Consider the following 144,179-nt stretch of genomic DNA (forward strand, 5'->3'; position numbering starts at 1 on the left):
TATATTCTGCAAATTATAGTTCCCTTCTCTTCCCTAGAGAGTCAGTTGTTAAACATTTACTAGTGTACCACTGGGTTTAATTCATGCTGGTGGAGTAAGTGGCTTCTGATATTTGTGATTTTGAGGGAAGGAACTGAGAAAGGTTCTAGTTATCTCAAAATAAGTTTTTAACTAGTTTTCCACAATAATCACTAAGTCATTGTTAGGGACTTGTATCTAGAGGGTCTGATAGTGGACTCTGACTTAGAAATGTACACTAAATTGCTTTATATAGTCTTGTATAGTTTACAAAGCTCTCAATGTGGTTGGTGTCATTTGATTTTTACACAACCCTAGAAAGTAAGTTTTATTATAATTCTCATTTTACAGGTGTGGTTAACAGGCTCAAATATATTTAGTATTTTGTCCAAGGTTATACACCAATGGTGGAACTGGTAAATAAACGTAGGTCTTCTATCTCTAGCTTCAGAGTACCGTCTGCTATGTCAAGTTTCAGAACTTAAAAACGGTTCTTGATGGAGCCTAAGGGCTAAGTTGGTTTGGATTGGGAAATTTGGGTTTGAGAAGGCTGTACAGCTTGAACTACTGCTCCAATAATGGGTGAAGTTGTCCCAAGCAACCAGGACACAATAAGATGCTACCAGCTACCAAAGTCATGAATTGTCCAGAGGAGAAACTGTAGTATCAAAAGAAGCACAAGAAATTGTACAAAAGGCAAAACTACCATGTAAAAATAAATCTAATTTTGAATGTCAGTTTCACTCTAAGGAGTTGTGTTCATTTCAGGGCACTGCTTTAGACCTCTAGTGGTCAATGCCCAGACAGGAAAATAGAAATCACTCTAGGTATTTCAAACATAGGTGATTTGAAGAAAGGTATTGTTTTTTAATGGAGGTATTACAAAACCTGTAGGATAAGATAGGGAAAGTTGTATCTAGAAATCAGAATTGTAGGAAGCTCCTTCTACTGCAACCTTACAGATAATTAGAGAGCCAACTTTATTCAAGGGTCACCTTAGGAATTAATATCATTCTAGTTAACTGGGTGTTTTGTGTGTGTATTGAGGTGGGTTGGTTTGGGGAACAGGAAAAATGAATAAGGACATCAGGGAGACATTAGGGACTTCCTTCTAATGCAGGTGGAGAGACCCATGATGAGGAAGATTTGAACCAAAGAGTGGTCTTGGAATTAGGTAAGGTTCTAGAGGCAGAATTAAAGTAAAATTATTTTCAGAACACTTAGATTGGATTTAGCTTCCAAAGACAAAGGAAGGTAGCTTTGCTTCCTGTGTTTTACCAAGTCAGTCTGGGAGTCTACAGTTTAAAAAAAGGAGGTGGAATGAAAAAAAGATGAAAAAATTGATTCACTTTACCAGAGATCAACAACACTTTACTCTGGAAAGGACCTGGGTCTAGGAGATTTTTGAAGGTTGATAAGGCTGAGTTTGTTTGCTCATATGAGGCCTTCTAGAGTCAATGTCAGCAAATGTGTGTGTGTGTGTCTGTAGATGAGTGTATTGGGGTGGTGGTGGTGGATAGAAAATGTATAAAACAACTATCCACAATAAAACAACTACCTATCTTTTATGTATTATATACAAAAACATACTTATATACATACACCTATACATACATTTTATATATATTCTGTAACATATGACACACACTATATCTAAAGGCTTATTATGTTACATGCACATTTAGAGTGTAGACAGCTACAAACTTATACAGACACACTTTATGACTGCTCCACCCCATCTTGGATCCTGGCCAGGCTAGACTATTGTATGGTTGGCAGTCTCATGCCACATTAGAGAATCCATAAAGCATGTAATCTACTTGCAGACAGTGTAGAGACATATAGGAAACTCATTTTAGTGAAGCCACAAAGAAGAGATCATAAAGGGAGAAATATGTTTGAGGCAAGAAAGAGTGTAAGAAACAGAACTTTGGTGGGGTCAGAATGTGTATATCATGCTAGACCATTTTGAAACATTTTGTTTTTTGGGAGTATGGATAACCATGTGGATATGGGTAACCCATAATAAATTCACTTGAAATCCATTCCCTAGGCCTGAGAACTGACAAAGATTTAAACTGATTCTCACATTTTTACCTTGGACTTTCCAGGCTGTTAGAATTCCTGCTGCTCCATTAATTTTAGAAATTAAAATTCAGTGTTAAGGGAGGGGATGCCTATAGGAGGGGAAAGTCAGGATATAGCTAAGAAGTCTTGGGATCTTAATTTACTTCCAAGTTTTTGGCTCCCTGACATGTGGTCCCCCGTGTTCCTCAACACAGTGGTGTGATGATCTGCTTGAAGGAGAACCGACGTGGCATTCACCAAAAGGGAGCAGAGTAAGGAAGGTGGCACTTTTCTCCCACTCTCCCCACAACTAAATCACACCCCTTGTTTGGAAGGCAGCCTAGGTGGGTAGCATCAGATCAGAAAATAAAAAGGCCCTGACTTCACCCTCAGCATGAACTAGAATTACAGAGGAACTCCAAATTCTGATCACTGGACATTTGATAACCTTCATTTAGCTGACTAAAAGGCAATTGGCTTCAAGGAAGAAAAGTGGTGAGCCATACCACACCCCCCCACACACTAAGTAAAGTCTGTTCTGAATCTAACACCTCTCAACACCTCCATCATTACCTCTCTGGTTCTAGCTACCAAGTTGTGCATACACTATTACAATAGCCTTCTAACCAGCTGTCCTTAAGAGTCTAATCTCTTCATAACAGCCAGAGAGATCTTCAGATGTAAATCAGCTTATGTCAAGCTTCTACTTAAATCCTCGCATTTCTTCCCTTTACATTTCTCATTTGTAAAATGGATTTGACAAAAGTACATACTTACGGGGTTCAGAAATTAAATGCGACATGTACAATACCTGGTATATAGTAGGCACTCAGAATCATTAACCAATGCTACATAAATACATTCCTGCTTATTACACATTTATTACACATCTTGGAGCAATACAGATATAAAGTGCCATGTGAAAAGCAGCTTCATATGCAAATGATTGCCTGTCCTTGCTTATTTTCAACTTAGGTTTATATTTGAAAAAAAATTTGTTTTCTCTGAGCAAAATACCTTAATTTCTCCTGATAATGGCATATAAACTCCTTGTACCTGAGTTTTTGCTGCTTCAAGGAGATGAATGCATTTCTCCTTGAGGGACCCTGGTGGAACCCCTAGAATGAAATTCAGGACTCTCACATTTAGGTCAGACTAACCCAAATATACTGTATACATTTTGGGGAAAAAACTAACAATTTTTATGGAATATGCAATATAAATGGACAAACATTAATTTTTTTCACATTTCCCTATACTCTGCTTTATTACAAAAAGAAGGTAGTTTACAAAAATACTTACAGTATAACAAGATAAAAATAAAAGTGGGAAATAAGAATATATAAGAAAAGATTTTACCAGAGTTGGTTTACCAAATGCATGTCATAAGATACGTGGACTACCTAGAGATAGGCTACAAAGTTGGCTTGAGGCTTCCTAGAAGTCAGGACCAGAAATAAATATAATAGTTGAATGGTTTCTGAAATATCTAAGATGAAAACAAATTAGCTGTTTAAAAGAAGCAGAGCTCTTCCTGGAATTGTAACTTAAAAGAAATGTGCTTCTTGGGTCCTCATGTAGGAGATATGATGTGATGTAGTAATATCCTTAAGAGTATTCCTACTGTAATTCCTATAATGAGTTTTGTAGTGCTGTTTCTTATAATGTCCCTCCATGTAAGTAATGTCATACCTGAAAGGAATTGTTTGGTAAGGAAAGTCCATGAATGTGTGTGTTTTGGGGGTTATGGAGGGGACATAAAATAACGTTGGCCAGGTATATCTGACTACATCCAAAAATAAATTTAAGAGTATCTGTAAAAACTGAACTGAATATTTTTTAGAAAATTCTCTAAAACATTTGTAAATGAATTTTTGGTATTATGTGACAGGGCAGTTTAAAGTCAGACACTCCAATACTTTTCTTGATAATTAATGGCAGACTCACTAATTAGATTGACATCCTTTTATCAATGCTAAACCTAACAGAACCTGTTAGAACAGATACTATCTAATTTCAAACAAGTGCAACTTCTTACTGAGTCCTCAAGGATAAGCTAATGGAGAAGAGTACCCGATACGCAGAGTAATAAGCAGTAAAAAGCTGGAGAATGCTTACTAAATACAATTATCGATAACTATTTATGTACATATGTGGCTGAAAAGACCAATATGTAATACTAAACCAATTGTACACAACTAAATATTGATTCTTTGGTTTAAAGTACCTCTTATTCTTTGGAACTTCACATTTGGAACACGAGTTGATTAAAAAGCATCTGATTACAGACCATAGTGATTCTCTGACTGATGCTGCTTCCTTTGAGTGCTAGAATCCTCCAAGCTGTGCTTAGAGAAAGGTTTTAGAGTTTTCCTTCTGCCCGTCCTTCTCCAATCCTCTCCCATATACATGTTTCCAGTTACTTTGATTCAGCTTAGTATAAATCACTAATTTAGGATCTCTCATTCCCCCTTTCTTCTTTCCTCTCTTCTTTCTTCCCTCATTCTTTCTTTGCCTAAGCAAGTTCAATTTGGAGTAGCAGTATTGTAGTTGTAAGTAATCCCATGGTCTGATTGTATGTGTCAGGGTCTCCTAGTCACTTGTCCTGCAACATCATGAAAAGCAGGATAATTCAGGGACTTCAGAGACATTTCTCTATTTAAATCCTAGCTCTGCCATTTACTAGCTAAGTGATCTGAACATTTTGCTCCAACTCCCTCCTAGTTTTATTTTTGTATTCCATAGTGATGGGTAGGGGAACCCCCTACTTATAATAATTTAAAAAGATTGCCCTGGCCAGTGTGGTGGTCATTTGGTTGGGCGTTGTCCTGTAACTGAAGGGTTGTGGGTTTGACTCCCTGTCAGGGCACATTACTGGGTTCCGGGCTCGATCCCTGGACCAGGCATGCAAATTCCCTGGTCAGGGTGCATAAGGGAGGCAACCAATCAACATTTCTCTCTCTCCTTTCCTCTCTCTCTATAAAGCAATAAAAAATGTTGCTTTTTTATTGAGTATAAAAAATTAAATTTAAAAAGATGTTTTCTAAAAAGAGCCTGACACTCTTCATTTAAGCATTCAGCAGTTGTTAGTTTTACTCTATCCCCTTTACTATTATATAAGGCTTGTAGGCAGTACTGATGAAATTATTCTCAGAGTGATATTTTTAAGTATTGGGCCCTTATCTCAGCAAGCAAGATTAGGTTCTTCCCCTTTTTAAAAAACTCAGATTCTTCTATTTGACTAGGGACCTATGTTAGACAGAATAATGACCCCTGAGATGTCCAAACCCTAACCCTCAGAACGTTGACTATATTATTTTACATAGCAAAAGGGACTTTGCATTGAGATTAAGTTAAAGATTTTTGAGACGGAGATTATCCTGGATTATCTCCTGTGGACTCAGTAAAATCACATGAGTTCTTATAAGTGAAAGAGGAAGGCAGGAGGGTGAGAGTCAGAGGAGATGTGATGACGGAAGCAGCAGTCAGTGTGATGTGATGTGATGTGATGCTGGCTTTGAAGGTGGAGGCAGGGAATGCAGGAAGCCTCTGGTGTATGGAAAACACAAGGAAATAAATCCTCCTCTGAAGCCTCCAGAAGGAACACAGCCCTGCCAACACCAAGGTTTTAGTTCATTGAGAACTATTTTGAACTTCTGACCTCCATACCTGTAAGATAATAAATTTGTGTTGTATTAAGCTACTAAATTTATAGTAACTTGTTACAGCAGCAAAAGCAAACTAATATTGTGTCATTTTCTGCTTGTCTTTCTTCCAAAGGCTCTGTTATTTATAAAGTGTGGGGTTCTTGGTACTGATTGCAACTGAGTTGGGCTTATTCCTAGGCCTTTTCTGTGGACAGAACTACGAAATATGTATGTAATATAAATACCTATGAGTTCATGATCATATTTCCAATCAGGATTATAAGCTATTTAGTTGGCCTCTTTTTTCATCTGTATGAACATCAGGGGAGACAGAATTAGAATATACCATAATTACTCATTTTGCTTTGTCTTGGATATCAGAAAAACAACATCAACACTACTATCACTAACATGATTACTAAAAAGTAATTTTTTTTGCAATTGTTTTGTCCTGTGAGGGACATACAATCAAATTACTATATTCTAAAGTGACTTGAAATTACAAACTTTTAAAAAATCATTTTGCACGTACAGAATAAAGTCATGATTCTTTTCCTCTGTTTACCAATCATCTTCTCTTTCTGCTAGATAATTATTTGTATTGCTTTGGACAATGTTTAAGTCTATTAAGTTTAATAATAATAATAACTGACATTTATTGTACCAGTCACATACACTTGGGTTTTCTGATATCTGCAAATGAATTCTAAAGCCAGCATCAATTTTCTTCTTTGCAGCCTTGGTCAGGACTCAGTATCCTGTTCAACAACACTGATAGATTTCCACTGAGATGTAATGTCTATTTTAAAGGCATGCAGAAGGAAGTTGAGGACTGCAGCTTTGGTTTATAGCCCAAACACTGCACAGCTAGATTCTCTTTAATGTTCCAAGACCAGAACTAAGTTGCTTAGACAGCTTGCAAAAACAGGAGCTATCCTGTCGCTAAGTACTCGAATAGCTATAGTAACTTTAGAATACAGAATTTATTCCATTGTAAACAGGCCAAGTTGATTTCTCTTTGCTGATATGAGTCAAGATCAGAGGAATGCAGGTAATATAGGGAAGAGGAAATGAGATACAGGATGATATTGGCTTTTATCAACATGAATATAAATTGACAAACATACTCTAATATGTATCACAGTAACAGTTCTAGAAAGCAGCAAGTATTGGCATTTGGTTGAGGTTTCTTCTCAGTTAGATCAGTTCACTCAAGCTGGCAGAACACAGAGCATTAAGTCACAGTCCAAAGGGTTCCGTCTGCAACTGGCAGGGTTTCAGCCAGTAGCTGAGGTAGGGCAAGCTGGTGACTGAAGGCAGCTGCACAGAAATACAAAGCTTTGGCAGGGTGTGGCCAGCTTTGTCAATTAAGAGAATAGAAGCCTGAAGCCAGGGAGCCTCATAACAACAGTGAGACAGTCAGAGATTATACTAGAGTGAGGCCGAAGAAGTGAAGCAGGGCTAAACCACAGCTTGAAATTCAAGTGTTCACACGGACACAGAGTCTGGCCACACAAGAAAGGATACAAATAGGAGAGACAGCAGTGAGCTGAACCAAAAGCCAGAAATGAAAGTGACCAGGATTTTTCAGTTGTAAACAACAGAAATTTACTGTAGGTAATGCAAGCAAAACAGACTTAAGTGAAAGGCAATTGGGTGAGAGGAATGTCTCACAGAATTGACAGGTAGCTGGTGTCCTGGTTTGGGCAGAATCCGAATGCTCCAAAGGCTGGAAGGTAGGATCAGAGTCACTGTCCTATGTCAGGAACTACGTGGTCAGGGTGCTGCTTGAAGGATGGAGTGCCATTCCCACCGTGTTTAGAATGCCTGCCTCTCTGCTCAAGATTCAGATCTAATGAGAGAGCACCCATTTGGCATTGTTTAGGCAATGTGTCCCCTATTACTCCTCCCCCACCTCATACCACACCTATGGAAGGCAGAGCCCCTGGTCACAGAATATAGTGTTTAGGAGTAGCTTCATCAGAAGGAAATCTTGATGCTATTAAGGAAAACAGATGCTAAACAGCCAATACTCCATAAATGTCCAAATATGCATGGTAAAAATCAAGAAAATAGGTCCTGGAGCAAATTTAAACAATGTTTTGCCTCAGGACCGTAAATCCAGTTCTGTAAGTCTTGGACTTTTAAAGTTGGGAATAGCTTGACACCCAACAGTTTCAACTTCAGATTACCATTCATGTTGGAGTAGGAAGTGCAGGTTCTTGTGAGTCAAATGGTAGCTAACAATGAAAATAAATTTAGTGCTTACTATATTCCAGACCTAGAGGTAAGTGCATTAAAGGTACATCATTGCATTTAATCTTCCTGACATTGATATGATGTAGGTGTTACTGACTCAATTTACAGATGAGCCAACTGAGATTCAGATTATTTAAATTGTGCAAGGAAGGAAAATAGAAAGAAACTTATTATAAGAGAAGTAGAATGAGAAACTAATTATGGGGGAAGTAGAATGAGAACTAAATGGGGGAAGTGAGGGTTCTAACTAAGGTGTCCTCCTGCATCAATTTCATCTTCTAACCTTGTGATCTTGTTCAGTCAGATGTGATCAACAGCATAATAAGAACAGGTGGGAGGATAAAGACATGTCCAGAATTTAGCAGTAGTGGTTGGTGAAGAGAGGGATGAAGATCAAGCATGATGAAGCATGACAAAGACTAAAGAAACATAATTAGACACAGATGCTGAACACCACAAGGTAGTCCTCTGTTCACTATCCAAAGGGAACATGAAATTCAGACATGGCTTAGACAAGCTTTGACGCCAAATGTGGGCCTATCCAGAAGAAGAATATAGTAATCTTATAAGCTTAGTCAGCAGCCTAGGGTCTAGTCAGAAACTGGGACTAGAGAACCATTATCTAAACCAGGCTTATTACTTCTGCACATTGTATGGGGTTCAGGGAGAGACTCCAGTACCAATTAGAAAGTAAACCAAAGGAGAAGTCCAGTGCTGCAGCCTGGGAAAGCATTATAGGGAATAATAGATAGGGGAGTGGCACCATTGTAAATGTACAGTCTAACCCAGAGCTCTTACTTGGCATTTGGCATCTGCATTCAGAGAACTGTCTGATTCCTGTGAGACACTTAGTCTTGGACTCATGGTCTGGGATGAGTTCCTGAGGTAGAGATTAGGGCAATATAACTATGGGGAGCAAAAGGATACCAGGGGAGGAATAAATGGAGCAGAAACCAATCATTATGACCATCTCTAAACCTTAGATCTATATGTTACCCAGAATTCAAGCTGTTCCTGAAATCATTACAAAAAAAAATCACAGCTTTCGCTAACTGTTGTATTTATCACAAAATAGCATTCTTCAGATAGCCAAACTTGCTTAAAAGCTGCTAAAATTCAGGGCTGCTAATGGAAAAAAAATTAAATTGCCTAGCAGGAGATAGCCATTCTTTTTTCGCAAGATACCCTTACACTTTTCATGATGTTTATAACTTTTCTCTACAGACAATTTTCTTTATATTATTGAAGCATGTTATCTTAAAAATATATTCTTTTCCTCTATGAGGCTTAAACATTTTGCTGTCCACAGTTGTCTTTTTTAATTGATATCCTGTCTAAACTTTACCTGCTCTTTTATTTATAGATGATATACTCTCTACATAGAAAGTGTTCCTTTGAAGAGTGCTATGGACTGAATTGTGTCCCCTCAAATTTATATGATGGCATTTTACCCCCTAAAGTGATGGTATTCAGAAATGTTGCCTTTTAGATATAATTAGGTTTATAAGAGGTCATGGAGGTGGGGCCCTCATAATGAATTAGTGCCCTTTTAAGAAGAGAGAGAGATGGCATGCATTGAGTAAAGGCCATCTGAGAGCCTGGAAGATTGTTCTCACCAGAATCAACCATGCCTCCACCCTGATTTCAGATTTCCAGCTTCCAGAATATGAGAAAACAAACTTCTGTTGTTTAAGCTGGTCTGTGGTATTTTGTTATGTCAGCCCATTGAATACAAGGAGTCTTTAATATGTAACTTTATTAAACGTTACTGAAGATTATTATTATAAAATATAATAAAGACTCTCAGAAAAGTTTTGTGATTCTTATACTTTCATTTTTGCATCTACAAAATACTTAAAATCATCCTTTCAGAAATGTATAATCCAGCGTTTTGACCCTTTCCAGCTGTACTTATGTAACAATGTGAAGGAAAGGTTGCTAGGTGACAGCTTCCCCAAAACCTGATGTACCTGCTCTCTGACTGGCTTTCTCTCAGGATCCTTCCTCTTCCTCCCCTTGACTGCAGACATGACTGGGGAAAAGGATATTGTCCTGATTGTAGTAATAAAACATGTTGCTCTGCTTCCAGGCTCTGGCTACTATCACAAGGTCTCATTCTGTTTCTACTTGACCATTTAGTTTTTTTTTAAAGTATATCTTTCTCCAGTTAGTTTACCTTAAGGCTAATATTGAAAAAGAAAGAAATCATTTGGTCATGCCTCATGCTTAGCCTAAATCAACCAGTAAGTCTGCACTATAGGTTTACCTTTACAGTTAAACAAAACATTTTGAAGAAAATGTTTCCTCTGTATTTATATTCAAAAATTTTTGTAAACATCGCAATCTCATAATATTATATTTAATATTTAACAGGTTATTAATTATCATATCATCTGGGCAGGTCAATTAACCTCTATGAAGCCATCATTCCTTATTCTTAACAGGGGAAAAATAATAATAGCTGGTATATTATTTCATAGGGTTGTTGTCAGAATCAGATGCAATAATACAGAGTTTATACAAATGTTGGTTTTTACATTGTTGGGTGGGAAATATCTACCTGTATTTATTTCAGCCAGATTGGCCACATTATTGATACACTGTATCAAAGTAGAGTGCTAGATCAGTAATTTTTAAGCTTTTTCATCTCATGGCAAACATAAACCAATTACTAAAATTCTGTGGCATACCAAACATATATTGTTTGCTGATCTCACCAAAAAATAATTATAATTTTGATTTATTCACACTGGACTGCTATTGTTGTGGTTGTTGTTGTCAATTTTTTTTATTTGACAATCTAAGGGAAAACAGGTCAGTGTCCCTGACTAAATGGGTATTGCATATTTTAAAAATTCTTGCAGCACAACTGTTGACAATCACTGTGCTAGATTAATCTTTAGTGTTTATTTGTATTTTGGGGGCATTTCTTGATCAATGTGTACAAAACAAATTTGGCAAGGAGAGTATTTTAGTAGTACGAACAAGGGGCCTGAGGAGAAAATGATTATAGTACAAATCTGTATGTTAGTGCTCTCATAATGTTTAATGGTACACTGAAAACTTGCACTTAGCAAATTTCTCTATTGACAAAATGCTTTCTTTTCATCTCCTACACGTGCTTTACTTGAGAGAGAATGGTAGATACATTTTGTGGCAAGCAAAGCTGTCCATTTTCCTTTTTCTGTAAGCAGTTAATGCTTTAAGTAGGAGAAAGAAGGAAATGGAAAAGTTTTCCTGCTTACAATCCTAATTGAAGGCCTTAATTCTTCACTCTCTCCAGTTTGTGTAGGTGTGTGTGCAGGTACTGGTGGCCTGGATAGCCACGGTAAGCATTCAGAGGGCTAAGAGAAAGAGAAATAGTTTATACAAATAGTTTGTATACAAAAAGAACCACAGATGTAAGTGATATATTAGAATATTTACACTGTGTCAGATGTGAAATTAAAGTGACCTAGAAATTTTGTGTTCTTTTTTATGCTCTTCAAGTTCCCACTTGACAAATTCTGTTTTTTTCCTAAGAAATTCATGATATTCTTAAGCAAAAAGTCATTTTTAAGTAATTCCTGCCCTCATTTTAATAGAAATACATAGGTAAAGCCTCTCCTGCTTAAAAAAAAGTAATCATTACAGTATCACGTACCTAAATGGTAGAACGAATATTTACTTACATCTATACAGACATAAATTCAACAGGATGAAGTTTTGAGAAATAAAAAATGTGAAAGTGCTTTGGAAAACATAAAGAAATATTAGTTGAATATAAATCTCCAACGAGCGATGGTAATGGTATGAAACATGGGGTGACACAAAAATGTAACTGTATTTGATGTATGAGATAGTGCATGAAAACATGATCTGTTTGCTTATGTTGAGACATTGTGCTACAAAACAGTTTTGGTTGAGATGCCTGCAGTTTTTTTTTTTCTTTATTAAGGTAAGCTGTTTTGATATTGCCATTCTTTTCTGACAATAGAATGATATGAAAATTTTACTGACTTTCTACCTAGATTACTTGCCAATTTCAATCTATAGGAACTTCTAGGCCAATTTTTAAAAAGGACAAACTATCTTTACTCAAGTGTTTAAAATCTAAACATTTACTTCAACCCATATATCATTTAAAATGTGATTTGATCATATATTTATATATGTGTATTTCTTAACCATTTATCAGAACTTTGAGGGTGTTCTTGATCCAAATTGTGCTTTTTGAGGCAGAGGGTATAAAATGATTTGTTGGTTGTTGATGATAATATTTAGAGTTCCCTGTATTGTAGACATTTCTCCTTTTAGTGAGGTAGGATTAACTATGTTTTGTGTCTAGTATTGAGTTCTGGGATAGATCAGAAAGTTTTGGGGGTGTAATTTCATTAGGCAAATTATTCCCATGTTTGAGCATGCATAAATCTTAGTTGCTTTTGAGTCTCTAACAGAATGATAGTGGTGTGATAAATACAGAGGCAGTGCTTTTAATATCACTACTCTTCTAGGACTGGTTATATCAGTCACCTTAACCTTCAGTTTAGGAGTGTGAGGAGAGAGGTAAAAATAAAGAGGCACTGTTGTATTACAAAACCAAAACCAGCATCTTTTCATACTGATTACCCCTCTGGAGGTTACACATTAACTCTGCTATCTCTCTGGCAAGGCACAGAGGGAACATGAGACAAATCCTTAATTATTTTAAAATTTATTTGGTTCATTGAAAACTTTATGGCGTGTGTGTGTGTGTGTGTGTGTATGTGAGAGAGAGCAAGAGGTACACACACACACTCTCAAGTTTCTTGATAAAGTGAATGTATAAAAATATAAAAGTGATAAATAAATCTTTAAACAAAGCACCAGGCTATGGTTTTTCTTCACACACACCTTAATGCCTGACTTTTGAAAGGACTTTAGACACAAGTAATATTAAGAATAACAATTTTTCAAAAATTAAAGTTTCAGAGTCCTCTACAATGTTTTCATGGTGGATCTATTCCGATAGAAGTCTTCATTTTAGTTAACCACCTATGAGAAAGAGGAAGAATACGATCTTCTTCCCTTTCTTTGTGGGCAGAAAGGACTATAAAGTGGAGGCAGAAAATATTGGTTCCAGTTTGAATTCTACAACTTCATGACTTGAGTGGTTTTGTCTCTCAGAACTCCAGGAGGTTCATTTGAAAAACTGAGGTAATAACTATGCATTATACAGGATGTGCTGGTGATCTATACCAAATTTTTATTATAAAATCATAAGCATGTAATTCTGTAACATAATATCACACTCAAGCACATCATAGACATTTTATTTGAAATGTTCAAATTACTGACCATTTCATGGAGATGTTCATGTACCCTACCAACTACACTCAATGTGTTACTTCTGCCGGATCCTGTATATTTTGCTTTTTTTCTTTCTTGTTGGGGTTAACCCTTTGTCTTCCTGTGTCCAGAAGAGCTCCCATTTTTCTAGGGACTTTGTATGTCTGAGGCTGGGGCAAAGCCACAGCCCCCAAGACCGGCCAGAGCCTCACTCCTCCCTGCCTTGGGAGTCAGCACTGTGCCCTGGCCCCACAGCACTCTTTGGTGTGTCTGTGTGTCTCCCTTCCTTGTTCCCTCTTTCTAGTCCCTCCTCATGTACACCTGCAGCACAAACATAAAGCTCTTACTCTTTCTGTTTCAGTCTTACCTGCATGCTTGATTTGTCTGTCTGATTTGAATAGTTCAGAGGATTATCTCAGCTCTCAAATGGAGTAGTGGAATACCTGTAATAGCACTGGGGTTACCAAAAAAACGTGGGAGAATTTGAGCCAGTAATGTCATTCCCTTAGACCACGTCCTAAATCTTTTGGCACTTGGAGGGCTGTACTAGGGCACCGCCTCGGTACCCTTATTTGACACAATAAAACCCTTAGGATCTTTGCTCACTAGAGCCACAAAATTTGTAATAGTTTTCTGGGGCTATGGATGTTTTCCTTCCAGCTCTCCCCACAGACCTCGACAAGACTCGTAACTAGAGAAACACGATCACCCCACCATCTCCCCACGTATCCCTCCTCCTAAGAAGGTAGGCAGGAGAGTGGTTTGTTCTTTATACTCCTTGCTAGCCAATGAGCGTGCTGCCTTTCTTCCGGTCGGCCAGCCAACCAATCCGATCAAGCTGGTGTAATCTTCGGCTCCACTCGGCTCTTTTCGCTGTTGCGGGCAGCGTGGGCCCACCGCCGCCGCCAGAGAGACGCTTTCCTTTTTTTATTTTTTTTTCCTTGTGTTCACTTCCGGGTCCGGTGCCGATCCGGATGCCTGAGGCAGAAGGATGTTTGACCTCCGGATAAGTGAGGCGCTGCTGTGCATTCATTCCCGTTTGCATCGGTGGCGACAGCAGTGGCCCGGGCGGCGACTCTTCAGCCAGAGGCGGCGGTAGGAGGCACCAGCAGTAGTGAAGGGACCCAGTCCCAGTCAAGCTGCGTTACCTTTCTCTCTGGTTCCTTACCCCCTACCTCGCTTGCTCCCTCCCTGCGTGGCTCGCTTCCCTCCTTCGACCGCCCTGCGGTGTGATGTGCCGCCACCACTGCCCCTCCGCTGCTGACTGACTGAGCGGGGGCGTCGCCAGCGCCCCAGACCGACCCTGCTGCTCGAGACCCAGCCTCTGAGGTAAAGCCCCCTACGTGTTGGCGCTGGGCCGTGTGGCCCGGCGGCATGCTCTTGGTGGCCGAGGCTCTTTTCTTCCCGGGTGGGGCTGGGAGGGCTGGGGTCCGGGGCTGGTGGGGTGCGGCGGGGGGGGGGGGCGGCCGTTCGGCGGGCGGGTGGGGGCCTTGAGGAGGGGTGGGTGAGGACCGGAGCGGGAGGTGCTGAGGCGCACGCACTCGGGAGGGGGCCGCAGCCAGGAGGTGAGGGCTAGGAGGGCTCTGTAGGCTGGGAGGGGGCCAGGGGCATCAGGGCCCGCTGCAGAAGTTTCCCGAGTGGTGTGCGGCCAGTGGGTACTGGAGGGATGTGGGGAGCAAGGAAAAGGCAGGGACTTCGTTTGGGAGGGTTTTTGAGGTCGGGAGTGTAGTTTCCAGCACTCCTTGATTGTGTCCAGACAATTACCTTCGGAGTGGGGGTTTTGGGTAGGAGGGACGAGGGAATCGGTCTGCTGGAAGGAGGTGTCAGGGGCCAGCTTTCATTACAGGGGTAAACTTCCCATTGGGGCGTTTGTTTTAAGGCAAGGGACGGGAATTTACCTATTTGGTAAAGCTTCTGACTTATCTCAAAACTTAACCAAGGCATTAGTCAGAGTAACAAAATTACTCTGATGGTTACTGTTACGGTGCTGGTTTGTTTATCCCACTTGCAGGGGAAGTGACACAGAAGCGCCGGTTCTTTTGGTCCACAGCCCCCACATTACTTTTCTGCAGGGCGGGTGATGGACATGTGTGTGTTCTGGTGGGGTGGGGGTAGTCAGGCCTGTGTTATGATCATTCTAGTTCTCTCAAGGAAGGAGGAAAAGTTAATGGGGGGGGGGGCGGAGAGAGAGTGTGTGTCTGCGTGGGAGATGGCTACTGTTGCTACACAGTGCGAATTAGTTTTAACTGTTGTAGTGAGTACCAAGGCTGGTCGGTAAGTGACCTGGTTTTTAACCTTTTGTTTTAGAACATCGACTTGAATTGGAAAAATGTAAACCTGATTTTTAATAACCTAAGAAAATAACTCAGTATTTCTTTTGGTTTTGCAATCCTTATGATATGAATAACATTTGCCCACAAATAGTAAAATATGTTGGATTATAAATTGGAATATTTTTTAAAATTAAAAAATCTGACTTTTAAAGCCATATACATATATTCGAAGAATGTTTGCTTTTCCTATAAAGAAATATATTGTGGAAGAAAAATATCACAAAAATTATAACAACGATTTAAAATTAGAAAGAGCTGAGGCCAGTTTTGAAGAAAACATTTTCCACTAAAAATCAGATCTGGTTTGTGACATTCTTAGGAGCATTTAGGAGGGGTTTGAATGGAGAGATGTGCTTAGTGTATTTGATAACTATTCCTAAACTTTGACCCAACCGTATTCTGAGCTAAGATAAAGTATAGTTATATTTTGTATACATTAGCCTCTATAGTTGCACAAAAGATGAAAACTGTGTTTATGGGCATTGGAAGAAATTATCAAGTCAATTGATTGGCTTTGACATGGATTCTTAGTAGAGTGTGTAGACACTTTTTGCTTTTAGGAAGTTTGCATTTCTGGGTATGCATCAGATATAAAAACTTATTAGAATGGGGATAGATTAATTTAATTTTATTTTTTTAAAGATTTTCTTTATTTATTTTTAGAGAGGGAAGGGAGGGAGAAAGAGAGAGAAACATCAATGTGTGGTTGCTGGGGGCCATGGCCTGCAACCCAGGCATGTGCCCTGACTGGGAATCGAACCTGCAATGCTTTGGTTCGCAGCCTGCGCTCAGTCCACTGAGCTATACCAGCCAGGGCAGGGGATAGGTTAATTTTAATGTTGATATGTATGAAACTTTTGGGGGGGCTTTTGGAAAGTGATTATCTTTACTGATGATTTATTGTGCTGATTGACCTCTTCTGCAATAATGAACTTAAAAATTAATGCATTGTGATAGTTATTAATGTTTTCATCATTTGTCTGCAAGCATTAACTATTAAAAAAATCTTTAATACATGAAAGTTTTGTATTTCTTCAAATAAACAGACTGGGATTAGAATCAAGGTAGTGTAGTTCAACCTGGACCTTTAATATGTACATGAGAGTTTTACTATGTGTGGTGAGGCTGGAAGAGTAGGTAGAATATGAAGATGAATGAGACCCAGTAGTTGCCTTCAAGGGAAAAGCAGACTTGCACAGATATAATTGCAACACAAAACTCCTGTGAGTTTATTGAGTGTGTGTGTGTGAGTGTGTTTTACTAATTTTTGACTGGGGAATTATGAGTGAGTTTATACCTGGTAACACTCCCTTTGGGTCTTATCATATTTTAATAGGCAAAATGGAGGCTGTGTGTACATGGGGGTAGCAGTCTAGGGGAAGGGAACAGCCTGAACACAGGCATGTGGGTTGGGTATTATGTGGCTTATTCAGCTGGACATAAGGTTGCTGTGCCAGGAGCTCTTTGTGGGAGAGGAAGCTCTGAAGTAGGTGGAGATCAGTCCAGGAAAGTCCAGAATGCCTTGTATTTAAAAATGAGTCAGTTTGAGGTATGAAGGTCCAAGTGTATAGCTTCTGTGGTGATAGAGAGTAGGTAAGGCAAATAAGGATAGTAAAATGAAGGAAATAAATTATAGCAGAATAGTCAACTCCTTATCATTCACACTAATGGAGGAAAACACAAAAGTATAAAAACTAAAACAGTTCATACATTGCTTGCCATATTTCTTTACTTGCATTTGAATATGGGTGTGTCTGGTAATCTGGTAATTGATTTTATAAGATAGAAATCCAGACTGTAAAAATGTGACTCAGGAATAAATGGAAAGCTGTAGTCCCTTGACTTCTCTGTGTCCCCTCTGTGATCCCCTCCATGCTGTGACTGGGCCATTATTCTGGTGTAGTTTATTGGTTCAACTTTTTTCAGAATAGAACAGGTGGTTGTTTAGTTTCAAAGGGCTTGCCAAAAGGGTTTATCTAACTAAATAGAGAGCATGCTAAAATACTAAAAAACAAAACAAAATGCAGTTCATTTGATAGTTACATTACTGTTAAAACATTTGAAGGTGAGATTTACTATGGATGAAGTAAAATGTAACGAGTCTACATACAAAGAGAATTGACTATAATAGTGAGACGATAAAATGAGAAACTTCCACAGTTCCAGACAAATAGGGTATAAGGCTTTTTGGTCATCTTAAATACCACATAACCCTAAAATAATTTAACCCCAAACTTATTTTCATAAGAGTGCTTGCAAGAATATCATCCTCCCAAACACTGGTGTTGAAGTACATGTAGAATCACGTTACTGGGAAGTTTGTTTGATGGTTTTTGCTATTTTCCTCTTAGTCTTCAAAGGAACTTACATTATAACTGTATTTGTGTTATTTTGAACAGTAACAACAATACCTGTTACAGTGTATTAAGTATTTACTTTGTATAGGAACTGTAAATGCTACTGTTCAGACAACTCTATGAGTTAGGTGGTATAATCCTTCACTTTGACCACAGGAAACAGTCTTCTAGAGCAACCAGTTTTATAACTTGGAGTAGTACAGTACATATTTAAATTAGGTTTTCATTTCTGGCTTCAAAGTCTGAAACTACCAGTGATAATCTGTTTTTCTAATCATCTTCATCTTTGTCTTTTCTCAAGCAGTTAGCACTTAGTGGTATTGATTGGTATTGTTAATATGTGTCTGGATATTGGGTCTTCAAGATGTAATTTCTTTGGAAGCAGCATTTTGGGGGTATTTGAAGTTCTCTAATTGTAGAGACTTTGTAGGAGCAGACAGTATGGTTATAGTAACCTAAGCTACTTCAGAGTATCACCTTTGTGCTGATCTGCAGGACAGAACTGTACTGGGGATTCTTAAAGTGTAGAAATAAAGTGTGTATTATCCATTAATATAGATACCATCCATTAATATGGAGAGCCTCTGAACTGCTCAAAAATATGGAATGAGAGAGATATATGGGACAGATATGTTTCAGAAACATAGTGGAGGCTGCTGTTCAGCTATGTTTCCTCCAGCTCCCTTTTCAATGCTGAGATTTAGAAATCATAAATGTTTGTGTTCCCTCCCATTGTGGGACCTTAGGAAGGTGTGTAGTGATTTGTTCTTGAACTATAGTGATTGCCCTGACTGGGTGGCTCAGTTGTTTGGAGTATTTTCCTGATACACCAAAATTGTGGGTTTGATCACGGTTCAGGGCACATACAGGATTCAACCAGTGAATTAATTCATAGATAAGTGAAAAAACAAACCTTTCTCTCAAATCAATACATAAAAATTAAAAAAATACTATCTTAAGTAATTGGTTATATTTTCTTACACCACTCCCTGCTCATTAGATATTGAAAATAATTCTTAACAATGGACTTGAATCATTCATGTATTTAGTATAAGACTCTATACATTTTGTTCATTTTCATTACTAATAATATATCACAGTTAATTTAATTTAATGAAAATCCATAGCTAAGTTATGTCCACATCTGGCTAAATCACATCCACATTTTTTATAGCTTTCACTGGAATTAGGTAAAATCTCATAATAGGTACTTTCCTTAAACTTCTAATGCTTTTTTTCTATAGTGAGGTAATATCAGACTTAACTGTATTCAGAATCATTACATTTATTTAGCTGAGTTGTGTTGAACTACTTTCTATACTATGAGGGCACTGTTCTCTCTGGTGTATAGCCATCTCAAGAGCAATTCAACAAAAACACATATACACAGAAAACCCAACAATTTTTAAAAATTAAATAAAGGGAGAGAGTTATTTTGTGATTATGTTCTTCATCAGGATTGAGAAAATTCATATAAAGTGCCAAGGTGTGATACCTGGCATATAGATAGGCACTGTATAAATCTTAGAAGCAGATTCAGAAGTTGCTGATATACATGAGTTGTTACAGGGTTGATCGTTGGGTAAAATAAGCAAAGACTTTTAGGAACAGCCTTTTACAGATGAATCTCTTTTAACTCATCTCTGCTTAACTCACTCAGAAGATTAAGAGATTCTTTTCACTCATTTACTGCTTGATGCTCATGCTATGTCATTGAATAGCAGTAGACCACCCTATAGTTTGTTCTTGAACTTTTATGCCAACCAGTTATTTTATACTTACTAAGAATTTGTGTTTCTACCCAACAAATTGTTAATGGCAGTTGTACTTGATGTTGAAATTACATAGTTTAATGTAACATTATTCAGTGAACTGTGAAGGCAGAAAAGGTGTTTGTATGAGAACCAGTGGTCACTTTGAAAACAGGTGAGTAGCTAAATTAACAGTTGAAATAGGTGGAGGTGAAATAACTTTAAACAATTAGGGGAAAAAACCCATAAAAATCTAAAAAAGTTCTTCAATAAGATTACTTTTAAATGTTTGTGAGATGTCTTTTTGTGTTTAGAAACAAATTGGAAATCATAGGTGATGAACTATGGATGAGGTTTTTAGAAAAAGGCAAAATAGAACTACAGTCCATATGTCTTTACTTAAAGAAAAGGTTGTGGCCTTGCATTAAACGATTGTCTTGTGAATGTATGTTTTTATGTTTTAGTTTCAATAAAATTTTTAAGGTATGTAGATTTTTAAATGATTCCCATTTTTAACTTAAGAGCTGTTGGTTAATAAAAATATATTAAAGATAATAATTGTTTCTAAAACATCCAGTCTGTACTTTCTTTTAAAGATTTACTTAAAGCATCCTCTTTTTTATTTTTTTTTAATCCTCACGAGGTTATGTCTATTGATTTTAGAGAGAAAGGAATGGGGGGAGAGAGAGAGACAGACAGACAGTCGGGGACGCATGCGCGCGCGCGCACACACACACACACACACACACAGATTGATCAGTTGTCTTCTGTTCATGCCCGACCCTATAGACAGTCTTTCCACCATAGGGTGACTTGTTCAGTTACCTTGTCACATGATCAATCTGTGGCTCTCATGTATTTCTTGATATGGTTCCTCATCTGATTTCACATGCTGTCTTTCAGCTTTTTATAGCACCAGGGTTGGAGAAAAGCTGTTTTATAATTCCAGTGTCTCCCCAACTTGAGTAGGGACTGCTGGAGTGAATTGGTAGAGGAAATGGTCCCTTTGAAGAGGAAATGCCATACTCTTGATGTGTTCTAGGAGTACTTGTGCTTGTTGCAAAGCATGTTGGTCTAACAGCTAATAGTAGCAATCCTCCTTGTCTGACTACCTGGCTCAGCCCAAGTTGAAAGGAGAACTTGTAGATGTAAGAGAAGGAGGTCCAGGTTGGAGAAAGAAAGGTAGATGGTATATACTATATTTATCTCTAATGTGGTATCACCACATTTCAATACCTACTGCAATGGAAATCTGAAGTATGGAAGTGGGGCTAGTTTTTCAGATCTTTGGTTTGCCTCTCTGATTTTCTTGACTTGGCTCTTCCCAGTGTGTTGGATTCATCCTCAGGCTGATAGCAAGATCATATCTAGACATGCATTGGCCAGGAAATCTTTTTGCATAAGCCTACCAGCATCCTTTTCCCTTCATGTTTTAGTGACCAGAATTAGATTACGTACACTTCCTAATCAGCTATAATAAGGGGAAAGTAGTTATCATAGTTGGTTTTTACTAATTACGATGTATCTTCTCCAGTTGGGGATGGCATACATTTCCCTGAATTACATAGTGGAGGGAGGCTATTTAAAAAATGATGGGAAGGAAAAATATGGGGGAAGTGGATGTTTGAGAGACAATCAATAGTTGACCACTACTTCTGTTTGCTTTAGAATGAGAATAAATAATGCATACAAGTGCACTTTGAACTTTAAAGCTTTGTACAAATGTAACAGATGAAAGATTAGAAAGCTGCTTCTATGTTACTATCTTAAATATATACCCAGGTATGAATATTTTAGGAGCTAAAAACACTAATTTTCTTAATGACTAACTTTGAATTAATAAAATCCATTTTCTAAGTTCTAAGATTATACATGTTTTCCATGGAACTCATAAAGCTATTTTAACTTTAAATTAAAAATTTGTATCTGTAAATTCATTTAAATTTTTTGAGTTGCTACCCTCCCTCTTCACCAAAAATTGCCCACATGTTTGATTTTATTAGATTTTTTTATCATATCTAGAACCAAATAAGTGCATGAGGAAATGGGAGTTTGTCAAGCAGAGGAAGAGTTTATTTTGAATCATGGAATCCCAGTCAAATAGGAAGGAAAGTAAGGTTTTTATATATCTTGGGAGCAGCAAAAAGGAAGGAAGGAAGGAAGGAAGGAAGGAAGGAAGAAAGGAAGGAAGGAAGGAAAGAAGGAAGGAAGGAAGGAAGGAAGGAAGGAAGGAAGGAAGGAAGGAATGGTGAGAGAATGGGGAGGCAGGGAATCACAGAATTTTAGAATTGAGAATTCATAGGAAAGTAGATCTCTCATATACTAATTGCTAGAGCCTGGCTTGCTCTTTCTGACCAGGAGGTGGGAAACCTTGAAAATGTATTGTTTACTGTGCTCTCTTGTTTAGGATCATGGGCTAGTTCTTTAAATCAGTCAGCCAGTTACCTTTAGTGCAGATATCTGTGTTCTCAGGCAATGTAAAATTGTAGCTAGATTGTTTATTTATTTGTTAAAGTAAAACAAGTAAATAGACAAGCCTTTTAATCTTCTAAGCAGTCAACATCACCACCACCACCACCACCATACACACACACAAAGTAACCTCAAACATGGCTTGCTTAAATGAAAATGAAGAAACAGAGTGAGTGCTTGAAACAACATATACATTTTTATTTTCATAAAAGTTGTTATTGAAAAGATTTCTCTGATTTCAGTGTCTGTAAAAGAGTATATGTGTGTGTATATACATATAATATGGAGATATATATACATGCAATAAATATATAGAATTAATTACTGTAATTTTAATTCTTGTAGTTGTTGCAATTATTGTTCTAAAAATGCAGAGTAAATTCATCCACCCCCGGAAGGATATTTTTGTTAATGACAGTTGTTTGTAAATAGTGAGATTTGGGATGATTTTTACTTTTATACTTTTTGTACTTCTCTGTATTGTTGGGATTTTCAGGTATCATCATGTATTATTTTTACCATTGGGAAAAATAGTATTTTTTTTTTTAGGATAGAAAGTGGAATCCTGGAATGTTGGATGTTTTCTACCAATTCAGATTTTAACATATAGCTGTGCTGTCTTGTATATTACCTTGAATAAAATGTGCCTCAAATACACTGATACTTTGTCTTTATTTTTAAAGTTGGGCTTATTAAAATATTTACCTTAGAATTTAAAGTTCAAGTTGGCCATTTGATATCTTTTCATCCAAATGTACTTTATAAAGGTGGTGGAGTTCTGAATATTTTGTAATTATCTATTTTTTAAACTTGTTTGTTTTTGACTTGAGGTAGTGTACTTGGCAGTGTATAAGAGTATGATATATTAGAGTCAAAGTTATAGTCAGAGTTTCCCTTAGTAAAAAGGGAAGTGAAAATTGTTTTTCCCTTACACCCAGTCTGTGTTATGTTTATTTTCTATTTCTGTGGAATATTTATTTTTATATTCTAATAACGAATACTTTCATATGGCAGGCAAATATAGTAGGTAATGTAATCAGGAGAGAAGAGAGAAAATTCCCAGCATTCCACTAATCTTATGGTGTGCAAATACATGGCTATAAGGCCTTTTCATAAAATCCTAATTTGACATGCAAAAATAGCCTAGCATTGTTTTAGAAGTGAAACTAGTAGGTATCAGTTGTTGGTAACATTGAAACAAACAATAAACTAGTGTTTGTAGATGTATATTTTCATTAAGATATTGCTTATTTTCTTTTATTCCAGGGATCTGAAAACAATATGAACAAAATAGAAAAATAGAAATAACTCTTAAGGATGTAGATTCTTATAATGTCAATTTTCATTTAAATTTGGTAGATTATTTACTGAATCCTTTTTCTGTTATGTGAGTGTGAGGGCATATTGTGGCTAATTTTGAAATATATTTGAGATTCTGAAAATTTTTGTAGTTAATCAAATATCAAAATGTAGCCAGCTTTTAAAAATCATTCTTTTGAGTATTTTCTCATAACTTCTTGAAAGTTTATGCCTGGAATGCATATTGTGTACTTACTGTGTGTGGTCTGTTCTTCATCTAAATACCCTACTAATGAAGGTTGTCTTTTGAAAACTGACTGAAAAATAAAATCCTGAACATTGGGAATGAGATAATTAAATAAACTAAAATATATTTTATTATATGCACTTGTATAAAAATTTCCAATTGAAAATTAATATTCTTTTTCTGTGATAGAATAAATGAGAGAAGAAAAATGGACAATTTTAAATATAACTTTTGCAGTCCTTCTTGTAGGGATGGGATTGCTACCACTTACTAAAACGTAAGAAAAAAAGGGTTTATGGAAAAGGTAGCTTATGCTGTCAGGGATTCTCAGTCCTGATATCACATTAATATTTGTTTCCTGAGGAAGTTAAAAAATGATAGCTATTGGGATTCTACCCATGTTAATTTATATTTGAATTTGGGGATTCAAATATAATGGGCAATAATGATATATATTAGGATTTTCACAGGTGCTTTCAGGGTTGAAAATGACTGATTTCTTCTTCTCTTCATACATATCTCTTAGCTCTTTTTCGAAAGGTGACTTTCTTTTACTTCCTTGTTCTCTCTTCAATTAGGAATGAGGGTGTCTTGAAGGTAGGACAAGAAATGCCTAAAAATTATTTGCAAGAAGATCAGGTTAATGAACTGATTTTTCTTCATAGTTTCATACCCAGAATCCTTAGTAAGGTCATTATATTCATTGTTCATTAGCAGTTTTTGATAAGCATAGCACCAAAATTAGAAGATTTTTGATGTTTGGAACATTTGTTAAAGGGAAATTTATTAAGAATAAATTAAGACATTAATTCAGATGGCCCTGAAAATCTTAAGAAACCAAAGTGATAAGAACAATTATATTTAAAGAAATTAAGCTATAAGAAGGCAAGAATTATTGTTATTTGAAAGTTTTTAGTTTTAGGTTATAGTTATCATATACACAGTATCATTGAGTTGTATTTTTCATGTAACATAAGGACGGAAAGGGCCTTAATGGTTTTTTAGTTTAACTATACTTTTACTGCTTTATTCTCTTTCTACCATTGTTGACAAGGAATTATGTCTGTTTTTCTCCTCAGTGGAAATGTTGTGTATAGTGTACCTAGTCAGTGAATGTTTACATATTAATGCACTATGGTACTAGAGTTTTATGGTTATTGTATTTTGTCACTCATGACAAGTCCGGGTCATTTTTGTGACTCATTTGATGTTATTTCATAGGTCAGGAATACCTTTACTAGTTAGAGCATTTTTCTGGTTAGGAAATAAGAACAAGCCATTTTATGAGTTCAATATGTTAAATTTTATTCAATGAACATTTTTTTGCATGGTGGTAAAATTGGATTTTTCAGTTCTATTAAATTTCAAGGGTTATATTTCTGCAAACTGCCTTTAGTAGGAGATTTTTATTGTAGACAAATTTGAGTGGTTATAGTTTAGAGGATATGTTATATGTGAACCCTATGGAAGACTTTTAGAAGTACTGAATATTTTGAATTCACCAAAGTATCACAATAAAGTCAGTACCATGACAAAGAGGTTACCAGGAACATTTGGCACATACCATTAGTAATGGAGTAATGGGTATTATTTTACAGGGCCATAATTCCTTATCAACAATTCTAACATTGAAAATGCTCTGAAAACCAATTTTTTTGGTGCAAATTGACTTTTCCACAATGCCTGTTGTGAAATCCTGTGTCTTTACTTCATATATTTGTAGGTTTCACTGCAGAAACAGCAAATATGTGATTATGCTGTCTTGTCCCAGACTTCTTTGTGCCATCTCTGCCTTCTTCAGGGGTTTTAAAAAAATATATGGTGTATGCACATTGTATCACCTGTGAAACCTTTAAAATTCTGAGCTCCAAAAACATGTTTTACTGCAAGAACTTTGGAAAAGGAACTGTAGAACACATTAATTTGCTTCTACTCCTTGTGTCTTGATGGAAACTACTCAGCATCTTACTCCTCCAAGATGGGATTTCAGAAAAATGCTGGTAAATTTCTTTTGCTTTTTTTCCCTTATAAATATATACATAACAAAAGGCACTTTATTTTAATGTGTTTGTTTCTTTAATAGCTTTTGAAAGCTTTTCTGTTTCTTTTGACACCAAGTTGTTTACCTTGGTACTTTTGTGCCCCACTGTGGTCACAGAAGTATTGTATAATTAGGAAGCTTGAGGTGGCATATGTTTTGGGTGACTTTGGCATAGCTGAGTATTCATCACACACACTCTTTACTCCTTTGGGTTATATAATTTTACCTCTGTACATGATAACTTCATGCCAAAGAACCTGCAGCCTGCCCTCTTTTTACATATCTTGGCTTCCTTTTTCATAACAGAAAGAAGCAAGGGTGTGGTTCAGTGCTTCTGTTTTAGTTTTCTTAAACTTCTTCAGTTTGTTTTTAACACTTCACTGCAAAAATCTTTATACTTACTCAGTTTCCCTCCCCATCCTTTTCTTATCTTTATCATTCATCCTCCTTTAAAATAATATTCCTCAAGAAGAGAAGTTCATAACATGGTGTTCTCTATCAGGAAAGTGTCTTGCTTATTGAAAAGGTGATAGAAATAAATCTTACTATTGGGCAGTGATTATTGTACTGCTTGTGGAGCTATAATGTTCTGTGTATGTGGTCTTTGCTTTCTTTCTATCCTTAAACACTGAAGGGTGATACAGTGATAAAGGGTGATAAAGCTCAAAAAGGGTGAGCTTTTTGAGCTGTGATCCTAAAGTAAGGTTTAGAACTTGTATTATTAGGTTATGTACGCTTAATCTGTGCTCTGAAAGCACTGTAATTCTCTTGTAGTATGTATCACACTTTATGTTATTGTTTAAGTTATATGATGTCAGGGTTTGTGATTGTCATCTTTGCCATTTGTATTTACTGTGTTTGGCACTGAATAGGCCTCTAATGATTACTTGTTTGTTGAATGTGTGGATTAATAATTTTATTACTTTTTTATCAGGGAGAATTTTAACATGGAACAATTTTGATTAAATTCTTCTGGGGTACCATGTTCACCCAAAGCAATTTAGTTTGTAGCATCACAGTTGTATGAGACAAATCTCAAACAAATAAATTGATCCTAATTTAAATAAAATAACAAACACAAGCATCAGACATAGTTACCTAGGCTTAAAAGTAAAGGAATAGTTACATAAAGTTTTTTTTTTAAATGTCAGAAGTTGAAACTAAATTCATGCATGGGATAGCCAGACAATTTAGTTAAAGCAAGCATTCCATGTTTTGAGAATTTAAGTTAATTATGATTTTACTGTAAGACATTTTTAAAGTTTTTCTTTTTAAATTTTCACACACTAAAGCACTATCTCTACAATCAAGATATAAAACAATTCCATCACTCCAAAATACTCCCCCATGCTGTCCCTTTGTAGTCAACCCCTTCTCCTATTCCCAGTCCTTAGCAACCACTGATCTGTTCTCTGTCCTATAATTTTGCCTTTTCCAGAATATCATATAAATTAATTAATGTGGTATGTGGCCTTTTGAATCTAGCTTCTTCCACTTCACACAATGCATTTAAGATTCATACATGTTGTAGTGTATATCAGTAGTTTTTTTTTGCTGCTGAGCAGTATTCCAATATATGGATGTACCTGAGCATGTTTATTCATTTGCTGGTTGAAACATTGTTTCTAGTTTTTGGTGATTAATAAACAAGGCTGCCACAAGCACATTTGTGTGCAGTTTTTTTTGTGTGTGTGAATTTTAAGTGTTCATTTCTCTTGGGTAAGTTTGTAGGGTTGCAGTTTCTGGGTCATATGGCAAGTGTATGTTTAACTTTATAAGAAACTGGCAAACTGTTTTCCAAAGCAGCTGTGCCCTTTTGCATTCCCATCAGCTATGTAGAAGAATTCCAGTAACATTGTAGAAGAATTCAGCTACATTGAATGTCTTTTTAGTAATTAGTTTGTTAGTTTGATTGCACATGAGAATAATATTAATTCTGAACACAATGTTTTTATTGCTGGAGATTTTTCAGATAGAGATAGTGGTTTAGGGGATCCTCACTTTTCAGTGAAAGCAGTCTTCAGTAAATTTTGGAAGTATTATTTCTCGCCTTGGTAGTGCAACCCAGATTGCTATCTATCTATCATCTATCTATCTATCTATCTATCTATCTATCTATCTATCTATCATCTATCATCTCTCTTTCTATCTCTCTCTCTAATCTATCTATCTATCATCTATTATCTCTCTTTCTGTCTCTCTATATCTATCTATATCTATCTATCTAGATAGATAGATATAGATATAGATAGATAGATATAGATATCTAGACCTTTAACCCTGGTGCTCATTTTGGGCATTAAATTCCTTTGAACAAATTCTGTGTGTCTGTCTCAGGCTACAGCACTTAATTTGGGAAGGACTCTCTTGGTTTAGATCAGGCAGGAAAAATTCCTTCCTCTGGAGAGCTTGTTTCTATCACTTGTTTCATGTTTCATTCCAGAATTTTGTAGAAGTCAACTTGGTTATTTATGATTTACTGTCAGTTACACTATTAAGTCCTTCAGTGATGAGAGTTGAAAATATTAATGTTATAATTAAAATTCCCAAATGTTAATAGCCTTAAATGAACCTTTTAAATTTGTGATCTTTGCCTGCACTAGGTGGTTACTTGTAATTATTTATTTTTATAAATTAGGAAATTAGCGCTGTACTTAAGAAAGAATGTGACTTAAATAAGTACTATGTGTGAAACAGTGACTTTTCTGAGATACTTTCTCATTTATCTGGCATTATCATGGAATAGCATGTTAGATAAATTAGAAGATTGAATTTGTACCAAAATATTTTCTTACTGTTTAAGTGATAAACTTTACAAGTTAGTACTGTTTTCTTAGTGTTTTCTAAACACAGTCTTTTCTTGATGGTTCGGGGCTCATTCTGAACATCAGTGATAAAGTGCTGTTGTGCATGGAGATGTCTGTGAATTTATTGAGTTACATAAGGTCATCTTCTTTGTTTTCTGTCAAATTTTTACTACTAACCTCAAGTTTTTCATTTTAAGTTTGATTTCTAGTATAAACTTAACTAGAGTTACTTTAAAATTAAAGTGGAGTTTAGGAGCTCTTATTGTTTAATGAACAGAAGGTGCATTTTGTGACCTCCTTTAGTACATTTTTTTCTTCTAGCTCATAGCTGTGTTTGGAGAGCTGAAATTACAGAATAAATGACCTTTGATTTGTGAGGTATTATTCCACTTCTTGTACTATTTCTTAGAGCTATGAATTGCTTGTCTGCCCATACCTTTTTCTTTCCTTTATTTGAAAAAGGGGTGATCATATAAATTAACATTCTTCAAGTTCCAAGAGGTAGTTCATTTGTTCATTCATTCATTTGCTCATTTATTCACCAAATTTTAACCAATGTTTGTTTGTGCTGTGCATTATAAAAGATAATGGGGAGACAGAGTTGAATAAAATATGCTCCCTGACCTTGAGGACATAAGATTTAAAAATGGGCTATTTTAAGAGTAACAGCATTTCCCTGTCTTTCCTATAAATTGGTAGTGAGATATAGAGGTTTGTCAAATTCAATTTCATTTTTTTTCTTCCATCAAGAAGATCAAAGGTTGTCTTTCTTTTGGTGGTATTAGCAGCAATTGAGGATCCTTGCCTAGTTCCATTAATTCATTAGGCATTGCATAATGATTATATTTGAATTCCATAATTTCTTATTAGATAGAACGTATTTAAAGAGAACATACCCCTTATCAGAGTTGATCCTCATTATTCCCAAATTCCTTATTTGCAAATTGTCTACCTGCTAAAATTTATATTCCTAGTGCTTTCCCAGTCATTCACAGAAAGACATGTGCATGCACAGAATGGCAAAAACTTGAGTTACCTGATGTGTACATTCCCAGCTGAAGTCAAACAAGGTAATGAAGCTTTACCTTCTTGTTTTACTTTTGGGGCCTATTTAGCTCTTTTTAGGGGTCATTTTGCTGTTTAAAATGGCCCCCAGACATAGTCCTGAAGTTCTGTTCAGTGTTCCTAAACTCAAGGAGGCTGTGATGTACTTTATGGAGAATATACATGTGTTAGATGAGCTTAGTTCAGGCATGTGTTACAGTGCTGTTGGATGTAAGTTGAATGTTAATTATTCAGCAATATATATTAACTAAGGTGTCTTTAAACAGAAATACACATTAAAATAAGGTTCTATAATGATTAGCATGTGAAAATGTGACCATAGGCTTACAGAATCCTAACTCTGTATTTTTCCTAAGAGCAATGGCTCAGTGTTGGCTATTTAAGTGTTTGCAACAACTTTATGGAATGTAATTACTGCGAATCAACTGTTTTTAGTTTTGCTGAGGTCAGAAGAATATCTTTTTTTTAATTGATATAAAAATATTCTACAGAAAGCTGCAGTCATGGAAGTAGTCATTAAGAGGCTTGGTGAGACCTTTTCTGGGGCAAGTTTATTGCTCCATCTCCAGCACCTTGGACTATGTCTGGTACAGAGTAAATACTTGGTATTTGTTGAATGAAAATAATTGCCCCCAAAGGAACATGACTTTCCTTTGTGGCTTGGAGTTTAAATTTAATATTATTTCTGTGGGTGGGGTTTGTAATCAAGTTTATGTTTATAGATAGTGAGATGACCTGCTCATAGAGATTGATATGGTGAATATTTCAGTGATATAAATTTAGTATGGCCTTTACTTGATTTTTGATTCCAATACTTAAAGGGCAGGAGATGAGGGTGATCTATGGTTTCCTTGGTGTACATACTATAATAAATGATTAGGGGGCTAGACATTTTAAAATTAAGCAGTCCTTTCAGTTATTGAGACTTCATTAGCTATGGAAAGGAGTATTATCAATGGGAGTATAAATTTACCTGTGAAATTAAAAAGAGGAGGCACAAAAGACATTTTGAGGACCTATGAAATGATCATATCTTAATTACTGAAGAACAGTCATACCTGGCTAATTAGAAAATTTATTATACTTCTAGTAATATTTACATATATTAAGAAAATTTAGATCTTAATAAAAGTTCTAATTTCAAAATGGATATAGTATTACTGATTATAATAATATAGTATGTTTTGACAATTCTATGCTAAATTTCTTTCAAACTTAGAAATATGTTTTGACCACAACTCATGGAAATAAATTTACCACAACCTATAGAAATGTTTTTTACATGGTGACCCGGTAGTACATATACATTCATATAAAAAACCAAAAGAAAATCTCATAAAACAAAAGTGTTCATATTACATATGTGCACTCCATTTTCTTTTCTATTTGAAACTATTTCATTGGACAAAACTGCTGCTTGGGACTTATTAAATTGGTTTAATGACCCACTAATGGGTTATGATCCACAGTTTGGAGAACACTGCTCTAATTGGATTGGTGATAATTTTTAAAGGCTACAGTACCCTGGATCTTAATAGGACTATATAAGGGACATCACTCAGATGTCCCATCAGTCAGATTTCAAAAATGTAAAGTGTTGTAATGATAGTTACTCAATATTTTTGAGACAAAATAAGATTCTGTAATATGTAATTAGAGAAATTGATCTCCATTTTTGACATTACAGTTAATGATTTAACTTTTTAAAAATAAGTGTTTAGTCTTTTCTTAGACAACCACAGTTGAGCTCATGCCAGAACCAGTAACTGGGACATTTGCTGCTAATAGAAGCATGTGATGTAACAGCTAGCCATCACATCACAAATATCCTTACTCATTTAAATTTAGGAGAATCCTACAGACCTGTATTATAATGTAATTTTTATAGAGACTGAATAGGTATTTGAAGGTATTTGAAACAGTGAAGGGGTCATTTCATGTACTAAATCTGGACTTTTTCATTTAAGATAAAGCAGTGAGAAATCAGTGCTTTGGCAAGTAACATGAAGAAAATTAATTTAAAATTTTTCATTCTTTGTAATTTTGTATTTTCAAAGAACACTGAATAACATGCTGAACATGAAAAGATATCTACAGAAACTTTTAATACTTAATGTTACAGGTACACAGAACAATTCTATTTTTATTGCAGCAATAGTTTAGAAGCTAGGTATATATTAATATATATATATTTAAATTTAGAACTGTTCATTAGTATTGACTTGAAAGCTTTAACTAGCTCTCAAGAGCCAGTTAGAACAGTGGTTTTTGAAGAGTTAGAACATACTATACTGATATGTTCTTAGACTACTTACTCTGTTTCATATAGTTGCAACCTAAAGGAGATCATTTGGCTCTGTAATATCCTAAATTATTTGGCCATGCAGATTAGGAAATCTGATTTTCTATTTTCTGTTTTGAAGATTCATCAGTAATCATCAAATTAGAAGTATGCCAGTGGCCTACATTTCTACTCTTATAATCAGATTATGTCTAATGTTTTTTTGTATTTAGCAGCTTATTTTTATCTTTATTAGTGGATGTTACTACAGCAAAATTATAATTGTTTATGAAAGCAAAGTAGTTCACTGATTATTCATATTTGTTCATGTATTCTGAGGGATAATTTAAAAATGCATCTTTTAAATAAATTTAGTCTTTTTAATATATACTTTAATGTCAGTATGCAGAGAATAATTATAGACTCAAACATAATTTATAAATGTTTTGCTACCATTTATGTACATTCATGTAGCTTTATGCACATTAACTAAATGTACGTCCATTCTTTTTGTAGACAGTTTAAGGTTTCAGTTAATTGGTAGTATGTCTTATAAAAAGTCAACTTTCCTTAAGCCATATAAATTATTTTACTGTGTTATAAGAAATTATAAGCCAGGCATGAAACTTTCTTTTCTATGAAACTTTCTTTTCTCAGTAGTTTTTATTTCTGTGGATGCCTGATTTTTAAGTTTTCAAGGTATATTTTTTTCTTTCTCATAAGGTAGGAATTTAAAACTTCTGAGAGGAATTTGTAGTTGTTATTGTTGACTGCATCTTTAGGTGTAATACAATGCCAGGATTATCATGGGCTTTTTAGTAATTGGTGTAATTTTCATGGACACTGAATCTTGTATCTACTTCTTTTTCTGTTTTTTTGCTTGACTTCTAGAAGACAGAAAATAAATTTGTTTTAAGTGCAGGTACTGAACATCATGGTATTCATTTTGTAAGTTAGTATTACATAGTTTTTTTTTCTAACATTATTTTACTTCCTAATTTCCATACTTAAAACTTTTCTCAGTCTTTTGGTAGTGTGTGTGCCTATTATAAACAGCCCTAAATACTTTTCTATAACAAGGTTGGCTTTTAAATAAAGTGCAGATGTTATTTCATTTTTAGAATAGATTGTTTTTAAGCATGTGTATAAAGTAATTCAGTGAGAAAATAACAATATGCTTTTCAGTAGTTCATACCTATTTTAAGGATCATATAATATTTTGACAATTTGTTGAAAGCTAAGGATTTTTCTCTTAAGAAAATGCTCAGGAGGTCCATGGATTTCAGGGTAAGAACTCTACAGTTGTCTTCAATATTGGTGACTTTATTTTCTTTCAGAGCAAGGCAAATCAAAACAAATCAAGACAAAAACTATGATTTGTAAAGTTACTTAATACTTTAATATTCAATCATTTGAAATATTCTTTTTTTTCCACATTTTTTATTGTTGTTCAAGTACAGTTGTCTCCATTGGGTGTACCAGCCTACATTCCCACCCACAGTACACGAAGGTTCCCTTTCCTCTGCATCCTTGCCAACACTTCTTTGTTGATTTGTTGATGATAGTCATTCTGACAGGTGTGAAGTGATATCTCATTGTGGTTTTAATTTGCATTTTTTGATGATTAGTTATGTCAAGCATTTTCCCATGTTCTCCCATTCGGTGGGTTGTCTTTTTATTTTGTAGATGGTTTACTTTGCTGTACTCCAGCCATCCCCACTTCGCACTGAAGTATTCTTATTAAGGTTTCAAAGCATTTTTAAAAAATTATTTTAGGATAAAATGATCAGTTTGTTGATAGGACCAATATTTTATTAAATTAAGGCACATACACAATCAAGTATTAAAATAATACAAAAATATGTACAAGTCTCTTGCCTCATATCTCCAGTCTTTGAACTTTTTAATAGATAAAACCACTTTTTTGCCCTGGCTGGCATAGCTCAGTGGATTGAGTGCGGGCTGCGAACCAAAGTGTCGCAGGTTCGATTCCCAGCCAGGGCACATGCCTGGGTTGCAGGCCACAGCCCCCAGCAACCACACATTGATGTTCCTCTCTCTCTCTCCCTTTCTCCCTCCCTTCCCTCTCTAAAAGTAAATAAATAAAATTTTTAAAACAAACAAACAAAAAAACCCCCACTTTTTTTTCCTTGGAAGAACAATCTAAAGTCTGTTATCAGGCCATAAAAGGAGAAAAGAACATTCCTTTAGGATCATTTAATCAGGATCCTGGATAGAAAAAAATCTGATGTTAAAAGGAATGATCATTTTGATATTTTTCAGTAAGGAGTACTCTGAAGCCAGAAAGGAATTTATTAATTATTCATAAACTTTAATAGTTAACTTTATAGATTATGAACTTTGCCATGCCTAGTTCTTTCTCTGAGTTTGAAGATGTTTAAAACCACTTTTAGTTATTTTAGTATTAAATGCTTCAGTGGTGATTACCTAAGGCTTTGCCCCATTCAACTTACAGGCCCACCAAAACTGTTAACAGTGGCTTTTCCATATGAATGGCTTGGCACAGGCTTCAGACCTTCCTAAACCTGCTCAAACAAGCAACAGCAGAGCCCAGCCCTTGTACTTCTTGCTAACTGGCCTCCGGCCCAGCTCTAGCAGCAGCCATCTGTAGATCGCTTTATGGCTTATGCCAAGTGGCCCCAGACAGAACACAGATAGTGGTTAACCTGGGCCTGTACCACCTGGGAAACCCCAGAGTCTGTACTCAGTGGACAGTTACAGATCATGTCAGAGTACCACCATCCAACCATTTCCACAAGCCACAGAGAGAGAGGTAGTTGATGGCCAGTGGTCATAGCAGTCCTACCAGCTGACTGGCCTGGGTAAATCCTTCCCATTGACCTGCTGACAGCAATCAAGACTCAACTACAAGAGGAAGGAGTACTCAGCCCACACAGAGGGAGCACCTAGCTTGGGTGATAGGGGAGGCTGTGCCACTGGACACCTACTTACAGGACACCTGCTACATTAGGCCACACTACCAAGATAGGAGTTCAAATCAACTCTACCTAACACATAGAAATAAACACAGGGAGACTGACAAAATGAAGAGACAAAAAAATATGGCCCAAATGAAGTAACAGAACAAAACTCCAGGAAAAAAAACTGAACAAAATGGAGATTAGCAATCTATCGGATTCAGAGTGCAAGGATGCTCAAGGAACTCAGTGGGTACACACAGCATGAAATTATCCAATCAGAAATGAAGGATGCAGTAATTGAAATATGAATAATTTACAGGCAATCAACAGTGGAGTGGATGAAGCTGAGAATAAAATCAATCATTTGGAACATAAAGAAGTAAAAGACATCCAATCAAAACAGGAAGAAGAAAAAAGAATCCTAAAAAAAGAGGATAGTGCAAGGAGCCTCTAGGACAACTTCAAGAGGTCCAACATTTGCCTTATAGGGATGCCAGAAGGAGAAGAGAAAGAGCAAGAAATTGAAAGCCTATTTGAAAAAATAGTGAAAGAAAACTTCCCTAATTTGGTGAAGGAAATCGACATTCAAGTCCACGAGGCACAGAGAGACTCAAGCAAGATGAACGCAAAGAGGACCACACCAAGAAACATCATAACTAAAATGCCAGAGGTTAAAGATAAAGAGAATATCTTAAAAGCAGCAAGAGAAAAGCAGATAGTTACCCACAGAGGAGCTCCTAAAGACTGTCAGTTGATTTTGCAAAAGAAACTTTGCAGGCTAGAAAGGATTGGCGAGAAGTATTCAAAATGATGAAAAGCAACAACCTACAATCAAGATTACCCAGCAAAGCTATCTTTTGGAATTGAAGGGCAGATAAAGTGTTTCACAGACAAGGTAAAGAAAAAAGACTTCATCCACTGAACCATTATTATATGAAATATTAAAGGGACTTATTTGAGAAAAAGAAGATCAAAACTATAAACATTAAAATTATGATAGATATATAACTACCAACAATTGAATCTAAAAAACAAACTCAGCAAACAAGCAGAACAGAAACAGAATCATAGATATGGAGAACATTTGGATGGTTGCCAGCTGGGAGAGGGGCTTAGGGGAATGGTGGAAAAGATGAAGGGATTAAGAAGTATGAATTGGAAGTTATAGAATAGTCAAGGGGATGTTAAGAAAAGTATAGGACATGGAGTTGCTAAAGAACTTACATGCATGACCCATGGACATGAACATATGTGAGGAGTTGCTAGAGGGAGTGGGTATGCTGGGTGAAAGGGATTAAAGGGGGGAAATTTGGGACCACTGTAATAGCATAATCAATAAAATATAATAAAAATAAGAAACTTTCTCCTCTATTTTCTCCTAGTAGTTGCGGTTTCAGGTATCACCTTTAAGTCTTTAACCCATTACAGGTTAATTACTGTGAGTGATGTAAGATAGGTGTCCATTTTCACTCTTTTGCATATGGATATGTAGTTTTCCATACATCATTTATTGAAGAGAAATAAATGATGTCCTTTTTCTATTGTGTGTTCTGGATTCTCCATTAGCTGACCATATATGCATGGATTTATTTCTGGGATCTCTATTCTGTTCCTTCGATCTATGTATTTGTTTTTATGGCAATAACATACTGTTTTGATCATTATAGTTATGTGATATAGATAGAAATCAGGAAGTGTGATACTTTCATCTTTGTTCTTTTTTTCTCAAAATTGCTTTAGATATTTGGAGTATTTAGTGGTGCTATACAAATCTTGGGATTTTTTTTATTTCTTTGAAAAAAGCCATCAGAATTTTGTTAAGGATTCCAGTGAATTTGTAGATCACTTTGGGTAGTATAGATATTTTAACAATATTAATTCTTTAAGTTCCAAGAACATGGGATATCTTGCAATGTGTTTGCATCTTCTTTACTTTCTTTAATTATTGTCTACAGTTTTCAGTGTACAGGTCTTTTATCTCCTTGATTAAATTTACTCCTAAGTATTTTATTCTTTTTGATACTATTGCAAATGGTATTACTTTTATAATTTCTCTTTCATTGAATGCATTGTTAGTAATGTTAACTAAAAAAAGGTTTATCCTGCAATAAAGAATAAAAATCATTTATTTGAGCAAATCAGAAGTAAAAGAGAAGATATTATAACATACCACATAAATACAACGGATTATAAGAGACTACTCTGAGTAGTTATATGCCAACAAATCAAGTAATCTGGAGGAAAAAAGTGAAGTCCTAGAAACATACAGTGTGTACAGACTGAATCAGGAAGAAACAGAAAATCTGAATAGGCCTACAATTACTAAGGACATTGAATTAGTAATAAAAAGTATCTGAACACATAAAAGCCCAGGACCAAATGGCTTTAGTGGTGAATTTTTATCAAGCATTTAAAGAATTAACACTAATGCTTCTTGAATTATTTGAAAAAAGTTGAAGAGGAGGGAACACTCCTAAACTCATTTCATGAGGCCAGCATTACCCTAATACCAAAGCCATACAAGGGCACTACAGGAAAAGAATATTACAGTCCAATATTCCTGATGTCAATAGGTGTAAAAATCCTAAACCAAATACTAGCAAACTGAATTTAGAGGAATATTTAATTATCATATACTGTGATCAAGTGGGATTTATCCTTGCTGTGCAAGGGTGGTTCAGCATACAAAAAAAAAAATCAGTGTGATACACCATCTTAACTTAATGAAGAATAAAATTTGTATGATCATCTTAATAGGTCCAGAAAAAGCATTTGACAAAATTCAACATCTTTTCATGATAAATCTGTCAATGTATTTGCTATAGAACGAATGAACCTTAAACAATAGTCACCTATGACAATCCCACAGCTAACACACTCAATGGTAAAAAAGTTGAAAGCTTTTCCTGTAAAATCAGGAATGAGACAAGGATTCCCACTCTTTCCACTTCCATCATAGTCTTCATCCTAATACTGAGAGTTCTAGCCAGTTCAGTTAGGCAAGAAAAATAAACAAAAGGTATCCAAACTGGAAAGGAAGAACTAAAATAGTCCTTGTGGATGCATTAAGTTTTAATTCTATACCTAAGAGTAATGAGATTTTTAAGAAATCCTTACCAGAGGATCTGATTTTTATTGATTAGAGAGAGAGAGAGGGGGAGAGAGAGAGAGATTACTTGCCTCCTCTACGCACCCCAACTGGAAATCAAACCTGTAACCTTTGGTGCATGGGACAGTGCTCCAACCAACTGAGCCACCTGTCTAGGCCAAGAGAAACGAGATTTTTAACTCACATACTCTTTTTTTCAATTCTGTCTTTAAATGTTTGGCTAGTTACTACATTTACTTCATCAGCTGCTTACCTTTGAAACTTTTTACATTATCTCTCTATTTTGTACTTTGTAAGTACAGATGGTCTTATCCCTATTCTTCCTTCTATCTCTTCTCCCTTTATCACCTGCGTGTCTGTCAGTTGTAGTTTTATTTTAACACTGTCAAGGTTATTCTCTTCTGTAATATTTATCTTGCATTTTTATTGGGTAGAACAGATTCTAAAAGCTGAAAATCAATGAACTGTCCTTACACTATTAGGACTTGTAGTAGAACCAAGTAGTATTCTTCTGCTACTTTTCTTTGATTAACACTCTGGGCTTTTTTATTTTTCTCTAGCTCAGGAAATTTTTTTTGGAAAATTTATTTTCCTCAATTTTCTTTGCCCTCCCTATTAATTTCAATTATTTGTTAGAAGTTGGAGGTTTTGAATGACTTCTTTCTTTTATCCTTTATTTTTTTCCTTTGTATTTTTGTATTACATATTAGAATTGTTGCCCCACTTTGTTTTTGGCTATCCCATTTAATGTAGCATTATTTTTTTTACCCTGTGCATATATTATTGTTCTCAAAAGCCTCTGAAAAGCTAAGTGTCTTTATTTTTTATTTTCTTTTGAATTTTGAATGCCTGCTTCCTTGATATTATTATTATTTTTGGTATTTTTCTTTCATACTATTAGCTTCACAAATCCAGTGATTTTTTTAAAAATTGAATTTACTGGAGTGACACTGATTATCAAAATTATACAGGTTTCAGGTACACAATTCTACAACACATGAAATGTACACTGTATTGTGTATTCACTACCCCAAGTCAAATCTCCATCCATCACCATTTATCCCCCCAGGACCTCCTTCATCTCCTCCCCAGCAATCACCACGCTGTAGTCTGTGTCCATGAGTTCTTTCTCTCTTTGTTTATTTTTTACCAAATCTCTCTCCTGCCCTGCAGATGTCAACTTGCTCTCTATGAGTCTATCTTTATTTTGCTTGTTAGTTCATTTTGTTCATTAGATTCCACTTATGAGTAAAATCATAATGGTACTTGTCTTTCTCTGACTGGCTTTCTTCACTTAGCATAATGCTCTCCAGGTCAATCCATGCTGTTGCAAAGGGTAAAATTTCCTTCTTTTTAACAGACAAGTAGTGTTTCATTGTGTAGTTGTACCATAGCTGTTTTATCCACTCATTGACTAAGGGACACTTGGGCTGCTTCCATATCTTAGCTATTGTAAATAACAATGCAGTGAACACATGGGTGCATATATTCCTTCGAATTTCTTCAGATAAATTCCCAGAAGTGGAATCACTGGGTCATAGGCAGTTCCATTTTTAATTGTTTGAGGTAACTGTATACTGCTTTCCACAGTGGGTGTACCAGCCTACATTCCCACCCACAGTACACGAAGGTTCCCTTTCCTCTGCATCCTTGCCAACACTTCTTTGTTGATTTGTTGATGATAGTCATTCTGACAGGTGTGAAGTGATATCTCATTGTGGTTTTAATTTGCATTTTTTGATGATTAGTTATGTCAAGCATTTTCCCATGTTCTCCCATTCAGTGGGTTGTCTTTTTATTTTGTAGATGGTTTACTTTGCTGTTCGAAAACTTTTTGTTTGATGTAGTCCCATTTGTTCATTTATTTTTGTTCTTCTTGCCCAAGGAGATAATCATAAAAAATATTGCCGTAAGAAATGTCTGACATTTTACTACCCATGTTGTTTAGGATTTTTATGGTTTTGAGACTAACATTGAAGTCTTTAATCCATTTTGAGTTTATTCTTGTGTATGGTGGAGGAAGGTGGTCTGTTTTCATTTTTTTTTGCACATATATTTGTCTGATATTCCCAACACCATTTATTGAATAGAATATCTTTACTTCATTGTATGTTTTTGCCTCCTTTGTCAAATATTAACTTACTGTAAAGGCATGGGTTTATTTCTGGGTTCTCTGTTCTGTTCCATTGATCTGTATGTCTGCTTTTATGCCAGTACCATGCTGTTTTGATTACTATGCCCTTGTAGTATAGTTTGATATCAAGTAGCATGATTCTTCCTATTTTGTTCTTCTCTCTCAAGATTGCTGTGGATATTTGGGGTCTTTTGTGGTTGCATATAAATTTTTGGAATATTTGTTCTAGCTCTGTGATAGGAATTGCATTGAATCTATAGATAGCTTTGGTTAGTATGGACATTGTGATAGTGTTAATACTTCCTATCCGTGAACATAGTATATGTTTCCACTTATACGTATCTTCTTCAACTTTTTTCTTCAGTGTCTTATACTTTTCTGAGGTTGTCTTTTATATCCTTGGTTAATTTATTCCAAGGTACTTTATTTTTTTTTGAAGCAATTGTGGATGAGATTGTTTTTCTTAGTTTCTTTTCTGATAGTTCATTATTGGTGTATAAAAATGCAGTTCATTTCTGGACATTTATTTTTTATCCTGCTACTTTACTGAATCTTTCAGTTCTGGTAGTTTTTTTTTGGTGGAATTTTTAGGGTTCTATATATACAGTATTATGTCATCTGCAAATAATGACAGTTTTACTTCTTCCTTTCCAGTTTAAATGCCTTTTATTTCTTCTTGTGTGGTTGAAAAGTTGCATTTATTTTTCAAGCCCAATTTCAGTGTTACATTAATAATTAATTTTTTTGATAGATAGCAAGAATGATTTTTGTATTATGAGTTCTGAGCACCATTCCCCTGTACAGCTGGTGGGTAATAAATATTTGAATAAATGAAGATCAAATGGGAATATATATTTGAAAATGACTTTGAAAATTAAGTGTATGAACAATGAATATATGGAGATATTTTCATTAAGATTTTACTAATTTGCAAACTATTCTCCTTTTCTGCTCTTTAATCAAAATTCTTGTATTGACTTACTGGATTATTTTTAGTATTGAAATGATTTTAAATTGAAAGAAAGGTCGAGTTTAGTGAATGTATATTGGCTTATGAAATGCTCAGTACATTTTTGTTACTTTTTTATTTTTAAGACACATAGATGAATCCTTGATTTCTTTCTTTTTTTTGTGATCTCTGCATATTAAACTATAGGAATAAAGAATAATCATTAATTTAAGAGTCTACTGTGTCTTGGTTTTAGTGGGCATCCCTCAATAGCAGTAATCTATTCCCTGAACTTTGTTATTAACTTCCCAAACATAATATTTAAAATTCTTTAAGGTGACTGATTTTCTTTTTTGTTTTAGCTCCCTATCATCATCAGCGCACATCATTGAAAAGAAAAATTTGAAGACATGTTTTGCTGAAAAGACAACTGAGAAAAATTTTACGAATGGGATGAACACGCACCAGTTAATTGACTACCTACTGTTAATTTGAATGTTAACATTACCCACCTGGTACAGTGACCTAGTGATGTACCTGTTCTCACAATACCCTATTTCAGTGTACTTGTCTTGATTAAAGAATTCAAAGTGGAGTACCGCAAACTTGATATGGATAATAAAAAGAAAGACAAGGACAAATCAGAGGATAGAATGGCACGACCTAGTGGTCGATCGGGACACAACACTCGAGGAACTGGGTCTTCATCCTCTGGAGTTTTAATGGTTGGACCTAACTTCAGAGTTGGAAAAAAAATTGGTTGTGGCAATTTTGGAGAACTACGATTAGGTAAGATTCTTTTGTTTATTCTTTTATGTTGTGAGCATTTTTTAAAATGAAGTATATACTTTCTAATGAAAATGATTTAGTTATTTAATTGTTTAATTTGCTGTGGTAATTTTAAAGAATATAGATGTTAGAAATTTTTTATGTACTTGAATATTGATTTCTGAAGCATTCTCTATATGGGAATATCCATTTGCTTGAGATTAACCATGCAGAATATGAGAAAAAGAAAGTAAATTAAAAAGTCACAGAAGGCTGAAATAGGTGCCAGGGAAGCTTTTGCAGTGTATTCCTTAGGAATGATAATTGTGTTTAGGCTACTTTTTCAGATCTGAACTTTACTAACTGATCACTTTTGGAGAATATGTATGGCTTAAAGTCAAGGTAATATACTGAAACTCCATAAGTCAGTAAAATTTACATTGCGTAACTTATCCTGCCCCCCAGAGTACATCCAGGACAGGGCTCAGAGTGGGAGATACAAAGGACTGATTCAGTTTACTCTTACAGTCAGGCATGTTTGAGAAACATTGGTACAATTAAACCTCCAAACTCTACATTTAAAGAAATTGAAACTCAGGCAGGGTTACCTGCCGAATGTCACACAGCAATTTAATGATAGATGCAGAACCAAAATCTAGGTTTTTAACTCTTATTAAAGATGTGGTGATGTTTACTGAACAGAAACAAGGAGGGCAGCATGGTTGTATGGGGTATTGAGGTACCTTGTGGGCTCTGGTTAATGGACCACCAATAGTGGAAATTTAGGAAATAAAAAGAAAAGACTTGGCTTTACAGATTTTCTTAGATCCAACTCTACTTGTTAGAAATAAGTTCAACTGTGTGTTTATGTATTCAACTACTTTTCCTTTCATTTTGTAAAAACACCCTAATTTGTAGTTAGTTTCTCATTTTATTAGTGTTTTGTGCAGTTAATGTACCATGCCTTAAATCTTTAAAAGAAGTAAACTAGTAAAAGGTAATGACATATGTTGTACATTGCTGTAATATGATATGACTGGAACACTCTTTTGCATTTTAGTAGGGACTCAAATGTTTTAAAGGGTGACTGACATTTTTTGAAGGATATTGAATTAAGTATTTTGAATTTCTTAAACTGTTTTTGATTTGGGGCTTAGAATAACCAGTTTATTTACTTGTCTAATTTTGAGCATCATCATCCATCCGTTCAGAATTTACTGAATGTTTATCATGTATGAGGCATGATTAGGCACTGATAATACACTGAAAAATATAATAAGTGCCCCTTGTATTATGGAATACATAAGTCACTTAACTATACAGGGCCTCAAATTCTTCAATTCTAAAGTGGTATTATTTCCATTGTATAGGTTATTGCAAAGATTAAATTTAGATGATGATGTAAAAGGATTAGCACTGTGCCTGCATATTTTAGGTAAAGGATGATTCTGTTCCTTTAAAAGATGGTATCAAGATATTTGTTCTTTTTAAAAATTAAAATTATGGTATGTTATATGTATATATTCTTAAATTTATATAAATTAGCTCTACAGCTATATATTAAATTAATATGTTTGTACTATATCTATCTACTGTGTATATGACTATAATACTGTATAATACTTTGGTCATTTTTATTCAAAATTGGTTTCATAGGATTTATTTCAAAATAATTACATGCATCTGCATATCTGTAGTGTGTATGTATGTGTACATATACACAAAAAATCTTCTGAACCATTTTAAACAGTGCATCATGAAAAACTATATGTTCCATATCCTGAAGCTATATATGCTATATACTGAAAAAGTTGTTAAATATTCCTTACTTCTGTAGTTTATGAATAAGCAAGAATAGGAATAAGATGATTTGTTAATCCATCCATTTATCCACCCATTACTTACCTATCTGTATCTATTTATTCTATCTTTGGATGTTTATTGTATATTTATATATGTTTGTTTAAATGTTATCTATATCTATATCTATGTTTTATGTATATTTATAATATACTAAAACTTGAACAATTACTAATGGGACATTTTACTCCTTTTTTTAAGGCAGAAAAAGTTATTTTAAGCATCATTCTTTTTATACTGAATAAACATGCTTATGTTAAAAGCTGGTTTAGATTCTTAAAGTGCCTTTTTAAAACCACATTTATAGACATATCTCAGACATTTGATTTTTGGCACTAAAACTTTTACAATTATTTTTTGGGTAAGAGAATATAAGCTATACATATTGTAGGTAAGTGGTTTTCAACAAAGTTGCTATTGGCAGTTTGGGCTGGACAGGTGTTTTTATTTTTTATTTTTTATTTTTTAGAGGACTGTTCCACTGCCTGTGGTCCAAACTTCTTGGACACAAAATAGGGGTTGCATCTCTACACACAACCCCAAATGCATCAAGAGGAGACAGTATTTACTTACTGATGAAACTACTCTTATGGATAATTATTTTAAAGAATAAAGTTAGACATAAGAAATTGGTCTTGAGATTTTTAAAACATAGGTAGACATTTTAAACAGTACTCTAAAATTAATTTTAGGAAAATGATTTACCATCATTTTATCTGTTTTTTATTGTAAAATGATGAATTAATGTATTTTGGTTTTATTTTATCTTTATATGAATTGGTGGTAATGCTTGCATTCTGCGTATTAATAGGTGTATTTCTAGCTTAGACAGTCACTGAAACCCCTAGAAATGTTTTTAACAGGCATTGAATGAGACCAAATATAGCTAGCAAAAATGCAGAATTACACTGTATACATATTTTATTTATTCTGCATGTTTTGTGTGTTCCGTGTATGTTTTATACATTCTATATATGTTTTAAGATGTTTTGACATCTTGCCAAACCTTTCTGGCTGGGGAGAGATTGCTCTTCTGGGGCTAGCCAGTTCTCGGTTGGGATCATGCCTTTGATCTGCAAACTAAACCGTCCAGAGCCATACCTCCTCTATCTGGCTTTTATACTCTGGGAGGCAGCCTTCTTTCTTAATCATCTCATGGCTAGGTGCAAGGCAACTGGAGAACCACCTATTTAGTCCAGAGGCCACCAGAATTATTTGCTACCAGAATTAATCAAACTAGCCAGTTCTAAACTGTTTATCCTGCACTGCCTTGCCTTTGGCATGGAAACTAAAAGCCTTGGCCTAAGCTCTTTCCTCGCTTCTGTCTTTTTCATCGTGACCAAAACATTATGCTTCCCGTGATCTGTTCTGGAGGACTTATGAGCATAATAAACATTGTTTTCCTGAGCCTCTTTTTTGTCCCCGCTTGTGGTTATACCTGACTGAGCATCACATTAGATAAAAAAGCACAGAGTATTACATATTACTTTATGAATAAAATCTTGTAAACTTTTGACATAATTAAGTATGACACAGGAGTTTTCATAACTTATTTTTGTTTCTTCTTATTCCTGTATAGCTCATAACTCTTATTTTATTGTTTATATTTAAGAATTGTTGAAAATTCTGCAGGCTTTATGTTATATATCAAATAAATATGCAGATTTAAATGGGTTCATAATTTTTATGTTTATTGATTTTTCTACTGTTCCTAAATGAAGCATATTATATATCTTATATGAAAAAATGAAATAATAAGGAATAGACTATGATGCTATAACAAAATAGTGTGAAGCAAAATAGTTTACTTTTCTTTTATAACACAAACCAGATGGAGAGTACCCAGGGCTGTCAGGGTACCTCTGCATCCTCAATATGTGGCTTTGGTCTCTGTGTGTAAGGCGTTTGTTCCAGTTGTTGCTATCTCCCAGCCAGCAAGAAGAAGGAGGAACAGGAGAACCATTTTTCTTGGGATTTTAGACTGATATACCTAATATCTAGAACTTAATCACATGGCCACACAGTATGAAACAGAGGCTAAAAATGTAGTCTCTAGCTGGATAACCATTAAAAAATTGGGGCATTCTATTTTTATAGAAGGTGGGGCATAGATATTGGTGGGTAACTAGTAGTTCCTGCTATAAACACATGTATTGTTTTTGGGGAACATATTGGTTTTCTAATTATCATCCATATACTACAAAATTGGTACAAGTATATTTTTAAGTTTAATATGGCACAAAGTTCTATCAGGAATATCTTCTAAAATTGGATTAAAGCATCAGTTAGCTGGAGCCAGTCTACTTGGAACCTTCTCTTAACTGGTTTCCTTATACACATACACTCCTCTCCTACTCATACTGTACCCACAAACACATAGTGTGTGCATCATTTGTTTGGTGATGCAAATAACAAATATTGATTAAAAGCCAACTATGTGAAGTCTGTGCCTATGTTAGATGACAAAACTGCATTGGAACTATTGTTTAATCATTGTTCATGTTTGTAAATATAAGGCTCAAAGTTCAGCAGAATCTCTAATGTTCAAGAAAAGATGATGCTTTTAGGATTTAGTGCTTTCTGCTGTGACATAAACGTAGACATTTGACTATATAAATGTCAACAAAAAGTACTTTTAGGAGTATTTGGCATATTTTGATTCTGTGGAGTCTGTATTAAACCTAACTTCTCATCCTGTGAATATTTAGCCCTCATGTACATGTAAATAAGTATCATATACAAAATAATCATGAAAAGATCATAATGTCTTGGGAAAATACAAATTCCATCTTTGAACTTAAAATCAAATTGCTTCTTTATTAGGCAGCAGTTTTTTAAGATTAAATTATTTACTATCTACTTTTTAGAGGAAACCTAAATTTTTCATACATAAAATATTCTTGAAAATGTGCATGAAAGCACAGCTAAATGCTAAACTTATTGACTAAAAATATAATTTCTAATTTTTAAAACTATGGACTCAATGAGTACCTGAATACAGCTTAACATTCACCAGTTTCGATATTCCTGTTGAGTTTCATCTTTCTGATAATTATAATGGGTTTATGAGACTTATGCTGTTTAGCATCAATATGAATGCTCTTTTATTTTTTCATTTATTTTTATAAAATAAAGATAAAATTCAGAAAAGTATTACAGTATTTATATGAACAAACTGCTGCACAATGGAGGCAACATATATAAGACTTGACTTTTTGCCTAGAAGTTTTATTGCCATTCATCAGCTGCTTTATAAAAAGAAATTAGGTGGGTTATGCTGGAAAATCATGTGTGTGAAAGTTTATGCTTGTCTGTTCTGTGTTCAGTAGCTAATGTGACCAGGTTCAGTTATTATCACAGTTGTTAGAAATAAAAACAACAAACCTATTATAGTTGTATTTTTTAAATAAAAATTTTACATGCTTATGGAAAAATACTAGCACTTCAGATTGCTATACTCTATTTTTATTCTTTTTACTGTACTTATAAAGAAACATGAATTTACATATTGAATTTTCTTCATGTACTTATTGCTTTTTAAATACTCTGTAGTATTTTACTTGGCCTACAGATGTTCACCCATTGGGCCTTTTTAGATTATTTTCAATTTGCCATTGTAAAGATTAATTCATTTGAATTCTTTACATATGAATGATATTAAATGTTTATTCTGGTTTGTCATTTATCTGTCTTTTTGGTAGATTTTTTCCAACTTGAGAAGCTTAAAATATTTTATGCAGTCAAATCTGTATAAAATCTTCTGATCTCTTAATTTTTTCCACTTTTAATACTGAAAAAAATCTTCCATATATTGGACTGATAAATACTTTTCTCAGATATATGCACCCCTGTGTTCATTGCAGCATTATTTATAATAGTCAAGATATGGAAAAAAACCTCAGTATCCTTTGATAGAAGAACAGATAAAGAAGATGTGGTACATACATACTATGGATTATTACTCAACCATAAAAAAGAATGAGAACTTGCCATTTGCAACAACATGGATGGACCTAGAGGGTATTATTCTAAGTGAAATAAGTCAAAGAAAGACAAATGCCATATGATTTTACTTATATGTGGTAACTACTAAACAAAATAAATGAACAAAGAAAACAGAAACAAACTTACAGATACAGAGACAAATTGATGGTTGCCAGACTGGGACTTGGGGTTGGGGGACGGGTAGAAAAAAGTGAAGAGATTAAAAAGTATAAATTGGCAGTTATAAAAATAGAGGGATATAAAGTATAGTATATGGAATTAGTTATTAATGTTATAATATCTATGTACAGTGTTAGATGAGTACTAGAGTTATGGGAGGATAACTTTCTAAGGTATATAAATGTGTAATCACTGTTGTACAATTGAAAGTAAAATAATATTGGATTTCAACTATAATTGAAAAATAAATTTAAAAATAAAAATATTCTTGTTTTGTGCTTTGTATCTAACTCAGAATATTTGGAATTTAATTTGGTTATACAGGTGCTAATAACTTTTTCTCTCAAAGTACTTAGCTAGTTTACCAGAGCTAATAATTGAATAATAATATTTTATTTTACTTTAATATATTACTGATTTTTCCATGTATTTATTCTACTTACTGGATTATATATGAACCCCAATAAGATTACATCCCATAATGATGATTTTGAAATGAGGTGGTGATTGGGAGAGGAATTTGTATTTCTGTTTTATAGAGGAGTTCTGGTTTTGAAATTTAGTTTAGCATGTATTTGACTCTCGATTACTTTATAAGTTATGTACAATATTCCAACAAAATAAGATTCTTTCTATTTTTGTAATTGGGCTCAGGTATTTATTAGTATCACTTTCTATTCTGAGTTCTGGTGCAATACTAAATATGTTATTGAGCTGATTAGTATTTCCTCATCACTGAGGTTTTTGCCAAATAGTTGGAAGCAACCTATGCTTTCTCTAAATGCATCATGTGTGCTCTTTTCTCTTTTCACATAGAGTACAGTTTTCTATAGTATATCTTTAAAAATTAGTTACTGGTAAAATCTAACATTTCTTCCTTTCTTTTTTTAAGGGAAAAATTTATATACAAATGAATATGTGGCAATTAAACTGGTAAGTTCATATGTCTTATTTTTCCTTAATTCCTTTTTGTTTCTTTAATGATTAACCTATATTTTAGTTACTTTTTAAATTTTCATATCATTTATAACTTGAGTGTTTATTGGGAAAGTGATAGGCAAAACTAATCCTTTGTTACCAATATCCTAGTGTCATTAGGCTTCTCAAGTATATGATAAACTGTAGGATGTTGGTGTCTTCCTATGCCATGAAAACTCAATCCCTTTACTTTGGCAGCATTATAGAATTTAATTTTTGAATTTTGGTGCTATTTTAAATTGAAAGAAGCTGGCATATTGCCATTTTTAATTAAGTAAAAATTAGAAAACAAGATTTCTCTTTCTGATTCACACATTTGAACAAAAGTGCCCTTTGAATTTAAGATTATATTCTTTGAAACTATTTCCAGGTTGCTTCTGAAATCTCTATTCTTCTATTGATACTTTATATATTATAAAGCTTGCTATTGCTTGACCTTCAGGGATTCAGAAATGCTTGATGTAGGTGGAGGATAGCAAGGAAAGCAAACTCCCATGGGACTGTCCTGAAGTCCTAAATGTGCCTGGTATGACAGCTCTAAGGCATCTCCTTTTTTTGGAAGAGTTGGGATCTGGGAATTTTTATAAGATATATTCTTTGGCATGTCTTTTCTATCTAGTTTGTCAGTCAGGTTTCCAAGAGGTTAGCTTTGTTTTTCCAGTCTGCCTGACATTCTCAATCTTGTCCCTGACAATATAACCGCTGTATTAAGGTACTGTGAGATTAATATATAAAAAGAGATGATTAGAGGAAGAGGCAAGTGGAAGAAATAGAAAATCTTTTGTGATAAGCTTGAAACTATACTACTTAATTTTGAGCATATTTGTGAGTATAGACCAAATTTCATTACAACAAATGTTTATTTTCTCTGGGAAATAAGGTGTACAGTAGGGTTGTGGTACCACAAAGACTGGCTGGCTGACATGTGGATTTGGTCTGGCATTTAATCCTAGAGGAGTTCATCTTGGTTTTAAAGTCTGGTCCTTGGTTCTATGTCAGAAAATATGGTTTGGTTATTTCATTAGGATCACCATTGTTAATCAGAGGTAAATTCCATCAATTCACACAATCAATCAAGTTCTCAGAAATATTTAGGAAGAGTTAATTTCTAAGTTTTTTTATTTTAAAAAATATTTTATTTATTTACTTTTAGAGAGAGGGGAAGGAAGGGAGAAAGAGAAGGAGAGAAATATCAATGTGTGGTTGCTTCTCCCACACTCCCTACTGGGGACCCAGCCTGTAACCCAGGAATGTGCCCTGACTGGGAATCTAACTAGACCCAGTTAGATTTGGTTCGCAGGTGGGCACACAATCCACTGAGCCACACCAGCCAGGGCTCTAATTTCTAATTTTATTGTGAAGTGTTTTACTATTACAGGTTCAGAATGCCTAAATCAGTTTAAATGATGTTATTTTTCTGTAGGCTTGATATACATAGAAAGCTAAGTTAAAATGACAAGCTTCCCTCATGAACATGAAATCAGGACAAGAGGAGTTAGTTTATATGAATGACAATGAGGAGGCTCAGAATGCAGGGACTAGACAGTGTTTGAATGGTATTACCAACTTTTGTTTCTTTGGGATTCTTCCTTTTTCCATGTTCTACGCCAGTTGTCTAGAATCTAGACGTTACATGGTGTTGGGAATGGGGGTGGCACACACAAATAGAAATGTGGGAGACTGAGAAGATGGTGGCCAAGTATGTGGAAGCTGAGTCTACTTGCTCTTGCCCCCAACATGGATACTTGGCTGATCTTTTGAAAAATAAACTGAACATTCAACAGAATCTTAGCTAACATGAAGTTTGGAAGCCAAGGAATGCAGAAGATGCCTCACAGTGGAGGGTAAGGAGATTATATAGGGTGAAGGGGAAATACCCCATGCATGGCACCTGCAGCTTGGATAGCCTAGTGAGAAATTACAGCTGCATGGCTCCCTCCTTTCTCAGGGCAGAGAACTCCCAAACCTGGGCCAGGAGTGACTTGGATACAGAAAGTCTGGGATATCCAGACTACATACACATACAGTGAGCAGCACACCCATAGCTGCAGTGGCAAATACCAACTGGGAGAGTGCCAGTGAGAGAGAAGGATTCTATCTGCCCCTGGGTCAGGTGGAGGATGCAGGATGTGGCCAGCCATGACTGTGAGAGACTTTTGACTTTTTGGAGAGGTGGTGTGTATGGACAACCTGATAGTGACTCAGTGCTGCAGTGGGAGTGCCTAGAGAGACTTTTTAAAAGGGGAATGGAGGTGTGCTGGGCAGAGACCTCCTGTGCAGCTGCCCTGCTGCAAGGGAAAAGGATTGAGGACATGGCTTAATCCCACTGAGTGCAGCTGGGCAGAGAGATCAGAAAGGTGCACAGCAAGGGATTTTGTGGCCCCAGCCTGGTGTGGCTAGCATGCTGGAGGCTATGCAGAGTGGAGAGTTTGGGACTGTATCTGCTGCAAGCACAGTGGGTTGGGAACTGGGTGGATAGGAGTGGATCACCTGAGATTATTTACAGCCAGACAGAGCCCCCTTCTTCAGTGGAGATCTATCCTCTGGGAAGGGAAGGATGCACCCAATCCCCACCTCTTGCAGAACAGGCAGGCCAGGCTCAAGAACCCTCTGCAGGGTGCATATCTGCAAGAGAAAGACAGAAAGAGAAATGCCTAACAGACCCATTTTGAACTTGCAGAGAGACAAAATATACTTGTTCCTAAGGCTCTATTCCACTGAGGCCAGCAAAGTAGAGAGATCAGAAATTGGTGCAGCAAGGGGAAATAAGGGCCTTGCCCAGCCTCAGCATGCATACAGAGCTGCCATCAGCACCAAGTAGGAAAGAGCTGACCCTCTTACACAGATTGGCCCCTCCGTTGAAATGGACAGTTAGTTCATCAGAAACTATACATTATTGAAAATAAGCTGGGTGGTGCAGGGGGAACACACCTGCAATTTTCCCAGAAGACTGAATAGTGCCTCCCAGGGGAGATCCAGGGATCCCACCTTCCCAGTCACAACAGAAGCCCCCTTTAGAGGCTGGTGAAGGGGATATAGGTGGTGCTGCCAGAAGTTACCTTGGGTTACCCATGGTGGTGCTACCCTGGGACCTTGAGCTGATAAAAAGCCAGAGGCAGGTCCAGAAAGCAAAGACAGAAGGCAAACACCAAACTCTGCTGAGATGAATTCCACCTCGTTGTTCTTCAGAATTTGTGGTACCTTTTCCTTTCTTTTGCATAACCTTTTAATATTTATTCTTTTGCTTCAATTGTATTTCAGTTCATTCACTATTCTTTGTTTTTTATTATTTAGATTTTTACAGTAATTTTTGTTTTATTTTTATTTCATATCTCACCTTGTACCCTTCACTTGCCTTAGTCCATCTTGCCTTCTTCCTGCACTTTCTTGTTTTCATTGTAAATTTTATTTTCCCCCATGCTAGACCTCATTTCTATTCCTTTTATTATTTCTCTATCTTCTCAATATCATTCTTTCTTCCTTTAGTCAGCTTACATTCTTGTCCCCCTTACTTATAATTTCCTTATTTTCTTTACACGTTTATAAATTATGGTTTGTTTAGAGTGTATATTAATGGTTATTGCTGTTCTTCTTCAACTGTATTCCTATTTGTTCACTATATATATATTTTTAAAAAGTTAAAAAAATTTCATTTTTATTTCATTGATTATGCTGTTACAGTTGTCACAATTTTCTCTCTTTGCCTCCCTCTGTCTGGTATCCCCATTTCCTCCAGTAATCCCCCCTTACTTCATGTCCACGGGTCATTCATATAAGTTCTTTGGTTTCTCCATTTTTTATTCCATTCTTGACATTCTGTCTATTTTGTACCTACCAATTTGTACTTCTTAATCCCTGTACCTTTTGCCCCCTTCTACCCTTCCCCCTCACAGTGATTCTCTTCCTGTTCTGCTTGTTTGGTTAGTTTGTTTTTTAGATTCAGTTGTTGATAGTTATGAATTTATTGTCATTTTAATGTTTATTGTTTTGATCATCTTTTTCTTACATAGTTTCCTTTAACATTTCATATAATAAAGGCTTGGTGATGCAGACCTTTTCTTTTACTTTGTCTGGGATGCACTTTCTCTGCCCTTCCATTCTGAATGATAGCTTTGCTGGATAGAGTAATGTAGGTTTTAGGTCCTTATATTTCATCACGTTGAATACTTCTTGCCAGTCCCTTCTAGCCTGCAAAGTTTCTTTTGAAAAATCAGCTGACAGTCTTATTCTAACTCCTTTGTAGGTAACTCTGCTTTTCTTTTGCTGCTTTTAAGATTCTTTCTTTATCTTTAACCTTTGGCATTTTCATTATGATGTGTCTTGGTGTGGTCCTCTTTGGGTCCAACTTGTTTGGGACTCTCTGTGCTTCTTGGACTTTTATGTCTACTTTCTTGACCAAATTAGGAAAGTTTCTTTCATTATTTTTTCAAATAAGTTTTTAACTATTTTATTTTATTGTATTGATTATGCTATTACAGTTGTCCCATTTTCCCCCCTTTACTCTCCTCCACCCTGCATACCCGCTCCCACCCACACTCCCCCCCTTTAGTTCATGTCCATGTGTCTTAAGTTCTTTAGCTTCTACATTTCCCATACTACTCTTGTCCTCCCCCTGTCTATTTTCTACCTACCATCTATGCTACTTATTCTCTGTACCTTTTCCCCCTCTCCTCTCACTCCCCTGTTGCTAAACCTCCATGTGATCTCCATTTCTGTGGTTCTGTTCCTATTCTAGTTGTTTGCTTAGTTTGCTTTTACTTTTGTTTTAGGTGTGGTTGTTATTAACTGTGAATTTGCTGTCATTTTACTGTTCATATTTTTTATCTTCTTTTTCTTAGATAAGTCTTTTTAACATTTCATATATTAAGGGCTTAGTGATGATGAACTCCTTGAACTTGACCTTATCTGGGAAGCACTTTATCTGTCCTTCTATTCTAAATGAAAGCTTTGCTGAATAGAGTAATCTTGGATGTAGGTCCTTGCCTTTCATTACTTGGAATACTTCTTTCCAGCCCCTTCTTCCCTGCAAGGTTTCTTTTAAGAAATCAGCTGACAGTCTGATGGAACTCCTTTGTAGGTAACTGTCTCCTTATCTCTTGCTGCCTCTAGGATTCTTTTTTTTCATTTTAATGTTGGGTAATTTAATTATAATGTGTCTTGGTGTATTCCTCCTTGATTCCAACTTCTTTGGGAATCTCTGAGCTTCCTGGACTTCCTGGAAGTCTATTTTCATTGCCAGATTGGGGAAGTTCTCCTTTATTATTTGTTCAAATAACTTTTCCAGTTGTTGCTCTTCCTCTTCCCCTTTTGGTACTCCTATAATTCAGATGTTGGAACGTTTAAAGATGTCCTGGAGGTACCTAAGCCTCTCTTCACTTTTTTGAATTCTTGTTTCTTCATTCTTTTCTGGTTGGATATTTCTTTCTTCCTTCTGGTCCACTGCATTGATTTTAGTCCCAGTTTTCTTCCCATCATTATTGGTTCCCTGTGCGTTTTTCTTCATTTCACTTAGCATAGCCTTCATTTTTTCATCTAACTTGTGAACACAATCAACCAATTCTGTGAACTTCCTGATCACCAGTGCTTTGAACTGTGTATCTGATAGGTTGGCTATCTCTTGGTCACTTAAAAGTATCTGCTCTAGGGCTTTCATCTGTTCTTCCGTTTGGGCCATTTTTTTTTTTTTTTGGTCTTGTCTTGCCTGTAACATATGAGGGGCGGAGCCTTAGGTGTTCACCAGGGTGAGCCAACCCGTGTTGCTGGGTTGTGATGCTGTATGTGGGGGCGGGATCCAAGAGGGAACAATGGCTGTTCTCTCTGATTTCAGTCCCTTCTGTCATTTCCCATAAGCAACTTGGGCCCATCTGGTGCTGATTCCCAGGTGGGTGGGCTAGTGTACATTCTAGGACCTTGTGGGTGTTTCCAACGTACTCTTCTGTGAGACTGGGAGTCTCTCCTGGAACCTCAACACCTACTGGTGTTTTCAATCAGTGTTTTGAGGCTTTATTTCCCTGAGCTGGGGCCCTGGGTTGTGCAGTCCGTCTCATTACCCAGCTTTGTCTGGTTTGTCTGTGCATGAAAGTGGAATTGCTCCATCAGCCAGCTGCCCTGGGGGCCTCACTGTGTCTGCCTGCTGCCACCTGCGCTCCTGGGGTCCTTCAGCTGCTGCCTTGTGCACCAGGGTCTGCAAGCCACAGCTTTTTTTTTTTTTTTGGCTGCAATCCCTCTCTGCCCAGTGCCCAGCTCCGCTGTGTCACCCAACTCTGCTCCTCCTACCAGACTGGATGAATGTGTCTAACTCCTTGGTTGTCGGACTTCCGTAAAGTTTAATTTTCTGTCAGTTCTGGTTATTTTATTTTTTTGTTTCTAAATTTTTGTTGTCCTTAATTTGGTTATGCGAGGAGGCACAGTGTGTCCACCTATGCCTCCATCTTGGTCAGAAGTGTTCACTATATTTTTGTATCTCAAATCTCATAAGGTTCTTTTCCTCTGTCTTACTCCATTTTGCCTTCCTCCTGCCTTTGATTATTTGAGTTTGGAATTTTATTTTTTTCTATCAACTGTTTTCTCAGCAGAAACAATACAAGCCAACTGGGGTTGGTATGAAATATTCCAGGTAATGAAAAGCAAGGACCTACAACCAAGACTACTCTATCCAGCAAGGCTCTCATTTAAAATGGAAGGTGAAATAAAGAGCTTTCCATACAAAAGAAGGCTAAAAGATTACATCTCCACCAAACCAGCACTGCAAGAGATACTAAAGGGACTGCTATAAAAAGAAGGAGGGAGAGCTCACATGTGCGTAGGAGAGGAAGAGAGAAAGAGAAAGAAACGCAGGTGTGGAAAAATGGCAACAAATAAGTACCTATCAATAATAACCTCAAATGTAAATGGACTCAGTACTCCAATCAAAAGACATAGGAAAGCTGAATTGATAAGAAAACACAATCTGCATATATGCCATCTACAAGAGACTCACCTCAGAATGAAAGATCGACACAGTTTGAAAGTGAAAGGATGGAGAAAAAAATATTCCAAGAAAACAAACAAAAAGAAAGCTGGGGTAGCAGTACTTACAGACAGAGTAGATGTCATGACAAAAGCCATAAAAAGGGACAAAGAAGGTCACTACATAAAAAGTCCAAAGGAGGATATAACCCTTTGTAAACATTTATGCACCCAACATAGGAGCACTTAAATATATAAAGAAAATATTGGAGGACTTCAAGAAAGATAGTGATAACAATACAGTCATCATAGGAGATTTTAACACCCCACTGTCAACAATGGGTAGATCTTGCAAAGAATCAATAAGGATACATGGCACTGAATGACACTGTATATCAAATGGACTTAATTGATATATACGGAACCTTTCACACCTAGAAGCAATATGTACATTCTTTTCAAATGCACGTGGACATTTTCAAAGATGGACCACATGGTGGGACATAAAAGAAGCCTCAACAAATTCAAGAAAATTGAAACCATGTCAAACGTGCCCAGATCATAATGGATTGAAACTAGAAACCAGCCTTTAGGAAAATATACTCAAAACATTCAAATACATGGAGACTGAATAACACGTTATTAAATAAGGAATGGGTCAACAATGAGATCAAGGAGGAAATGAAAAAGTATCTGGAAGCAAATGAAAATGAACATACAACAACCTAAAACCTTTAGGACACAGTGAAGGCAATACTGAGAGGGGGAAGTTCATAGCACTAAAGGCCTACCTAAAGAAGATGGAAAAATCTCAAATAAACAAACTAACCCTACATCTACAAAAACTGGAGGAACAACAACAAAGGCAGGCCAGAGCAAGTAGAAGGAAGAAAATAAGATCAGGGCAGAATTAAATGACATAGAAACTAAAAGAACAATTCAAAATACCAATAAATCCAGGAGCTAGTTCTTTGCGTACATAAACAAAATTGACAAACCTTTAGCTAGACTCATCAAGAAAAAAAGAGAGGATACAAATGAATAAAATCAGAAAGGAAAGAGGAAATGTTATAACCGATACAGAAATGCAAAGGATTGAAAGAAATTACTGTGAACAACTATATGCCAAGAAATTGGCCAACCTGGGTGAAATGGACAAATTTCTAGAAACATATAATCTTCCAAAACTGAATCAAGAAGAAGCAGAGAGCCTAAATAGACTGATAACAACTGGTAAAATTGAGGCAGTAATCAATAAACTCCTGGCACACAAAAGCTCTGGCTGGATTGGATGGCTTCACAGGTGAATTTTACCAAACATTTAAGGAAGAACTAATATCCTTCTCAAAGTATTCCAAAAAATTCAAGAAGAGGGAAGACTCCCAAACCCCTTTTACAAGACCAGTATCATCCTAATTCCCAAATCAGGTAAAGACACAACAAAGAAAGAAACTATTAGCCAATCTCTCTGATAAATATAGATGCTAAAATCCTCAACAAAATATTGGCAGTCCAGATTCAGAAATACATTAAAAAGATCATATACCATGATCAAGTGGGATTCATCCCAGGGATGCAAAAATGGTACAGTATTTGCAAATCAATAACAGAATATACCTTATAAACAAAATGAAGGAGAAAATTCACATGATCATATCCATAGATTGCAGAAAAAGCATTTGATAAAATCCAGCACCCATAAAAACACTCAGCAAAGTGGGAATAGAGGGAGTATACCTCAACATAATAAAAGCCATATACAAGAAACCTACAGCCAATAAGTACTCATCAGGGAAAAACTAAAAGCTTTCCCCTTAAGATCAGGGACAAGACAAGGGTGGTGCTTTGTCTTGTGCTTTCACCACTCTTACAGGAAGTTCCAGCCACAGTGATCAGATAAGAAAAGAAATAAAAGGCATTCAAACCAGAAAAGAGGAAGTAAAACTGTCATCATTCACATGTGACATGATAGTGTACATAGAAATTCCTATAGACTCCACCCCAAAAATACGCAATCTAATAAGTGAATTTGGCAAAATAGTGGAATTCAAAGTCAATATTCAGAAGTAGATGTCATTTTTGCAGAACAATGAAGTACCAGAAGGGAAACTTGGGGGAAAAATCCCATTTACTATAGCAACAAGAAAAAATACCTAGGAATAAGTTTAACCAAGGAGTAAAAGACCTGTACTTGGAAAACTATAGAAAATTGAGGAAAGAAATTAAGGAAGATACAATAAGTGGAAGTGTATACTGTGGTCATGCATTGGAAGTAGTAACATCATTAAAATGTACACATCACCCAAAACAATCTATAGAGTCAATGCAATTCCTGTTAAGATATCAATGGCATATTTCACAGATCTTGAACAAATATTTCAAAAATTTTGATGGAACCATAAAAAGACTCCTAATAGCCTCAGCAATCTTGAGAGAGAAAAAAAGTAGGAGGGATCAATACCTGATATCAAACTATATTGCAAGACCACTGTAATTAAAACAGTCTGATACCGGCATAAAAAGAGACACATAGATCATTGGAACAGAATAGAGAAACCAGAAATAAACCCAAGTCTCTATGATCAATTAATATTTCACAAAGGGGCCATGAGCATACAGTGGAGTAAAGATAGCCTTTCAGTAAATAATGTTGAGAGAACTGGACTGGTACATACCAAAAAAAGAAACTAGACCACTAACTTACACCATACACCAGAATAAACTCAAAGTGGATAAAAGACTTAAATATAAATTATGATATCATAAAAGTCTTAGAGGAAAAGGTAGGCAGGAAAATTTATGATGTCCCATGTAGCAATATTTTTGCTGAAATATCTCCATGGCCAAGGGAAACAAGGAAAAAATAAACAAATGGGACTATATTGGACTAAGAAGCTTCTGCAAGGCTAAAGAAACCATCATCAAAATGAAAAGGGAACTGACCACATGGGAAAACATATTTGCCAGTGAAACATCGGACAAGTGTTTTATTTCCAAAATGGATAAAGAACTCATACGACTCAACACCGGGAAGACTAACAGTCCAATTAAATGGACAAAGGTCCTGAATAGACACTTATTCAAGGAACACACACAGATGGCCCATAGATGTATGAAAAGATGCTTAACATCACTAGCCATCAGAGACATGCAAATTAAAAGTACAATGAGATATCACCTAATATCTGTCAGAATTGCCATCATTAATGAATCAACAAGTAAGTGCTGGTAAGGATGCAGAGAAATGGGAACCCTAGTGCACTGTTGGGGGAATGCAGACTGGTGCAATCACTGTGGAAAATATTATGGAATTTTCTTAAAATACTAAAAATGGAATTATCTTTTGACCCAGTGATACCACTGCTGGAAATATACTCTAAGAACCCCAAATCACCAATTCAAAAGAACTTAGGCACCCCTGTGTTCATAGCAGTGCTATTTACAATAGCCAAGTGCTGAAATCAGCTATGTGCTCCTCAGTGAATGAGTGGATCAAAAAACTGTGGTACATTTACACAACGGAATACTATGCAGCAGAAAGAAAGAACTCTACCTTTTGTGACAACATGGGTGGAACTGGAGAATATTATGCTTAGTGAAATAAGCTGATTGGTGAAAGACAAATACCATATGATATCACCTCTAAGAGGAATCTAATGAATGAAATAAACTAATGAAGAAAATAATCCCATAGACATGGAAACATGGAATAGACTGAAAGTGACCAGAGGGGAGGAGGAAGAGGGATAATGGTGGAAAGAAAGTGAAGGAACTAGACAAAGAACATGTATGAATAACCCATGGATATGGACAACAGTGTGGAAATCTTCTGTGGGAGCAGGGGATGGGATGGGCGGAGGATGGGAAAAGGGGAAAAATTGGGAAAACTGCAGTAGAATAACAATAAAAATGGTTAGATAATAAAAATATAGAAAAAAACAAGAATAGAGTGTGGCAACATCCATCTGCTGTGTTATTGATGCAGCACCCTATAGTGAGCAGATCTACTCACTGGAGCATGTGAATGATATGTTACTAATATGTCAAGGCAGATAAACCATTGTGTCAAAACAGGAGCCACAGCACTAGGCTGACCTTTCCTTGTCTATTTCAGTCTTTAAGTGGTTCTCGTTAGGTCCTATTATTTTCAGATTTGAACTTATTTGCCCTGTTGACACCATTGATGCCTTAGTAAAATTTATCATGTCATTGTTCATCCTTATTATGTTTACACATATCTTTTTAGTTGATGTTCCTTCTATATCAGTACCCCTTAATTATTTTTCTTTTTTTTAACATTCTTCCTCTGTTTGCCTTTTTAAAGCACAGTGATCAGTACTACATATAAATAACTGTGGTTATTCATTGTTCTTTGAGGTGACTGGGAAATTTTTGTATCCATGTCTAGTATTTTGGGGTGGAATTGAGGTATAGAGTCATGTTTACCTGAAATTCATCCAAAAATATATTGGCAGTACTTAGTTTACTAAGTACCAAACATAAACTAAGTTTTGTTCACAATCTGCCTTAAAAGTAATCAATTGAAAATGTTGGTCTGTGTACCTTCAATGCTGTCTGATTTTTGGTACAAATATAGGCATTGTTTGATAACAGTGGTGTTCACAGAGCAGATTTTAGTCACTACTTTCAGCTTTGCTATCTCTTATAAAGATTTTTATATTTATTTAATGTTATCCTAGTACAGATATACAGTTTGTTTCAAGATAGTTTTTTAATTTGACCTCAGCCACCACCTTCATATCTTGTTTGCACCTATATAATAACCTGTATTTTATTAATAATGAAAATGTTATCTTTGGTGAGTTGACTTTTGTTACATAGTGGTATAATAAAGTTTCCCTGCTAGGAAAGTATTAGAATCAAGTTAAATTGACTCAACTAAGTTATATCTGGTTTCTGTATTAATCTAGGGCACAGATAGCAAACACAAGGCCCACAGACTGAATCCAGCCTTCCACCTTGTTTTATCTGGCCCAGCACCTTGTTTCTTGCTAAGCTCCTTGCCCCTAATTAAGGAGTAGTTACGTTTATACAGACCTAAAATTACATTGGGTCCTTTGAAGACAGCTGTAAGGCTGATGTGGCCCCTGGTGAAAATGAGTTTGACACCCCTGGTCTAGGGTATATTAGTGATTGAATAAGTTTCCTATTTGACTTCATTTGTGATTACATAAGTGGGCATCTTCTATTACATCTTGTGGTTGTATACTTTTATATTGTTAATTGAAGAATTATAGTTATTGTAATATCATGTGGAAGGTACTATTTTAAGTCATATATATGCACATATATGAGATATATGGGTATATCTTCTTAGTTTATTTTCATGCCATGTCATTATTACCATAATTATTTATTATATATGTATTCATATATTACTTAATGTGGTTTATGTAGTTATGTAAATATATGTGTAAAAAAGATAACATTTACATCCTTTATAGTTGAGGGCATTAAAAAGTATGAAAAGGTTAAATAATTTGCCTAAAGTCATACTGCTAATAAGTCTAGTGAATTTTATATTCAAACCCAGAACAATTTGTTTCAGTGTCTGTGCTTTTAACTACTCTATTCAACTACTCTAGGCTGCCTCCTAAGAACTAAGCTGATTGTTTTCTTTAATAATAATCTTATGATTACAGTTGTTCCGTTGGGATTTTACTAGTTCCTTGCCTAAAGTTTCTGTTGTTGGTCATAGTTTTATTATGATATATGTTGGTATAAATTTTTTTAGTTATTCTGTTTGGGATTCACATTCTTCATAAGTCTGTGGTTTTTCGTTCATTAAGTCTTGAATATTTATAGAAATTATTTTTCATTTATTTCTGCTCACTTTCCTGCCTCCTTCTCTCCTGAGACTCTTAGCAAATGCCTATTAGACCTTCTCAAGGAATCACTGATCTTTTTTCTATATTTCCCTTTCTTCATAATACATTTTGTGTTACTTATATAGATGCATTCTACATAATTTTCTAATTTTGTAGATATTTTTTTATCTTCCATTGTCCAAATTTTCTCTTTTTTGTGTTAATCTGATGGCAAACTGAGTTTTAAATTTTGGTTGTTTATTTGTTTTTTTAATTTCTTGAAATTCTTTTGATTTTGTTTAAATTTTCTTACTTTGTGATACTTTTCTGTTGGATCTTGTTCTAATTTCCTGTTACTCTTTTATAGTTTGCTGTTTCATACAGATATTTTAACACATTATTTATTTCTTGTATCTATAGTCTTTTTTGCTTCTGTTTATGTTGTGTCTGTGTATGTGTATCTATCTATATGTCAAACTCAAAACATTATGTTGAATGAAAAAATCAGACATACATGTAAAACATATACTATATAATGTCATTTATATGAAATACAAAACAGACAAAACTAATTCAAAGGTGATAGGAGTCAAAAAGTGCTTACCTCTGAGGGAAGGATGATAAAAATGTTTTCAAGTTTTTTTGAGGTGATAGTTGTGGGCTATATACACTTAAAAATGTTCTGGGACCTAATGCTTATGAACTGCTTTTATATACCAACTAAAATTTTAAAAAAACACATTGTTAATGTTGAAATTTGCATTATCTTTATGTTTCTTCTTTTTTACTCTTCTATGACTTCACTTTAACTTAGAACTTTTACATAATAAATACATAGTTCAGAGAAGCTGGAATAAGAGAAAGAGTAAGAGTCACTGTTTCCCTAGTCATGAATGTTTGGAATAGATTTTTCTTGCAGGGTCAAAGAGTCAAACATAAAAATTTCCCTAATGCTTGACCTAATAGCTACTTAAACTTGTGTATGTTTATGACATTCATTTATTTTACATTGAAATAAATGTATAGTTGATCTAACCTTAGAGAGTCAAAGATGCCTAGTAAAATACTACATTATCTAAGAGCTGACACCTAGATTTATAACATTTGGAATTGGGGCCTAATGATCTTTTAATAACTTGTTGTTGTTTGTTTTTTAATTAGGAACCCATGAAATCCAGAGCACCACAACTACATTTGGAGTATAGATTCTATAAACAGTTAGGATCTGGAGGTAAAGTCTTATGTTAATTTTTAAATTTGTAACAAAGTGGATTGTCATAATAACTCTTGGTTTCAAAGAATAGTATTTAAATTTAGTTAAAGTGAATAACTTCTTAAGGCTATACTTACTAGATATTTTCTTACTAGAGTCTTAATGTTCCCTTTTTATTTTAAATAGGATATTTTTGGAGCCATTCATGTTGGTACTAATATGAGTAGAGAACTCATTGAAAAATTTTAATTTGAGAATATAAGATGCATCTAGCTTCCATATTTTTAGTCTTTTTAGGATATATACTCATTAAAATGACTTATGAAATTGTTAGTATGCTAAAAAATGGTCCCATAAAAGGTATACATATCATAATCCCTGGAACCCATAAATGTCACCTTATAGCAAAGTCTTTGCAGGTATTAGTAAGTTAAGGATCTTGAGATGGGAGATTATTCTGGATTATCTGGGTGGCCCCTAGATACAGGGTCCAGCGGAAGTAAGGTTTGCTTGAGTGTGGTTAGTAGGGTATGTGAATGTCTTGCATGAGATAGACAGCAATTTGAACATTTCACCTAAAAAATCATATGGTGTACTTAAGTGTGATATTGTTATGTTACAGAATTACATGCTTATGATTTTGTAATAAAAAAGGGGCATTATTTGTGCTGGACCCTGTATAATCAGAAATGTCCTTGTGAGAGAGGCAGAGGGACATTTTACATACACAGAAGAGAAGAAGGCAAAGTGGCTAAGGATGCAGAGAGTGGGAGCAATATACCCATAAGCCAAGGAATACTGGCAGCCACTGACTGAAAGAAGCTTCTAGATTTGCTTTTAGAAACTCCAGAGGGAGTGTTACGCTGCCCTCACCTTGATTCAACCTAGTGAAACTGATTTCGGATTTCTGGCCTCCAGAACTGTGAGAAAATAAATTTTTGTCGTTTTGAGCCACAAGTATGTGGTAATTACAGTACTGTAGGAAACTTAATACAGGTGTATTTTATATAAACTCTAAATCTAAGTAAGATGTATATTTTGTGCCATTGGAAAAAACGAATGAGCAATTCCTGTTTTATGTTGCATTTCCTTTATGTTAAAACTTCTCACAGCACTACTTTTTCTGTTCACTTCTACTAACTGTAATGATTTCATATGTACAGTTTTTTTACTAGGCAGGGCTATTTTGTTAACTGAGATTTAATAAAATGGAATTTTTTTCCTGTGTCTTTTGTAAGTTCATGTTTATATTTTGGTTGGTAGTCTTTCCATGTCTTAACATATTATCAATTTTGCATTTTTTTTCGTTAAGAGTATACTTTCCAAATGAGTAGTCAGTGTGGGGCCAAATGAGTCAACCTTTATATATTAATATATTTATCATTATAAGCTTCTTATAATGTAGACAGACCTTCAGGAGTTATCAAAATTATCACTGACAACAGTTAAAGGATAGGGGAAGGAGACTTGACTTGGGGTGGTAAACACACAATACAATATACAGATGATGTATTGTAGAATTGTACACCTGAAACCTATGTAATTTTATTAACTAATGTCACCCCAACAAATTCAATACAAAATAAAATTTAAAAAAGGATAAGGGGATAAGACTAATAATATGTCAAGCCATACATATTAGTACTAGGAAGTAACAGAGAACCCTAAAAAGCTAGGGGAAAAACGTTTATTGGCTTATGTATTAGAAATTTAGGGAAAGGACCTATATATAAGACATTGTTGTCATCAGGACAGTCTTAAATTTGCCTCTGTGCTCCACTGTTTTTGTTGTGTGTGTGTGAAGGCTTCATTCTCTGATTAGCCTTTCTTATGAGATGGCAGAGGTGGTTACTAATAGCTTAGCAATGATAAAAACACTTTACTAAAAAATCCAGCAAAAGTTCTAGGGACTGAATCTTACTGTCTTATTTTGTGTACTATTCCTTTCCTTTTTTTTTTTTTTAATTGTTGTTCGGTTACAGTTGTCTCCATTTTCCTGCCACCACTTTCCCCTACCCCACCCACCCTCACCTCTCACCCTCAGTCCTTCCCTCCCCCCACCCCCATTTCTTTGTTCATCGATCCTTTATACGTGTTCCTTGATGACCCTTCCCCTTCTTTCCCCATTATCTCTCTCCCTCCTCCCCTCTGGTTACTGTCAGTTTATTCTTTATAAACTTTATTCTCTGGTTCTATTTTGTTTGCTTGTTTGTTTTATTGATTAGGTTCCACTTATAGGTGAGATCATATGGTATTTGTCTTTCAACACCTGGCTTATTTCATTTAGTATAATGCTGTCCAGTTCCATCCATGCTGTTGTAAAGGGTAGGAGCTCCTCTTTTCTGTCTGTTGCATAGTGTTCCATTGTGTAAATGTACCACAGTTTTGTTTTGTTTTTTTAAGATTGTATTTACTTACTTTTAGAGAAAGGGGAAGGAAGAGAAAAAGAGGGAGAGAAACATCAATGTGTGGTTGCTTCTCATGCATCCACAACTGGGGACCTGACCTGTAACACCTAGGTATGTGCCCGACAGGGTATCAAACTGGCAACCCTTTGGTTTGCAGGCTTGTGCTCAATCCAGTGAACCATACCAGCCAGAGCTGTACCGTAGTTTTTTGATCCACTCATTTACTGATGGGCACTTAGGTTGCTTCCAGCATTTGGCAGTTGTAAATTGTCCAGATTTAGATCCTGTGCTTATCTCAAGAGCTATTTGAAACTCAGCGACTAAGAGTGGGGAGAGGTAGTAGCCTAATGGGAAATTGAGGTGTTATCAAAAAAGGAAGATTGGATGCTGAGAGATAATGACAACAGTACTAATCTACTTAAGTAGTAAAACTACCATTTGGAAAACTAGGAATGAATACTTTAATTGGATAAGAATGAATAAATCAGTTTAGAACTTACAGAGTCATTGAGTTGAATTCCAAAAGTGCACTTTTATAATTATATTCTTTGCCTTTTTTATCTTTACAAGTTATGTCAGAGATACTAATAAAAATTAAACATATATCTTTTACTACTTGAATGCCATAGGGTTGCAGTGTTACACAGAACTCCTGGGACCAACATTTACATAGTAGTCTGTATATACAAGGGTGCTCCCCTGTGCTCTGTGGCATAGCATGCACAGAAATTGGAATATGAATGGTATTGCCTGAAGGTGTGCATTGTGGTTACTCTGAAACACTGACAAGTGTGGATATCATTGAGTATTTCATGTAAATCATGTGAATGTTAGTTATTAGTGTTATCAATAATGAATTTTTTAAACATTTTTGAATACCCATGTGAGCTTTGTAGAAAAACAAGAGAGTTTAATTGTTTGGGGAAAGACTTCTGACTTTAAAATAATTTGACTTTGTAATTGATATTTGAAAGGATTATATTTTCAGACTACTCTTAATCATAAATAGTCCATTCATGATAATTTAACCTAGCCCTGGCTGGTGTAGCTCAGTGGGTTGTACATGGGCTGCGAACCAAAGGGTCGCCAGTTCGATTCCCAGTCAGGGTACGTGCCTGGGTTGCAGGCCAGGTCCCCAGTGTGGGCCACAGGAGAGGCAACCACACACTGACGTTTCTCTTCCTTCTCTTTCTCCCTCCCCCTCTCTCTAAAAATAAATAAATAAAAAGAAAATATTAAAAAAAGATAATTTAACCTACAATTCTCTTACTGTATTTTAAGTGTCATTTTAGTAGCAACTTCCTTATTAGTGTTCTCTTTAAAAGTAGATATATTTAATCAATATCCAGAATATATAAAGAATTTCTAAAACTCAATAGTAAAAATACAAACAATCCAATTCAAATATGGGCAAAGGACTTGATTAAATATTTCTCCAAAGAGGGTATATAGTGGTTAATAAGCACATGAAAAGATGCTCAATATCACTAATCATTAGGGAAATGTAAATCAAAACCACAAAAACATACCACTTCACATCCATTAAGATTGCTGTTATCAAACAAACAAAAAACAAAACAGGAACCAGTTAACAGATGTTGGTGTAAATGTGCAAAAATTGGAATCTTTGTGCATTTCTGGCGGGAATGTAAAATGATGCAGCTGCTGTGGAAAACAGTATAAGTGTTCCTCAGAAATTTAAACATAGAATTATTATTTGATTCAGCAATTTCACTTCTGATCATTACACAAAATAATTGAAAGCATGGCCTAAAACAGATATTTGAACATCCACGTTCATAGCTCCATTATTTGCAATAGCCAAAAGGTCAAAACAAACCAAGTGTGTGGATGAATGGATAAACAAAATGTGGTATATATGCAGTAGAGTATTATTGAGCCTTATAAAAGGAAATTTTGATATATAGTAAAATATAGATGAATCATGAGGACATTATGCTAAATGAAATAAGCTAGTCACAAAAGGACAAATACTCTGTGATTCCCCTTATTTAGGTACCCCAAATAGTCAGATTCATAGAGATATAAAGAAGGATGGTGTTTACCAGAAACTGAGGGGAGAGAAGAATAGGAAATAATTGTTTAATGGGATGAGTAGCAATGATGGTTTCACAACAATGTGAATATACCTAATACTACTGAACTGTACACTTAAAAATGGTTAAAATGATAATTTTATATAATGTATATTACCACAATGAACGCAAATAAAAAATAGATTTATATTCAGTTATTTAATGAGATATTTTTGAAAATATACACAATTTATCTAGTTCTACCTATGTGCGTTTTGATCCTTTTGTAAATCCACATGTCTCTTTTTCTTTAACTTCCCTGACAATATTCCTCTTTTCTCTTACTTTTTCACTGAAACTGTTACATGCACACAGTTGGGATTGTACAACTTTCCTGCAGTGTGAATATGAGGGTCTGGCTCTTTATATTTCTTAGCTTTCCATAGGATCGGAATATTGTTTTATACCTGTATCACTTTCTGTGATAGCAATAATATAATATATTGAATAATCTTGTTTTGTCAGATCCACTCAGCATTTATTGAGTAAAATGAAGATTTAGATTTGGGAGTCATCAACACATAGGTGGTTTTTCAAGTTAAAGGAATGGATGTGATCTCCCAGGGGAAATACAGAAAGAATATGACAAGGGAAGGGGAACAGGCAGAACTATGCTGACCACTGCATTGGGTAGGAATGAATTTGACTGTCAGGAACAAAAATCATGACAGCAATAGTTTAAACAAGTAGAGGGATATTATATGAGGAAAAATAAACAAGGAGTTCCGAGTTGGACAATATAAGGTTCAGCTAGCTACTCAAAGGTAAGGAATCAGGCTCTCTCTAACTTTCCGCTCCTATTTTTAGTATGTGGCTTTAGTATTTATGGTCCTGGATATTTTGTACCAGGGTGGAAGGAGGAAAGGATGAAATTACAATCTATATAAAGACAACATCCAGTTCTTTATGTCGTCTCCATTCTTAAAATCCAGTCAAACGTTTATATCCCTACTGGAATCAGAGATGCTAATATACCTAGAATTACTCTCCCTATCTTCTTTTCCCCTTCTCCAGTGATTTTTCTCTTCCAAAACACCTGTTTTCTCTTCTGGATTATCTCAGTCCATTAGTGGCATACCCTTTAAAGCTGAAAATGTTAGTCACCTTTGATTTTGGCTTTTTGAGAAATAGTCACAAAATTCAGTTATGTCTCTTCTCTCAGTCTCCTTGTCACTGAATTCGGCCTTCTGTTGTGCATCTCACCTCTTTTTTCCTTCGATTCTTCATAGAGGGTTATTATTTAGCATAAAGTCCAAATTTCTTTTTTTACTGATTCACTTTTTAGTTGTATTAAACTTACTATTCCTTGAATAGATCTTACTATTTTCATGTGTGTTATTTTTAGAATTATTTTCTTTCTTAATGAATTCCTTCTTCTTTAGGCCCCAGCTAAATATCCCCCCTTTTGCAGTGCATTTCATAACATGTTTGTTTCTCTTCAGAAAAGCTTCTTCTTTGATCTCAAATTGTTTTGAATTTATCTTTATTTTTCTTTTATCATATCATAATGTTATTATTTGCTATTTGCTTATATTTTTCTCCAGAATTGCCTGAAGCTTTTTAACTTCTGTCATTATATAAAGTTTGATTTTAATACTTTATAAAATTGTTATTAAATTTTGAGTTTCTGTCTGACAAAGCAGCAGTCATACAATTTCAAAATACGTTATTTAATTAACTTTATTTTTATTATCCTGTAAGTAGATAAATTTAATTTTGCATTTTAGAGATGTAGAAATAGAAGGAAAAAATCAGAGCTATATATATTTTAATAGTTTATTTTTTATTGTATTTTTCCATTAGCATTTATCCCCGTTACATACTCTTCTACCTCCAAGTAATATTTTTTAAATTAATGGAAATGGTAGAGCAAAGAGATAGGCAAATGATTAATTAACTGAACCGTACAGTTCAGTCATCTAAAAATTATCACTTTCCAGAGTAGGAACGGTTTTAATTCTTAGAATTAATTTAGTTTTTGTGTACTTGAAAAAAATTTAGTTGAATTGTTGATACTTTATGAAAATGGTTGGAACATATTTTGAAATTTATGGGGCAATTTTCTTTGAAGATTTGTGATTCTGAGTAATGTTTCTCCATGTTTAATTATTCCCTTGATAACAGATGGTTTTAAATAGGTGATACTGAGGGGAACTTTGCAATTATTTCTTGGAATTTCTTTATCAAGCTGATGTCTTTATCACAGAAAGTAAAATAACTACTTTTTGTGTCATAAATTGTTACTTATCAAAGGAAGTAAAATAATCTTTTCTGTCATAAATTACTGTTCATAGCAAATCTCTAACTATAGAAATGATATTAAATATACTTTTTGAAACCATGCATATATTAATGCATTGTTTCTTAAATAAGTGAGTGGCTTGACTTTTTTGTGTTCCCTGAATTATGATGTTCTAAATAATATGTAATTTGATAATAGCAGCAGTGGCTGTTTCTAAAATTATACCTCTGTATAGTATTGCCTTCTAAGAGCTGCTAAAAAAGCTTCTCTTCCTTCCTTAATACTGATTCCTCTGCCTTCTCGGTTTGTGCTTTGTTAAAAGGGCAGGATTTATGTGTTCCCTGTGTGTTTTGCTCCAGTTTATAGATACCTTTATTTTCACATTCTTTTCAATATGATTTAGCTCGGTCTTTAAATGAGTGTTGGTAATTCCACAATGGATGGAAATTTTACTACTACTCACTATTGAGAAAAGTTGTATGTAATAGTATTAGCCTTTTAAAAAATTTTAATTGTTGTTCAAGTACAGTTTTCTGCCTTTTACTCCCATCCCAGCCCACCCCCCCAGCCCTCCCCACTTCCCTCCCATTTCCACCCCCCACCTTGATTTTGTCTATGTGTCCTTTATACTCGTTCCTGTACACCCTTCCCCTTTTCCCCTGAAATTCCCTCCCCTCTCCCCTCTGGTCGCTGTCAGCTTGTTCTCTATTAGCCTTTTAAAGATGGGTGTACACTTTCAGTAATATCTAAAATTCCCTTTATTCACTGAGTTGCAAGATTAGATTTTTCTCTGATCATGTTTAAGAAATTGCTCTTTTTATGTAGAAGTGTCTGTTTGAGAAAATGGAAAGAAAATATTGTAAAAATCATGAAAGTTAAGTGAGTAAACTAATTGTAATATTACCTACTGTATTTTGGTATCAACAAAAATAATGAAGAATACTATGTGGTTAGCGTTTAGTGTAGATTTAATGTTAGCCTAGATAACCAACAGTTTGTGTAGCAGATTCTTAGAGTTCCCTTTTCTATCTTAGCTTAATTACTTTTAGGAGACATCTTAAGAATATGTAACACTTCTAATTCTTTATAGAGGGCTCTTCTATATGAGAATTTCTGTAAGTTATGCATTGCTGGACTTGCACGGATTTATATGTGCACTGATACTAGTAGATGGAAGTGTACAAAGTTTTTCTGTTACAGTTATAATTTATGGAGAATGTGTACATTTAAGGAATGTTGTAGTATGCATTCTTTAAATAAATTCATTTTGTTTATATGGAGTAGGTATTAGGATAGTTGTGTGTTATGTGATAATTACAGTATTTTTAGTGATTAATTACATAAGAATCACAAACAAAAAGAAACCTTACTTTTTGAATAAGCTATGACGAAATGGAAAGATTTAATTTCCTAAAAATACAGCATCATTTTTGTAATTTCCTATTTAATAGTAAAAAGATAGAGAGCAAAAAATCATGAAAAACAACATGTTGATTTTATATTTCATTTTTTAAATTTAAATATAAAGTAGTAGCACATTGGGAGAGGAAAAAGTTTGTAAGCTTGAAGCTTAGTGATAAAAATGATAGAATCATTGTTTTCTTAATTATTTAGGCCCCATGGGGAAAATTGAATAATGAATAATATAATATAATATAATATAATATAATATAATATAATATAATATTCACATGGTATTAATTGAATATTCATTGTAATAGAGAATAACTACTTATTATTTTTTAATGTTCTTTAAAATTTAGAATAATTTCTAAATTTGTAAATAGGATTATTACACAAAGGACTGTTGCTTCTTTTTTTTTTTTTACAGTGAGGTAGCTCTGTTCTTTATATTTGGGGTTAACTGATAGAGTTTTACTACTAAATGTGGGTGCTGTGGTATTTTAATAGAATAACTGTTACCAACTCTAAAACTCATTTTACCTGTTTATATCAGAGCTTACTATTCAATGAGGACAATTGTCAAATTTTTGGTTTGGGGTCCTTTTATATTCTTAAAATTTTTTGAGGATCCCAGAGAACTTTTTTTGTTGTAGGTTATAACTGTTGATAGTTACCATTTGAGAAATTAAAATAGAAACATAGAAATATTGCTACATTTATTTAAAGGTAACAATAATAATATTTTAAAATCACATCTAACTGTATATTCCAAATCAAAAAATGTGAGAAAAGTGGCATTGGTTTACATATTGTGGTCATTTTTTTAATATACGACTTAGTAGAAAACAGCTAGATTCTCATGTCTTTTTTTTGCATCCAGTCCATTACCAAATTACATCATGTAGCCTCTGGAAAACTTGACTATTCATTGTGCGAGAACAGACTAAAAAAACATCTTGGTGTTATTATAAAAATAATTTGATGTCACTGACCTCCCAAAAGGGCCTCATGGACTGTCTATCCCTGTCCCCAAGTATCTCTAAACCATATGTTGAGAACTGCTATGCTAGGAATATAAGCATTTGTGCTAAAGGTTAAGAATGCCTTAAAGTAAAACTGCCTTGGGAAAGAACATAGTCTATGTGATAATTCTGTACTTTGTATTTGTAATTAAACTTTAGGTTTTCTTAACTATATCTGTAAGATTCAAATTTACCAAGAGGGATATTAATTCCTTTGTTCTAGTATCTGCTATAGAATACTAAACATGAAAATGGAAAGAAACATGATATTATTTCTTTAAAGATATGCTTAACCCTTGCCTACATATAAGGAATTGAAGTATTTCAATACCTGGCACAAAGTACTAAGCACTGTTTAAGAATGTTACACCTCCTAATATTGTTTTGTGACTTCAATTAATTAATGTTGTTTTGGTCACTTAAATGGAATGCTGAAATATAAAATGAAATGTTTAGTAAAATTAATTTGGGTAGGATAAGTGTAAGACTGTATTTTCCAGTAATATGTGAATTTTGTATTCTGGCCCATCCTTAAGCTTTGCTTGGGGGAAAAATATACTTGTCCTGAAAATTAGGTCAGTGTGGCTTAGATGGTTGGAACATCATCCTGTGAACTGAAATATTGTGGGTTTGATTCCCAGTGGGTTGATCCCAGGCACATGCCTGGGTTGTGGGTTCAGTCCCTGGTTGGGGCATGTACAAGAGGTAGCCAGTTGATGTTTTTGTCTCACATTGGTTTCTCTCCTTCACCCTTTCTCTCTCTCTAAAAATCAATAAGCATGTCCTCGGGTGAGAATTAAAAAAGAAAGAAAGAAAGAATATTAGGGATGCCAGTAAGTATCCCTGAAAATTACTGATGTTGGAAATTATAAGCGCTTTGATGAATCATAATGAGTGGCTTTTTATAGTGGTTTGAAAATAATTTTGGAACAATAGGAATTGGGTGGAATAAAAGTTTATAGTTGAAAATTCACTGGGTATAAAAACAAATACAAAAGCTTGCTTTTGCCCATGAGTTTGATTACATCCATGCAATTCAGTAGCCAGACACTTTGATCTGGAGATGCAGTTAGTAACAACATCTTCATTACTCTTCCTTCTAAGCCTTCTTTATGAGCCTTTTTCTTCTCTATTACCCGCCCCCCCCCACCACTTCTCCCACTTCCAAAAATACTCTTCCTTGTGTTCTTGACTACCATATTTCTACTGCTGTGGTTGTTTTGTTTTGTTTTTGCTTAGCATGCTCCCTAGCCCCTGTTTGTTAGTTGCAAACTTTCCTTACTTTTAACAATTTAATTTGTTTGCTCAGTCTTAGAAAACTACCCAGACTTGTCCTGGGATATGAAATCCTAGTTTGGTCTTTACAGTATTTGCTTTACATTCTTGATTTTTTAAAAATTTATAACTCATGATTCTTTATCTCAATGACATAAAAGTTATGTTGGAATACATTATATAGTGTGTGTTTTTCATAAAATATTGGAATTATTAATAGTTATCTAGGAAGTTTCTTTATTCATTGACTCACAAAACAGTATGTATCTCAAGGATTCATTCAGAACTAGGCCACCTTTTTTTCACCAAAGGTTTGTACTGAGTAATATTTTGAGGTAAAATTATGTTGCATGATAAGGCTGAAGTATTTTTATTCACACTGGAGAATGTCTGTTTAATTTACCCATTGAAATGTAATGCTGCTTAGGAAATATAGCCATCTTGGATAATGTAGAGATATGTTACTTTGGGACACTTTGAAACTTTTAAAGAAAGGAAATTTTGGAGAGAATTGAAGTAGTTCCTTTTTGTCTCTTTACTGATTTTTTTTATGGTGTTATTTTAGAAACCCAAAGGTATAGTATGTATATGCTTGATGGAATATACATGTTAGGTACATGATCTGCTAACAGTGAGTTGGTGTGCATGAAATATAACAGAGTAGATTTACCTTACATACCTTTCCTTGGCTATGAGAAATTCTGTGTGAATAATTATTAATTTGGGTCATGCTTAATAGATACAGTTTGAAAAAAGGAGACTTGAAGGTTTGATAAAAGGAAAAGTTTGATAACTTGGATGGCAGAACTAGGGTAGAAATTTTTTGAAATGCAGCCTGAGAAGAGCTCAAACCATGTGAGGCAGAGTAAATATGAGCCTTAAAATACATCTCTTTATTCCTTCTGTTAGGGAGGTATGGTGAGAGGGAGAAGAAGCCAAACTTACATTATAGAGTCTGAATAGTATACTTTGCTTTGTTTCTAGGAATTCTAAAATAAAGTTAATAGTTAAGAGTAGAGGTAAGGTTATATAACTTTGAAGATTGGAGAGTGTTTGAGAACTACTAACTCAGTTACTTTTAATACATGGATTAAATAAATGTGGTTTAAATCTTTTTCTAATTCAAGTTTTTCTTTGTGATCCCAGAAGTATTTTAAAAATGTGCATTTAATTCCTGATTGCAAAAATAGCATGTGTTTTTCATAAAATATTGGAAATGTTTAACAAATATAAAAGAGAAAGTAGGAATCACCTGTGTTTCCAAAATGGATATGACGTAATTTACCTGATTAGTTCAAGATGGATGGATGTTTAGATGGCTCCCTATTGTTTTTTACAGTTACAAGTAGTACAGCTTCAATATGACTGTATGCATAGTTTTGCTTCCTTTGAAAAGGATAGGGCAGTTTTCCTCCAGAAATGTATCAGTTCATATTTTCACCAACAAAGTTTTAACTCACAATTTTGTAAACCTTGGTTAATAAGTTAACTTTCAAATTATGAATATTTTTTGATACTGTACCAATATTTGACAAGTGGTTGTTTCTTAAACGTCAGTTGCAATATAGAGTTAGGAACCATAGGAAAAAAACAAAAAACTTTTCCTGGTCTCTCTTACAATAAAATATCATACTTTGATAGGTCAATTTTCTGTGCATGATTTTGTAAATGTATGCATTGGTGACTGGAAAATACTGGCTTCCTAAGTTAGGCAGATTCTTCAAATGCAGGTACTGACACATTTCATACCTAAAATTAAATTGTAATAGCTAACATCATCCCAGTTTCCTCAGAAAAGGTTTGTTTGTTTAAGTATTGGGAAGCTGTCAACTCCATCCTGGCAGAATAAATTTTGCAGAATTCTAATATTTACTTGAAAGTGTGAATTTTATTGTTAATAACAAATAGGAAAAACAAATTGTTTTTCTTAAATTAACAAACTGTTTGCTTTTGAGAATGCCATTCATTCATTCATTCATTCATTCATTTTGTTGTATTGCATTGTTGAATAGAAGAGGTGAAAGTGGACATCCTTTTCTTGCTCCTCTTCATAAATGGAAAGCATTCATTCACCTTCAGGTTTGATGTTAGCTGTGAGTTTTTCTTAGATGCCCTCTACCAAGTTGAGGAAGTTACCTTCTGTTCCAAATTTGCTGAAAGCTATGATAGATGCTTTTCAGCATCTATTAAGATGATCTTAGCCTATTCGAGAGGCTGAATGGTTAATATTAGGCCAAACTAAGAACCTGGTTGTACTTGCTTCTAGTTTAATGTTTTCTGTCCCCGCCCCGCAGTAAATAATATTCAAAATGATAAACAAGAATAAACTTGTTTCCCAAACTCTTTATTTTAAAAAGAATGGGAAGGTTTTATTTGAAAGAATTGTTTCCCTTCTAAAACAAGCAAACCACTTGTAAGTAAATTAGAGATTTAGGATGGAAATTCATTTCCTCATGATGAATAAATAGATAAATGCAATGTTAAGATAAATTAATCACTTGTATTTGTTTATTGTGAGTCTTTTACTTCTGAAAATAAAATACAGATGATTTTTGTTCATTTAGACTTTATACTTGGAGTTTGATTGTTTTGTATTGTTGGATAACAAATTATTTAGTAATTAGTGGCAAAGAACAGGAGACTTTATTATCTCCCAGTTTCCATGGGCCAGGAGTCCAGGTATAGCAGGGTCCTCTGTTGAGGGTCTTGCCAGGCTGAAATCAAGGTGTAAGCCCAGACTGCAGTCTTACCTAAGGCTCAGTTCTCTTCCAAGCTCACTGGTTATTCCTAGAATTCAGTGTTTCATGGCTATGGGACCAAGTTCTTGAGTTCCTATAGCCTGCCCACCATTCCCTGGCATGTGACTTTCTCCACAACATGGTAGTTTGCTTATTTAAAGCCAACAGGAAAGCTCTGCTGCTTTGAATCTGATCTCTGACTTCTAGCCCTTGTTTTTAAAGGACTTACCTGATGAGGTCAGGCCCACCAGAATACCCTGTTTTGATTAAAGTCCACTGATAGAGAGATTCTATCACTTTTGCCATATAACATAACCCAATCACAAGTAAAATATGGGGATTTTGCCCATGCTTAGCAAAAGGAGATTATATGGAATGTATACACCAGAGGATGGGAGTCTTGGAAGGCAATTATAGCATTATGCCTACCATAGGGGTATTAAAGAGAACAGTGACTCTTTTGTTAAGTAAAAATCAAATCTTTCCTATGTGCCAAGCATTTCTCTGGGTCTTGGAAATATAAGGCTAAAATGTCCAGTTCCTGTCCATGATGAGAAACCAACAATGAAGCACTGTTTGTGATACAGTTCAGTCACGTAGCTGCAGTAGAGGTGTAATCAGGCTACACTGTTCAGTAGGAGAAGGTTGAGTCTGTGAAAGTTTATTGTATGTATGGGAAATATACTACTACTACTGCAGTTCTTGAAATTAAAAGATTTTTAAAAATTGTGGATTGAATTTCTAGGAAATAAAGTTTGATGTTGAAGATGAGGAAATTATTAAAATCCTTTTTTCTCTTTTCCCTCAGATGGCATACCTCAAGTTTACTATTTTGGCCCTTGTGGTAAATACAATGCTATGGTGCTGGAACTGCTGGGACCTAGTTTGGAAGATTTGTTTGATTTGTGTGACCGAACATTTTCCCTTAAAACAGTTCTCATGATAGCTATCCAACTGGTAAGTAAAGCAGGATGATTTAAAATTGTTTCAACAGTTGTGTGGCTCTTTGGTCACATATTTATATTAAAAGTTTCAAGTTTTGTTACATTATCTTGCAGAGCATTCAACCTAAAAATGTTTCTGCTTTAAATAGTATTGCCTTTTTAGGATGCATACAACTTAAAATAACTGAATCAGGTATATTTTATTTATATGAAAGAATTAATATCATATTGCTTTCATATCAGAATGCTAGCACAATTTGAGAATTAACTTGTTTCCAGCACTTTTCACTTAGAGATGAATACTTGAGAAAAGAGAACTTTCAGCCAGACACGTAGATTCTAAATCTTGGCCACAAATCCTAATGGCTGAGAAAAAGAGGAAACAGACTAATGAGAGAGACTTCTAAATTACTTCAATTTCAGGGAACTTATGGGGAAACAACATAGAGGATAATTTCAAGGCAGTTTTGAAGTAAATGCCAATAGAAGTATGCCACAGAAGTCTTAAAATTGTTTTTATCCATTGACTTATTAATTCCAATTCTAAAAATTTATCTTGTTGGAAGTATTCAGATACATTTAAAGCTTTCTGTGCACAAATATTGGCTATAAAGTGGAAAACAACCTAGATGTACAGAATTAACAGGATTAATTGAATAAGTTGTTAATAGCCATAAAATAGTAAAACTTGAAGTAATACATATTTTTAATACAAAGGATGTAATAAAGAAAGTTTCATGATCTGAAAAATGCTCATAATATATCACTAATTAGAAGTATAGGTCATAGAATATTGTATATGATCCAAAACTTGTTAAAAAGCTAAAATGGCCTGAGTGACTGTGTCCATTGCATTGTCAACCATGATTGTCACTAAATGATATCATTTTAATTTTCTTATTTGTAATGTTCTATTTTGTGACAGTTTGTATAGTGAACATTATTGGAGAATGTGTAAAATAATAAAAATGTACTGCATCATTAGAGTTACATTTGAAAACTTTTAATTTCAAGATATTTTAAAATGTTTAATACCTAAGGGAAAAAGTAAAGAAAACAAGTTACAAAAAGAAAAAAAAGATATACTAAAGGGTGCTCTGTTAATTGTTTTTATTTAACAGTTTAGATTCTTTAAATTTTTAAAATATAAAAGTTGCTTGATTATAGAAGTGATGAGGAAGAATAAATTGCAAGTTTGTGAATATGTCTGTTTATACTTTTGAATTCAAGATTTAGTATTAATAAAGCTTTTTGACTATAATGTAGCATCATCTGAAAGTATTGATTGGATCAGGCTTGCTGATATGAAAGGAATTCATAAAATTCAAACACAGTCATTTATAGTGACCTTAATAGTAAAAGCAGGTATTTTTAATCATAATCAGACATATATTTGAGAAACTATTTACTTATGTGATGTTAACTTTTTAAAGGGTTGAAATGATTTCTGTTTTTTTTCTTTATGTTGTTTTTATTGTCAAAGTTATGTTGCATCTATCATGCTTTTTTATGCTAATCAAAGCCTCAAATCAAGTTTATCTTCTTTTTTTTTTTTTAATCAAGATTTCTCGCATGGAATATGTTCATTCAAAGAACTTGATATACAGAGATGTAAAACCTGAGAACTTCTTAATAGGACGACCAGGAAATAAAACCCAACAAGTTATTCATATTATAGATTTTGGTTTGGCAAAGGAATATATTGATCCAGAGACAAAGAAACACATACCATACAGAGAACACAAGAGCCTTACGGGAACAGCTAGATATATGAGCATAAATACACATTTAGGAAAAGGTATGTGTACCTTTTGTTTTAATTCAGTAACTATGCTAACAGCGTGGGTTTTTATTTGTTGTTATGGTTTAGTTTTTGTAGGTTATAATTGCTTTTATTACAATTTATATTTATCACATGTAGCAAGAGTTTATATTTAATAAAATGTTTAAAAAATAAGTTGCTCTAGAGTAAATGAATGACAGACATCCTTGCATTCACTATGTCTTTTTTAAATATAACTTGAAATGTTCAACTTTGATATAGTTAGAGTGATTGATTTGATTACTTCTGTTAAAGGATATGAAAGAATACTTAATTCTAATTGAATTTAGTATATGTATAGGTTTTTGACTGAGACTGGAGTTCTTTGATACAATTAGAGAGATAGCAAACTGCCTAATACATTTAATGCTAAGAGTATATACTATAATGGTACTGTTTACTATGCACTAGCTATATGACTTTGGTTTCCATTTTGTAAAAAGGATAAAATAATATTAACCTCACAGGGTTTCTCATAGCTTTTTTTTATTCCTGATCCAGGACGACACATTTTATTTATTTGTCATATGTCTTTAGTTTCTTTTTTTCTGGAACAATTTCTCACCTTTGTTAATGGTTCCTGACTTTAATATTTTTGTGGAGTACAGACTATTTTGTAGAATGCCCACAATATATGATTATCTGATATTTTTTCATGATTATCTTTAGGTATGCATTTTTAACACAAATATCATAAAAGTGACGTGTTCTCAGAGCATCAAGTCAGGAGGTACATGATGTCACTTGGTTCCAGGTAGCTTTGATGATTTGTTTGGGGTAGTGTTTGCTAAATTTCTCCACTTAAAATTTCTTATTTTCTCTTTGTAGTTAGTTTGTAAATAGATTTTGAGATTATGTAAATATGTTCTTCTGCATCAGATTTTTACCCAATAGATTTAGCATCAATTGAGCATTGATGATTTTCTAATTCTATCCATTATGTAGTTAGTTGGTATTCTAATGTAAGCAAAAGCTTTCCCTTCCTCCATTTACTGACTTATATCAGTATGTACTCATGAATTCTTATCTTACTGAATGTAAGTATCCAGCCATATAATAGGAAAAATAGATACATTTACTGAAGAAAATACAAGATAAAAGAAACATTGTGCATAGGACATTGATACCTCAGTCTCCTTGGGACCTCACATAGTTCTCCCAGTCTCCATCAGCTATCCCATTGTATTTTCCTGAATCTCATCGATGGTCTGAAATCTCTTCCCTTTTCAAAGGTGATTTACGTTTTGGAAAAAGCCAGAAGTCACAGGGTGCCAGTTCTGGGCTGTAGAGGGGCTGAGTCACTTGGGTGATTTGATGTTTCACCAAAAAGCTGTGCATGAGATGTGATGCATGAGTGGGTGTGTGTTGTTGTGATGAAGCTGCCAATCGTCACTTGCCCATAGCTGTGACCTTCTGATCATCCAAATAGTTTCCATGGAGGAATGTTTAAGCTTAATACAAAATTTGATGTAAATTTGTTGCTCTACTTGCTCAGTCATTTTGAATGTGGTGACCACTTAATATACATGGCTCATTCAACAGGATTTACTTCCCCCTCCCACTGACTAGTACAATGAAGTCACCATGGTTCACACATTTTCATTCCAGTTCACTCTCCTTGGCTGCCAGGTTGTATTGATGTCACTCAAACTCTCTCTTTGTGTTGACAATGGGTGGACTTTTTCTGGACAGACCTTTTATTTCCTACTTCTGCTGCAGAAAGGACCTAGAAGCAATAACGTTATAGTAGGAATAAACATACCTAGTGCCCAAATCTTGTTTTTTACATACCATTATCCAATAAAAGAACCAGGGCTTATTGGAGAAATGTCTGTTTTGGGGCTAGAGCAGAAAAAATACAAGATGAACGGGAAGCAACTTGTTGCACCAGAAAGTAAAGCAGTTTTCATGAGAACTGAATCATCAGAAAATGCTAAAGTACAGAGGACTCAACTTGATGGAGCAACCAGTGGCCAAATCTGGCACAATTTGAGCATCAAATTAAATAATGATAGCATTGCACTATAATATATTTAATAAGATAGCCCTGGCTGGAAAGCTAAGTTGCTTAAAGAGTCATCCTGATATGACAAGGTTGCAGGTTCAATCCCTGGTCAGGGCACTTAAAAGAATTAACAAATTCTTAATAAATAAGTGGAAAAACAAATCTCTCAATTTCTCTCTCTCTATCTTCCTCCCTCCCCCTCTTCCAAGTGTACTCTCTCTCTAAAATCAATAAATACAATGCTTTTACAATCCAGCAGTTATTAATATAATGAGAACAATTTCCAAGAACATTGTATTAGTTAGTGGGGGTGGTAGATGCTGTTGAGTGGACGTGTGTACTGTGTGGCTATCACATTCAAAATGACTGTGTGAGTAGAGCAACAAATTTGCATCAGATTTTGCATTAAGCTTGAACATTCCTCCACGGAAACTATTCGGATGATTCAGAGAGCTTTATCATGACAACACGCCCACTCATCATCACATCTCGTGCAGAGCTTTTTGGCAAAACATTATTAAATCACCCAGGTGACTCAGCCCTCCTGGAGCCCAGAAATGGCACCCTACGACTTAGGCTTTTCTCAAAACTAAAATCTTCTTTCAAAGGGAAGAGGTTTCAGACTGTCAATGAAATTCAGGAAAGTATGATGGGGCAGCTGATGACTAAGGTCCCAAGGTGCCTATTTTGAAGGTCACTGAGGTGTCATTGTCCTGTGTGCAGTGTTTCTTGTATCTCCTATCTTCAGTAAATGTATCTATTTTTCATCATACATGGCTGGATACCTTCTGGAAAGACCTCATATGTGTATGTGAATTTACACATATGTACTTATTTGTGTGTATGTGCACATATATCCACAAATATACCTATACATGTATATGCATATATACATTAATATCTATTACAAACCATGTGTTTTTACTGATAGTTCTAATTTCAGTCTAATACCACAAAGTAGTATCTCCTCCTTTCCATATTTGTAATCCCCTTCCCTTTTCTGTATTTATTTCTTACTTTGTCAACAGTGAGAAAACTGGCCACAACCACTCTATTTACTCATTTTTAGAAGCTTAGGATACTAAGAACGTAGTTTCAGAATTAGTAACTGATAACACTTAGTAAAGCAAGCTTACTAGATTTGTAATATTTGTAATTCTTATTTTAATTGAGGAGTTCTTTTTAAATTAGAGTAAAATTTACATTGAATAAAATGTATCACATTTGCATGTACATTTTGTGGGAATTGACAGATGTACATGTTTGTGTAACCCACAGCCCTCTCAAATTTAGAATATGGCTCTCACCCTTCAGATTTCCTTCTTGCTATTTCTCAGTCAATCCCCTACTTTTCCAGAAGTGACTACTGATCTGATTTCTGATTTCTATCACTATAGATTAGTTTGCTGTTTCTCTTACTTCATACAAATGAAATCATCTGACTTCCTTTGCTTACTATAATATGTATGAGATTCATTTATGTTATTGCAATATTAGGACTTTGTTCCTTTTTAAAGCTGTTAGTATTCCATTGTACAAATATTTTGTAAATTATTTATATATTCTAATGTTGATGAGCATTTTGACTATTAACAGAGTTTTGTTTTTTGTTTGTTTTTTTGTTTTTTTTTGCTATTATGAATAAGACTGCCATGGCTTTCTTGAAAATCTTTCAGTGGGCATATGTTTTCAATTCTTTTGGGTCAATACCTAAGGTTGGAATTGTTGGGTCATATGGTAGATATTGTTTAACTTATAGGAAACTACCAATCACTTTCCTAAAGCATTTTAACCATTTTCTATTTTCATCAGCACTGAATGAGAGTTTTGTTTCACATTCTTGACAAAATTTGGTGTTGTCTTTTTTATTTTAGCTATTCTAATAGATACACAGAGGTATTCTATTTCTCTGTGGCTAATGATTTTGAGCACTATTTTATGAACTTATATTGCTCATTTGTGTAGCTTCATTTTATTATTGATTTATAGGATTTTTTAATATATTCTGGATACAAGTCCTTTGCCAAGTATATGCTCTGTGATTATTTTATTGTAGTCTGTGACTTGCCTAGTCATTTTCTTAATGATGTGAATTGATGAGCAAAAGTTGTAAATATTATGTCTAATTTATTATTTTTCCATTTATGATTATTACTTTTTAAATCCTAGGAAATCCCCCCTCCCATGTGATGAAGACGTTTTTTGTTTTGCTACCTAGAATTAATTTTTCATACGCAGTGAGATAGGGGGTGAGGTTCTTTCTATGATATCCTATTCTTTCCCATTGAATTGCTTTTGTGACTTTCTAAAACATTTGGTTCTTAGTATGTTTACAATAGTTTATTATTAAGTCATAATAAGCATGGTCACTTTTCATATCAGAGGAAGTTGGACTTAAGTTTCTGCTTTTAGATTTTATCTTTGACATCTCATTCATAAGTTATAGGAGAATAGACAGGAACATAAACCAGTCATTATTTATCCATAATCACTACTCAAATGTACCTTACAATGTATGATCATAATTTGTACTGGACCTTAGAAGTCATCATCTAATCTAACTGCCAATTCCTGGTCTTAGTTTCAAGTCTGACTGTTTTTAAGCTATATACTACATGTCACTGTTTTTGCCTGTCATTCAGAACTAAATAGCACTTGGCATCTTCCCTGACAGCTTGCCTGATAGTAGGCTCATGGTATTTTTCTTTTCAGATGTCTGAAAATACCTGAAAAATGTAAATTTGCCTTTTTTTAAGAAAAGTAAGCTTCAAACATCAAAAAATTATAAAGCACAAGTCGTGTTCAGGTAGTATTTGGAGGGAGTGCCTTTCAGTAGCACACTTCCCTGGTAGTTTTAAAATATGATTGGGTAAATATACAACTTCAAGATTGTGTCTTTTATTAAAACCAGGCACACCTTTATTTACATGAACAGTGTTTGTGAGTATTTTTCATTTCATAGAAGTTGTTAACAGACTGTTTTATAACAGCTAACAGAGGTTCACCACCATTTTATTGTGAGACAGGAAGTCACAACTTTCTTATGGTCTAGTGTTCTATATCATATCAGTGGTAAATATAACAGCATTTTATTTGTAGAAATGGAAAAGTGAGTCTCATGTATTTGTCTTTATTAGGAAAAGCCTTCAGAGCTTGGGAAATGACATTTAACTATTAATATTTATCTCCTTTCACTTCTTGTTGGGGAAGAAAACAAAAAATTTCTTTGGCAAGTATTGCAAAGGACAAAAGCTTTAATCCTTACTTTTTCTCATTTATGCAATAAAACCCTCCCTCTCAGTAAGGATGTAGAACTTGGGAGTAGATGGATAATATTAATGGGGAAAGGGAAAAATATTGTTTGCCAGATTACATGAGTTCCAGTTCTTAAAAAATTAAGAATAAGCTAAAGTAATGCAAGTTTGAGTGCTAAGAAGTTAAAGCATTTTCTAAGTTTGAGACATCTGTAAACATGGAATATTTAGTGGTGATTTGAGTTAGAGCACTTGGCTTTTTTAGGAATCAGGAATAGATTAAAAGGAAAAGGAGCAGTGAAAATGTGGCCTTTTAATGGTAACTGTCATTTGTGCATGTATAAATACTCTTCCTTCCCTGCTTTGCCTGGACTTTGGTGATATCACAGCTGTTTTTACTCATCCATTCATTCTGTGCATTCAAGGACTTCTACTCACATGAATTTTTAAATAGAGAATTTGGTTTAGAGGAATCTTTGCACAGATTTATAAGTTTTTATAAAAAATTTTCTTTGTGGAGACTGACACTGTATCAGATGTTAAAAAGGAAAAAGTTGTTCCTAATATAATAGGGAAGAATAGTGTAAAGTCACATTATGGAATTTAGCATCTTTATGCCTTGGTATATAAATCTATTGATCTTGACTAGACAACTTACTTTCAGAAGGCAGATGTAGTGATTCACTTGTACACCTTTTTCATACCTGGTCAAGATGAAATCTCAATAAAATGATACATGACAAATGTAGATTTCCTTGGTCTGCTTTAATGGAAGCTTCATTTAGTATTGTCATGTTGAATTTTCTTTTAGTTGTGTTTTCTTTTAGTTTCTTACTCTCTTTTTGAAGACATTTTTTGTCTATTGCTTTGAACCTTACTTTATAATATTCCTTTCGATCACTTTTTTCACTGTTATATTAGTATCTTCTCTTATTGAAGCTCTTTTGAAATTAAATACATGTTACGTATTTCTCTGTAATAAGTATTTTTGAAATAACATTGTCTTTTATTTTTTAAAATTATTATTGAGTATTCATGATGAAAAAGACTAGGATTTGAGAAATACATTGCCAGTTGCTTTGTGTTAATAAAAATCTTTGTTCCATAGAAGAATGGTATTTCAAGCCTTGAAGTGGTAAGTGCTCTGAATAGGAGAAAAGGAATCACAAACTTATGCTGTTCCAAAAATGTTTTCTTTCTGTGCTATCATTCTGTGATGGATTTATATAATATAATGTCTAGGTCAATTGCCCAAATTGCTGAAGGCTGCTCTTTAAGCCTCCCAAACAGCCTTTTAACAGCTTAAAGATATGTATTTACATTTTAGCAGTTTAAAAATGTATTGCATGATTACTTGTTTTCTTGAACAAAGCATGATGAGCATAACTGATATTTTCTTGATGTTTTAGGTCATGATTTTCATATGATTACTATTTTTTGTGGTTATACCTTCAAAGTCAGTTAGAGAGTGCTAGGATGTATACTTTTATCTAAATAAGTTTAGAGAAAATGTGCTTAAATAGTTGGTTTTTTTTTAAAAAAATAGACATTATTTTTTAGAGCAGTTTCAGATTCACAGCAAAATAAGATGGAAGGTACAGAGTGGTTTTTTTTTTTAATATCCCATGTCCCCACACATATGATCTACATTCCCTGCCAGAAGGGTATATTTTTTATAATTGGTATATATACATTGACATGTCATTGTCACCTAGTTTACTTTAGGGTTCACTCTTGGTGTTGTGTATTCTGTGGTTTTATACAAATTTATGATAACATGTACACCATTATAGTATCATACAGAATAGTTTCACTTCCTCCAAGCTCCATCTAATTCGCCCTTTCTCCTTCCAACCCCTGGTAACCACTGGTCTTTTTACTGTTTCCAAAAAGTTTTTCCTTTTCCAGATTCCATATAGTTGGAATCATACAATATGTAGCCTTTCATACTGGGTTATTTCAAATAGTTATATGCCTTTAAGATTCCTTTATGTTTTTCATGGCTTGATAGCTCATTTCTTTTTAGTGCTGAATAATGTTTCATTGTCTGAAAGTACTGTAGATTAGTTAATCACCTCCTGAAGGACATCTTCATTGTTTCCAAGTTTTGGAATGCTGCTATAAATGTCTGTGTGCGGGTTTTTGTGTGGACATAAGTTTCCTACTCTTTTGGGTAAATACCAAGGACTTTAATGCTGGATTGTATGGTAAGGGTACCATTTGTTGAAAATACTTATATTTGCTTAGTTTACTGCCCTTGCTCCTTTGTCAAACATCAGTTGACTATATTTTTATATGGACCTATTTCTAGGCTATCTATTCTGTCCATTGATCTATTTGTGTATTCTTTTACAAACACCATGCTCTCTTGATTACTATAGCTGTATAGTAAGTCTTAAAGTGGTATATATTTTAATTTATGTGGTCTTAAACTTCAATCTTGCTTACTTTTATTATATCCAAACATAGATGCTCAATTAATTTTTGGGAATGGCACAAAAGTAATTTAAGGTAGGAAAGGATAGTTTTGTAAAGAAACTGTGTGAGAATAACTAGATATCAATGTCAAAAAAAAATCAGCCTGAATCCTTACCCCACACCAAAATTAAATGAAAAAAAAATTGCTTCAAATGAATCATAGATTTAAATGTAAGAATCAAAACTGTACAATTTCTTGAAGAAAAAGTGGGAGAAAAAAGGTTGTGACCTTAGGGTAGTCAAAGATTTTCTAGATAGGACAAAAAAAGCATTAATAGTAAAATAGAAAAACCTTGATAAATTGGTCTTCTTTCAAAGAACAGAAGTTTATATTTTGACAAAAGCTTAATTTATCAGGGTAGGAGAAAGTATTTGTAAAATTTATATATATCTGAATATATAAGCAATTCTTAGAAATTTATAATAAGACAAAGAGTAGGACTTAGTGTTTGAAGAGACATTTAACAAAAAGATGTATTAATGACCAGTAACACATGAAATGATGTTCAAAAATATTATTTACTAGTAAGATTGAAATTTAACCACAGTGAGCTAACACTTCATGGCCACTAGCATGGCTAAAATTTAAAACTGACTATACTAATTGTTGAACAGGCCTGAAGCAACGGGAACTCTCATACTTTGCTGGTTGAAATGTAAAATGGCACAACCCTTGGGAGAATATTTACCCAAGAGAAATGAAAACATATGTCCACACGAAGACTTGTACAAGAATGTTCATAACAGTTTTATTCACAATAGCCTTGAACCGGAAGCTATACAAAAAGGTCCTTAAATAGGCGAATGGATAAGTATATTGTGGTATACTATTTATTTATAAAAAATAATGAAAGGTTATCAATGCATGCAACAACATGGATGAATCTTGAAAACATTATGCTGAGGCAAAAGATAAAGACACAAGGGTCCATACTGTATGATCCCATTCATGTGAAAGTCTATTAAAGAAATCAAATTTTATATAGAGTGACAAAAGCAGATAAGTGGTTTGATGCCAGGGGAGTGGGAGAATAACAGACAAGGGGCATAAGGAAGCCTTTTTGAGTGTTGGGAATACTTCTTGATTGTGGTGGTACTTAGGTTTGTATATTGTAAAAGTTCATCAAAATGTACCCTTATAACGGGTATATTTTATTACATGTTAATTATAGTTACATGAAAGAAATTTCTTTTTTAGTGCTTATAAAATCTGACTCTACTTCAGAATTATCTGCTAAACTTTTTAAAATGTACATTCTTATACCCCATATCATACTGAAAGAATCAGTCTCTGGCAGTAGACCTGTTTATTTGAGGTTTTTAAAAGATTCAGGGGTTTATTCTGATTCTCAGAAGGACTTCAGAAATATTTTATTTTGGCATGGCTTTTTTAATATTCCCAGGATCTCATACAATGAAATTTTAGTAGTAAAGGGCATTACTAATTTTTTCATGTTATTCACACTCACTTTCATTAATGGCTTTAAAAAGAACTTTAAGTGTATTTTACTTATTTTGAAAGTTTGCTGTTTTCAACAGTGTATGCTTACATTGTTATGTAAAAGAAAAAATTCCTATTATACCCCAATTTTTTGAGTATAAGAAATGAGAAATTTAAATGTCCTGTGTAGACCTCCAATCTTATATACCCCTGATTACTACTATTTGATGCATGTTCTTTTAGATATTTTCCTGTGCTTATAGAAAATGGACATATATCTGGTATTACATATTTCCAAATATTCATTTATGAATTTAAATAGCATGTGTTGAGCACCTGCTCTGTGGCAACCATTATACTAGGTCCTGAGGATAATGAGTCAAAGAGACCTCTGGCCTCCTGTGACTTGGTGGGAATATCGATATTGATTAAATAATAACACAAACATTTTAAGACTGTAGCAGATGTTATAGAAGACAGTTATAGAATGTTATGAGTTTACATAGTAAAAATCAAAACCTCTGAAGCTTTAACCCTAGTTTAGGTCTCTGCTTTGAAGGTTTTTTTTTTTAAAGCATTTAGTACTACTTGGTTAGTATGATTATTCATTTGTATAAAACATCTTTCACAGGAACATCCTTTTATTAATGTATTGTTCTTTCCTTTTATTGTTACTCAGCATTTTGTGTTAATTTAAAATACTGAGATATCTTAAGCATTTAACTTCAGGGATGAAAAATTGAAAAAAATGCACTCAGCAAATATTTATAAATAACTCCTTCAGTTTAAGTCTGTGATTGTCACTCAGTTGTGTGGTATATATCATTTTGTTACTGAAACAATAATAGCTTGAAAATGATTTGTTTAGCAGCATATTTTTGGAGGAGTTATTAATGTCACTGTGTGTCAAACAAGTATTTTTTTAAGTATATTATACAAAATACTAATTGTGTTTAAAATTACAGAAAAGTTTGTGGGATGGAAATTTTGTGCTCATGTAAGTTTAGAAAATGCAGGTTTAAATAAAATTAAACATTTTTAGGGTTTAATATTTTGGGTTAACAAAGGATAGTGTTTTTCAGAATCTTTAATATATTATGTTCTGAATTTTTAAAGATTTTATTTATTTTTAGAGAGAGGGGAGGAAGGGAGAGACAGAGAGAAAAGGAACATTGATGTGTGAGAGAAACATTGATCCATTGCCTCTTGAATACCCCGCAACTGGGGACTGGACCCACAACCCAGTCATGTGCCCTGACCAGGAATCAAACTGGTGACGTTTGCTTTGTGGGATGACACTCAAGCAGCTGAACCAGGATGGTCAGGGCTATGATCTGAATCTTTAAGACAGAGCTATAGTACACAGTGACACTATTTGACCATGGAACCATTTCCCCCTTGCCTTATATTTCTATGAATAGATATCTAAGGAGATAAAGGATTTCTCAGTAGCATCTCAAGAGATATAGTGGCATATTTTAAAGATGCATAATAATTTTCACATAAAAACATTATTGTTTAACTAGCCATGATCTTGTTGCTTATAAGCACTAGATCTGTATTTTTGTATTTATATTCTGAACTTTTGAGAATTAATCGATACATAACTAAAAAATCAGTTTCCATTTTTGCATTCTTAACTGGGAGAGGAAAGTGAAATTTTGTTTTTCTTAATTTCAGAACAAAGTAGAAGAGATGACTTAGAAGCCTTAGGTCATATGTTCATGTATTTTCTTAGAGGCAGTCTTCCTTGGCAAGGTTTAAAGGTAATTGTTTTTGTATTTCCTTATTGAATTTCATAAATTGTTAATATATTATGATCCTGTCTTCCAAGTATTTAATTTTAAAGTTACTACTTTCATAAGTTTTTTTGTTTTCTCCCTATTTTAGGCTGACACATTAAAAGAGCGGTATCAGAAAATTGGAGATACAAAACGAGCTACACCAATAGAAGTGTTATGTGAGAATTTTCCAGGTAATGAATAATGCCACATTGATACATATGCTCATACACAGAAGACCAGAAGTGTTAGTCATTGCTGTAGTCTATAAATACTTTTTTCATGTTTTAAAAAATTGAGCTCCAAATATGATTTTAAAAATGTCAGCATTTGATACACAGGCCACAGGGACAATTTGTATATTTGCTCTGTTAAGATGGTATTGGTAGAAGAAAATCCCATCTTTTGTTAGTGTTGACAAATATTAGCTGAAGTTACATTTTCTTCAATGATATAGTTTTAATAAGTTATATTTGCCAAAAAATACCAACTATAAGGTTCTGGTGTATAATGTTAGTCATTTGAGTCTCGTTCTCAAACTCAAAGTAGGGATGTGATGTATGATTTATTCTAGTTTTCAAAGTACAGTAAAATATTAACACCCTTATTATGTTTAGGCTAATTTTATATTAGGGAGTTTTATGAAAATAGTTTTGTTTTCATGTAGGTTTTTGGCAACTCAAACCAACAGAAATTTACTTAAGATTTTTAAATTAACTAAGAAGAATAAAACATAAGAATACCGTGTTGCTAATGTATCAAAATACCTGATGTGATTTGTGTAAAAACATTGAGTAAAAAGAGAACCAACTTGAAGATACAAGACTGAATTTATATCTCACTTTGATATTCACAGGTTCTCCTGTACAGTGTTGGCATTACTATTGTAATAATATCGGCAGTATAATCTCTGGTAGCTCTTTCTCAAGTTTCCTGTATTTTTCATTGTCAGCAAACTGTGTTTTTCTTTCTTAGTCTAGAACTGGCAGTTTAAGTGTAGGCAGATTGACTGTGCAAATTTCTTCAGGAAAAATGGTGGTGCCTAAGCAAATTAACCAGATAATTTGCTAGAAAGTGGAATAGTGAGATTCAGCATGTGAGGAAGGTCACTGGGTGCTAGTTTTCATTGCCCATTACGCTGTGTGTGATCCTGTTCTTATTGGTTACCATGAGTGAATTGGATCAGAAAAGCAGCTAGATGTAACCTACCATTTCTTACTACAGTGGTATTTTTGTGCAGTCATGGTGAAACACTGTTTTTGCTCACCATTTTGCCTATTGATTTTTATGACTTTTTCATTTTGGAAAGTATGACCTTTTAAAATATATAATGCATTTGGAAATTTTAATGGCATGCATGATTGTTGATTATATGACCAATAATTAAAAGAAGAAATAAACTGAGCTTCTATGTTATATCTGAGATCTGTTGTAGATTTATTTTGCTAGGTCATTTGGTTTGAATGCTGCACATAGCCACAATTAGGAATTTGAATCCTCTATTGGTCAGTTAGTTTATGTCACTCAATCCATAGGAATCCAGCAAGCTAGTGATTCAATTCCTACTGATATTTTAAATAAATTTTAAAATTTATGAGCTGAGTATGGTGTCTTGTGATTAGATAATCATGCATTAAGTTGCTAATTCAACCTCTAATTCTTGCCAAAGTTTTTAATCTAAAAAATTGTAAAATAAAAATTTTAGCCTCTCTTACTGAAGTGAAGCAAAAGTAATGTCTGTTAAACATCTCATTTCCCTTTTGTTCCTATTTCCTTTCCTACCTTCTTTTCTTTTTATTTAAAAATATTCATTGTAATTATATTTATAGAATTTTAAATAATAGAATTTTTTCCTATTTTTATAATACTATGTGCATTTAGACATTTAAGTAATTTTATTACTAATGAGTATATAGAAAATTATAATCAGAATAATTTTTATTTCCTTTCTAGAAGAAATGGCAACATATCTCCGTTATGTAAGAAGGCTAGATTTTTTTGAAAAACCAGATTATGACTACCTAAGAAAGCTTTTTACTGACCTGTTTGATCGAAAAGGATACATGTTTGATTATGAATATGACTGGATTGGTAAACAGTTGGTGAGTACTCTGTGATATATAATAAAAGATTTTACTGTTTCTTTTCCACAGTATAGATTCTTCAACTGAAAATAGTTGAGAACAAATATTTTTCAGAAAGGGTTCATTTAATTTTCTTTTTAGGAATATTTCAAGTAAAACACTACACTGCTATTTTTTGATGTTTATAGAGACCCTACATTTGAACTCTGCTTTTTAGAGTGTTAAGTTATTTTGGCCTTTTTATTTCTGATTTAATTCTTAATGTCGAATATACTTTTTTTTTGTATAATCTAGTGATTACTTTAAAAGATCAACTAGTTTTGTTTTATGTTTAATTTAGTCATCTTTCAAAACATTTGTAAACAATTTAAAAATATTTTAATTCTAGCAGTTTTAAGGTATCTTTTGGAATAGATTGATACTTGGAGCATGTTTAGGTTTTTAAAACTGTACCTAAGTTTTCATGACTTAAAAAATTGTCTTTATTATAACTGCAGGATTAGTGCTCATCACTTAAAGAGATACAGCACTATATTTTTTCTTTGAAGAGATGACTTCTAAAACATCAAGTATTCTTAGTAGTATTTTTTAAATTAGTAAGAATGTCTTGCAAAACTTTCCTTATTTGTGGCTCACTGTTAAAAAATTTTTACCTGTGCGTAGAGCTACTGAACCCTCAGATTACAGTATGTTTGAACAATTGACTTAAAGCGATTAATCTATATTTTTCATAAATCCAAAATGATTTGAATATGTATGGTATCTATGATGCAAATTTAAATAAACTTTGATTCAAGTAATTTTGAATTGTATTTGAAAATTAAAAATTTTATAAGCCTCTTCTGAGTGACAGTAAGCAATTTTATTTGCTTATTTAAAAAATTGTTCCCGTAATTTAAAAAAATAATTCATTCTGTTTATACATTAGCTTTGAAAATGAGAGACATGAACAGATACATTTTGATTTTTTGACATGAAAAAGTAACTTAAAAGTAATGACAGCATTAGAAGGTCTTTGTAGATAAAAAATAAATACTTGATGAAGCATTTAAATACAGGGTCCAGCAGAAGTAAGGCCTGCTTGAATGTGGTTGGTAGGGTAATGATATGGGTGTAGTAATTTATAGTTTTAATTTGAACATTTCACTGAAAATGTCATGTGGTGTGCTTGAGTATGATATTCTTATGTTACAGAATTACTAGCTTACAATTTTGTAATAAAAAGGGGTGTTTTTTTGTGCCAGACCCCATATTTGGAAAACAGTTTAAAGAGTAGCTATCTTCCCTTTGCTCTAACCTGTCAGCTTTTGTATTTTGAGAATGATATCTTTTCTTAAGGCCTTACTTTATTCCAGTCTTTTATTTTGTCCTTGGTTCTTTTAAATAGCTAGATGTTATTAAATAAGATTTCTGAAATAGATTGCATTGATGCTAATTGTTATTGTATTGTAGCCTACTCCAGTAGGGGCAGTTCAGCAAGATTCTGCTCTATCATCAAACAGAGAAGCACACCAACACAGAGATAAGATGCAACAATCTAAAAACCAGGTTTGCTGCCCTTTTAGATAAGAAATGTCATAGTCTTCTTCTGTATTGCCTTCTGATGGTATATAAATGTATTTGATGTTTTATGATGCCCAGATGACTGCTTTATATGTGTATTTGCATGTGTGTGTGAGTGTATACAAACACATCTATATACATATTAAAAGCATGAAATATATATTTTCCCTCAATAGGTGAAGCAGATTATGTACACACATGCTAACAATTGAAAATACTTATTTCCCCATAATGTTCACTAATTACTTTAATCATAAATTTATAATCTAGTGCTATAAATTTGTATAATTTTGAGCAGCATTTGACATTCTATTAGAAGTATTTGAGTACCCTGTTGGAATGAATTGTAATAGCAGTTGCTCTTTTGAACTACAGTCTAATTTAATACATTATTTACTGAATTTCTGGTATTGGAAAGCTACTATTCTACATGTTGCAGAAATGCAGAAGTAAAAAAAAACAATATAAACTATAAGAAATGATTTTGTTATGAGTGGCTAAGAGCTCCCTCAATCTCTGCTATCATTCATACTTGGATATGGTTTAACCCTGGGCAAATTACTTATCTCTCAAAGCCTCATTCTCTCTTTCACAATAGAGAAATAATGCATGCTAATTCCTAGCATATAGTAAGCCTTCAATAAATCTCAATTCTCATGGCTGTTATTATTGTCATCATGATTATTATAATAAATTCACAGATATAACTACATTACAGAGCAGAATTAATTTCTGTTGCATGAAGCATATTAATAAAATGCCATGGAAGATCATTGGAATATGTGGGAGCTATAAAGATTTTCCATGGAGAAAGTGGTTTTTGAAATGAGCCTGAAGCATAAATGAAATTTTTAAAGGCAAATTAAGGAATAATGGATTTTTAAGGAAAGTGAACAATATAAAATATGAAGCAGAAGTTTAAAAATATAGAATTTGAGGAATAGCAAACAGTTTAGTTTACTTGGAGCAGAGAATAGATTCAAGACAACACAGAAAGAATTTCTACTGAGAGTGAAGAGTTTGTGTTTCCTGGGTAAGATAATTGAGGGCTGTTAAAGTTTTTGAGCAGTGTTTTCACTTTTCTCTTTTTTTGTAAAAAGAAGCTTTATTGAAGCCATCTTTGACATAAAATATTTCGCTTTCACCCTGAGTTAAGTGTCTTTAGTATTTTTTACTGTAACCATTTTTAGAGGATAGTACATAATCCCTTTTTACTTTTACATCTTTCCTCCCATCAGAGTTTGAATAAAGATTAAACAAGAGATCAAAAATCAAAGGAAAGAACACAATTCATTAAAAATCATTGCAAAATAAAATGCTACATTTCAGGGATGTTTAACAGTTTTCTTTAAAGTACAGCCAATTTAAAAAGTTTAGTTTTAGAATTTTGCCTTAGAAAAATTGGGGCAATAAAGGGTCTTGTATGTGGATGGATTCAAAATATAAATTATAACTAGTTGATATCTTGAGCACTCTGACAAGATACTGTGTATAGAAAGAAATGTCTTAGAAGTCAAGACTCAGAGCTTGTATTTTTAAATCAGAGTTAATTTCTCAAATGTACTTTGGAAGAAAATCAATAATTCATGTTCTCTGAAGATTCCCACTTGAGCTCTTAGGTATTGTAATAAGTAAAACTTTTTTTATTGCTGGATTAAAATTTAATTTAAATATTAATATTTTAGAGTTTAACTTTCTACATGTTTTAGACATGTCTTACTAGCTAGATTGTGAGCTCACTGAAGGCGGGAATCATTTTATTCAGTCCCTGTTGCACTAAGTATAGGCAGTCATTTTTTTTTTTCAGGAAATTCTGTAATATAGTTTACATGTTGAATTTGAAATCTAGATATGCAAACTATCATCATAATAGAAAAGTTGTTTATCTAGAAAAAATTCTCAAATATCTGTGAAGCAGTCAACAGTTTTAAGTGGTGTGAGAAACCTATAGTTTACAATCCCAAAAGAAGAAAAGTTTATTCTTTAAATGACCAAAACCTTCATTATGTCCCAAGATAAACAATTTGTAACCTAGAATCAATGGTTGAAGTTTAGTGGATCCTGATAGTTTATAAAAGTGGTGGGTGCCTGTAAATGTTTATTTTGAGGAAGGGTTGCAAATCTTTCACTATCTTCTTTAAGAGGTTCATGACCCCTAAATGTTCCCTATTGTCCTAGGCAACATTTAGATATTTGTCTCAATTTTAGCATCGTTTTTATTCTTCCAGCCTGTTTAGATTTGATCTCACCTAATTTATTTAAGCCACAAATCTGCTAAATTCTGGTGATGAGTTTGGAGGGTTTAATAAAAAGACATTATAAAACTATTGTAATTGTTTTGATGACATACTTCTTGCCACACAGTATGTAATTTTGCACTGTACAATTTAATTTAGGGAGCTTAGTGCCTCCATTTTTCTTTTATTCATTGTATCTATTTGAATTTACTTTCTCTTCCATAAAGGGGTGCTCTGGCCACTGATATTCTTAGGCTCCCTTTAAATCAATGTGCTTGGCCCTCCGTGGCAAGATTTTTGTGACTTTGGTTAAAAAAGAAAGCAAAGAACACTGAAGGCTTTAGATCATAAGTAATGGTGGTAAGGAGCTAGGCAGTGTTATTGGAGGAGCAGTAAGGTCTGAGTTTGAATCTCTGCTACATTCCTTGCTACCTCTGTGGTTTAGGGAAGTGTTGAACATCTCAGTATCTTCATCAGTAAATTGAGGATAATACTATATATCTCAGAAGGAGATAACACACATAAAACACGTACTGCAGAACCAAACATGTCATAGAAACTTAAATATTGTCATTTCTTCCTCTTCTTTTTATTAGTGCTGTCCACATTTTCCTGAAACATAGAAGTTGACCCTTTCTAATTCTGCTAGTAGATTATTATTAGTGTGTAGTTATTGCTGTGCAAATTTGCCAAGTCATCTAAAAGCATCAAGAATTATCAGCCTGTTTGAGAAAAATGGGTTCCTTAATTTGAACCAGATAATGAGATCAAGGAAGCCAAGAGATTCATACACACACACACACACACACACACACACACACAACTATTATATAATTGTCATATTCGCATAGTATTCTTAAGATTTATTTATTTATTTATTTTTAGAGAGGGAAGGGAGGGAGAAGGAGGGAGAGAGAGAGAGACATCAATGTGCAGTTGCTGGGGGCCATGGCCTGCAACCCACGCATGTGCCCTGACTAGGAATCGAACCTGCAACACTTTGGTTCACAGCCCACGCTCAATCCACTGAGCTATGCCAGCCAGGGCACATAGTATTCTATATAGTACTTTCTACTTCTCAAAGAAGTTTTCCGTCTTCTCATATTATTCTGACAATCAGAACAGTGTACTAACCAAGAGAGAAAAGTTTTCTAGCATCTTAAGAATAGCTACTGAAGGACTTTTTTTTTTTTCTTGTTAGAAGTTGTTTCTTGACAGAAAACCAATGGGGGCCTCTATAGACTACAGAAAATTCAGTAGATGGCTTTTTAGTTCACTCATGATTGATTTGGAGTGCTTTCTTGGGCACATCATTTTTACCTGCCCACTTCTTTGTTTACTTCCTTTATGAAGTTAGAGTTGGTGATATTTAAAGTTTTTTTCACTTCTGAGAAAGTCTGTGGTTGTATTTTATTTTATACTCAATCATTACAGAATCATTAAATTAAAATCTCTCCACATGCAATATTCAATTAAAATCTTTCCACATGCAGTATCATTGCATCTATGACTCAGAATAGTAAGGGTATTTTAAAATTTCCTTTTATACGTTTGCTTTCTATATTACAAGGATGAGATGTTTAACATTTTGGGTTTTTCTTCTTTCATCCATGCCACATGCATTAAATAAATGGCAGTCGGCAGACCACAGGGCAGCTTGGGACTCCCAGCAGGCAAATCCCCACCATTTGAGAGCTCACCTTGCAGCAGACAGACATGGTGGCTCGGTACAGGTATTTTCTGATTTTTGCATGAGTGATTATTTCCCAGATTTATACAACTAACCCTTTTTTGGAACTCATGGCATGATTTCATATCCTAATGAAAAACTTGTTGCTGAACTCTCCATAATTCTATTTATTCCTTTGTATTTAACAATAAAGTCAAATTAACATGGCCTAGAAAGACCAGCCGGAATACTAAGATTTTGCCTTTGTTCATTTTTGCAAGTACATGCAACAGTATTTAAGTAAGTCTTACAAGAGGTTAGAAAAACAAACTGTATTACTTGAAATATGTGTTAAACTTGATTTTTCCAACAATAAACTTAATCTTTTAAAATAGCTTTAAGTAATAGAATATTTTTATAAATTTTCCCTTTCATTGACATGCCTCTTTCAAACTTAAGTCAGTTAAGTAGGTATATAACTTTTTTTATCCTAAATATTCAGAATGTACTTTTTGATTAATTAGTTAAGTAAGCATGACTCTAATTTTTAGAGTGGTGTATTTTGTTTGTTCTTGTAGGAAATATCAGATGGAGAAAATAATTTCAAGGACAAGTATTTATTAAATATTCTAAATTTTCTGGATATTTATGGGAATGTAAAGAAGTCTCTTATTTTTGGATATGTGTTCTTTTCCTTTTCCATACACTTAGAGATAACTACTGTGTTCTGTCCTGTCTTGCCCCCTAAATTTTAGTCTTTTATATGTATGGTAGAAATAGGGAAGGATTACTGAGTCTCTTATGTCTTTTAAAATGTTGACTTAAGGCAATCTAAATGTTGGTTTGAAGTGATTGAGATTATAAATGTTATTTTAATCCATTTTAATTTAGAAACTTTAAAAATTTTTGGAATTTTTTTCTGCATATTTCCACTTGAACAGTTTTTTATATGTATATGTTTAATCTATTGAATCTATTTTATTCTTTATTGATTAAGTCTTATAAGTTCTCATACTTTTCTCACCACTAAATTTTAGAGGTAACTTACATTATATAATCAAGAATTTTTATAGGACTTTGTAGTATATGGAACTTTCAGTCATGTATAATAGAAGTATTTAAATAGTTCTATAAAACTTTAGAGTGAGGGACTCAGAGGCAAGGTTGCCTGAATTGTAAAATTTTTAATGATCCCAATTCATTTTGTTACAAAAGTTATTTGAGTAAATTATATTTAATTTGCACAACGCAAGCTGGATTGTGTATGTATTTGTATACATTTACATGTTCCTAAGTGTTGTATGTTATCATAGCAAGTGTCTTGCTGAGTGTTAGGGTAATCTGCAGCAATTAAGGTACTTTTAGAAAGCTTTCCTGCCACTTTTGTACTGTTACCACAAAAACTTAGCTTCTTCTTGCTCTATGGAAGTCCCAAAGGTGGCTTATGGGATTTCTATGGACTATCAAAGAGAGAATGAGTTCGGTTATATTGGCTCATCACTTCAGCACTTTATGTTCTATTTTTTCACATGTTCTCAAAGAGATATTTTAACTCTGCTCATTTCTCATAATCTCTTTAAAACTGTCTGCCTGTAGAGATTACATCTGGCTTCCTTCTATTATTCAATAAATGATCAATTTTACTTACTAAAACTCTAATAATACATAGGTAAAACAATAAATATTACACTATATTCATTAACTTCCAGAATATATTTTATAGCATTAACTAACCTGATATGATGGACATTAAACAAGTTTAAGTTGTTTAATGTCAGGAAAAATTTACTAGTAGCCTAAGTAAGATCATGCCTGAATCTTCTCCCATCCCACAATATTGGATACATTTATAATTTATATCCTACCCACTTCAAATTTTGAAGAATTATAGTATGACACTTGTATAATTGGATTAATGAAATTATAATTTAAGACTAATAAGAGAAAAGAGTGCCTAAATTAAATCTAAGCTAATATGATTTTTATAACAATAATTGAATACTGTATTTGATTGTGAATGCATGAAGAAAAGAATATAGTGTGTTTTGTCATTTTCATTGTCTGATAAAAGGAAAGAAGAACTCAAGAGAGAAAAACCTCTCTACTATTACAAGAGTATTAGGAAGAGTTGCCTTGAGGTTCTTTGTGTGATGGTCATTAAACCAACTTTTGGACAAAGTTTAAGTCATTGACTTGAAGAAATTATCTGCAACAAATACATGAAAGGCATATCACCAGATAATTTCTCAGGGAAGATTTCCATAATAAGTGGATAGTTATCTGGTAACAAAGTGTGGTACTAGTTTAGAATATTCAGAAGCAGAATCAGTAGTAACTAAATCAGTATTAAAACGTGCCATTTTGGTACTGTGGCATCCATCCTTTATCTGTGAGGTATAATTGACATATAACATTAGCTTTGAGTATATAGCAAAGTGATTTGATATTTGTATATATGGAGAGATGGCAATAGTAAGTATAGGTGCCATAGGTCATCATACAAAGTTACAAATTTTTTTCCTTTAATGAGAACTTTTAAGATTTACTCACTTGACAGCTCTCAGTATTTTTACTATAGTCACCAAGCTGTGCATTAAACCCCATGACTAACTTATTTTATTACTGGAAGTTTGTACTATCACTGCTCTCTTTTCCATGGAACTGATGAGAGTTGCTCTCAATGTGTCACCACTAAGGTGGTTCCAGTTGACATGTAAGATGAAACCTCTTGGCATTTTGATCTATAGAAGGATCTTCAGATATTCTTTTTTTCAGATGTGCTTTTATTAGGAACTAAATTATGGATTGTAAATTTGTGCTTCTTGTCTTTCTAGAATTATTATATACAGGCAATACTAAACAGAATAGTCTATTGCCTTTACAAATTAAGAAACCTGACTAGTATTTTTATTCATCTCTAGGAATTGAAGTGTAGAGGTATAGCCAAAAGAAAGCATTGTCAAATGCTATCTTTTTAGTGTGACCACGTTAATTTACTGTCCTAGAAGGATACAGCTATACATTTAAGAAACCTTTCCCACTCAAGAGGCTTAGAATAATATTCAGATATCTGAGAACTTTATTTTGAATATGTTCTTGACTTGTATGTACTTTGAAAAAACTCCTAGACGAATCAGATGCGCCCCTCTCTGCTCCTCTTAGAATCATTGGTCATAAATATGGGTGAGAAACTGAGACCCATACCACTCTCAGTTTCTGGCCATTCATTATTTAGCAAATACATATAAATGTCTACTAGGGGTAAGGCACTGTGTTAGATTCTCGGAATAAAATGAAGAATAACATATATAATATGGTGCCTCTTCCCAAGGAACTTTTCAGTCAGTGGGGAAGGCTAATGAACAAGCATTGTGATAAGTGAAGAAAGGTTAATGGGGAGAGTGAGATGTTGAGCAACTGAATAAAATTCAGTTAAGCTGGTGTGTCCTGAAAAGGACTGAAAGGTAGGCAGGAGGTAAGTCATGAAGGCTAACAGTTCTTGTTATTTAATTTGGACTTTATTCTGAGGATATTAGCTAGCTATAAGGAGAATTAGATAGGATACTAACTTGATTATATGACTGTTTTCTAAAGATTTCTGTTGCTGGAGACAAGATTAAAGGGAGACAAGCTTAAGGCAGGGACACAGCTATCAAGACTGTAGCTGAGGAAAAATGATGGGTGGTGGAGATGAAAAATAAAAGGATGTGAAAGATAATTAGAAGACATGATTTAGTTGGATATGGGGACTGAGTGGAAAGGAAGGGGTCAGTTTCTCTTTTGTACATGTTTCTACCTGGCATATCAGGGTCTCCAAAATCAAGTTTTAAAAGGTACTACTGGCAAGAAATATTGCTAATCTCTAATTCCACTGTAGCACAACTCCACTGAGCTCAAAGCTAACTGTAGATCTGAGCCTATAAAGCTGAGAGGTAATTGCAAGCAGAGGAAAGAAGACAATATTAAAGACACTAACTAATGAAAAACTACTTTACATGGTATGGTGTACTTCCTGATTGTTTGGAACTCTGTAGTTGTATTGCTTTTGGTTTGCATTTTTAAAAATATTTTATTTATTTATTTATTTATTTAGAGAGAGAAGGGAGGGAGAAGGAGGGAGAAGGACGGAGAGAAACATCAATGTGAGAGAGAAACACCAATCAGTTGCCTCTCACACACACCTTGACTGGGGGCCAAACTTGCGACCCAGGCATGTGCCTTGACCGGAAATTGAACCCACTTTGCTTTGCAGGTTGATGCCCAACCAACTGAGTCATACCAGTCAGGGCACCTTTGGTTTGCATTTAAGGAAAAATGTAACTGAGCACTTGGGTAAGAAAGGGCAGGATCACAAATGGTACCAATGTGTTGGGCAGCAAGGCACTGTTGATGAAAATAAAAGAATAACATTAATAAGCAGTCTGATATTTTATTCAATACATTTTCAGAAACAAAAACAGGTGATGATAACAAAAAGAATTAGGCAAATGTATCTTGAAATGGTAAGAAAATGTATGTAGTTAAAAGTCAGAGGAGTAGTAGATGCATTATTTTCTGTCAGTTCTTTATTATGCTAATATTTAACATTGACCTTTCTAAAACATTTCAAATAAACAGTTTCAGTTTTCTCTGTCAAGTCTTCAAAAAGGTACTAACAAGGAAAAAGGTTGAATGAGTAGTGCAATCATATCTTTCTATTCATAGTTTTCTGGGGTACTGAAATTTGCAAAAGAGGTGGAAGGAGACTATAGTAGTCCCCCATTACCTAGGGGGAGACATTTCAAAACCCCCAGGGGATGCTTGAAACCGTGATAGTACCGACCCTACATATACTACTTTTTTTCCTGTACATAAAGATCTATGGTAAAGTTTAATTTATAACTTAGGAACAGTAAGAGGTTAACAAGATAACTAATAATAAGATAGAACCATTTTAATATACTCTTAATAAAAAGCTATGTGAATGTAGTTTCTCTCAAAATATTGTATTGTACTCTCTTCACCTTTTCACGTAAAGGAAGCACTTTACAACCTCTCTTAGGCATGTCCATATTACCAGCATCACTACTCTTGTGCTTTGGAGCCATTATCAGGTAAAATAAGGGTTACTTAAATGCAAGCATTGGGATATTGAAATAGCTAAGTGACTAAACAGGTGGGTAATATATACAATGTGAATACTGTGGAAAAGGGATGATTCATGTCCTGGGTGGACATTACAGGATGGCAGGAGATTTTAAGATGCTACTCAGAATGGCAAACAATTTAAAACTCCTGAATTGTTTATTTCTTGAATATTCCATTTCATATTTTCAGACTGTGTTAACTGAAATGGTGGAAAGCAAAACCATGGATAAGGGGGAAACTACTGTATTTACTTGCTTTTATTACATAAGTAATTTCCAGCTCATCTCCATTAGGTTTAGTTTCGGAAATTCCTTGTCTGGTTATCATTGGGGTAAATCAGCATTGTGAATTTATTTTGATATCCTTTTATAGTAACAGTTACAATAACATCTTGAAGGATAGGAATACTACAAGAATATTATGTTCTGCTTAATACTTTTATAAGTGAAAGTTAGGCTGAAAATCTGTTTTGGTTTATATTTGTTGAAAGACAATGAATGACTAGACTAACCCTAACCCTAACTTTCATAATTCTTGAATTAATTCAGGCATATTGGTTGATTTCTAGTTACTTTCCTTAAGGTTGGGAAGAGAGGGACCTATTTCTTTACACTAGAAAATCAGATCCACAAGAGCTGGGATGATTGTCTTGTTTACTATGGTATTCCAAGTTCCTGTAACAATGCCGGGCATGTTGTACTTCTCAATAAGAGCTTTTAAATTAATTAAGTTTTAGAAATACGGGGTTCTGTAAATAATACTCTTTAGTCTAGTAGTCAACTGTCAATTCTGGTGCCCAGGCCTTTGATATGTTAACATTTTTTTCTCAAAAAGAGATCAGGTAGGGAGAATGATTCTTAGATTTTGAGTCGGAAGGTCTGGTATTATGGTAGGGCTTTAATAGAAGTTGGAAATACAGGAAGAGTAACAAATTTAAGAGAGTATGATAAATTTTGGTTTTGGAAATAATGAATTCGAGGTGGCAAACTTGGTTAGGCTCAGGGGATCCTTATATAGAGGTGATAGTTGAAGCCATGATTGTGGATGAAACTGACAGTAATAATGATGGTGGCCATTTATTGAGTTCGTTAATATATTGCCAGTCACTGTACTTTATATATTGATTTCATTTTACCCTCACATCAACCTTGGTAAATAGATTCTGTTTCCCATTTCATGGTTGAGAATACTGAGACTTAGCAAGATAAGATATCTTCCCCAGGGTTGTGTAGCTGGTAAGTGGTAGAGCTAGGTTTTGAATCTAGACCCATTTTACTCCAAAGTCATCAGCTGATGCCAAGTGATAAGAAATGTACAGGAAAATGAGGATTGAACAATCCTCACTGAATTCAGTGAACAAATGATCACTGAATATATTTTCTAGGAGTCATTGGTAATTTTTAAGAAAGCTCTTAAAGTTCTGGTGTGGGAAAGGAGTATATGTTACAAGGAATTAAGGAGTAAATGAAGAGAAAATTTTATAAAAATTGAAATGGGAAGTTAAGACTTGTTTTCAAGAAATTTTGGGAAAGGCAAGAAGTGGTGACTTTGTAGGACCAAGCAAATTTGAGAGTTTTCTTAGGGTTTTTATCTTGTTCTACAATTTTATGCATGCATGCATGCATGCATGCATTTATTTCAACAAATATTTATTTAGTTCCTACTCTGCACCAGCTAGATATGGAGATATAGCAAGAAACAACGCAAGGATCTTGCTGTCACAGAGCTTAATTTTAATGGACAAAATCAAACAGAAAAACACCAACATGGATAAATGCTATATAAACAGTTAAAAATAGAATATGACATGCAAGAGAGGGGTCTGCATGAAAGTTTTAGATTGTATGATAGAAAGCCTTGTTTTAGAGAATCTAAAAGATAAGAAGATAGTCAATAAGCAGGAAGAAAATTCAGACAGTGAGAATAGTGCCAAGGCCTTATTATCAAAGTAGGAGTAAGCTTGACCATCTTAGATGGAGGCTACGGAGCAAAGGGAAAGCAGTATGATATCAGAGAGGTAGGCAGGATTCAGATTTTTAATGGGTCTTTTTAAATTGGTGTAAAGACTATGGGTCTTTATTCTACATGAAGTGGGATGTCGGACACGTCAAGAATTTTAAGCAGGGAATTATACATGATCTACTTTACATCTTAGGAGGAGAACCCAGGTTGATGTGTGGTAAATAGATTAATGAGGGAGGGCATACATGTAAAAAAGCAGAAGACTGGTTAATAGGTTTTTGCTCTTACATACAAGATAGTGGTGGCTTGGACTGAACTCTTAGTAATAAAGTGGGGGGGGGACTGATTAGATTTGGAATGTGTTCTAGGGGAGGATAGAAAAGAACCTGCTGATCCATTAGATATGATTTCAGTCAAAGAGAGGAATCACAGTGACTCCTGGATTTGGGCCTTGAAGAGCTGGGCAAATGAATAGGCAGTATAAGAGGGAGACCTGAGCATGATTACATTGAAATGAAGGACTCATTGAAAGAAGCAATACTGATGTTTGCAAGGGACATAATTGGCGATGAAGCCAGATACCAAAACAGTGAGCACACAAGAGGGAAGCAATTAAAAGGAAAATGTAGTAGTTAGTCTTAAAAACATAAGGGAAGGAGACAGAAGACAGAAATTGCAAGTTGAAAAGCAAATATTGGACAACCTTGATCTTTAACAAAATGCTAGACCTATTGCTGTGTTCAGTTATAAACAACTCCATATTGTTTTATGTTCCTCATATTAACTTTCTAATTTAAATATTTTAGCTTGATTATGTTTTTCATTGTATAAACTGTTACTTTCTGTATACACAATTTTTTGTTTGTTTGTTTTTACAGGTTGTAAGTTCTACAAATGGAGAGTTAAACACAGATGACCCTACTGCGGGACGTTCAAATGCACCCATCACAGCCCCTACGGAAGTAGAAGTGATGGATGAAACCAAGTATGTATTCCTTTTGCTTGTTTTTGTAACTTTTTGTTCTTAAACAGTGCATGTTTGAGATTTATAGCCATATATAATTATTGCAGGAATTTTTTTCAAGGAATAGGTGCATGTGAAATAAATGGTATATTTAATCAATTTTAATCACTAAGTTTAGAATAGTGCTATTTTAATAAATATCTTAATAATACAGAAATAGTTATTTAAGAACTATGATGAAATTCTTATTTAGAATCAACAGTATATTTTTAGCTCCTTATTTTTAGGAGTGTTGATTCATGAAAGTTGCTGCTATACTATAGATGCTTATTTTTTCTGTAAATGTAAGAATATGTAATTTTTATTTAGAGTATTCTGCATGCATTAATACTAGTTTTAATTTACTTTTTGTGACTGTAAATTACAATAATGCTGCTTGGAAAAAATTAAGCATGAAAAACTGTGATAATTTCAATGTGGGCTATTTCTGATGATCTCTTTCTCTCTTTTTTTCCTTATATTTTTTTTTCTTTTTGTGAATAGCTGCCAGAAAGTGTTGAACATGTGGTGAGTTCCCAAGTGTAGGCAGGCAGAAATAGCTCCGTTGACTATAATTTAAAAGATGTAGCACCATATTGTGTTTTTAAAAAACATATCTTTCAACATAAACATTATAATTTGTTAAAGTTGTTCAAAAATATTTGATATCATTTACATTAGCTCTGAAAAGCAAGAAATAATGGTTTGAGGAGCTCTTTTGCCTGCTACAACTTTTGCTTCAAGTAACATAGATTTGGGGGCACTTGTTAATTGAGTAGACACACCAACCCTGCTTGTGCTTGTGTATTTGCTTTTTAATACAGAGGCTCTATTTGCTACTTTAGACAGAAAGGCAGACTTTTGAGATAAACTTTCTTTTTTTCCTGTTTGTAATTGTTAAATACACATAGTAAACCCCTTATCCCAACCCCAATATTATCACTAAAACAATATTTCATTTATTAACTAATAATACTGCTATAGTAACATAGTATATATTGATAAATTTCATGATAAACTACAGTTGAGAGGACATTATGAATATGCTCATCTAAATATTTTCTGCTTATTGCAGATATTATCAAAGATAATGTTTCTAGTAGTTGAAGTAATGTTGAATTTAACCAGTGCTGACATTTGCCTGTAGTGTTATGCCATGTCTAAAATGCTTCTCAGTTTCTGGACAATTTTCGAGTTAGCCTTGGAGTGAATAAAGAAAGTTGCTTAGATTAATAAATTTTGGAAGGTTCTGACCATATCCAAAAGGAACCTTATATATTTTCCAAAATAATTCTTCTTTGCTAGCTGCATGATGAGGAAATTTTTGTGGGTATTTCTTTTTAAAGAACAATGATCAGTATCCATTTTAATCACTTTTGACTCTGGGATTTATTGACAGTATGATTTACTTTAGTGGATTGCAGGATATAATTAGTCAACTATATATTTGTGCATTTTTATGTCAAAAATAAAAACAGTTTATGCTCATTTCTGCGATCTTGAGCACAGTTACAGAAGTAGGTGGCAGATTAGAGTGTATGTGTCCTTTGCAATTATACAGCTTGTAGAATCCTACTTCTCCCATATTGTTACCTTCCTCAGGCTTGTTTCTTTTTCTGTAAAATGAGGCTAATAATATCTACCTCATGGGTTTGAGAAAGTTAAATGTGATTAAAAAAACTGGTATTTTGTCCAGCAGATGGCAAGTACTCAGTAGTTGTTATCACCCTTTTTTATCTTTCTACTTCCTGTTGCCTGTGGCCTTTCTTATCTGTGTTCTTACAAGGCTGTGCTGCTTCTATCATTGTCCCATATTTTTCATTCCATACTCACAACTCTTCACTGAAACTGGCTGTTCTGTGTCCACATTCTCCTAGACACCTGTTTTAAACAAAATCTATTACATTTTTCCATTTATTCATTCAACAGTGACACTGCTTGGATTTCAGAAGTATCTGATACTACCCTTGCCCTTAAGTAGAGTACACCAGTAAGGAAGATGACAGTTGTATTAGCATGTATCATTATATGATAAATACTATGAAAAAAGTATAAAGAGGAGGATTACTTACCAACAGGATGATCAGGGAATGCTTTATGAAGGTGGCTTTGAAGAATGGCATAGTAATTTACTTAGTTGATATGGGTGTGGGTGTATGTTTATGTGTATGTTTATAGGTTTGGGTTTCTTTATGTAGGTGTTGGAAGATGAGGAAAAAAGGAAGTAAATGGTAGCAAGGTTATTCCTGATGGAAGGGTTCTGTGGTGCTTGGAGCATTAAATCTAAATTGCCTGGCATAGCACCAAGGTCCTTCATATCTTCCATAGTCTGGTCCAAGACTTTCCCAGCTCCAGTTTTCATTCTGAAACCTATCTTCTGTTGCTTACTTTCTACCGTCAATATATTATTCTCTTCATCAATTTTTCACTTCTAGAAATGTCTTGAATTTCTTGAAAACAAGGCCTCTTTCATTTTCAGATCCCAATGCATAAAAGAGTATAGTTAATATATTATTACTAAATAATTGGCTAAATAATGTAGTATATCCATACAATAGATTATTAATTGACAGTATAAAAAAATGAAATTAAAAACATTATGCTAAGTGAAAGAAGCAAAAGCCTAAATATTATATAATTGCATTTATATGAAATATCTAGAATATGCAAATATATAGAAACAGAAAGTAGACAGTGATTGCCTAGGGCAGGGAAGAGGAGGATGGGCATGACTACTAATAGGCAGCATGGTTTCTTTATAGGGTGATGAAAATGTTTTGAAATTACATAGTGGTGATTACAGCTGCAATATATAAAAACCACTGACTTGTACACTTTAAAAGGGTGAATTTTATAATATGTGAAGTATATCTTAATAAAACAGTGATGTTTTTAAAGATTTTATTTATTTATTTTTAGAGAAATGGGTAAGGAGGGAAAAAGAGGAGTGAAACAATGATTGGTTGTCTCTCACTGGGGACCTGGCCTGCAACCCAGGAGTGTTCCCTGACTGAGAGTTGAAATGGCAACCTTGCAGTTCACAGGCTGGCGCTCAATCTACTCAGCCACACCAACCAGGGTTAAAGCAGCGATTTTTTAAAAAATGGATAGCAATCCATGATTTTAGTAAAGCTTTATTCCAGATAGGTTATAGCAATCCTCAGAACTTTCCTAACTTCATTAATTGAAAACTCTGAACATAAAATTTTGTCTTTCCTTTAATTAGGGTTATTCTTACATTCCTACAAGTTTACTATTGCATTCCTCATATCCTTTTAGTCTGTGATTAGGAAATTGTAACCATGATTTCTTTTTCTAAAGCGCATCTTAGGCTTTACTTTTCTCTTCCACCATTTTATAAGTAGATAGGAACCTGCTTAGAATTCCCTTTCAGAAATTGTTCCCAACTTCTCTCTCTTTTTACCTATGATTGGCAGAGATTGCCTCATTCCATCCCATTAATGAGAATGTATTTCACAATGGACATTTTAGAGTCTTAAGTCTTCTAGAATAATATCTCATGGGGTAGATACACGATTTCCAAATGATGGAAAATATTCTGTTCCCCCAAGAACAAAGTGACTCTTTCATTAGTAATGAGATTTTGCCTTTATTACTGTAGCTGAGAATCTTTTTCAAGGCAGGTCGTATAAATAATAACACCCCCATCGTTCCTTATAGGAATTAAAACAAGGCTTCCTTTAGTTTTGTTACAGAGTTTTTATGTAGTGTGAAACCATTATTTTTCTTTGTTTCTCTTTCCCCTCTCTAATATATGATGATCAGTTATTGTGTTTGTTAATATGATAATTATGAAGAGAAATCCAGGCCTTTATGTTCCATTAGAGAAGACAGTAAGTGTAACAGTGACTTTTACATAGTGGCTCTCTACTCTGGCTTCATTTCACAGTCTTCCGGGGAGTTTTAAAAACATGGTAATACTTAGGTTGCACTATCAGAATTTCTGATTTAAGTGGCCTGTGGTGGGATCTATTTACTAATATTTTAAAAAGCTACTAAGCCTATTCTAAGGAATAGCCAGCATTGAGAATCATTGGTCTCTCAGGGACTAGCACTGTAGAATATGATGTTGCTGTAGTTCAGAGTCTGCAGTACTTACTTGTCGTGAGAGGAGAAGCCTTCATGGGTAAGGGTATATTTGGACTAAAGATAAATATGATTTGGCAAAGTTGATGCATAGCAGTCAGAGAACAGAGGCTGAACAGCAACGTAGAGCAAGAAAAGAGTGGGGCAAGTCTGAGGAGTAACCCATGTGGCTGTATAGTGTGCGAGTATGTTAATGGGAACTGGGATGAATAGGGTAAGTGTCCAGTCTTAATAAGGAACTTAATAGCCAGGTTTAAAAAAAATGGACTTTTTTTTTCAGCACAAGAATGAAAGCTGTGTGTGTTTTAAGCCAAGACATGGTATAATTAGATTGAACCTTAGAAAAATTAACTTGGCAACAGTTTCAGGGCTGTGACACTTCCTGAGATTCATCAGATTGCAGAAAATTTTCCCTCCTTCCTTGCATAGTTTAGGCTGCCTGAAAAGGAAGCCTAACAGATGATGAAACTGAGAGGAGAAGGGAGATAGGTCAGAACCAAATTTTAAGAGCTGTGTGGACTTCATGCTGTAGTGTAGAACCATTGCTGAGATTTAAGAGAAAAAGGGCTTGGCTATACAGGATTGGGCAAAAGTAGGCTTACAGATGTTCATATGGAAAATAACACAATAATTAATAAATAATAATACAAGAATGAATTCTGTGTTTTGCGTGCTTACGACTATACATCTACTATGGCCCCACCTTGTATTTATGAGGGGGAATTTTGGATGGCAGATTGGAGAGGGGGGAAACTTAGACTAGGAAGTCACTTAAAAGGCTCTTAGCATTGGTGGAGACAAAAAGTTGTAAACTAAACTAGCGTAAAGAATGGGAAAGTTTTGAAAGTCATTTTGGACATGAGTGACTAATTAATTGCTTGTGGATGGAGAGGAAGAAATTGAAGATGAGGCTGGGTGTGCAGGTTCTTAGTTAGAATAGTTATGTGGATGGCCTTGCTCTGTGATCTAAACTCTTCTTGGTTAACTGAACAGTTCTTCATTGTAAAAATCAAGAGATCCAGAGATACAAAATTACATATCAGGTATAAATTTTAAGGGGAAAAATCCTTTGCCAACGAGTTAAAAATTAGATGTCATAAGAGATATATTCTGCATACTCATCAGCTCAGAGGAGGAGAGGCGAGGCTGGAGTCCTAACTGGGCAGGGTCTGGCAGATGACCAAGAGTCCACCGACCAAAGGATGAGCCAGCCAGTGAGTCATTGTGGAAGTGACAGATAAGAACTTCAGATCCAAATAAACATGCTTCAGTTTCTCAGTAGATTTGTGAGGAAGAAGTATATGACATAATCCAAAAAAAAACCCCTAGCCAAATTCAATGAAGAAAAAGGCAATGACTAGAGCAGAAATGGTGGTGTAATGTCAGTAGCAATGCCTTCACCCTTACCAGTATGTTTGCTACATATTGTAGGACTTTGATTCATTATGGTTCTCTGTTTACCTACCGAAACACTATTTAAAGCAGCAATCTTAGAATTCATGAGAAGCAGGACTTAACATTTATTTCCAAAGGATTTTAGAATAGAGATGTGACTTCAAAGCTTTTAGACTAGCTACCAAATGATCACATCAGAAGCATGAACCTGACCTGTGAGAGCAAATTGGCTTACTGAAACCATGTAAGGAATAATCATGTCAGAGTCACGAAAAAGAGGAGCGTTGACAAGAACATGATTTAAATGTCTGGTAAGCTTAACCAGCCTCCTCAAGGTAGTTGTCAATAGTCTTGATCTGGAGAGACCCCAAATGAGGTATGAAGTCATGTATAAGAAAATGTAGCTACTAAGCAACAAGGACAGGAAGTATATTTTAACATTTTAAAGATGTGAATAATTTTCTACGACCAGATAATTAAATTTATTGATAAAAATAACTTGCTCACATTGTCTGTGAGAACTAACAGATGCGCTAATTCCTAGACTCTTTGCTGTTATTTCCAGCTATTACTACCAATAACTTTCTTCCCTTTCAACTGTACCAAGTGTTAAAATAACATTGTCTCTTTTCACTCATTTGCCTGCACTCATATAAATTGGTGGCGTGGTGTCTACTCAGTATCTCCAGTGTTCAGCTCACAGCGTCCAGGCCTCGGCCTCGCTGGAAATGAAGGCGGAGTGCCGGCCTGGCAATTGCATCTGGAGAGCAGAGCTTCTTGAGATGCAGGCTCCTTTAAGAATATGGCACAAGCTATTTCACCCCCCTGCCCAACCCTAGAAAAGCTTCCACAGGCACTGAAATATGCATTTCATGAGGTTTCACTAGAGTACATGGCCCATGGGTAAGAAATCTAGCTTTACAGACTGCTGGAGAATCTTTACTAGATTCTTATTCTAGGAGTTTCATTTTTGAGGCACATCACTGATTTATTCAGTAATATTTAATGAGTTATAACTTTGTGCCCATTTGTGAGATGTACCTGTGAGAAAGATCTGATGAAACTTACATTCTATGTGGAGACAGATATTAAGTAAATAAAATAAATTTAGATTAGTACTAAGTACTGACAGTAAAAGGAAAAAATCATGTGACAGAGTATGGGAGCAGCATGTTTTAGGTAATTGAGTGCTCCAGGACAGCAGACAATTGAGATGATACATAACTTCTTAAGCACCAAGACTGTAAACCGGTGGTTTTGGTAATGATTCTAAGAAATCAGCCACAAGTTTGAATATCAATTTTCTCCTTAACTTCTCTAAGTGTATCTTGAGAGCATCTCACTTCTCTATGTGGATGCATTCATAGTGCATAAAGTAATGCTGCCCTCTGGTGGTAGTTTAGTGGCATGCCAACTTTTGCAATTATTTCAAGGGTGTACTCTATTTAGTGGGATTAGGATTTATTTCTGAAAAATAGATAGCTTCTTTTGATTGCTTTTGAATTTAAAATCTTTTACAAGTATAGTTCATCTTAATGTTTATTTGAGATTGAAAACCTTATTCAGTCTCAAATAAATTTTGGGAGTAGTTTTATGTGCCTAAGAAATGGGAAGAACTCAGCTCTCAGAACTGAAAACAGATTAATGGTACTGAAAAATAAAGCAAAACAAGGTGGAATACAAGTATGGAAAATCTGGGACTTGGATTTGTTTATCAAAACATGTATAACATTAAATTTCCCATTCCAAAAGGCTTATTTTGGAACCTTAAGACACATTTTCAGTAGAACATTTTTAAAAGAGTGTGTTTTGGAATTTGAATAGTCAAGAAACAGTATTTAGGAATAGTAAACATTATCAGTAGACTTTATATTAAACAATTAATAAATTTTCATTGAAATATGGTCATATTCTTTATTATTTAATATCCTAAGTATTTGGTGTGTTTCTTCTAAATACCAATTTTAATTTTTTTAACTGTATGGACATATTCTGACTCTTTAAAGTTTTAATTGAAAGATTCTTTTTGAAATAATGGGTTTTATCTCATAGATAAAATCCATCTGACTTTTTGTTTTGCTTTTTATTTTTAAATGGTTTGGGAAGGTATTAGATAGCTGACAGTTATAAGTAAATTTTACTTAGTTTTTTAAATCTAGGAAAAATCTGTAACACCTAGATTCTTCTTTTATTGTGGTAGCTCTTTTTAAGGCCCTTGATTGGATAATGTATTTCTCTTATTTCTAGTAGTCACCTCAGTAAAAGTAAAATTCATGATGATTGATAATTGCACATATTTCTAGTTGAATCTTTATCAGGTGATACAGGCTTTTGAATTATTCACTCTTGATGGTCTAGTCATTGTGTTCTGTTTTAGTGCATACTTTGCTTTTGAATGTCCCACAGTGATTTCATAATTTTGGTATAAATCACACTAAGTAGTCTGAAATTATTTTTGACAGCGTGGATAGAGAGATTGTGTAATTTGACTGGATAAATTGGATGTCTGTTTACATTTATTTCACCAAAAGATATAAAAGATTTCTAGCAATTATTTCACCTTCCATAATCTTTTGCCAGCTAGGACATGAGAAGCTACATGGTCTCTATTATGTGTAGCCTGAAAATGTCAAGTTAATACCCTTCTATGAAGATGGGCTGATAAGATTTACAGGAATATGTTCATAATGTCACCATTCTGAGATTTTGAATTGGCAGCATTTTGTTGATTGGATCACCATGTATATGACTATGTCTTGCTTTTATTATAAAATATGATTTATACGTGCACACTCTGAACTTCAATGGGGAAACAAAAGGAGCCCCTTTTTATATGGTGCCTATTGTCTTTATATTCTGATAGATTACACAGATTGAATTTATATTAAGTGTGAGAAGGGGGCAAAGCCAGATCTTTATTTTTTTATTTAAAGGAATGGCCGACTTTTAGGGGGAAAATTTTATGTGTGTGTGTGTTCTTGACTGCTGATCAGTGCTTCTCATGCTCACGGACTTGGAGTGTGCACCAGCCTCAGCACTGCTCTCCACATGTTGCATGTGTTTCATCCTCTCATAACGCAGGGAATGTACTGTGAGAATAACTAGTTCTCTCAGGGGTCATCTCTAGAGTTCTTTCACCTAGGAATAGCAACAAAAATAGTACAATATTCCCTTCACAGGCTACAAAACTGAGTCAGTTTTCAAATACAAAACTGAATCACCTTGATTGTGCTATTTTAAATGTTAACTATAACTTGTACTCTAATTAGAATAGCTTAGGATAAACTTGACCTTCTTTAACCCTTAAAGAATTAAAAGTGCTAATCATGACATTCTTACCCTATTTAATGTTTTCTCTCTTATAGTTTGTAAATGTGATGGAAAATGTTTGCTGAAGAGTGTATTTGGGATTTCTTTTTTTTTGTTTTTGAAATCAAAAATAACTTAGTGAAAACAAATTCACCAGTGTTAGGATCATTATTGCTTTTCTAACAATGGCTTCAATAATTATATATAAGTATGAAGAAGAAAGGGAGAGAATCCATAAGATGAGTTTTATAAAAGCATGCCATAGCCAGAGATGAATGAGTATCCAAAGTAATGATGTGGTGGCCCAGTGTGGGTTCAGAGCCCCATAGCTTCTCAGCTGGTCTTTGTACAGAACCTGTTCAGTTCAGTGACTCCTTTTAATGTTGCTTAAAGTGTCTTGCTATTCCTAAAAGGCACACTGAGAAAATAATAGTGATAACTCTGCCATAATTTCACTAATATTTATGCTTCATTGGCATGTTCACTGTCTTGCACTAGTCTGTTGCTTCTCACGGCCATTTAAGTTAATAGGACACTGGAAGCTTTGCTTCGTGACATGTTATTACTTTTATGATAAAACAAATGTTTCCCTCTGCCTGCAGGTGCTGCTGTTTTTTCAAACGAAGGAAAAGAAAAACCATACAGCGGCACAAGTGACTCTGGACACAGACAGATCATGGGGAGCTACTTATGTGTTCATCTTCAGTCTTGTGATTGAATCATCTCCACAGTGACCACATATATTTTCAAGGACTCACTCTTAGAAACAAATGTCCTACTTTCATACTTCATTTTGTGGTTGTCTTACATTCATATTTTTTTCTAATTTAACTTTTATGAAAGCTTTAAAGTTTTGTGAAAATATGAGTACTTTGCCCATCAGTGAATGGAATGGACCAATGAGGTAGTATTTTTTCCAATTTTTTAAAAAATTGATTTTAGAGAGAGAAAGGAAGTGGGAGAGAGAGAGAAACATTGGTTTGTTGTTCCACTTATTTATGTATTCATTGGTTGATTTTTGCATGTGCCCTGACTGGGGATTGAATCTGCAACCTTGGTGTATTTGGACAGATGCACTAACCAACTGAGCTAGCTACCTGGCCAGGGCTGAAGTAGTTTTGATGAAAACAGTTCTATAGAACATTTTTCAGAAGCTCTGCTATCATAGAAAGCAGTACAGTATCTTAAATGTCAACCAGTTATATATCTAAATCCGTTTTTTTATAACTTCTGTGAGAACATAATCAAATAGGAATTTTCTCCCCAGTGGATAATGCAACAAAGAAAACAAGAGTTGCCCAAATATTTAAAGAAGTTGTTCCTTGAGAAGTTCATTTTTGGTGTGACATCTGCATTGATATCAGTATTACTGATGGTACTGCTTCATCAGTCATACTAACACTCTCTCTGTGAAATCATGGTACAGACTGCCCAGAGGTACCAAGGAAAAGCTCTATAGAGTCTATGGGTTCTGCAGATGGTAGCGGTAAAATGAATCACAGGTAACGTGGTAAATATGAGCTCTGCCTTTGTCACACTGCTATGTGAATTACAGTGTTGCCGAACTGGCGAAAATGCTTATTTTAAAAAATGCAAAATATTTGTATAATGTAACTTTATGCTTCCAGATTATGTATGGTAGACAGCAAGAGATGAATACTTTGAGAAATGAGATATATGGGAGTTGTTTTTTTTTAATACACTAAGGAGAAGAGATAAATGTGAATCTTTTTGCAACATTTTAAGGTTGAAGTCAAAGGAGATCCCACTGAAACCCACTGCTGAATGATTATATTCTCCCTTCAGCAGAAAACTTCAGATGTGCCATGTAATGGTGTCTGTTTATTAATTATTTGCTCTTTAATAAAAAAATCCCCAGCATAATGGGGTCACTTTATTGCCCTCTGTGCATATTAGTCTCTTGGATTCAACTTTGCTGGTTCTCTAGAATTTTCTGACTTTTTAGCATAATTATGATGATTGAAAACTATTTTGGAGAGGATGGGTCAGGTGCTTTGCCTCCTTAGTCTTTTAAAGTGCCTGCATATGAACAAAGTTGTGGTTCTGTAAAAAAGGAAACCCATTCCATTTTTCAAGTATGCTTTGTTTTAAGCGGTAAATACAGATTTTTTTTTGTCATATTCTTCCAGCCAGAATTTTCGAGAAGAGTTAAAGCAGAAAGACTGGTTAGAAAGAGAATTATGTTGTTCAAATCTTATATTCACCTTTCATTTACCAAATTGTTACTTACTCCTTCTGTGCAGCCTTTTCTTTGTCTTTAAGTGCGTGCCTCCAGGCATGCTTATTTATTTTTATTGTCTCAAGGTAACATTTAAAATGTGTAATTAAAGTAAATAAATCTACATTTTTGACTTTATATTGCATTTACAGGGATTTAATTGTACTTTGTAATTTATTTTTTCTTGTTAGCCAAAAGTTCAATGCATTGTTGATGAATTAGATACCCATATGAATACGGGAAATCTGGACATTGTTTATCATTGTTGCTCTGAGTCCTATGAATGATCTTTTTAAGTTCTTGATTTTAAAGACCTACACTCAGCCTAGAAAACATTTGCTGTATAATTGGGTCAGCAGTTTCCATCCTATCTATTTGTGTATTGTCATGATGTCTTAAAATATGGGAGTCACACACTGAGTTGTTAATTTTGTTTGCTTTGAGCAAGGAGGATGGATGTTTTGGCCATTATAATGTGAAACCACTTCTTTCTTTACAGTATTTGACCAAATTTGTGTGTCTGATATTTGTAAATACATGCGATATCTGCATTTCTTATCATAAGCCTATTTAGTTTTATTCTCAGTAGGGTTTTTGGACTGTACAGTGTTTATATGATCTGAACTCCTTATACATAAGAAGGTGTGTATATTAATCCAATTATGGACTTAAAATATTTTAAAGGTATAAATACCCTTATTTGCTGCAAAGACCAGTGTGTAGACATTTGCTTTTTAGCAATATTTTTAAGTGCTCCATTTTAATGCCAAGGAATAAATCTTTTGGCAACACAAACTGGTCAATAATAGGTAATGCAGGTATGTTCAGGTTAAGCCAACAAGGTTTTGCATTTTTATGCTTCTTTTCTGTCAACACTAATGAAGTCAACATTGCCTGAATGTCTGAGTAATGAAACACATCCCTGTTTAAAAGTATGTAACTGAAAAAAATAAAAAATAAAGGTAGTTTTTTTAAACTTGCTCTTTCCCCTTTCCTCTAATCATGGGTAAAATAATGTTACTCACTAATTTGAGATAGGAATATTTAAAATTTAGTCCATTAATTTTAGTATATGGGAGAAACGGAGCTACAGGAATACACTGTGGTTTTCGTTTTGCTTTGTTGGAACCCCCTGTATAGAGCACATACCAGGAAGTCAAACCTTTCATTAAGGAAAGTTTAAAAAATGTTTTTTACACTTCTATGAACTACTTAATGAAGCAGTTAATTAAAATGACTGCCACTAGTAAACCAAAGGAGAGAAACAATCATTTTATTCCTTTTTAAGAATAAAGTTACACTGTTATATTCATAGAAATGAAATTTCTAATTCAACTTTATGTGACTATGACTTTATTATCGCAGATGGAGGCCATATATCTGTGGCAGTATCTCATAGTTTATCATTGTTCTGGGTGCTTTAAGGTGTTTCACAAAGTGGTATTAACGGTACTCTGTATTAAAAGGTACTACAGGTAAGGTAAGGCTAAGCAAAACACACCAAGAAGATGTTACAGGTAAGATAAGGCAAAGCAACACACACCAAGCACGAGCATTCAGGAAATGGTTAATAGGCCCTGTGCAGAAAAATCTGATTTAAGATTCAATCTGAATGATTACATTGTTGCATAGTGAGTACCCACTGAATTGCAGGTGATAGAAACCTGACTTGGCTGATGCAGTAGCACAGTTTAGCTGAAGAGTCCAGTGGTAGAACTGACTTCAGACATGCTCGATCCCACTGCAAAGTCAGGCATCTGTCTTTCTCCATTTCTCTCAGTTTTGCTTTCTACCCTGCTGTTTTCATCGTCAGAGGTAGTTTTCACATGATGGTAAAGAAGCCCCCCAGCAGCGACAGACTTGTCTACAGCCAAAACAAGGGGCACTGTCTCCTAACAGTTTCGATGATATCGTAAGACTAACATTCCCTCATTCGTGCATATGCCCACCCCTGAGCCAATTACTGGGGCCAAAGGAATGCTGTTTTCCCACCTTCCGAGGACACATTTGACTGAGATAGGAGGTAGAAGGAGTGTTACCCAAAAGGAAGTGAAAAGTATTATTATCAGAAGGTGAGTGAATGATTACTGCACAGAGGAAATCAATAGATATCTGTTACCATGATAAGGAATACAAACTACAGCATAGAGGCAAACCTAATTGTCTTAAATTATAAAACTATTATTATTATTGAGACTTCTTAATCTGAACATATTAGAAATCATAGTGACTGAGTACCTTTGAAAAACGTTTTGGACTTAGGTAAAAATGGAATTCATAAGTACATTATTTGACATGTTTTTGTTTAGTTTTTAAGGATTTTGTGATAGAATTGGATTCATAGAGTTAAGAGCTAGTTTTTCTACTAAAGTAGAACTAAGTGGAGTCATAAAACTTTGCTAATTTTCAGGATAACTAGTTTCTTTTCTGCCTTGCTCCAATGTAGAGCCACACGTTATTTTCTTAGGAAACTTACTGCATAAGAGCCCATGGATCATAACTAAAGGAAGGACCACATATAGAAAAATCATCAGGTAGTATTGCTGGGATATGAAAGTGGTTTTGTTAGAAAGAACAGTAGTTCATAGGAATGTTTACCACACTGTGACTTTAGTTAAATGGAAAAACATTCCTTCACTGCCCTAGACTTGGGGTTGGCAAACTATTTTTGGTAAAGTTTAGACTGTGGGCCAAAGGCAAAATTGAGGCTTTTATATATTTGTGTAGTTCTGATTAATTTTGAATTGAGGAAATTTAAAACATATTAAAACTTGAGTATAGGTTTTGTAATACAGCTCTACTGATAAGAATTTAATTATTTTGAGGGGATAATATTTCACTTAATTGTTTTGTGATATGATTTTGCATTATTTCATCTTTGAAATTATCTTCACAGATATAGATACTACTAAATACTGTTGTCGGTCCTTTAGTGCATGATTTTAATTGAGCATATTCATAATTTGGAAGGTATATAGAATTCTATTAGATATTTGCCTTTTGGGATTTCATTTCATTTCAGATTAATCACTTCCTATTGAAGGATATTTAGGTGCTCTTCAACTGTACAGTTAGATTTTGAAATACGGAAATTTCCTTTGCACTTGCATTGAGATCCAAAAATATGGCTGGAACTGTAGTTGAGTTTGGAAAGTGGAGCCAATGCATATTTGTGTGGGAAAATGAGATCTTGCTGCTTGTTTTGATGCCACATGGGAAGTTTATAAAGTAGTTTGGCATTACTTGTGGTATAAACAGCATTACTTGTCATCAAAATGGCTTCGTTGCAGTATAAGTTTCACATATAAGTTTTGTTTTGCCTTACTTTTGAATTTATTAAGAACCATGATCAAATCTGCAGCAGAAGCTAATTTCCAAAGCCATTCAGTGAGGGTGGTTCTCATTCAGAAAAATGTCAGTCTTGTTGTGGAGTCAATATTCACTGCCCTGAAACTGCTCTGCAGTTGGGCAAGTCAGGGTGTTGAGTTTCTGTTTCTGACAAAGCTTAATGGAAATGAGAACAGTTAAGACCACGTGAGTAAATGAAATTCACCATTGACTTTATTAGTTCAAAAACATGCCAGATTCATGTATTTTCCACAAAATACCTGGTATTGAATAACAAAGTATAAACATTGACTTGAATCATCTTACATTTTCAGAAGTTTTGTAAATTTGCCCAGTAAACGTTTTTCTGCTCCACACACATTTTTACCACCCTCAGTTATAACACATCTTTGCGATTCCACTTCAGTTTGCACCCAACTGGTGTTTTCTCAGGTTCTTTAGAAGTATTCTTTCTTGTAGCTGTTCCTTGAAGACTGTTCACAGAGGCTGATTAATTCTTGAGTCCTTTCAAACTCAGCATTGACTTTTCTAGCAAACAGTAACTGGGCAGTATTGGTAATGTTAACCTAAAAATAAAAGGCCTCTTAAAGTAAGAGGCAATAAGCATTTATTGATATCAATAAGAGTAGCTATTTGGCCAGCATTAATTGATACAGAGGCCCAAATAATGTTCCAGTTAGGAGACAAAAGCAATGGATATTTATGAGAAAAGGGAGGAAAACAGTTATATCAACAGAAGGAAGGCATTTCTATTAGTGCAAGTAATGTAGTGATGTTAATTCTAAACAATGTTTTTAATTTCAGTTTAGTAGTCATCAGTCCAGTAGTCATAGTGACTGCTTTCTCGTTATCTTTGCAAACACTTCTTTGGGACATGAGGTTGCTTAGGCCCAGTTCAAAGGTTATTTTGCCCTGTTTTAACATTCCAGAGATTTGAGGCATAAGACTGCAAAGCAGTTCCTCTGGCATGGCAGCTCTGGCTCCATTTTCAAGTGGCTCCATTTATTTTTCTTTTGTTTGTTTACATTTATGTCTATTCAGTTGTTAAGCGCCAAGGAAAACTACTTGAAGTCATTTGCCTTTTTAGTTCACTATCTGGGTCTTCACATAATTGACTCTGCTAGAAACTTAGTAGTCTTAAATTTATTTTCTCTCGACACACTTTCTGCTGCTACAGTCAAACACGACTGACTTTAACTTACCATCAGTAAATAGCTTTCTCTGGCTAACAAAGGAGCCACTTGAAAGTAACTTTGGTTCTATCATTGTACTCATCTTTTTGTGTGGATAAATTCTACTGTAATGAGGTACTCCAAGCTTTCTAATTGTTCTGACTGTTGCCTTCCTATTAGTTGGAGATACTATGATCAGTGCTTAGTCCAGTAATGTTAAATTGTATTAGCACAGCTAAAGTGTCATTGCATAGTAAACATATTTTGCCATATAATTATATAACAAAATAATTCATACTCCACTGTGCCTTAAAAGCACAACACTCAAAGTTTACCCTTCCTTTTGTTTAAAAGGTTGGTATGCATTAGTGATAAGGAATAATAAATGCTGTGAAATTATGACTGCATTGCTGAGGTCTGTAGTGTGTTGAGCAGCAGTGTGCAGATGAGAGTGCAACATCTGGTCTCCGTCGCAACTCTTCCACTCCGCTTTGTTGTGTGAAAGCAGCCACAGACAGTATGTAAATGAATGAGCAGGGCTGTGTTCCAATAAAATTTTATTTATGGACACTGAAATGAGAATTTCATGTAATTTTTATGTATCATGAAATACTGTTGATTTTTTAAAACCATTTATACATATAAATTATCATTCTAGCCTGTGAGCCAAATAAAAACAGGAAGTGGGCTAGCTTTGACTTGAAGACCAAACTGGCAGTTTGCCAACCTCTGTTCTAGACTTCGGAAAGATTTGGATGTTTGACATAAAGTACTGTTTTCTTTTTTTCTTAACTGAATGACACTACTTGCCAAAAGATAATCTTTATTTCTTTATAAATTCAAGGGCCATTTTGAATTAACATCAAGAATTATGATAATGTTAAAGAAAATGTATCACAGCACATACGGGAGTTAGAATTAAGTGAATGAGCCTGGCTGTCACATGCACCTCAATGCTGAAGCAGTGCATGGTTTTGGAAAGAGCAGGAATTTGGGGATCAGACAAATATAGTTGATTTTCAACCCCCTAACCTGTGGGGACTGGGGCAAATTATTTGATTTCTTAGCATGAGTTTCCTCATCTCAAATTAGAGATAATGCCTTACTTGCCGCATGGTTGTGAGGATTAGAAATATTTATACTACTTCTCAGTGCAGGGTGCCTTTACCATTACCCTCGTAATACAGTTTACAACTGAGCAACACCTTAGTTTCTCATGCTGAGTGTATGTTTCTGCTTTTTGAGACAAGAATAAGGCCTAGTACTTACTACTTTTTCTTAAGACTTTATTTATTTTTAGAGAGAGGGGAAGGGAGGGAGAGAAACATCTATGTGATCCGTTGCCTCTTACATGCACTCCGACTGGGAGTTGAGTGGGTGAGCCTTTGCTTTGCAGAGTGACGCCCAATGAACTGAGCCACACTGGGTAGGTTGGCTTAGTATTTATTACATTTTGCCTTAGACTGAAGCCTTCATTCCTGTTTTAAAATATTTGCACCCTAATTCTATCACATTGCACAATTAGCTATCTTGACTCAGTGGCATTGATGAATTTAGAATCATCAATTCTGTACCCTTACTCATAAAAAAGACAAACAGGAGACCCATGCCAAAACCTGGTGTCAAAAGCCAGTATAATGGTAGTTTAAGGCCAATCCACTGAACCAGTACCATGGTGTCAGAGTGTTCTAATGAATGGCAATCCTTCTCCACCTTTTGACTACCATTAGTTATTTACAAGATGCTTTGTTGAAGTTCAGGTGAACCATTTAGTCCATCTTAATTTAGCCCCATTATCCCATCAAAAAATAAGGGACTGGATTAAGTTTGATATAATTTTTTTCCAGTGAACCCATATTTATCTCTGCGGACCACCATTTCAGTTTCTAATATCATAACTTGGAATCAACAATCTGTAGTTGTGTAATCCACCTTTTTCTTTCTTTCTTTTTTAAAATAGAAATTCCATTTCCTGTCTTTAGTTGTTTTGCCTTGCTTCCTTCACCACCTGCATGGTCTCTCAGTATGAAATGTGTCCAGATCTGGAGATTTGGTCGTCCTTTTTAAACATATATACCTATGATGGGCTTCATTTCCTTCTTGCTGTTTTGTCCCTTAACTTTCCAGGCTGAAGATTATTCTTGATTTAAGAAAAAAAAAAAACAGAAAAAGAAATAAAAGGAAGCGAAGCCTTACATTTCTTTGTCATCTCTCAACCCTTTCCTTAACCCACCTTACACCTACTTTTAAAACCCTTTTTCTGTTGGCTTTAGCATTTTTTTTTAGAAATACTCAACTAATTGGAAGTAAAGATTTTACATTTTCTCATTGATTTCCTCTGCACACTATTTCAGTTCTTGTATTTATTCTTTTAAAGTTGAGCTTTTCAGAAGAGACACTTGTTTTTGCAAGCTTATTCCTTTTGTCCTTATGATGATCAGTTTTAATTGCAAAACTGGAATCACAGTCTTGAGTTCCCTTCAGTAGGTATCACAGATCTTAAGATGACATGTTCACATTCTCTCAAGGTGTCTGACACTTCCACTGTATCATTTTCTTCTTGCTGGTCATGTATTGCTACCTCTACTCCCAGGGAGATTAGCATTTTGGCATATAAGGGATTGTCAGATGCTCTGGTTTTGTGGGGGGCATGTTAGAGATGTTGTTTGGTCATTTGAAGCTCTCTGTCACCACTGAATTTCCTGATTTTGCGCTTTTAATTTGTTTATGTATTCAGTGCTGTTTTTTGAATACCTTGTGGCAGGCAATGAGCTGTGTGCTTTAATCTATTTTTTTCTTTGGTCTGGAATTACATATTTTCATAATTGTATTCCAATTTTTTTCTCTCTGCTTTGCCCAAATATTTTCCATAGTGCATTTCACCTTGGGTCTCCTGAGTATCATTGCAGGTGTATATCATCACTTCAGCATACTTCCTACACCTACCTCCTTTCTCACCTGTGTGTATTCCAGTCAAAAATCTCATCATACCCAGTGTTGGTGACTGCTTTGTCTCATTGTGCCCAGTTTCTATGTTGAAAACTTCTGTGTATTGTTTTCAAACTTCCTACTAAGTCCTCTTCTTGAGTGAGTCACTCAGCCATCTTTAATCTGATGGTGTGTGTAATAGCTAGTTTCATAGTTTTTATCTTTTCACCCTTATTCTCATTCAGTTTAAAAATCTCTTTAACAAGTCAAATACATTTTTGCCAAGATCTCATGAGATACCATTATAGCCATCTTAAATTGTACCTTGGAAATTAAAATTTCATTTCAAAACATCATATGGGTAGAAAAATCATTCACTTTCTTGCCATTTTTCCCCCTACTTACTGGCATGTAAGTGTCTTTTATCTGACATTGTTTAGTATCTATTGAGATTTCGTCTCTCCCATTGTCTAGTTCCTAGTGTTTTATGTTTGGTGGATAGAAAGGGGACATGTCTTTCTTACATTAATTTATCAACCATCTCCCTGTTTTTAATCCATGTCTTAACCCATGACTCTTCTTTTCCTGGTGTCTTCCATGCCCCAGTCTCGTAAGGGTTCTGCAGGATAAAATGGTTCTCATCTTATCTATATCCTTTCTCTTTGGTCGCTTAAGTCAAAGGATCACTCCGCTAAATCTAATTCTTTCATCTTTCCTGTTCTACCGGTCTATATGTGTGTTTTAATTCTAGATCCGAGTGAATCTGCTAGGTGCCTAAACACTCGTATTACAAGAACCCACCGAACAAGGCTGGGAAGGACTTTCCCTGGTATCCTTCAATCCGAGGCCTTGAGCTTATTCAAGCAGATGTTGAAATCTCTCCAAGCCTAGAATAGGGCTTTACAAATAATTAGTACTCAGTAAATAATTGCTTGTTATTTGGTTTTATTGTTGGAGCCTAATGAAAAACTTTTCTAATCTATGAAGGGATTGTGTATAATGGACTCTTTCAGGCTCGGGAGGAAGAAAAGCACTGACTGACAGGAGTCTATTAAATAGCAAGTGTGATTTTTGTATTAATAAGGTTGAACTGGGCTAACAAAAATCGGATGGTAATTAGATTCTAACATATTACATTAACGTTTTCCTCTTACAATTGTATTTATATTCTCTATATAAATATATGTTACAAACATTTTTTGTAACATTTTATAACTAAAATATATGTTACAAACATTTTCAATAACATTTCAATAACTAGTGGACCTAGTACTATTTAGTGAAATGCTTTAAAATTTCTGTTGTTTTTTGTAGCACCTAACTCCTAGAATCTCTGGACTGAATAAGTTTCTAAAACTATTGACTCTTCTGTTTTGTAAGGATAGTAAGCGAAGCCTGTAGTTCGATCAGAAAATGACAGGTAGTTAACTTGCGAGAGGTTCTCTGGAGCCTTCTGGGTGGATAACCTATACCTAAATCGCAACAATACCCCAGACTCCTCTTCCTCTCTCACCAAGGTGAATGTGCCATTATTATATGTCCTAAAAACACACTTCAGCTGCAAAATGTTTTCAGGACAAAGTCGGTGAATGGGTCTGTCAGTTTCCTGTGAACTACACTGCAAGCTTGGAATTCCTTCTGGCTCAAATACAGTCATGTGAAATTACAGCTTCAAGTTCACTCTTGGAGTGCTGAAACTAAGGAGTTATCACCAAGAATATGACAAAGCTCTGACTTGCTGAGATCTATTTCCATAAAGCATCTATAAATTGATTAGGAAAATAAATTTTTCATATTCAACTGGATCACAACAAATTTGTTTGACTGTGATCTTTGTATTTATGGGCCTCACACATCACCAGATATTTTTCACAGTTTATTCTAATTGTGTCTTGAAATCAAAGCATCTGTCTTCTAGTAAAGGAGACCGGATTTGATGTTGAAGTAAATTCTATAATTTCCTACACTATGTTTTTTTTAGAATATATATAATTAATATAATTCTTGTATCTTCACATCCTGGTATTAAGATATTAGGCCAGTGACTCTAGAATTAACACTTTGAATTAATATGTTATAGCAGTGTAGTATCTCAATGACTCTATGTATCTTTTGAGTTTGCACTTTCAATTAATCAAGAATTTTATAACTTGTTTTGACATTGCCTGTGACTTGTGCAGTGAGACTATCATTACTGGGGTCCTCGAGTCCCAGAAAGTGCAGCCCAGTGTCCAGTGTGTCTGACTACCTCTGCTAACAGGAGCCTTTAAATGACTCTTCATTAATCCAAAGAATAGTTTATGCCAATGATAGAAATCCAGATAGTACAGATGGTTGTACAAGGAAGGTCTGATGCCAGATAGCTGTTTACCAGACCTCCTCAAAAGCAAATCTGTAAATGTCTTGCAAATCCTGTCTGTAAATGCTCTATGATGAGCAAACTGTGTGTGTGTATGTATATGTATGTATTATCTGTATGTATAGATACACATATACACAAATACATATATAAAGTACAAACATACTGCACATAACTGTTTTGTATTTTGCTTTTTTATTTAAAAATAGACCTAGAAGTCATATTGATACAAATATTATTAGGAAATATATAAATTAGGCATATTCCTAAAATTGGAATTGCTAGGTCAAAGAGAACGTATATTTACAACTTTAAAAACTTTTGGTCCCTGGCTGGTATAGCTCAGTGGACTGAGCGCGGGCTGCAAACCAAAGTGTTGCAGGTTCGATTCCCAGTCAGGGCACATGCCTGGGTTGCAGGCCACGGCCCCCAGCAACCACACATTGATGTTTCTCTCTCTCTCTTTCTCCCTCCCTTCCCTCTCTAAAAATAAATAAATAAAATCTTAAAAAAAAACACCAACTTTTGATCTACTTGGAATTTATTTGGATAGGAGTGAGATAGGAGTTTAGCTTAATACATTTCCAGATAGCTGCTGGTTTTCCCAGCACTCTTTGTTGAGGAAATTCTCTCCACTGCTCCAATATACATATGTTTATTATATGCTAAATTTTGTGTGTACATTCCATATATAATAAATTCCATGTATATATAATTGGACTGTATTCTGTCCAATCAACTAATGTATTCAGTTTTTTAACTACCATAGCTTTGTAATATCTTTAAATATCAGACTTGGCTACTCACCAGTTTTTAAATGTTTAATTTTTGACTAAATCCTTAAAATTCATGTTTTTAGTGTGTAAATGTTAATCCTGTAAAAGTTTTCTGGACTCAGTAGATTTATTTCTGGAGAATTAAAATCACTAAGAGTATTCTTATGTAATAACAGTGTATACATATCATCTTAATTTACCATTTTGTGTAATTATTTGTATATTTTTAAGTTTCCCTTTATAAGATTATCTCCATTGCTTTATTAGCTTTAAACAATATCTATTTAGAAAATTAGAAAATCAGTGTGCTTATATTTCTTATACTGTAGTCTTTCCTGAATTCTTTGTCTCAATATTTATTTTCTATTTTTAAAGATTTTATTTATTTTTTATGGAGAGGGGAAGGGAAGGAGAAAGTGAAGGATAGATACATCAGTGTTTGGTTGCTTTTCATGCACTCTGTACTGGGGACCTGGCCCACAGCCCAGACATGTGCCCTGACTGGGCATCAAACTGGTGACCTTTTGGTTCTCAGGCCTTTGTTCAATCCACTGAGCTATACCAGCCAGGGCCATCTCAATATTTATTAATTAGATTGTTTTTCAACATATTTCTGACCTATAACATTCCAACTCTTTCATCATGATTTCCAGTTTTTATAGCAAAGTAGAATCAATTTATTTCACAATTCCTATAACTATTATTTTCTTTTCAATTATTCTTGAGTTCCCTCATGTTTGAGAATTTGTTATTTGCCTTTATTTTTGACAAATATTTTGGCTGGGAATAGAATTTCTACATCACCCTTCTGCCTCTCGTGCCCTCTAGACTTGTTTCAAGGTTTTCAAGGAAAGCGAACTCAGTTCCTCATAGGCCCCACCCACATGGGTCACTTGATCCGTTTTTGGGGTGGGTCTGGGTGCTCATAGTATTTTCGAAATCCATCTTTGAAATCTTGGGAGAGATTGTTCTGTATTGGTCTTGGAGGGGCAAAATATACCTTTTAAATCTTTTGTTTGAGGCTTTTTCTATTACTATGTTTTAGCTAACTTCTGTTTTATTTGTTTTGTTTTCTTTTTCTGCAATATCAGTTATAGCTATTTTAGAACTCGTGTGTGTTTGTCATATTTTTCTCATTTTTATCTACTATTTGTGAAGTGTTTTCTCTTTTTTGGTTTTATTTTGCTTCTTTGGTTTTATTTAGTTTTGTCAGTGTGGTTCTCCCTAATCATGACTTCATACATTTAAATTGCAAATTATTTTTCTGTGTATTCTATTTTATTAATTATATATAAAAGCACCCCATGACTTTCATCTACTTTATATGCATTGTGGAATAGTTTTTCTAGTGTAGTATTTGGTTGTCTTTTAATTTTTTTTAAAGATTTTATTTATTTATTTTTAGAGAGGGAAGGGAGGGAGAAAGAGAGAGAGAGAGACATCAATGTGTGGTTGCTGGGGGCCGTGGCCTGCAACCCAGGCTTGTACCCTGACTGGGAATCGAACCTGCGACACTTTGGTTTGCAGCCCGCGCTGAATCCACTGAGCTACACCAGCCAGGGCTTAAATTTTTTCTTCAAGTATTTTTAATGTATTTTGGTAGTTTCATTTTTCTTGAAGTATCTCTACATATTCTATGCTGGTTCATTTCTAGTTATTATTCATTTTAAAACTAAGGCTTTTGAAAAAAGGGAAAGGAAAGCTGAGTCTGTTGGCAAAATAAGATATGCCCCTTTGAAACAAGAACATTGAGAATAAATGAAAAACACAAAAGAATAATGATAAAACAGCAGAAATAAATAGTGAACTGGCGGAGCTCAAAAAGAAATGAAGAGAAAAATAAAACCCTAAGAGAAGTCAGGACATTGGATGCTGCAAAGAACAGAATAGACAGCCGGAAAACACAATTTGTGATGAGTAGAATAGGTTTGGGATTCCATTTTTCTTGTTGGGAGAGTTATTTTTGAAGACAAAATATAGTAGAAGGGCTGCAAGAGTGGGCTGGATTGTCTTTGTAGGCTTTACAAATTAAAGAAAAACCTCATTTGTGGGTCAGATTCTGCTATTATATAGAACTCTTTGGGTCACATTGATAATTCCTATGTCACAGTTTTTCTTGTGTGCTTGCTTGCTTCTTACATTATCAATAACAGGTTACTCCTCCATTTCTTTTCTCTCATCTCAACAGGTAAATTTTTCTTTCAACTTGTCAGTTTTTCCTCACTTGGCTCCATCTCTTTTGCCACAGTTGGTTGTCAAATAGCTGTAGGGCCCTCAAGCGCTCTGCCATGCACCTAGGTCTTGCCTTTGCAAGTAAGGAGTTGTTGATTTCACTCCTTCAGTAGCTTCTCTGTAATGCTGGAGCTCTGCCTAATCCTGTGGCTGTTCTCAGCATTCTCTCTCAGTGAGGTCTAATACTCACGGTCCTTGGCAAACTTCTTAAAGTATGGTTCATCATTGTGGCTGCACCCATATATGCATTTACGTTTCCTATTTCTGCTTTTTCTTCCCCTTGTAGTTTTGAGTTTGTTTCAAGGAAGATATTCTAAGCCCTGCCATATTAACTTGACAATTTCATGATGATCACATGAGGTGGCCATTCCTTTGGACTAAGCATTGCTCTCTCACTGTCAATCACATTTTAGCCTGGAGATACTGAGGTAATGAAATGATGACGCTGGAATCTGAATTTATCTTTATCACATTTTGAAGGCCATAGATGAATGCCAGGGAAGCATGAGTGGCAGCTGCCTACGGGGTGAAGAAACTGAAGGGGAAAGAAGTGTTTGTTCCCTTGTTGCTGCAGACACTGATTGTCACAGTGAGAACCACTGGGATTTTTTTCTTAATGACTGTGCTTCCTCAGTTCCCGAGACAGCCTTAAACAAGGTAAGATGTTAACAACCCCAGATCTGTTGGTTGGCAAAGACCTGGAATTAGCAGTGCTCTCAGTCAGGGGGGTCTGATCCCTGGCCTGGGGGCCCCATGTGGCTCAGGGTGGCTGTGAATTCGGCCCCGCACAAAATTTTAAGTTTACTTAAAACCTTTTTTCTGCTTGCCAGTTTTTGTTAGTGTTTGTGTATTTAATGTGGGCACAAGACAACGCTTCTTCAAGTGTGGCCCAGAGATGCCAAAAGGTTGGACACCCCTAGTAGCTCAGGGTATTTAGGTGGCTGACGAATCACAGAAATACCTTCCTGCTACTGAGCTTATGTTATTTGACCATCCCCATCAAATTCTGGACTTCTGTAAAATGGCTGCTGAATGAGTGAATGCTCTAATTCCCTTCTAGTACTTGAGTGAGGCTTCAACCCTGACTCCTCACCTGCGGCCCTGTTACTCACCTGGTACCTCTGTCTTCAAATGCCCTTCCACTGTATGTTAGTCTGCTTTTCCATCTGTAACAAAGACACTGTCGCTGGATTTAGGGCCTACCTGGTGGGCCCTCCTTCAGCTTAATCAGGATGATGTCATCCTGAGAGCCTTAATTATATCCACCAAGATCCCTTTTTCAAATAAGGTCACATTCATAGGTTTGGGGTGGATATATATTTCAGGGGCCACCATCCAACCCGCTATACTTGCAAAACACATGTTAGAGAACATTTCCACATATGACAGACATATACATCATTAATGAGGTGATGTACAGGAAAATCATAAGCTGGGATTTATGTGAAATTGTTGAGGAATTAGCTACAACACCGCTTCCTTTTTGCTCCCTGATCTCTAACATACCAATGAATTGTTGCAGTGGTGGTTGAAAAACCAACGGACTCTTTTAAGGACCTTTAAGCGCCTGTCTTTGAATATGGTGAGGATTTTACTTGTTACTCTGCCTCATGCCCAAGGCTGGACTCCCCTGAACTGATACTTGTCCCAACCCCATCAAAGTTTGCTTTGTTCTTTTTGCGCTTTATTTTGCTGACCCTATGTAGACGCAAACTTGAACATGCAGCCTGTTCCTGTAGAATTTCCCCTACTACTCTCAGCCATATCATGGGGACCCTGGCCTAATTTCCATATGCATTGCCTTTTCAATGAAGAAAATATTTGCAAATTCAGCAATTGTACCTAGGCTCATTTTGCTGCAGTTTTATAAGCAAGGAATAATAGAACAGTGTGCGCTCAATTTGTCGAATGCAGAACAAAGAAGGTTATGCAACAGCAAATAACTGGTAGAATTCAGTTTCGGGTCCAGGTCTGTCTGACTCCAGAGCCCATGCACACAGCCGCAAGGCTGTGAGGCACCATTGGAAAGGAGCCACTCACACCAGGGGCGGGCGTATGTCACCACTGTGTGCCAGTTTAACAGGGACCCAACAATAGGCGGTCTCTGTGAGATCACCTGACTCTTCAAAGTGGCATAGGGAATAACAAATTATTTTATCCAAGGGATTAATTACTTGATTAATCAACTTTGCAGAACTATTCATGAATATAACTCTTCTTTCTGGTAACAGTGGCTGCTTTTAACTTAAATTTTCAATGCTGTGTGTGTTACAGAATTCCTATAGGTGGTAAATAGAGCATTAGAAATAACCTTGCTTTAGTTAAGAAGGCAAGAGAGAGAAGGCAGGAGAACAATGTGAACACAGTAAAATAAGGAGCAGTCAAAAGTCCCAACATAAAGAGCAAAAAAAGCATAGAAATTGTACTACACACCCTAAAGACACAAAACACTTCATTTTTCTTTGCATGAAACTGGTCTGACCTTCACAGTTCTGAAATAACAGGAAATATTTCTCTGGTAACTGTACTGCATTTTAGGCAAGTAGTTAAGTGGAATGGTCAGCATGAATAAATATAGTTAGAAATTGTTAAGGCAGATTTCTGTGAGGAGTGAATGTTAAGCAGTAATATAAATGTAAGAGCTTACAGCAAAATGAAATTCATAATGTAAAGGTCAAACCTGCCTAAGAGAGACTTTTAGGTAAACTATTGGGTTGAAAAACCGATTCCCATTTTGTTTTAATAGTGACGTATGGTGGCTGAGGTGATGCGTTTCAGTTGAGTGGGTCTTGTAGCATTCTCTTGAGCTTGATTCAGCAGAAATGTGTATGACTTCTGCAAGACTATGAAAAATGGCTAATTCCCTCTTCCAAAGCCTGAAATTAATGGCCAGAAACATTATACACAAGGTACGTTGTCAAAAAAAGTATAAGTACTTTATCTAGAAATGGTTATATTTTCCCTTAGATAAACACTGCGGATTTTATGGGATAGTTTAGGACAAATTTATGTGATTTTAAATCACAGTATTAGCTAAAAACAACTGGTGATAAGAATCAGAGAGACTTATTGTTGTTTTTAACCTCCTGCCTCTTTCCTGAATTTGAAGTGTATTATCTGGGCTTGTTCCTAAGTGGGAAGCCTGGCCGGGGACATGAGAACTTGTACGCGGACCAGAAGATCCCTAATAGCACATCTGCTCTGGTGGACCAGCCATCGGAAGTTGCCCTCACCCTTGGAGGAATTTTATACATAAAGGAATCTTTACTTTTATGAAATATTTATTGAGCCCCACCTATCTACCAGCCACACTTCTAGAGCTGTGAAGACAAAGGAAGCAGTGTTACTGCCTTCAAGGCTGTTTAGAGGGGGTGGGAGTGGTGAACAAGCAGGGGCCCCAGTTACAATTTGGAGTCCTAAGGGAATGCGGAGGTGGTGAGATTGATACCACCCAATCCATCCAGTTAGAGGGAGGAGAGGAACTCAGGAAAGCTTGGAGGAGGTGTGGTTTGAGGGGAGTGCAGAAGTTACTTAAATCTCTTATCTGTTTGCTCTTTTGCAAAGTATTGAACAATTACCACCTATCTTTCAGGATTGTGGTGAGGATTACATTAGATAGCATAGGTAATTAGTCATGCTGGTGATTCTGCCAAAATAGTTAATGGCTTAAAAGTGAAATGATTGTTCATCCCCACACCCACACCGGCCAACCTGCCACCCTCAGCTGTGGTGGCTTAGCTGACTTACACCACGGTGTTGTGGCATTTGGGGTCTTTTTCTCCAGATTTCCCAGGCCTGGTCTCAGACATCACAATGTACCACAACAATAGCCAGAAGCAGCACTGGACTTTGGGCAGGGAGGAGCAGCTGGCACCACTGCTGCCAATGCCAGCTGTAAGTTCCAATGCAAAGCAGTGGTGAACAAGGGTTTTTTCCAGATGATCCAATCTTTCTTGAGACTCATGAAAAATGACACTCTGTGAATACTATGAGAAGAGATTTTTGGGATTTTGTTTGGTATTTAAGCCAGCAATGCTAAGGCTTATTGTGGATATAGCTTTTATGTATTTCAAACATTTTTTATCTTAATAACTCAGTAATGGAATATCACCCCTGGAAAATAATGCTCACTTGTGCATTTTTTGGCCTGCAAAGTAGACAAATTCAGTGTATGTAGTCCATTTGTTGGAAATCTGCGGGTTGTCCTTTGGACAGGAGAAGACACTTGAACAGATTTTGGAATATAAACCGCTTCTTGTACAGCAACTTAATTATTGTTATAGAGCTTTCAAGGGCTTTCTCATTGATTTAAAGACCTGCTATCCCATGCTGGAGAATCAGAAATTTTGAGGAAAACAGCTGATAACTTTCTCAATAGAGTTGCATTGATGGATACTAACCTTTCCTACACACCTCAAATCACCCTGACCGCCACTTTATCTGGTGCATCCAGAGTAGGAATTACTGTGAAAAGTTATTTGTCACAAAGTCTGATACTGAAAGAAAACAGAACTTGCTTGTCACAGCTGCTAGACATAATGAAGAGCATGAGAAACTTGGTAAAAAAAGAAATGAACCACCCAGAAGTGAAGAGGCTGCTGTTCTGAAAGAAGTTGAAGAGAGGTCTCTCTGTTGAGTTTGCACTTTATCGCGAAGAAGAGAAAAGGCTGTGAAGGTGATGACTGCGTCTCAGAGACCCGAACGAGGTGACGCATGTTCTCAGAGGAGAGGGCACTGACGACGACCTGGTGGATTCTCTCTAACCATTTGGAACTCATTTGTCAGTGACAACAAACCAGCAGGAGAATGAAGCATACCTGGCATTTAAATTTATTTGAGTCAAATAAGGTGAATGTATCAAAATATAGTAAACTTTTCTAGTTATTTAAAATTTTTCCTTTCAGGGTAGGTTTATGTGAAATAAAACATCTTAAAAGGACCCGGAAGAGTACCTTGTTTGATTTTACTCAGTTGTTTAATTGAAGTATTTCCAAATGGTTCTTTTAAAAAAGAAGAAATCAAATAATCAAATAGGCAGTCTTTAGTAGTTGTCTAGATAAAAACCTTAAGTTGCTAAGCATAAAGTACGTAGTAGCAAATTATATGTTCAGTTTTATAATAAAGCAATTAATTACCTACATGAATTCATATAAATGTGTTACAGTTACTAGGAATTTTTCACATTAAATATTTTCAAGAAATGTAATTCAAATTCAAACAGGTGGATATAAAAATTAAATGCACACACTGTAGCACCCACTTACTTGGGTGCCAATCATGGACCCCTTCACTTTGTGACTTCGGGCAAGTCACTAAAGCTCTCTGCCCACTTCCCAAGGTGAAAATTGGGGAAAATGATCATGCCTACTCCTCACAGGATTAATCTGAATGGTGCCTCTATATACTACGTGTTCAATAAAGGTTGGCTATTATAAAGAAAGTGATTTGTTGGCCCCACACGCATCTAGATTATAAGGAAAAGTTCAGTGTTAAGTTAGCGTTCAGCTTTATGTTCTTTGACGTCTCTGCCGTACTTTCTGTAGCCACCTCCTCCTCCAGATACGCCGCCTAGGTCAGTTGTTCTGGAGACAACGAGGTATGTGATGTTCTCAGCGGATACCACCCATGATAACACCAAAGATATGCATTTTAGGAGTTCATTTAGGTATGACCAGTCAACCCATGCAAGTAGTGTGAGCATTGTGTAACCACTTTATTAGACAGACTTATAAGAACAGCTTTGTTTGGTGATTCCCCCTTGTTTTATTGGCTCAGGCACTTACCCAGAACCTGGTGGATTCATTTTAGTGGAAAGGTTAAACTGAAGTCACTTTCAAATGTTATAGTTTAACTAGAAGTAATTTTAAGAAGTCATGGTTCAGTATCTATAGCTTTAATATTTATTTATTTGCCTATTTAAATCAACCAAATCATTTACTCCACTATTTGAGCACAGTGCATATTGATACTTGCTGCCCAGGTTTTCTTTCTTCACTACCATGCCCAGTTTTGTGACATTCCTGGTCTCTTTTGAACTTGCCACCTCTGAAAATTCCCCCTGCCTGTATCCTGGTGGCTTCTTGTTTTGGCTCTAAGCTGTGACCCTGATTATCACCTCTAGTCATCACCTCTTTAGTAGGAAGCCCTGTGACACCCAGGCTGGCAGAAAATGACATCGCAGTCTCTGATTGTCTTGTAATTCTCTTAATGTCAGGAACAGCTAATAGTTTTCATGAGTCTTAGAGTTCTTCTAAGCTTCTTGGAATAAAATTAGAATATCTTTTCCTAGAGGACTATAACACAGCTTTTTGGGGTCATCAAATCACTTTAACTTGTTTTGAAGAAGCATTGAAGCATATTGTAAAAGTTATGCAAATGTATAAGGAAGAATATCAAACTCAACGGGTTGCCATCATCTTTTAGATAAACTCCCGTTTCTCTTTTCACCCTTAAGCCACTGATATGAAAGATAGTTCTTAAGAAAATGGAAAAAGGGAAGTAATGTTTTTCCAGAAGTAATACTTTAGCACTGCTATCGAAAGAAACAATCTTTTAAAAAATTCAGAATAGACTCATTCTCAGTTTAAAATGACTAATTAATACAAAACATCAAAGCTTATTTTTATTTATTTGTTTTTAAAGATTTAATTTATTTATTTCTAGAGAGAGGAGCAGGGAAGGAGAAAGAGTGGGAGAGAAACATCAATCTGTTGCCTCTCATACTCCCCCAGCTGGGGACCTGGCCTGCAACCCAGGCCTGTGTCCTGACTGGGAACCTAACCTGAAACCTTCCAGTTTGCAGGCCCACACTCAAGCCACTGAGCCACCCCAGCCAGGGCAAAAATTTACTTTTTAATACTGCTGATGCTGTTGAATAAATGTTGAATGAGGCAGTGATGCATGTTGAAATTGGGCTATGATTTATTATGATTATTTGTTGAATTTGGTTTTCCACTTTAGAGTGCACCTCCTGCAGGCAGTCATGGGCTTCACCACCCACCCCCCTCCCTCCCCGCACCAGTGGGTGAGGGAAGAGTCAGGTCTCCCATCTCTGCAGGGAACTGTTGCTGGATTTCTGGTTCCTCCTTGTTCAGCAGTTTCAGGCCTGTGTGTTCACTACTTTACTTTGTCTTTTCCCTTAAGCCTTTTGGAATCAATCTTTTACATAGCAGGTGATTTTCTCTCTTCGATCTAATCTGAGGGGATTAGATATAAAAATATAGGGAGTATTTTTTGCTCATTTGCCTTTAGTGTTTTGACAACCATTTAAAACATTTAAACCTACCATTTTTATGATATGTTTTTAGTTCTTAATCAACTTTATTTGCTATGTGGTCTGAGATGTTTATATTTTTCTGTATGTTTATACATTTAAATAATGATTTAATGAGTGCTCAGTTTAAGATTCAATGTTTATTTGCTTTCTCTTCTAATAGATGTAGAGAGAAGCATGCTTTCTCTTTATCCTATGTTCCCCCATCACCTGAGGCAGATTGTGTTATTATTTCTAAATTGCTGTGATCATCAACATTTATGTGCTGTTCTACCTGTAATTCACACAGCTGAGTGGTGTCTTTACAATGACTTCTCCATTCCTCTCTAAGTGTATGGGATATCCTAGCACAGTAGTTGTTTCAAAGAAGAGCTCAAAGGAGCCACGTGTCATGTTATGTTGCAAGTTTCCTATTATCCATCAATTACTTTTATACTTTCAATGACAACTGGTTCAGACTGAATATTCTTAGTTTATGTTTTTCTTCCCTGAGGACTTGATCGATATTGTTCTATTGCCTTCTACAGTGCTTTTTATAAAGGTCTGAGGTCAGCCAGGTTTTATTCTTTCTTGTAGGAAAATTGATTTCTGCTTTCCTCCACTGCATGCTCTGTCATTAAAGTGCAGTGAGTTTCTCAGGTTATATGTTGATCGTTCTGTAAAACCCTTTTCCTGTGGCACAATGTACTCATTTTATCTATATATTTGATTCTTCCTTTATTTCAGGGAAATTTTCTTTCATTAGATCTATGAATAATGCTGTTTGCTCTTTAGGAATGTCAGTTGTGCACATGTTGGATCTTCTTTGGCTCCACAACAATAATTTTCTTTCAAGTACTTTAAAAATCTTTGTTCTTCTGTATTTCTGTTCCTTCAGAAATGGCTTGTGTTTTCTCTATCGATGCCTCTAATGTGACCTTCATTTATATAATAGTTTTATTTTATCTTCTGTTTTTTGACTCTGACATGATACTTTTCATTACATTTATTTCCTTATCTTTTTCCTTGAGTTCTGCTATGTCTTCCCTGAACTCTTGTTTTCAAGGGGTAGTAATTTTTAAAATTCCTTTTATTTAAATAGTACTATAGTCTTTATAATTTTTTGTCTGATTTGTGTTACAATCTTATAAATTGTTTTATCTGCCTTCTGCTTGCCCTATTCTTTAGGTTTTTGGAACTATTTTTGTATATGCCCCAGCTGATTTTTTCCTGATTGTTATTCATCTATAATACATACCCGAATCAGCCATTTGGTGATGGATCATCTAGAGGAGGGTTGGGTACAGTGCAGCAGGAAGTGTGCTTTTAGACCATTGCTTTTGAACATATTCTCACTAATATTCTGCCCTAGGCATATAAATCAAATCTGGGTTGGCTACAAGTCTCTCTAGCACATAGTGAAGTCACACATGTTTTTGTGAGTGTGGGTGTGTACGCATGCATTCATTTCTTTCCCCTCACGTCCTCCTTCCTTCACTCCCTCCCTCTCTCCCTTCCTCCCTCCCTCTCTCCCTTCCTTCCTCCATCCCTCCTTTCTCTCCTTTCCCTTCCTTTTTTCCTTCCTTCCTTCTGTAGTAATTTTCCCTGCTTCTGTGCAGGGCTACTTAACCCTGATAATGTCTTTACCACCCTGTTTCATCCACAGCAACTTTCTTGAAAAGATGCTGTGTCTGTATGTTTTCTTATTTAGATTAGCAATATCTGCCACTCTATGGTATGAAGCAGGGTTTACTGAGGCTCCCACAACTTCTGCATAAAACCAGTTGGCATTCAAGTGAAGAGTGATTCTGTCTTGGTGTATCCCACCTACTGTGATGAATGCCCCACTGCCCTTAGAGGCTGCGCTGGCTTGTGTCTCTCATGGAGCTCTCCCTGCCTTTGTATTGTTTCCACTGCACTTGGCATTGTAGTTGTTTCTTTCTGTGTTGTAGTTTAGTGTTGTGGTTGTTTCTTAGCCTATTAATTTTCTATCATTATGTAACAAACCACACCAAACCTTAGTGACTTAAATCAACCACAGTATATCACTTCTCCCACTTCTGTTGATCCTTCCAGTTCTGCTGGTCTCTCCTGGGTTCATTCATGTGGCTGCAGTCAGCTGGTGACTCAACTGAGATGGCTGAGGCAGCTGGATGTCTTGGCTTCTCTCTCCACAAGGTCTTTCATCCTAGGTATCTTCACAGCATGGTGGTCTCAGTATGCCAAGAGAGTAAGAAGGTGCAAGACCTTTCCAGGCTGAAGGTAGAAAGGCCCATAGCAACACTTTTCTGCATTCTGTTGGTCAAAGCAAGTCACACAGACAGTCTTCCTGCAAGGGGAGCAGAGTCACTCTGTAGAAGGGTGTGCGTCCAGTGATGCAAGGTATCACTATGTCTGTGTTTGGGTGAACAGTTTAACACACTGATCTTTATCTTCTAATTTATGTTTCTTTACCTTATTTTTGTTTTTTTTTTCTATTAAAGAAAAGATTAGAGACAATTTTAGACTCTTGCCTTTATAGGAAGTCAGCTAAAGTTTTAATGGTAATGAATAATAAAACTCATACTGTTATACCTTTTAAAATAACCTAGAACCTTTTATTTTTTGCTTATTAAAGACCATAAGATATAACTTAAGAAGTGTCTCTGCTATCTGTGGTTCATAGCTCTTTAGTGCAAGGATTCTAAAACCTGAAATAGAAAAGTATTTTCCAGTTTGTGTAGGATAGGATAATGAATTTTGGGCAGGAGGGCAGAAAAGCTGGCTTCTATTTCTGATTTGAACACTAGCTTTGTGATCTCAAGAAAATCAGTTTACTTTTGTCTCTTGTTTACTAAAATGGTTCTTAAGCTTTAAGGTCATAGAGATTACCTATGGGATTTGTTAAAAATTCAAGTTCCATCCTTTAAAGTTTTGACACAGTGGGTCCAACAATAAAGTCTAAGAATCTGAGTCTTTATAAGACCTTTATATGATTTTGTGCAGGATTGTTGTTGACCACATTTTCGGAAGTACTTTACACCACAGATGTTCCAGAACTTTGAAAACCTCAGGACCAACCCCTACATTCAAAGTTGTTTTGATTATGAAATGTATCTTTAAAATGTGTTTTTGTTCACTGAGCAATGATTATTTAATTATCTGCATCACTTATAAAGTCTTTGAGAATAAACACCTTAACTAGGGCTTACTGCTTTCACATATGTCATTATGTAAATGAAAAAAAATTAGTTTCTCATGAACGTCATTAAAATGTGTTGATTTTTTAAAAAATTACGCTTTTGTAATTCTCACTTCTGTATTATACTTTTCTTTTCTGCCATGCATAATAATAGAAATAGGCTGACATTACAATTAATCATAGAGATTTAAGGGCCAATCTTTAGTGAGTTAAAAACCTATATCTCCCCCCACCTAATATGTAAAAATATCAGGTTGTGTTCTAGGAAAGTCATTTCTCATAATTCAGACATATCCCATCCACCTCCAAGTTAATTCTAAGCAGTGAATACTGAAAATTATTAAAACAAATTCACATGCATTAGGTGCTAAGCAAACAACTAGAATAGGAACAGGACCACAGAAATGGAGATCACATGGAGGGCTAGCAACAGGGGAGTGGGAGGAGGAGAGGGGGGAAAGAGGTAGAGAATAAGTAGCATAGATGGTAGGTAGAAAATAGACAGGGGGAGGGCAAGAATTGTATGGGAAATGCAGAAGCTAAAGAACTTATGACACATGAACTAAAGGGGGGAATGTGGGTGGGAGAGGGTGTGCAGGGTGGAGAGGAGTGAAGGAGGAAAATGGTACAACTGTAATAGCATAATCAATAAAATATATTTTTAAAAGATTATTAAATAATATATATTTTTAACATGAGACAATAGAGAGTTCAATGACATTTAACATTAAATAGTTCAAGTTAAATGCCGCCAACATATAACATTACCATGGACAGGATTAGGCATCAGGACATATTATTTAGCAATAAGCAACCCAAAACTAAAGAATATTCACTTGCAGAGTATTGTAGTTTTTTGTTCTAGTTTTTGGTTGGCTTTGCAGACCACATTTTTAGCATAAGGACCAAACAAAAATGGGACATGGACCTGGCCTACACGTCATAGCTTTAGAGCCCCTGCTTATGATAAAAATGCCCGTTAAGCTCTGAGTAAGATTGATTTCTGGTTTTAAACATTGTGTTAGTAATTTAGTTGACAACTTTATTTTTTGTTAGGGCAACTCTCCATTTGGCCACTTGATGGCAGCATTTACTATGTGCTGGCATGAACTTCATTTTTCTTTAGGTTGTTCAGCCTCGTTTAACATCGGTAGTGGAAAAGATTGATAGCAATGCAAATGTATTTATAACCACGAGAGATAGTAACCTTCCACCCCAATTAGCCTTTGCATTGATTTACTGAGGGAAAACATCTATTACTGAAAAAAGTCTTAAAGATTAGTATTGCATTATTTTGTTACAGTTGAAATATGTAGGAAAAGTGATCTCACAGAAGATACACTTTAACTAAAAATGTACTTGCCCAATAATTAAAAAAAAAAGAAAGATACATCATTGAGAATGCAGCTCTGGTTCAGAATACTGTACCATAATTTTTCTTCCCTAAAGCCATATAGTTACTTATTTGAGTATTTTCTAATAATGAGCTTCTGTCACATTTTAGATCTTTAAAAAGATTTATTCATGAGCTGTTGCTTGGATAAAGCCATTGATCTACCAAAAAAGAAAATTCCATTTTTGAATATCTTTGTGAGAATATAATTACGATTGGAACTAAGTTTTTCTTCTTTTTTTTTAATGAAAGGCTTACTGCCCCCATGAAATACATTTTTGCACCCCCTAATGAACGCAGCTGCAGCCGTGAGTTTTTCCTGCAGAGAAAAACCTCCAGTAACAATTTTACAAACATCCTAGCAAGCACTTTCCGGGGGTGGGTTCACTAAGGGAACTCTTGTTTGAGATTTACCTGGAGCACAAATTGGTAGAGATTTACAAGGTAGTTAAAATTTAGTGCCTTTGGCTTGAAGGAAGGAAATAAGTTTTTTGTTTGTGTGTGTGTGTGTGCGTGTTTTAACCATCTCATTTTCCCTGGTCCCTTAGTTCTCTTAAAAAACATGGCATTTGTGTGAGTTTTGTTTTTTTGTGCTATTACCAGAGAAGATTCTCCATATTCTAATTCACTGCCATTTGAATTTATATGTCAGAGGAAGGTTAGGGCGCTCAGTGCAAGGCTGTAAAGGAGGCTCTGCTGGGGTGTCCAGGGCCGCATAAATCGCAAGAAAGTAACATGGGTAGTCTCCGACTGCCAGTTATATAAATATCTTTGTGAGTGTATATAAATATTCTTGGGAGGCGATTCCAGCTCTATTTTCACAAGCTTAACTCCATTTTCCTGAGCTCGTGTGTTTACTTACATACAATTGTACATTTCCTTCTGTTTATAAACACTTGGGTATTCTGGACCCATATAAGGAGACTTCTTATGGCCCTTTCACGATCTTTCTGTAGCTCATCTCATGCTAGTGTAAAAAATTATTTTACAACCAAAGTAATGCAAGATTACTGTAGAAACCTCAGAAAATATAGGTAAGTTAAAAGCAAATAAAAACATACAATATCTTAGCAGGCTATTATTTGTGTTATATAACCCTCATTTTCATATTTCTTGTTGTGAGAAATGCTGCCTGGCTGGAAAAGGAACTTTTAAATGGTAACAGTGTTGTCAACCACCAGGTCTGATTGTATACATGAGGGAATCCACACAGAGGAAGTTTAAATCTAGGTTTGATAGACATAATTGCTGATATGTTCAGTCTCAGATGAAATCAATGAAAAGAAAAAGGAAATAGTAGCCCCGGTGGCTTTCCCTATCCACAGCATTTGCTGTAAGTTAAAATGCTGTTCAATTCCAGCCAGCAGTGTAGAAAGGAAGGAAAAGCGTAAGTGGAGCACTAAGGAGGGGCTGGTTATTCTTTCAGGAGAGCCTTGGTTTTGGTTTTCCTGGTGCTCTGAAACACTCGGTGCCCCTCACACAGTGCCATCTCCCTCGCTGGTGATGAAGGGCATAATGAACTATCTGCCCATAATTACCAACCGGAGGTCAGAGTAGCCTCAATAGCACACCTCTCACCAATTACATGGTGGGGGTGGGGAAGGTTGTATGTGCATGTACACACGAATGTGTGTTCACATACATGTTCCATGCATACGGACTTTTCTGGTTATCGTAGTGCAATCAAAGCCTGGTGACTGGTCAGGGTTTGAGGTGTAAGCTGCCTCCCCATTTGCAGTCTCTGAACACAGTTCTCTGCCTGATTACAGTGAGGACTCTTCCATTATGCTCAGCTGTGTCTCATTTAAAGCAGAACGAAAGGGTCTCAGAAAAGAGGAGGAAGCAGAGACTGTGATGATGGTGGTTTAATCTGAGGTGAGGGGTGGAGAAATGGTGATGTGATCGAGGGGCTGCCACCTGCCATAACATTTTTGGGAATCTCCATGCATTGTGAAGCCACTGCAGGGCCTGGCAAGTTTGGTTAATGGGCTTGGTAAGCCCTATAGCCGACAGACCCTTCCTGGATTTAGAAGAGTTGAACAATCAGTTTTGTTTTCGTTTTGTTTTGCCCTTTGCACATGTTCAGTCCCTGTGAAATTTTGTCTGTCCGATAAAAAATTACCCAGAGAGTTGAAATTGGCATTGATTTTTAATTTATACAGAAGTTATTACAAATATATATCAGTGTCAATTAAAACAAATTTCATTGCCTACAACATAGGAAATCAAATTTCCTAATTGCATTTACCATGTGGGCAGTAGCACTGGTTTCAGAGTTTAAAGGTCATGGATGATTAGGCTCTGAGTTTAAATTTAATTACAGTACATTTTCCCCTGCCCTCCAACATTGCAAATGTGACAGGCAGGAAATACTGGCATGAGTTAGCATTGTCTAGTGAGTGAATTGTTGGTGCCTGTTCTCAGTTTGCCTTCCTCCTCACACCCTACCCTCTATAATTGCCACGATAACTTGCAGGTAAATATATCATTGTTTTAACAACAAGACCAATGAGTAATAAGCTGCAAGTGAAACCTCTGGCTCTGATTTACAAACGGCATGAAGCGAAAATTCAGTTCTCTTTTATTATCCTATGGGAACTTAAGTGGTGTTCCCAAGTTCATGTGTTCCCATTCAAGTTGCTTTTTAGACTCTTCCCCTAAGTTCTGTTTCCCCCTTGCACTCCTCATTCTCCATCTCCCATCATCATTACCCAATTTGTAGTTTCTGGCAATTTTGCTCTCTTTCTACCATGTTTCAGAAAGGAAGAAAAATCAGTTTGTTACAGGTTCTAGTTGGTGATGTGAGTTCTGGTTCTCACATGTCATCTTGTACACATCAACTCTCCAGGCCAAGACTACTTCAACTGCGAAACGAAGGTGATGAACAATTTCATTTCTATGGTCACTTTTAATCTTAAAATCCTGTGGTTCTTCATTTCATTGTCCCTCTGGAAAAAAATTCAGAAAGAGTTCACTTAGCTTTCTATCTTTTTTAAAATAAATATAGTTTGTAATCTCACAGAATACATTTTTTGTCAACGGAAGTGGTGATGGCGTTTTTGTTTTCTTAGGGAATATGGTTATGGAAT

General features: G+C 34.9%; 1 protein-coding gene and 1 pseudogene across 10 annotated transcripts; both read left to right on the forward strand.

Annotated features, from left to right (window-relative positions):
- The first annotated feature begins 14,225 nt into the window (after nucleotides 1-14,225).
- CSNK1G3 (casein kinase 1 gamma 3) lies at nucleotides 14,226-117,429 on the forward strand. Of its 10 annotated transcripts, XM_045838009.1 has the most exons (15): nucleotides 14,226-14,627; nucleotides 29,580-29,675; nucleotides 41,448-41,874; nucleotides 48,770-48,810; nucleotides 62,793-62,862; nucleotides 76,838-76,986; nucleotides 78,537-78,771; nucleotides 89,654-89,739; nucleotides 89,864-89,948; nucleotides 91,708-91,856; nucleotides 93,291-93,386; nucleotides 97,276-97,371; nucleotides 105,275-105,381; nucleotides 105,904-105,927; nucleotides 114,813-117,429. In XM_045838009.1, the coding sequence occupies exons 3-15, from the start codon at nucleotides 41,697-41,699 to the stop codon at nucleotides 114,865-114,867; spliced, it is 1,371 nt and encodes a 456-aa protein (XP_045693965.1). In that variant the 5' UTR covers nucleotides 14,226-14,627; nucleotides 29,580-29,675; nucleotides 41,448-41,696; the 3' UTR covers nucleotides 114,868-117,429. The 10 variants fall into 10 exon arrangements, with proteins under 10 accessions (XP_045693965.1, XP_045693964.1, XP_045693967.1 ...); XM_045838008.1 differs by lacking the exon at nucleotides 29,580-29,675; XM_045838011.1 differs by lacking the exon at nucleotides 29,580-29,675 and having other exon boundaries at nucleotides 97,276-97,365.
- A 15,648-nt stretch (nucleotides 117,430-133,077) lies between these two features.
- LOC123818061 lies at nucleotides 133,078-133,974 on the forward strand (annotated as a pseudogene).
- The last annotated feature ends 10,205 nt before the right edge of the window (nucleotides 133,975-144,179 follow it).

The sequence above is a fragment of the Phyllostomus hastatus genome, unplaced genomic scaffold (assembly GCF_019186645.2).
Source record: "Phyllostomus hastatus isolate PE091 unplaced genomic scaffold, TTU_PhHast_1.1 phas_contig_254, whole genome shotgun sequence".
NCBI classification, from domain to species: Eukaryota; Metazoa; Chordata; class Mammalia; order Chiroptera; family Phyllostomidae; genus Phyllostomus; species Phyllostomus hastatus.

What these genes read in the sequence shown, in the direction of transcription:
- CSNK1G3 (XM_045838009.1), top strand. Translation starts at nt 41,697, where the DNA reads ATGGATAATAAAAAGAAAGACAAGGACAAATCAGAGGATAGAATGGCA. An exon ending in AATATGTGGCAATTAAACTG is followed by an intron (nt 48,811 to 62,792) that starts GTAAGTTCATAT and finishes TTTTTTAATTAG; the next exon opens with GAACCCATGAAATCCAGAGC. An exon ending in ACTGGATTGGTAAACAGTTG is followed by an intron (nt 91,857 to 93,290) that starts GTGAGTACTCTG and finishes ATTGTATTGTAG; the next exon opens with CCTACTCCAGTAGGGGCAGT.